The 104,543-nt window shown below is 34.8% G+C and overlaps 1 protein-coding gene, 1 long non-coding RNA gene and 3 other non-coding genes across 5 annotated transcripts; 2 read left to right on the plus strand and 3 right to left on the minus strand.

Annotated features, from left to right (window-relative positions):
• Nucleotides 1-1,702: 1,702 nt before the first annotated feature.
• TRNAA-AGC (transfer RNA alanine (anticodon AGC)) lies at nt 1,703-1,775 on the minus strand. Its single transcript has one exon. It is a non-coding gene; the product is annotated as a tRNA-Ala (tRNA).
• A 4,255-nt stretch (nt 1,776-6,030) lies between these two features.
• Nucleotides 6,031-6,103, minus strand: TRNAA-AGC (transfer RNA alanine (anticodon AGC)). Its single transcript has one exon. It is a non-coding gene; the product is annotated as a tRNA-Ala (tRNA).
• Nucleotides 6,104-6,945: 842 nt separating this feature from the next.
• Nucleotides 6,946-7,018, plus strand: TRNAA-AGC (transfer RNA alanine (anticodon AGC)). Its single transcript has one exon. It is a non-coding gene; the product is annotated as a tRNA-Ala (tRNA).
• Nucleotides 7,019-30,253: 23,235 nt separating this feature from the next.
• On the plus strand, nt 30,254-84,709 carry LOC101887631 (uncharacterized). Its single transcript, XM_005183384.4, has 5 exons — nt 30,254-30,473; nt 83,429-83,651; nt 83,722-83,835; nt 84,043-84,195; nt 84,257-84,709. Exons 2-5 carry the CDS (start codon nt 83,439-83,441, stop codon nt 84,362-84,364), a joined length of 588 nt encoding a protein of 195 aa, XP_005183441.1. The 5' UTR covers nt 30,254-30,473; nt 83,429-83,438; the 3' UTR covers nt 84,365-84,709.
• A 16,688-nt stretch (nt 84,710-101,397) lies between these two features.
• Nucleotides 101,398-102,245, minus strand: LOC131801885 (uncharacterized). Its single transcript, XR_009341949.1, has 3 exons — nt 101,827-102,245; nt 101,682-101,730; nt 101,398-101,615 (listed from the first exon to the last, which is right to left on the minus strand). It is a non-coding gene; the product is annotated as an uncharacterized LOC131801885 (long non-coding RNA).
• Between the last annotated feature and the right edge of the window lie 2,298 nt (nt 102,246-104,543).

Consider the following 104,543-nt stretch of genomic DNA (forward strand, 5'->3'; position numbering starts at 1 on the left):
GTCTTTAATTCAGAATGGCCTCTTGGTAGGAAAGAAAAAACGTCTAAAAAATAGCATAAAAATATCTCTCTAAATATAAAAATATTGATTTTGTAACATTTCTCATATTTTTTCAATTTTGTCATTTTTTTGGCATATTTTCATTTTGAATTAAACATTTGGTAATATTTCTACAGCTAACAAAACTAAGTAGTTAGGATATCAAGATATCATATACAGATCGCATTTATGGCCCGATCCTTACGAAATTTTGCATGGGGATAAGATGAGGGTCAGAATAGAAGCCTACTCTTTTTGGAGATGATCGCCATATATTTAGGGGTTGAAATGGACCAAAAAACTGCAAAATTGTCAGCAGGTTGTAATTATCGCCCGATCCACACGCACATTTGAATGGGAGTTACCGGACTCGCCTATATAAACTGTATCGTTTATTATAGGGTATTCAACGGTCGGCCCGCTCGACTTTAGCCTTTGCTTACTTGTTATTCCAAATTTAGACCCTTTGTAGGGGAGGTACTTGATGGAGTGGTCCGATATATTCCGTATTTACACTAGATCTTGTGTTAGATAAATATTGAAATGTGCTGATATTGAATTCAGGTAAACACTTATCGACCCCTTTTGAAGTAGTGGTTCGATGTATTACGTATTCACACCAGATCTTGAGTTGGTAGATATATTATGATGGCCGAAATTTGAAGACAATCGGAGTCTTACATCACATTTTATAAGAGTTGTGATTATTAAAAATTTTGACCCATTGTGGGGGAGGCACTTGATGGAGGGGGTTAATATTGTCCATTTTCGCAACCAACCTAGTACTGATAAAAATGTTGGGATTTTCAAAGTTTAAGCAGAATTTGGTGATGCTTCTTTGATCTATGCAGTAAATTATTTTTCAGCTTAAGTTTGTGTGGTAGTTACCAGAAGGATGGAACCGATCTAACGATCTAAGCTTGACAATAATATTACGATATACCTATGATTTTTTATATCAGTAATATATTTTGCTCCCAACTGAGTCTGAATTCCCTCTCTAAGTACATAAAAGATGGTTTGGAGATGCGGGGCATCGATCTCCGTACCTCTCACATGCTAAGCGAGCGCTCTACCATCTGAGCTACAATCCCATAATAAAATTAAGTATATTTCCACAAAAAAATTCAATATATTTTTTTTAATTATTTGATTTGTCACGTTCACATGTACTTTATAATGCACTCTATGTAATCATCATGACATGACATGAAAAGTTAACTAATTAGCTTTGTTAGCCACACACAAGTAAAATGACATTGGCCATGGTACAAATATTACTAGGTAGCGCCAAAACCCAGCTGGTTTGATTCTACAGTAATACAAGTATGAAATTCCATTTGACATTTTTTGATTCAGTTGCATTTTTGGATACACAATAGGTACACATATGAGTATTTGGTTTTGGATATCTATCTCATTCAAAAAATGTACACTACCACAGTTTCCATACAGTATAGACTTAACAGCTGTAGAAATATGAAGCACAAAACTTCTGAACATTTATAACATCTAAAACTTTGTCAAAATTCCAAAAAATAAATAAAAAGCAGAATATTATCGAATTTTTGTCAAATTAATCGATTCTTGCAGGTTCTGGAGTTAAACAAAAAAAGGACTTGCGACAGGCATTGCTCATATCATAATGCTAAAAAATAATAGATGGAGATGCGGGGCATCGATCCCCGTACCTCTCACATGCTAAGCGAGCGCTCTACCATCTGAGCTACATCCCCATGTATGAAACACAGTCTAATTTGGTAAAATAAAATATATTCAGGTATAACTGATTTCGATGAATCGCGTGCGCATGCGCATTACAATGCACAACCCATACTCAATAAGGGTGCTTTGAAAGTCAATACAATATTATGTATGTACAATACAACACAAAAATGCGAAGTGAGACTTGGGCTATGGAAGGCCAATATAGCTAAAGTGAAAATCAAAAGTTTGGAAGGTATTAGTAGGTTTGATTATGGTTAAGTGTCCTCAGAATGAGTATACCTACATACTTTATAATGCATTCTACGTAATCATCATGACATAACATAAAAAGTTAAGTTATTAGCCACGCACAAATAAAAATATTCTAAACTCAAATCCATGTAAATTTCGATTGACCTATAATCGTGGCCTGTATGGCAAATGCAAAATCAGTAATATTGCCTAACAATATTGCGTTCATTTCCAAAAACATCGGGCATTATTTACAATTTTGACCCTTTGCGAAGTAAGTACCAGAAAGGGTGAACTGGGCCCGACAAAATCGCATAAAATATTCAAATAAATCCAATCATTTTATGTGTATTCAAAATTAACATATTTTGTGGAGGATGTTCAGATTAGGGTTAATGTTTTCAATGATCGTTCCCGACCTGAGTCCGATGTAAATAATACCATGTAGAAAGTTTGGACTATAATGGGTAGACGGCTTGTTTATATGAATATAAATTAAAAAATATTAATGGAAGCCTACAGAGTGTATGTGATACGGCTAGCATGTGCCTCAACCGAAAAAAAAAACGATTTTATACCCAAGATCTCTTTGGACGATACTCGTTTCAGGACATTTGAAGTCGTACATCTGTATGTCTGGCTGGCTGTTGAGCACGATTTGATTTAAACTTGTTGCGCCTTAACAATTTTCCCAATCTTAGATCCAGTTCGGAACATCCATAACAAATGTTCAAAATTTTACAAATATAATCTTTTATATCCCATATATGAACTAACGTTGAACTATCATAATATTTGCAGAAGCTGCAAATATATTTGGAATAATAGGTCGGAATCTCTCATACGAAAATTCTCTCATAAAATGTCCCATTACTTTCCATATATGGCGCACAATAAAATTGAAAAATTGGAGGAAAAAAGATATAGGAGCTTTATCTAAATCCCAACCGATTTTCAGCAAAATTGCCAGGCATACTTTAAGGCTGAACCTGGCCGTTTGTGTTTCAGTTGATTTAATTCGGAATGATATTAAGTATTTGGTGTACAATACTTATAAAATCGGACGACATTACACATGGGAGCTATATCCGAATCAGATGCGATTATCATCAATTTTAACAGGTCTCGTTTGGGGCACATCAAATGATTTGGGGAAAATTTCATATCATTTAGAAAACGTTTATATTGTTTACAAAAATACATGAACAGACGGACGACATGCATAAATCGATTAAGAATCTAATTCTATGAAGATCATCAAAAGGAACCACGGGTGTATTTCCTTTCCTTCTACATGTTGCAAACAAATGCCTAAAGACATGCAATCTGGTGTCGGGTACAAAAAGCTAAAGATGTATTTGATTTAATTTAAACGACTTTCGTTAAAATATTATCTTTCTGATACCTCTCCCTTCAATAGTTATGATGCGCATCTGCCAGTTGTTATTTCTATGAGCTCACGAAAAGACAATCTTTCATCGGGCAAACTTCTGACTACGTATTGAAATATTTTTCAATCAAAACAAAATCAAAAACTTTTTGGAAGTTGCTCCATTGGCCACAAATATAAGCCAATCGACGCGAAAATGTACATGGAGTTAGAGTTTAGGAGTGGGCAGAAACCTACTAATTTGGGCGGCGATTGGACAATAATTATCGGGTAAAATAGACCCTAACTTTTATGTAAGAAAATAGGAAAATTTCCTCTAAACCGCGAATATTTTCAATCCCAGTCAAATCACAAATACATTAAGAGATCACTTCTGACCATTACAGTGATGCTAATAGCCAAAAAATCGGATATATAGCAAAAGAGGTACAATATATATGTAAAATAATATATCTTATTTATTCTGCATATAAGTCAAGAACAGCTGGGCCGATTTTCACAATTCCCATCAACTCGAAATGGTATCTTGCCAAAAACGGATAAAATCTAGGAAATTCGCGGAAAAATATAGCAATAAAAAAGTTAATACCTTTGTTCCATTTTTTTTTTATTTTTGCCATATATTTCATCGCATGCGATTTTTTCAATTTGACTTCCAATTTTGAATTGTATTCATACCCTACAACACTATGTGTTGGGGGTATTATAAGTTTGATTGGACCAAAAATTATGTAACACCACGAAATATTGGTTTCCCACATACGAAAGTATATATGGATCTTCCTATCTCGCCGAGCTGAGTCGATCAAGCTATGTATGTCCGTCCGTCTGTCCGTCTGTCCATGTTAATTTGTAATCACTCTACAGGTCGCAATCATGGCCCGATCTTCACGAAATTTAAAATGGAGGTGGGGCTAGGGTCAGAATAAAATCCTATTTCATTTGGAGATGATCGCCTAATATTTTGGGGTTGAAATGGACCAACAACTTTAAAAAATCCTGATTTTGCCGTTGCTCTACAGGTCGCAATTATAGACCAATCAAAGCGAAAGTTAGCATGGGGCTAGAGCTTAGGGCTGGGCAGAAGCCTTCCAATTTTGATGGTCATCGGGTAATATTTAGTGGGTGAAATAGGCCACAACATTTGTGTTAAATAAAAATCAAATTTTCCATTTTCTGCGAAATCACAAATGGACGAACAGGTCAATTCTGACCGTCACGTAGATGCCGAGAGTAAATATATCGGTTATATATAGCGAAATATATACAATGTGCATATACAAAGAAAGGGGATGTTAGTTAGAATGCTTATATCTACCGAATGGCTGGACCGATTTTGACAAGTTTTGCCAATTCAGAATGCTCTCTTGACCTAAAAGTATAAAATCTCAAAAAAAGCGCAGAAAAATATGCCAATAATGATGATAATATAGATTTTGTAGTATTTTGTGACATTTTTTTATTTTTTCATATTTTTTATCGCATGCGATTTTTTCAATTTGACTTATAATATTTTGTAATATCTTTTCACCTTACAACACAGGTTGGGGATATTATATAAGTATTGCAAATACCGTCCGATCCTCACGAAAATTTTCACAAGTGTAGGGTTGGGCTCAGAAGGGCTAGGTCACAAATAGAAACCAAAGTACATACACGAAATCTCGCATAAAGTTAGAGTTTAGGACAGCGGGTAGAATGGACCACTAATTTTTTGTGAAAAAATACCAGCATTACTTACAGGCGATATCCGAAATACACAAAAGACGAACTTCTGGTTTTTTTATGCTGATTTCGTTGGCGAATATAGCCTAATATCGTAGACAAGCAAATCATATAGATGAGTCTAAATTTGGAGATACAGAGGGGCTTCTTGCTTTTGGAGATGATTGCAAAATATTTATAGGTTCAAATTAACCAAAAACAGAAATGTTTTCCCGATCACACAATTGAAGCTAATCGACACGCCTGTGAAGGGAGTTAACGACAGGGAAGAATTCTAGCATATTGGGTGACCATTGGCTGTAAAATGGACCACAACAACTAACAGCCCGACGGAGTGCATAAATATTGGGCAAATGTCCCTTGTCAAAATCCTAATTTCGAAAGCGAAATCTTCTAATATGGATTTGGACATAAGGGGGCTTCTAACATATTGTAGTGTTGTAGGGTATGACATAGTCGGCCCCGCACGACTATAGCCTTTGCTTACCTGTTTTTTTTTTTTTTTTTGCATTTTTACACTCCGCAACACTACGTTTTGAGGGTATTATATGCATGTCGCAATTATCGTCCGATCCTCACGAAATTTTGTATGGCGGTAGGGTTAGGGTCAAAATCAAAGCCTATTGTTCTTAAGATGTACATTTAGGGGTTCAAGTGGACTAAAAAATAATCAGAAGAGAGTTCAGGACAGGGGCATTATTTTTGAAGAAATCTTCCAAAATGGATTTGGACATAAGGAGACTTCGAACCAATTGTAGTGTTTTAGGGTATCACATGGTCGGCCCCGCACGACTATAGCCTTTGCTTACTTGTTTTTGGATTATATTTCAATAAATATTACCCCAAATATATAGCCCACAATGATATTTCAAGACATTCTAATAACAACTTTATTATCTGTTATCCAAAAATCAATTTGGAGATGCGGGGCATCGATCCCCGTACCTCTCACATGCTAAGCGAGCGCTCTACCATCTGAGCTACATCCCCTTATAAAAAAAATCAGTTTTAAATATACTCAATAAAATTTAATTTATTATTCACTAAATCCGAAATGTCATTAACGCATGCGCGCTTTGCATCGAATTAAAGTCATCGCATAGTCATCGTGACCTGAAAGATAATGCATATTGACAATTGACATAGTTAAGTTAACTCCACATCGGGCAATTTTTGAATTGTGTTTGTGTAGGTCAGTAAAGTTTTACTGTAAGATCCATTTACCTTTAATTAAATTTTGTGGGATGGCCCGTTTCTTAGCCATATAATTGAAATGACTGTTACAATGTATGTTTGACACAAACCAACATATTGAACCAATCAACTCCTGAATAAATATGTAACGCACATGTTCATATGAAAGAAGCTGCATAATCATTAATTTAAACCTTATCTTAAACCTGAAAATCTGATGAACTCACCGGCATCATTTCGTTTAAACGATGACATATTTCGAGACATGCATTTTTTAAATGCACGGTTCGGATAATGATTTAAATATTAAGTTTATTTTTACATCGACTTTAATGCTTCAGTCAACCTTCTGCACGTGTTAACAGTAAAACATGTTCTCCGATTTAATTATTTTCGACTTGTTCGTCTCTGTTAAAAAGGCAAGCCATCGGACAGGCAACTGAATTTATTATGTCTATATTGAAATGCAGATTCATGACTTTCATGTCAATGAGAGTGACACATATTTGAGGGCTGGCCTATATTTCGGCAAACTTCAGTAATTTAAAATGCAAATGTGGGAATATTTTGTTTTCAAAAATTATTTTTGTGTGCAGACATTAAATTTTTTTTTTATAGAAATACATTCGTTTTACGTGGGGGATGTAGCTCAGATGGTAGAGCGCTCGCTTAGCATGTGAGAGGTACGGGGATCGATGCCCCGCATCTCCAAATCTAGTTTTATTGCAGGGTATTCAATAAAATTGGTTAATAATCATTATCGATTTATCTTCGAAAATAAGTCATTTTCATAAACTAAGTTTTTGAGATTTAATTGAATTTGAGGGTAAATATTGTGGAGCATTTTTATGGAAATATGATTAGGTTGGTTTGAAACATAAAAAAAAAACAGTATATATATTTGAAACCAATGATGAAAGGGAGAAATAAATCTAAGGGTTTCTTGCAACTCATGAAACCCCCAAGAGATCTTATTTATTGCGGGCCTAATACTATACTTTTTATACCCTACAGCACACTGTGGTCAGGGTATTACGTCTATTTGCATTTGGTTGTAACATGCAAAAGGAAATGAAAAGGATCCATCGTTCCTTCTTTTGATAATCATAGAATCACATATTGAGTCTATTGTGACATGTCCGTCCGTCTGTCAGTATATCCATATTTTTCTTTTTTTTTAATAATGTACAGGTCGCATTTATGGTCTGTCTGATTGAGATGAAATTTTCCACAAATCATTTGTTTGAGCCAAGAATCAACCCTATTGAAATTTGTGATAATCGGATCAGATTTGGACATAGCTCCGATATACAGGGTGAGTTCAAAAAACTGCAACCAACTTCAGACTGCAGTCATTTCTAAGCCACTCATCCGACAGCTGTTAAAATTATTTCAGTGACAGCACATTATATTGTTTACAAGCGTATAAAACCATTTTGGTGAGAATTTTCCAGGAAAAAGTTATCCGTGATGGAATTCAAGCGTGATAGTGTGATTTCTTTATATTTGACTGGAAAACCACAAGTGGCTATCATTAGAGCACTCCAGCATTTAAACGTGAATAAATCTTTTGTGCCTCGTACCATCGCTTGTTATCGTGATACTGGCAGCTTAGTTAAATGGTTCGAAAAGTAAAGAAGCGACTTGATAGAAACCCGCGTCGCAGTGGCCCAAAAATGGCTCGTGAGCTGAACATATCGCAATATTCCACTGAAATTGAAAAATGAGCACGGGGTGAAGCCATTGAAATTCCAAAAAGTGCAAGAACTTACACCGCAACAGAATTAAAATAGACTCAAAAGAGCTAAAGAGTTCCTTCGCTTGGCCGAAAGTGGTGAACTGCCGAATTTGGGTTTCTCCAAAGAGAAAACATTCGTTGTCCAGCAGTTTGTAAACAAACAAAATGATCGTGTTTACTTGTTGAAAATGTTCACCTTCGGTTAGCCCGCAGAACTCTAGCGCCAACCATGGTGATGGTGTGGGCCGCCACATCCGATGGTCTCTTTCCGCTCATATTAATCTACAGTTGCATCGGAATAAATGCCGAATATTATAGCGAAAATATTCCGGCGTGGACACGCAAACATTTTGGCCGCAGACCTTGGACATTCCAACAGGATTCAGCACCATCGCACTTAGAACGCGCCACCTAAGAATGTTTACAAAATGAGGTTGCTCGCTTTATTTCCAACGCACAATGGCCCCAAAATCTCCGGATACAAAGCCGTTGGACTTTTGTGTCTGGGGTATTTTGGAAAGCAAGGTTGGCACTAAAAAATACCAAAGTGTCGATCACCTCAAGCAAGCGTTTCGCCGGGAATGGGCCAAGGTACCGGAAAAAAACATTCGGGCAGCATGTGACGGTTTCATTGGCCGTTTGAAGGCCATAATTCGTGCCAAAGGTGACCAGTTCGAACAAATCTAAACTTATCCTTAAATTTTATGCTCTTTCCGACATTTTTTGCTTTCATTCAATAAAATTTAATAAAATTTAAAAATTATGCGTGTGACTTTGTTGCAGTTTCTTTATCTCACCCTAATTTCAGGTATACTAAGAGCAATATATAGTAAAGTTTTAAAGACTCTGGTCACCAAAGTGTGTAGTAGTTGAAAAATTAAGAAAATAAAATTCTACCGTCTGTCTGCCTATCTCTATCTTAGACCTATAAGCCTCTCGGATTATCCGATTCGGTTCAAGTCAGAGCTCAGATTTGATCATTTTTACTCGCGACTGAAGCAGGAACTTAGATTTGCTCTTTTTATTTGCGAATGAAATATACAAGGTTGCCCATATTCGACGGACCCATGACACTTTGGGCACATTCTAATCGACGAGGCTTGTCCGCAGGCAACATTCTTTGCGTCAATTGAATTTTGTACGGGAACAAATGCAAATCAATGCGAATAATCCGTTGTAAGGTGGACCGAGCCATGCCCAACTGCCGAGAACGGCGTTTTTGGGATGTTCTTGGGGACCTCTCAACACTGGCTCGTACGGCAGCGATATTCTCGGCCGATCGTCTTGGTCGACTTTTATATGGCCTCTTCGGATTAGATAGAGCCTTACCAGTCGAAAATGTTTCGTATAAACGCTTAATGGTGTTCTTAGAAGGTGCACTTCTCACATTTTTTAATGTTTTAAAAGCACGTTGAGTTTTCACAATTGACTTCTTCTGTTGAATGTAAATTTCAACTATTTCGCGTGGCGTTATTGGTTCATGGTAAAAATCTGCTTGGACTGACGCTTAAAACGCGTTATGTCATTAAGCGATGTGACATCTCTGTCAAAAGTTATGGCGTTGCCAGATGGGTCCGTCGCATATGGACAACCCTGTATTTGTTCATTCTTTTGTTTTGTGTGGGAGCGTTCGCGAGTTACTCCTATTTGATATGTCCGATATAGAATAGTAGCTTATGCTGTGAGTAAAGTGAAGTGGAAAAAAAATAAGTTTTGTTTGTGTATTCGTTTGTTTGTTCAATAACAGTCGTGAAATGTTATCAATAACAATCTCTTGAAGATCACTGTTTTAAAATATGTTCATCATAAATTGTTGCATACCTTAAGGCTTTTCATAATCTCTATACTAAACGTTTAAATATCAACCTTTAATTGCACCACTTAAAAATATGTTACAGCGTGTATTCACAACAGCTAGACTAACTTCATTCAATGTAAGAAATAAAAACTCATTAGAAGTTCAGCAAAACAAAACAGGAAAAACATGTAAATTTGTGTTTTTTTCCTTTTGCTTTTCAAACGCCTTCTATTTATACTTTTACACCTTTTTCGCAACTTTCACTCCCTCAGAGCCTTTGTTAGTTGTCTCAACAAAAAATAACGCCGTTTTTTTGTACAAACGAACACAGTGGGTAGGTGGAATGAGGAAGCAACGCAGAAACACACATCACCGCACAATGGCAAGCCACAAATTAATGTAACTTCTTGAATGTGGCCATTAACAAGGAGTAAGCAAGCAAATCGGCAAGCAACGAACGCCACCTGCAAAGCTATCGTACGGCTCAACATGCAACTCTTGGCACGAGCAGCACCGCCACCAACAGTCATTATTAACAAAGTGGCAACAATGGGGCAAACTCAAAGTATGCTGCTAATGCGAAAATGACTTGCATCAAAATGTGTCTACAAGATGGCAGATGAAAGGCAAATGGTTTCCAGCAGAAGCTATGGCCGATGAAAACAAGAAATTCGCATAGAAAGGAGAACAGCAACAATAGCTGAATGAACGAGCGAACGAACGGCAGGATTGGCAATATTGTCGGACATCAAACACCCGCATCCAAAAAAGGAAATTACAACACGTGCATATTCGCACTTAGACTCCTTTGCCGCGTTTTTACATCATTTTGGTGTGGTCTGCAGGAAAATGTGGCAAAAAAAAGCTAAATTCAGGAAAAAGTCTATATTTATGAAATATAATGGAGAAAGGACATCCTTATTATTTTGCTACTCCTTGCTTGTAAAGTTTGGAACAAAAAATTAACATTTTTGCATAAAAAGTGCATGTCGACTTTTTTGTGGAAATATGAAGGAGGAGAGATTTTTATTAGATCAACACTCCAGATTTGTTCTTATTAAGTTTCAGTGGGGAAAAATTTTTCAAAAAATCTGAAAAAAATACAATTTTAAAATCGATGTTTTCGAATGTATGAGCTCGGCTTAAGTTCATTTGTGCGGTTAAATTTATTTCCATATCTTTCACCATTTTTGAAAAAAAAAACACTATTTTCAAATGTATGCTAAAATGTGAAATTTCGAATTTCAAAACATATTGAAATCATAATTTTGCCATGCTCCGTCGTATTGTTAGATATTCAAAACAATTTCACACGAAAGTTGTGGTCCATTTTTAGCTAAATATAATCCAAATGCTAAACTTATTCCCTATCCTTAACTCTCTTCTCATGCAAAATTCCGTGTCGATTGGTTTTTATACCCTCCACCTTAGCATGGAGGGTATATTAAGTTTGTCATTCAGTTTGTAACACCTCGAAATATACATTTTAGACCCCACAAATAAAATATATATTCTTGATCAGCAGAAAATTCTATGTCGATTTAGCGTCCGTCTATCCGTCTGTGGAAATCACTATAGCTTCCGAACGAAATGAGGTAGATTGATAAAATGTTACTCAAATGTATATTATGTCTGCAGGACTTTTGGTATTGGAAATGGGCTGCGTAGGTCCACGTTTTCGTATAGCCCTCATATAAAGGTATATTTCGATATTCGGTATTTTCATGATTTTTGCGACATTATTCACCGGAATTGTTACAAATTACCTATTTAAGTTTACTACAGCCTATGACAAAAAATGTCGGATGCAGGTCTACTTTCTATTATATCACCCATATAATGAGACCTCCCTATATTCGATATTTTGGTGCTTCTGGCTACATTATTCACAGATTTTTCCAAGTTTCGCATTTGAATATTGTAACGGCTTATGACAAAAATTGCCTATGCAGGTCCACATCGTATAACAGAATTTTTAACGGATTTTATTTTTTTTAGAAAATTGCCAAATTTTTTCCAAATGTTGGAGGGTATTCGAACATATAGCTTTTTTATTTGTTTTAATTTAATAGTATTTTTTAGTATATCCACTCTAAAAATTTTACGAACGACTTCTTTTAATAAAAACGCATATTGAAAGTTACAGAGGGCCTCATGACGTGTTTTTAAGATCTTCCTTCTTTACCAAACTTTTTAAGATATTCTTTCTGAAGAAGACCTGAACAAGATCTTCTTTCTGTTTAAGACCTTAGAAAGGAATTTATTTCATAGAACAACATTTAAAGGTCTTCTTTGAATAGCAGACGTTATGAAGGCATGCAGAATACATTCCGAACTACCTTTAAACCCCTTTTCATATAAATAAGACATTTTAAGGTCCTTAATCCCCCAAAAAATTTTAAAATACGCGTATTTCTCGAAGTATTTTTGAGCACCTTCTCTTTAAGGCATTTTTTCTAAGGAAGGCTTGTTCGGGGTCTTTTTTCTATGAAAGATATTATTTAGTAGAATATAAGACTAGACTTTTCGAAGGAGGTCTATTTCTTGAATTACTGTGGGTTTCTTCCTGTAGAACATCTATTTGAGGTCTACTTTCTGTCTACAAAATATCTTATTATTTTCTATAACACAATCATTTTTCCCTCCCCATAACCACTAGTTATGAGTCAAAAATAATATAGCATTTTGTCACAACACCCCTCACAGAATTATTTTTTTCTCTACTGCTTTACGTCACAATATCCTGCACTATGCTTAAAAGCACCTTCTAGGTAAATTAAAAAAAGTACAAAAAATATCATACCTAAAGAGAGAGGCAGCAATGAAAGTGTTTTTTTTTTTTTTTTTGGTAAGTTGCTGAATTACTTCGTCCTGGTTTTCTGCCTTTGCTGAATTCTTAAGTGGCTGAAAATTTACTTAGATGTATTGTACTTAAGCAAAGTGTTGTGGCAAAAAAAAAGGCCATTCAGGCAGCAAGAATGTGTAAACAGTTGAAGGGAGCAAAGATGATGTGGGAGCAAAAAATGCCAAGTGGCAGTTGGTTTTCTTTTAGATTTTCTCCAAAAAAAGATGAAATATGTTTTGTGGGGGACCTTTCATTTACAGAAGGTAATTTATTAAAAGTTGAGGCCAGTAAACTGGGTTCCTCTTTTATCTTTGGCGAGTCCTTCTCTGTCTATCTCTCTCCGTGAAAAGACAATAGAATGCAGTTTTTTGTTTTAAAAATAGTAATTGTTTGTTGGGTTTCAGAATTAACTTTTTTTGTGCTAGTTTCATAAATGTTTTTAATGAGAAACTATGAAACAAAAGGTGTTGACGTACTAACTTTTAGAAATATGTAAATTAAAAGAAGTAGCTCAAGTAAAAGACGGAAGTTAAATGGTTAAAATAATATGTCAAAAGTATTTGCTTCTTCTAGTGTAATATCCAAAAAATAGGTCAACATAGAGGAATAAGTGGGTGTTGTTCTAACACGAGACTCCTTTATACCAAAATGTACTTAACTCGGCTTGAGAGTGCATCAAATAAAAACCAAAATTGTATTACATCATACAAGTTGGACTTTGAATACAAATTCTTTGAAAATCACTAGACCCATTTGTGTGATCTTTAAGACATAATGGCTACGGTGTTAGTTAAGAAAATAAAATCTATATTCGTCTAAAAACGTTAAAAAATTAAGATCAGATTCTCCTTACTCAGCATTTTTCTTATGGCTAAATTCCTGGATAAGTGCCTATGTCGGTATCAATGCAAGACCAAAGACCTATCTAGGGATTTTTGTCGCTCCAGGGAGTAATTATAGGGGAAAATATTACAGCACAAGACCTCAGCTTTTAGGATTATTTTCCTTAATAATATTTGAATTTGTAACCCCCAAAAGAAAATTGTTGAGAACGTAGATTACCGTACGTGAATTTACCATAAAATTATAAATAAAGCTGTGAATTCAAAGCCCTTTATGAGATTTGCCGTAATTACCCAATACCATTACTTCCACTTAAAATTTCTAAGCTCCCAGACAAAATTGGTTAAGAACGTGAACCTGAGATTAACGGCTATAAAAGGCAACCATCAAAAAACGAAAAAAAATGCCTCCAACTGCATTTGGAATGGCCCTCGAAGTCTGTAACGTCAGGAAGTAATTTTATACGGTTGCTACGCCGAAACATTGAACAACATTGAAAATGTTTTGCCATTATAAACCAATATGCCGAATAAGGGCCAAATCAAATGCAAAATAAGAGCCCGGAAGTAGCCGAAATCATATGTGGGTTTACCAAAACGTGCGCTTATAATGATAATTTTCTCCAAAAATGTTTTTCTTACTAAGCACTCTAATTAATATTATGGAGCAAAATACTTGAAATCAAGGTATACCCTCATATGGAGGCTACACCAAAACAATGGCCGACATTACCCATACAGGGTGAGATAAAAAAGATGCAACCAACTTCAGACTGCTGTCATTTCTAAGCCACTAGTCCGACAGCTGTTAAAATTCTTTTCAGTGACAGCTCAAAACCATTTTGTTGAAAATTTTCCAGAAAAAAAGTTGTTCGTGATGGAATTCACGCGTGATAGTGTGATTTCTTTATATTTGGCTGGAAAACCACACGACGATAGCCACTATCGTTAGAGCACTCCAGCATTTAAATGTGAATAAATCTTTTGTGTCTCGTACCATTGCTCGTCACGAAAACAGCAACATCAGTAGAAATGGCTCAAAAAGTAAAGAAGCTACTTGATCGAAACCCGCGTCGCAGCTCGGGGTAAAGTCATTGATGGTGATAGTGTGGGCCGCCATAACAGCCGCTGGTTGCAGGTCGCTCTCCGCTCGTATTAAACGATCGTGGCATCAGAATAAATGCCGAATATTATCGCAATGGCCACCAAAATCTCCGGATACCAATCCGTTGGGCTATTGTGTCTGGAGTATTTTGGAAAGCAAGTTTGGCACCAAAAAATACCAAAGAGTCGATCACCTCAAGCAAGCGCTTTGCCGGAATATGTCAAAATATCGCAGAGTAACATTCGGGCAGAGTGTGACGGTGACATTGGTCGTTTGAAGGTCATAATTCGTGCCAAAGGTGACCAATTCAAACAAATCTAAACTTATTCTAAAATTTGATGCTATTTCCGACATTTTTGCTTTCATTCAATAAAATTTAACAAAAAATTTGAAAGTTAAGTTACAATTGTACTAAATGGTACTAAATTTCGTAATGGGGGAAATTACAGCGCTGAAATTCTAAAATTTGATGTAGAGGTCATCGTTGGTTTCTGTTGTCTAGATATGGAGACGTTGGAACTCCTTTGGACAGAATAATTGGAGGAGCAAGTTGAGTTTAAGGGCTATGCTCGGATCTTTTTGAAATTTTCATCGCAGGTGGGTATTTTTAACCTGATTAAGGGAAAAAGGGAAAGTATTTTTTAGCGAGGAAAATACATGGTTATCCGGTTATATGACCCGAAAGTTCGGATACATCAAAATGGGTATCATTTGAAAGCTAATGGAAATACCTATTATTGCATAGGGTTATTGGAACCGGTTCCGGAATAATGCAAGAAACGTGGTATTTTTGAAAAACCCCGTAAGAACTCGAAAATGGACTCATGCTACACTCTTGCCTTTCCAATATGGTATGTGCTATTATATCTTATAGTTCCAAAGATATTAGTGATACAAATCATGAAAATGAGATTTTCTCCACTAATTAAGTAGCCTGCCTTCGGCCGGGGCTCGAGGTTTTCTCCCCTGAGGTATGTCCAAAATCGATTACGCGATCCATAGTTTTTCTAAACATTGTAATTTTTGTAAGTAGACGGCCTTCAGCAGGGATATTCTCTTCTGTGGTATGTCCAACATCGGCTACGCGATCCATAGCTTTTGTAAACATTATAATAGCCGGAATTCGACTTTAAATTCAACATCTTCTGAACAAAGCTATAAATGTTAGATACGTATTAGTGGAGAAAATCTGAATTTCATAATTTGCACCACTAATATCATCGGAACTACAAGAGATATCAATACATATGGCATCCTTTTGGATGGATCATAATGGGTCCATTTTCGACTTTTTATGGGGTTTTAAAAAAGTTCCGGTTCAAAAATGCCAATTCTCTTGTATTACTCCGGAATTTAAATCATATAGGTATTTCCATAACCTTTCAAAAGACACCCATTTAGAACATTTCAGTTTTGTAGAACCGGATAGAACCTGGATTTTGTACCCGAATTTCCGGGTCGAATAACCGGATATTTCCCCCACAAAAAATTACTTTGCCATAATCAGGTTGAATAGACCTACACGTAGCAAAAATTCAGGTCAATCCAAGCATTTTCCCTAAACTCAACATTAGCCAAATTGGATGCGGGTCCATTGTCCAATGGTTTAACTGATATCCATCCTGGTAAACTTCAAATTGAAAGATTTTGGAGACGTTTTGGTGAAAAAGTTAAATATTTTCATATTATTCTTTCCGAAAAAGGAAATTTTTGAATAATATATAAAACCTTAAAAATCTGAAAATTTTGTACGATCTATGAATTATTTATTCAAAAGTTTGGGTTAGCAGACCAAATTGTCATGATGTAGAAGAACATATTTTAATTATTTTATTGGATAGTAGTTCCAGATTGTAGTAGAGGGAGAAACTTAACACATATTATTACATGAATAATGGCAAATATAAATAATTACTAAAAATTCCTCACTTACTAAAAATTCCTCAGTTACTAAAAATTCACCAGAAAATACTAACCTAAGAAGACCACCAAAAATCCAACGAAGCTTTACTTAAATCACCCAAACAATAGGCGTTAAAATTCAAAAGTGATCCGTTCTTCGAGGCAAAACTAAATTCCCTAACAAATATTTGTTTATGCATAAAGTGAAAACAATCTCCATAAAACCCAAATTTCGTTAAGATTTTCGAATCAAATTCTTATGAATATTGTTGTCATGAATAAGTAAATGAAATTTAATTTCACGCTTTGTAAAACTCGTAGAGCAAACAAAATGGAAGCCAGAAAACAAACTAGTTTTGGAGAAAGGACCATCGACTTGGCAAAAACTCATAATTCCTGGTATGTATGTGCATATTTTCGTGCTGCCTATTTTCCACTCCTGCCATTCCTTTAACGAGATAATAACGCATGTATAGATACGTGGAGAACCAGAGATTCCTTGCCATCTTTTTCTTCTTCTTTTTGCAATATATATGCCTTATGCTGGGTTCGGATACGTGTGTGTGTTTTTGTGTAGGATTTTTGTCCACCCACACGCATAAACTTTACCACATCCTCGCCTATCCACGTTTGTAATAATTTCCTTATGAATGACAAACTACACGTCCGCTTTAGCAGCCAACCATACCCCACCCCACCCTATCTCATCTTGTCTAAGACGGCTTAACTGCTATTCATTCAGTCGGATGGTTGGCTGGTGCAAAAATATGAACGGAATATTCATAAAATCGTATAAAATATTGAAGTTCGTAAAAAACGCACACACACACTCACACAAACCGAAAATAAAAAACTATATTCTTCGGCGATATACCATTTGTACGGGAGGGGAGGGGAGCGACAATGTAAGTGTTTGTTGTATACATCGTTGGGTTGAATAGAACGTGGTAGTAAACTTCATAAAATTAGAAAAAATGTAACAAGGCAGAACGTAATCATACTTGGTAGTCGTACTTCACATCACAAGTAGTAGTAGTCGTAGTTTTTATGGATTGTCTTTTCTTTGGGCCTTTTTCTTTTGTTATTACTAAAGGGATAATGAAAGTGAAACAGTTTTCATAGGTTCTGGGCAATTTTGTGTTGTTTCTGTTGTCGTCGTTTTGTTTAGGTCTTATGTAGTTCCATGAATTTACTACCGTTCCGCAGGCAGAAATGAATATAAGTTCCCAAAAAAAAATTGAAACATATCACAAAAGTAAAGGAATCTAATAATAACTATGTTTGTTTATTAAAATAGTTTTTACAAAAGAAATCTTGTGATGGCAAAAAGCAATCTGTATCTCATATAATAAACTGTCCGCGTTGCTGGCCCCTTGTTTGAGTATTTAGCGCATATTTTTAAGGACATAATATTCTAGAAATTAAATTTAGTTTTTTAGACCATATATTTAGATCTCTCGAGTAATCTGTTCAAAAAAAAAAAAAAAAAAAAAAAAAAAACGACGACTGTAATCGACATAGCATTTTACTCTGATGAAGAATAACGGTCCCCAACTAATATTTCGAGGAGATATACTACAATAAGATGGAGCTATATCATAAAATATAAAATATACTTTTTCATGGTCTCTTAAGATATACTACAATAAGATGGAGCTATATCATAAAATATAAAATATACTTTTTCATGGTCACTTAACTCCTGATTCTATCCTCACGAAATTATGCATGAAGTTGTAGTTGGGGTCAGAATAGAAGTCTATTGTTTTGGGGGAAGATAGCAAAATATTTCGGAGTCAAAATTGACAAATAATAGAATTTTCCTGATTTTACAGACACTCTACAGGCATATGTAGAGGGTGAAATGGACCATATATTTTGTGTGTGGTGTAAGAAAATAGAAGTTATTAAGCCGAAAATATTGGGTGAGATAAAAAACTGCAACAAAGTCAAACGCCATAATTTTTGCAATTTTTTCTTTTAAATTTTATTTAATGAAAGCAAACAATGTCGGAAATAGCATCAAATTTTAGAATTTAGTTAGATTTGTTCGAATTGGTCACCTTAGGCACGATTTATGACCTTCAAACGGCCAATGAAAACGTCACACGCTGCCCCAATGTTGCTCTGCGGTATTTTAGCCCATTCCGGTGAAGCGCTTGCTTGAGGTGATCGACACTTTGGTATTTTTTATCACGAGCCATTTTTTATACCCTCCACCATACGTAGTATAGAGAGTATATTAAGTTCGACATTCCGCTTGAAATATTAATTTTAGACCTGCCAAAAGTAAATATATTTTTCATCAGCGTAAAATTTTAAGACGATTTACCCCTGTCTGTCCGTCCGACTGTTGTAATCACGCTAAAGTCAAAACAAATTAAATAGTAAATTCCGATATTGGGAATTTTGATGAATTTAACGAAAGTTTTACCGAAATTGTTTTAATTCTCGCAATTAAAGTTCGTAATGGGTACTACAGCCTATGACAAAAAAATCGCATATGCAAGTCCACGTCTTCGCATAGGCCCCATAATTCGGTATTTTGATGTTTTTAGGGACATTATTCACCTGAATTGTTTTAAATTTCGTATTTGAAGCTTGTAATGGGCTCTAAAACCCATGACGGAAAATGGCCCATGTAGGTCCACGTCTTTGTATAACACACATATAACGGCACATCCTGTTATTTGTTATTTTTAAGATATTAGCGACATTATGCACTGGAATTGTTCCTAGTTTAATGATATTAGCGACATTTTTTTTATCGGAATTCTATTGGAAATTTTATATTTAAAGTTCGGAATGGGTACTACAGCACATGACAAAAAATTACTTATGCAGGACCACGTCTTCGTGAAGCCTCCATGCAAGGGTTTTTTTGGAAATATTTCAAGTTCTTTCAAAATGGTGGAGGGCATTAAAATTTCGGTTTAGCCAAACTTAGTTGCTTTTTCACTTTGTCTGAAATATATTGTGATCATTTTTATGACATGAGTTTTTTTCAATTATCTTGCATCTTTGGAGAAGTACGGTGCAATGATGCCACCAGGCTATAAATCACACCAAACTGTGGTTTTTCTGGATGCATTGGATCTTCACCCTAAAATCGACAATACATATATGTAACCAAAAAGTAATTCTACCAAAAACTAAGAATATGGAATAGTAATTTTGTTCTGCGTTGATTATTTTCTGGATGCATATTTTTTAAATTGAAATTCGAATTTAATTATGTTTCAGCAGAAATTCACATTTGTTCATAATTTCCGCTAGGTATATTAATTTGGATTGTAGTATTATTACAATCGACCAATATTTACAGGTTGATTGATTTACAATCTAACACATTGTTGGGTCTATAATTGTTATTTCGAGCAACGATTGGAAAAAGTTAATATATCCCTCAAACTATTGGGCAAAGTAAACATGGACACAAATCTAATTTATACAAGGGAGATATCAACTTCATATTACAAAAGAAAAAAAAAACACAAAAGATATAATCCAAAATTATTTCCTTATTTTCATGTTGAGCGACAGTTGCGGAATGCATGTAACCCACGAACTCCATGGATATTTATACAATTATCAATGATTGGATGAGAGTGGTATCATGACATGAGTTTGCGCTTTAGCTAGTGGTGAGTTTCATTTGGTTGTTCTCTTTACTTTCCATTGAGGAAGAGCATTTGATGGATGTAAACAAAATAAATCAACAGGTGCTTTTTGGAAGGAATATAAACAATTTTCACTTGGGAAAATGCAATGGAAGTGGAGGGAAATTTTAACAGAAGTTAAATGTTAAAATACTGTTATATTACACTGATTGAGTCACAGGTAACAGTAATTGAGAATTACAGCACATGATTCTATATTGGACATTAATACACATCGTTTTTAGGTGTATGTAATTCAAAAATTTGGTCCATTTGAACGCTTAAATGTACATCCTTAAAAAAAAAACAATAGGCTTTAGTTTTGACCCTTACCGTACCCCTATGCAAAATTTCGTGAGGATCGGACGGTAATTGCGACACAGAATAAGAATCCAGCCCCTGTATTTAATGCCCTCAACGCATAGTGTTGTTGACTGTAAAAAAACTTCACCAAATGTACAATTCAAAATCGTAAATAAAATTGAAAAAAAAATCATGCGATAAAAAATATGACAATAATTAAAAAATGTAACAAGAAATGGCAAGAGACCATTTCGAATTGGTGAGAATTGTCAAAATCAGACCTGCAGTCCTTGAATTATAAGCAGAATAAATAAGTTCAATTTCTTTTACAAATAGATTGTACATTATTTGCTATATATCCAATATCATGCCTATCAATATCAAATATAACGGTCAGAAGTGACCTCTTCATGTGTTTCCGGTTTCGTCGGGATAAAAATATTCGCTGTTTGATGGAAATTTTCGAATTTTCTTACATAAAAGTTAGGGGCTATTTCCCACGGCAAATATTATTCGATGACCATCCAAATTGGTAGGCTTCTGCCCAGCCCTAAACTCTAACTCCATTCTAAATCGATTGGTCTATAATTATGATTGTAGAGCAATTTCAAAATCAGGAAAATTGTCTATTTTTGGTTCATTTCTAGCCCTAAATGTTTTGCGATCACCTCCAAAAGCAATAGGTTTCTATTCTGACCCTCGCCCCGCCTCCATTTTAAATTTTGTTAGGTTTAGGCCATTTCTTCTTTGTTTTAGGGTTATTTGGGCCCACTGATGTCAACATTTTTTTCACAAAAATTTACCGTCTTTCCAGTTATTGCAGCCGTTCCTGATTTTGCTGTCGTTGTAAGGGTCACAAATAGAAACCAAAGAACACGAAATCTCGTAGAGTAGACCACTATTTTTGTGTGAAAAAATACCAACATTACTCACAGGCGATATCCGAAATACACAAAAGGCGAACTTCTGGCTGTATTATGCTGATTTCGTTGGCGTAAATCATATAAATGAGTCTAAATTTTGAGACACAGAGGGGCATTTTACTTTTGAAGATGATCGCAAAACATTTAGCGGTTCAAATAAACCAAAAACAGATAAAATTTCCTGATCACACAATTTAAGGCAATCGAAACGCCTGAGAAGAGAGTTAAGGACAGTGAAGAAGTCTAGCATTTTAGATGACCATTGAATTATATTTAGCTGTAAAATAAGCAGCAGCAACTAACACCACAACGGAAAGCGTAAATATTGTACAAATGCCCCAGGTCTAAAAGCTAAGGGTAATATCTGGACAGTGCTCTATGTCATAATTTCAAAAGCGAAATCTGCCAAAATATTTACGCACTCCGTCGTGTTGTTAGATATTAAAAACAATTTCACACGAAAGTTGTGGTCCAGTTTACAGCTGAATACAATCTAATATTCATACAAAATGCTAGACTCCTTCCTTATCCTTAACTCTCTTCTCATGCGAAATTCCGTGTCTTTCAATTTAACCTGTAGAGCGACTGCAAAATCAGAAACATTTTATTTTTTTTTCGCCATTTGTAGAAAAGTTGTAGGAAATGTACAATTCAAAATTGTAAATCAAATTGAAATAATCGCATGTGATAAAAATTTGACGGATCATATGATGCTAGAAGCCCCCTTATGTCCAAATCCATTTAGGAATATTTCGCTTTTGAAATTATGTCATAGAGCACTGCCCAGATATTACCCTTAGCATTTTGATCAGAGACATTTACCCAATATTTACGCACTCCATCGTGCTGTTAGTTACAGCTAAATATAATCCAATGGTCATCCAAAATGCCAGACTTCTTCCCTGTTCTTAACACTCTCCTCATGCAAAATTTCATGTCGATTGGTTTCAATTGTGTGATCAGGAAAATTGTTCTGTTTTTGATTCATTTGAACCAATAAATATTATCCGATCATCTCCAAAAGCAAGAGGCGCCTCTATGTCTCCAAATTTAACTAGAAGTTCGGTATTTGTGTATTTTGGATTTCGCCTGAAAGTTATTTTCGGTAAAATAAAATTTTTGTATTTTTTTTACACAAGAGTAGTTGTCAATTCTACTTGTTGTCCTAAACTCTAACTTCATGTCACATTACGTGACCTTTGCTTTCTATTTGTGACCTGCAAAATCAGGAACATTTTTAGTTGTTGGTCCATTTCAACCCCAAAATATATTGCGGATATCTGTAAAAGCAATGGACCTAATCCTTATTTGTTTTGTCAGTTTTTGTCCATTTCAACCCCTAAATATTATGCGATCATCCACTCCTCCATTCTAAATTTCGTGAAGATCGAGTCATAATTGGGACTTGTAGAACGATTACAAATTAACATGTACAGACGGACGGACGGACATACATATAAACTTTCTTATGTGGGAAACCAATATTTCGATGTGTTACATAATTTTTGACCCAATAATACTTATAATATCCCCAACACATAGTGTTGTAGGGTATAAAAATCTCATGTGATAAAAAATATGAAAAAATAAGAAAAATCACAAAATACTGCAAAATCTATATTGACATCATTATTGGCCTCTTTTTATGCGATTTTTTTAGATTTTACTAGCTGAACCCGGTGCGCTTCGCTACCCCTTTTGATTTTATATGCATTCAAAATTTTATTTACGAATATATGTCGGTTAAAAAAAAAATAAAAAGTAAAAAAAAAAATATTGCACTACTTTAATGCGTAAATAACCAAAACCATTAAAAAAGCAGTAACATGACATATATACACGAAGGGTTTGTCCTTCGGATTTATTTATTTCATAGCAAATACCAAGCGTGCAGTAAACTGCAATCTTTTGAAGTTGAGTGGCATTTCTATTGCAATTAGTGAATTCGAGATAGCAAAATACTTCGCCGTAATAAGCGTATTTCAAATCAATTGTTGTGTTGTTTTTTAGTGTTAGCATAAGGCGTTGTGGGTCAATGATTCTTATTAAAATCATATCCCAATCTGATCCGATTTAAATATAATTTTAAAAAAAATTACTTCAACCAATCAATAGATATGTTCATATAAAATTCTGATGCTATATCTCCAGTTCCAAGTGGAAATTCAAAAATGTATATAGCCTATGTTACTTTCAGGCGATGTTGCAGTATATATGGAAATTTTCAGGAAAATCTATTCAGCGGTTTTCGAGTCCCTAAATTACAAACAAACAAACAAACATACATACAAACATTTTCCTGTTTTATAGATATAGATACTTTTTTATACACATTCTATATATTTCGCTATATATATCCGATATATTTAGTATCGGAATTTACGTAACGGTAAGAATTGATGTGTTCGTCTATTTGTGTTTTCGCTGGGATTAAAAATATTCGGGGATTATGTTATGGTATATTTCACCCACTAAATATTACCCGATGACCATCAACTTCCGCGCCAATTGGCCTATAATTTCGGCCTGATTTTCAGTTTTTTTTTTTTTTCACTTGCCCTTAAATAGTGTGCGATCATTTCCAAAATCAATGGGCTTCTTTTCTGACCCTAACCCCATCTCCATTTTCGTGAGGATCGGGCCATAATTGGGAAGAGTAGCTTGATTACAAATTAACATGAACAGACGGACGGACATATATAGCTAGATCGCCTCAGCTCAGCGGTGTTACATAATTTTAGGCCCAATCAAACTTATAATATCCCCAACACATAGTGTTGCAGGGTATACATATGGGTTTCACAAATATACCCCTAACATCGTGGAGAGGGGTATTTTTAGGGGGAGGGGTATTTTTGGGTGATTTGTTTTTAATTACTGACAGATGACACAACAATTTGTTTAAAATTTTACCCTTTCATACATAAACATTTTTTTGAAAAAGGTTTGAAAAATCAAATCGAAGAGCGAAATGTGTTAAATTATTTACAAAATTGTTTATTAATATTAATATTAAAGCTTCCTAGCGAGGAAATTACTCTAAAAAAGAGTTCATGCACCTTTGTTGCTAATAAACTCAAACATAAATATGTAAATATAACTCCTTTGTTTAAATCAAATATTTGTAATTTAATTTTTTTTCATGTAATAAAAAAAAATCCGATTACAATATTGTTGTCTATGTTTTTCATAAATCATTTGAGTTTGTTACAATTTTTCACCTCTTTTGTGTGTTTATTCAAATGCCATCACTTCAGATTTGTTGTGTTGGGTTTTGGTTTTTTTATATATGTCATCTTTTTTCGTTGTGTTTTTTCTTTTTGCAACCGCCACTTGCCACTGGGAAAAAATACTGTTCGAAATAAAAAACTCTCGGTCGCGTGTTAATGTTGTGGTTGTTTTATTAAATGTGTGCTATTTGTGTGTAATAATGTACACAGGTAGTCGTCATCATTGTCGTCGTCGTCATGTTGTAATAGTTTAACAAAATGTTTTAATTAAAAACACTTGAATGTTTAAATCATAATTAAAAGAGGCAGTTTTTTTTTTGTTTTGTTTTTGTTTCTGGTAGTGATAGAAACTTGCAGTGTTGCTGTTGTTGAATGACTGAAGTACATCAGAAACGAACAACTTTGACATTATGTGTATGTTACATTCTCATATGTAAAAAATGACATTTCGTATGAAAAACAAGTTGATCACATTATTAAATTTTATTAATAAAATGTAAAAACTGAATAACTTGAAAAAAAAATAAATAAAATGTAAAATAATTGAATAATAACGGAACTAGCCCCAGGCTATTTGCAATTTTGGTGGAAAATTTGGATTTTGATGAAATCACTGTTATATCCTAGTCTAACTTAACAAATATTTTTTGTTCCGAATTGTTTGTGTTTTTGTAAAAAAGTTACTTCCACTAGAATCTTTCGTATTCAAACTTATTCGTTTTAAAATGGGTTTTTATAAAAATGTTAAAAACTCTGGTCCATTTCCGAATAACATTGATATGCCAGGGTTCCATAGTCATTATTTTGTTAATTGTGTTATTTAATTTCATTTAATTTATAACAAATTTGTAAAATAAAATTGAAAATTGTCAAGAAAACATTTAAAGAATTTGGTCCTGCAAGATCCGCAAATAAAATCTTGATATGTAAAAATAGTTTATATATTAATTCCCCGTCATACACATACAATTTTGGCGAAATACTGTAACAAACAGCCAATTTCTGTTCAAAGCAATGGGTCTCCTCCTATCATTTTTTTGACAATTTCATTTGTATCTTTTCGGCAAAAAAAAAAAAAAAAAAACAAAAATACAAGGGGAAAAATCTTTATTGTGTTTGTCACTCACTATGCAACTCACAATACAAGTAAGCAAAGGTTATAGTAGGGTGGGTCCGAACATTTGATTTTTCGGTTTTTGGGCCATTTTGCCATCATCTTCCCCAACAATGGGCCATCCTGAACCTTAACCCCACATCAATATAACATTTCGTGAGGAACGGACCATAATTACAACCTTTAGCGTGATTATATTTTAGCATTGAGAGACAAATATACATCGACTCAGCTCGGCGATATAGGAAGATCCATTTATAACATTCTATGTGCAGGAGTAATATTTCGAAGTGTTACATAATTGTTGGTCCAATCACGCTTATAATATATATTGTGATACGAGTATATATCATTTGATACGGCAAAAACGTGCCTCGTCGAAATAACGATTTCAGACCCTTGGTGCCTTTAGACCCTATCCGGACATTTGGAGTAGATCTAGGGTGTCCGTCCGTCCGTTTGTGTGTCTGGAGCGCACTATAACTCTCGAAGGGAGTATCTGATCGTAATATTATTATTAATTGTCTCAAATTTCGTAAATGATAATCGTCTAGCCCACATACTTTCCTATATTCGCTATTTTGATGATTTTACCGACGTTACTCAAGGGACCTGTTTTAGGTATCGTACTTCAAGATCGGTACCAATGCCAAGAACTACCAATGCAGGTCCTCGTCTTCGTATATATCGGGTTCATTTTAAACGGTGCTTTTCGACGAAATTTTTTTACAATTTTTCAATTTCCTTGCAAATTTTGACTTGACTCTTTGGACCAAATCCGTTCTAGAACATTTGGAGTGGATCCAGCGATGCTCGTGCGTCTGTCTGTCTGGCTGGTGTGCACGATAACTATCGAAGGGAGTATCAGATTTGGTCCAATCTTGGTACATAGTAATATTTTTGTCAAACTTAAATCGAGTTCGGAGATGGGCAATGTCGGTTTATTCCTTCTGGTACCTCCCCCACAAATGCTCGAAATTTTCAAAAAATATATTTTCTGCACAGAAAGAGAAACCATAATCCGATTTTGCTCCAACCTTGCAAATCCAAATATTTGCGTCAGTGCTAGGTAAGGTGCCAAGTACCAAAATTTTGATTAATTAAAACTCTTATAAAATGTGATGTAGGAGTCCGATTGTCTTCAAATTTCACATATCCCAATATTTTTATTAACCCAAGGTCTGATCGGCCCACTCCTTCTGGTACCTCCCCGCAAAGGGTCAATGCTTTAAAACGCCAAATTTACATCCGTTTTCATTCGGATATGGTGCATCTAAATATTTCTATCATCACAGGATATGTTATAAAGATGGGTTATATTGGTCCACTCCTTCTGGTACCTACCCTCCAAAGGGTCAAAATTGTTAATATCCATGAAGCTCATAAAACCCCGACTTAACTTCCTTTTCCATTCAGACTTGGTACATCTGAATATTTGCATTAACACAAGATCTGTTATGAAATGGTAGAGATCGGACCATTTCTTCTGGTATCTCCCCCACATGAGGTTCAAGATTTAGATAAACAAAACGTTTAAAGAAAGCGAGATAAACATCCAACTCTCTTCAAATTAAATACAAATTACACTAACACAAGATCTGTTGTGAAGATGATATATATCTGCGAACCCCTTCTGGTACCACACCCTCAATGGATCCCAATATTCAATACTTTTATCAAAACTTGCGAAACAAGTCAGCCATTCGTTCCAATTTTTTGCTCCAACCTTGCAAATCCAAATATTTGCGTCAGTGCTAGGTAAGGTGCCAAGTACCAAAATTTTGATTAATTAAAACTCTTATAAAATGTGATGTAGGAGTCCGATTGTCTTCAAATTTCACATATCCCAATATTTTTATTAACCCAAGGCCTGATCAGCCCACTCCTACTGGTACCTCCCCGCAAAGGGTCAATGCTTTAAAACGCCAAATTTACATCCGTTTTCATTCGGATATGGTGCATCTAAATATTTCTATCATCACAGGATATGTTATAAAGATGGGTTATATTGGTCCACTCCTTCTGGTACCTACCCTCCAAAGGGTCAAAATTGTTAATATCCATGAAGCTCATAAAACCCCGAATTAACTTCCTTTTCCATTCAGACTTGGTACATCTGAATATTTGCATTAACACAAGATCTGTTATGAAATGGTAGAGATCGGACCATTTCTTCTGGTATCTCCCCCACATGAGGTTAAAGATTTAGATAAACAAAACGTTTAAAGAAAGCGAGATAAACATCCAACTCTCTTCAAATTAAACACAAATTACACTAACACAAGATCTGTTGTGAAGATGATATATATCTGCGAACCCCTTCTGGTACCACACCCTCAATGGATCCCAATATTCAATGCTTTTATCAAAACTTGCGAAACAAGTCAGCCATTCGTTCCAACTTGCTATATGTAGATATTTCTCTCAACCATAAACGTGAGATGAATAAGGAATTTATGATTTCGCTTAGAAATGGATCGATTTTCTTGTAATTTTGTCATAGAAGATGAAGTATGAAAATGGAATGCTTTGGTTGACTACATCTGGTACCACACGCACATTTACACATTTTCTAAAAATTATCACATATCTCATATAAAGTGAAGGAAGTTACCAATATAGTCCAAACTTGGCACGTCTCAATATTTATATTATATATTATATAGGCCATTCGGGGTCAACAGTTTGAATAATTATAAGACAAGTCAAAATATAATCAAACATAGGCCGAGGGTACACATCTGTCGGCAAAACCGCCTGATATTTTTTTTACTTGTTTTTAGACTAAATTCGGTCGTACGTGTTTAAATTAATTTATGTTGGACATGCATTACGCTTTAGATGCTAAGTAAAAGTGAAATCGGGAGTGAAATGTATATGGGAGCTATATCAATACCTCGTCCCATTATCAGCAATAGTGTTCGTCCTTGAGCCAAGCAACTGAACGAAAAGCTAAATTTCATCGCAATCGAATAATAGATACGACCTGTACTTTGCATACAAAAGTACATGGACAGACGGATGGGCATGCATAAATCGACCTAGAATGTAATTCAATGAAGACCATCTGAAAATTGGAATACCGAAAGTATTACGGCATACTATGTTGAAATATTTTTATTTCATATTTTTTCATTTTTTTATATTTATTTATTATTTTTTTATTTATTAATTTATTACTATTATTATTTTTTTGTAGCAAAGAATTCAAGTTATCAGCAAAAGCAGGAATATTTTACTGTGGCAACAGTAACAAAAATATCGTTGAGCTTCTATTTTTGTCACTTGTTTTGTTGAGCTTTACTACCATTACTTAGGAATTAACCAGATTTTTGCGAAAGGTAGGTTTTTTAAATAGCTGCAATAAAAAATGATGACTTATGAGGATTGATGGATCTTTCTGACGCCGTATTTATTCCTACTATATTAAATAAACGCAATGTAATTAAGCGTAACTATCTTTATCACTAATTAATTTAAATTATATTTAAATTATATTTTAAAATTGCTATTTAAAATACTTTTTTATTTTAACCATACATCATATACTCATTAGTTTTTATTTCCTTAATTATGACATTCGCATTAGTAACCTATATGTGGGAGATTAAAGGCGCACGGCTCATATAACTGCGTCTTCTCAAATAACCATTAGGTTACGTGATATTATGCAATTTAGGGAGATGAATGCTTGGATGCACCGCACCTGATGCATGCATGTGCATTTAGTGCGGCTGCGCAGCCCACTGATGATGACTGACTGATACACCTATTAACACAATTTACCAAGTCAAAACATCGTATCACACATGCTCGCATTCCCTTTGTGGACAACAAAAAAAAAACAAGCGATTGTCAATGAGTTCAAAAAAAAAAAAAAAAATTAATAAGTCTCCGCTGGTGAACTGACCTACAGCAACATACAAAAAAAAAATACTGTGAGTGTGCTATTTTCCCTATTCACTTATCAACAACGTAGTATCTGTAGGTATGACAGACTGGTTGACTGTCATGCAGACAGCCAGTCCACATGAAAATGTTTGTATTTGCTTGCCCTCTCCCCCTCTGTCTCTCATCGATTTGGTAATACTCGTCGTAGCCCACAACAATCCAGCGAATATGAAAACAAAACAAAAACCAAGCTAATAAATGTAAACAAAAAGCAAACGAACCACTAAAACCAAACTCGTTATGTACTGGAGCGCGCCGTGAATAAAGTCTCCAAATAAAATTTAATGTTTTCCCCCATTTCCATGTATGGGTGAGTATCTGTGTGGAAATATCTATAATATTATAGTTGGAGGGGGAAAAAAGTCTACAATGAATCTATGAACGACGATTTTTGGGAGCGAGTACATGGAGACTCATGTCTGGGAATTCACTTCTTCAGTCGTCGTTGTTGTCTACAACTGCCTTTAAGTGGTTCATTATACGCTAATACAATTGTTGCTGTTGTTGTCCATGGAATTGCCAGCCACTTAAGTCAATGAGACTGCCTGACTGACTGACGGACATTTGGCGGTCGCTGTTGGAGCGCATGCGCAGCGTATGCTATTTTTTTGCTGGTTTGATTTGATTTCTTATGCGGTAGTAACTTTAGTTCTGTTTCGAAGTTAGAAGTGAACGTGCGCGTTTTAAGTTAAAAGCTTTTTTAAGAGCCAGCCTATTGAGTGGAGATTTTCTGTCGTGAGCGAGAAGTGATAAAAAGTATGTCATCACATCAAATGAAAAGCTAATTTATGTTTAACTCTTAAGAGTGGGAAAATAAAGTTGCATCACAGCGTGGCGATTAAAAGATTTGATCGAAAGTTTAGGTGTGTGAGAGGCGTTCAGTATTGATATGCATATGCCTGGAGTGGTGGTGCAGTAAAAGTGCAGTGAAAATAGAAAACAAAACGAAAAAAAAAAATAAATAAAATTCAAATTGTGCAATGCTTTCGAATGTTTGTTAGCTTTTGAATTGTTGTTGTGTTTTTTATTGTGCATTGGTGTCGTGTTTATTTTACAAATTTTGTTTTTTTTTTCTGCTTCCAAATGCAATTGTGTTTTTTTCGTTCCGAAAAAAAAACGAGAAAAATATAAATATTTTTATTGTGAATTAAATGGCAATAAAGTGAGAAAGGCACACGCAAATGAAATGGTGAAAATACAAAAAAAATATTCTTCATTGAAAACGTTATTACCTCGATGAAATGGATATTAAATTAAACGATTTATTTGTATGTATAATAATTTTAAAAATAAAACAATAATTCGTGGGAGTATGATATGTTAACTTTTTAACCAAAATATTAAGGTTTATATAGTTTACTTTGAACAACGTTATAGCAGAGCCAATAATTGATATTCTATATTACCAATTGAAAAATGAAAGTTATCCTGTAAAAATTCTTGTTGCATTTTGACATTAAAAGTCTTGATTGAAAATATAAAAATAACAATTTGGTAGTCGTTACTGCTAGTATTAGATTTTTAAATAATTTTTCGATTAAGTCTGAATCTACTATAGAGTAACAGTATCGCGAGTTATTGATCCCACACAATTTTTTTAATTAAGACTTTTACAGATTAAAGAGACCATAGCAAAAGCTATAGTCGGGAGAGGCCGATCATGTTGCCATATCCCACCATAATTTGGGGCAGAGTTTTCATAGATCTGAAATACTTGTGACTACACTGAACGAATCCTTTAAGATATTTGTATATATAGTATTATTACATAAAAATTATTAGAAATACCATTTTTAACAGTTGGATTTTGATTTGAAGCAATTTTTTTTTAGACAACTACGTTTGCTAAAAGAAAACTTTATGTTTATTATGCATATGCCAGTTTATAGCACATGCCACTATTAAAATAATGCCTTATACAGGGTGAGATACAAAAAAAAAACTGCAACAAAGTCGAACGCCATAATTTTTACATTTTTTTAGATTTTGTTGTTGCAAAACATTTTATTAAATGAAAGCAAAAAATGATCAACTTTTAGAATAAGTTTAGATTTGACTCGAATTATGACCTTCAAACGGCCGATGAAAACGTCACACGCTGACCGAATGTTGCTTTGCGGTATTTTGGTCCATTCCCGGAGAAGCGCTTGCTTGAGGTGATCGATACTTTGGTATTTTTTTAGTGCCAACCTTGCTTTACAAAATACTCCAGAAATAATAGTCCAATGGATTGGTATCCGGAGATTTTGGTGGTCATTGTGAGCTGGAAATGTAGCGAGGAACCTCATTTTGTAACCATTCATGGGTGGCGCGTGCTGAGTGCGATGATGCTGAGTCCTGTTGGAATGTCCAAGGTCTATGACCAATATGATTGCGTGCCCAAGGTTTTAATAAAGTCTCCAGAATATTTACGCGATAATATTCGTCATTTATTCTGATGCCACGGTCGATTAATTCGAACGGAGAATGGCCATCGGCTGTTATGGCAGCCCACACCATGGCCGGCGATTGAGTTCTGGTGGCCAACCAAAGGTGCACATTTTCAGCTGTCCTCTTTGTCAAGTAAATACGATCATTTTGTTTGTTTACAAACTGCTAGACAAAGAACGTTTTCTCATCGAAGAAAACTAAATTCAACAGTTTACCACTTTCGGGCAAGCGAAGCGGTGTAAGTTCTTGCACTTTTTGGAATTTCAATGGCTTTACCCCGAGTTTATTTTTCAATATTTGCCGAGTGGAATATTGTGCGGGTTTCGATAAAGTCGCTTCTTTACTTTTCGAACCATTTCTGATGATATTGCAGTTTTCTTCCGTGAAGTCTGGCAACGCTAGCAGTATCACGGTATCACGCTTAAATTCCATCACGAAGAACTTTTTCCTGGAAAATTCCCACCAAAAAGATTTTGTACGCTTGTAAACAGTATAATAAGCTGTCACTGGAATAATTTGTACAGCTGTCGGACGAGTGGCTTATAAATGACAGCAGTCTAAGATGGTTGCAGTTTTTTCATCTCACCATGTACTCATGCAAAAGGCTAATATTGACTTTTGACCGGAACCACAATTGTCCTATGTTTGTGCCTTATTTCGTGCTAATGGGAACTAGAAACAATTAAAAATGTTTCTAAATTCTATCTCCATGCCAATTTCCGAGTCAATTTATCTACAATTATTACCTGTAGAGCTAATGCCAAATCAGAAAAAAAAAAACAAGTTAAAAGTATCAATTAGTTATGCTTACAGAAGTATTCCCTCCAACTTTATGCCAGAAAGATTGTGTCGAAAGGTCATAAGCCCACCAGATCTTATGTATGTGGAAGAAGTGATTATCTTCCATTTTGTGGGACTAAAAGGTATTCAAAAATTTGACCTCTTGCGGGGGAGGTATCAGAAGGAATGGTTCGACAAATCCCATATTAACATCAGATGTCAAATATTGAGCTGAACATTGAATTATTTTGCATGTTATAAAGGTCAAAAATTTGACCCTTGGTTGGGCAGATACCAGAAAGAGTAATCTGATATATCACATCTTCCAACCACACCTTTAAAGGCAGTCGGACTCTAATTTCCCACTTTGTAAGAGTCATGATTGCTCAAAATGTTAACCCTTTGTGATGGAGGTACTAGATGGAGTGTGCCGATATTATTCATTTCTGCGCTTGATGTTATATTTGGATTTGAGAAGTTTGAAAAAAACGGGTGATCTCTCTCTTTCCATGAGGTACATTTTTTTCCTTAAAAATCTTGATCCTTTGTTTGTGCTAATCTCCAAACTCGATCGTCATTCGAGAGTTATGGTGAGCACTAGCCAAAAAGATGGAAAGACGGACACCGTATCAAATGATATATACCCTCTGTAGCCCTTTATTGAGGATATTTTAAGTTTTGGTCAATTTCATCACCTAAATATATGCAATCATCCCAATAAATGAGTCTTCCATTCTGACTATGATGATCGGACAATGGAGTACACTGCAGTAATTACAATATGGCATGGATACATGGACGGACAAACATAGCTAGATCGATTCGGTTTGTCGAGATATAATAATCGGAGGGTCTAAAACAGTTATTTCGAAGTGTTACAAATTTTGACCCAATAAAAACCCCAATATCTGTAGATAACGTTGGGTGTACTTGTAAGTTGAGAACTTCAACCTTTAACCCTCCTTGCAATAATATGTTCTGTTTACTGTAAAATCAAAAACGCGTCTTAAAGCAAATTCCGATTTAAATAAACATAAAAAACCGAAAATACTTTTTTTTGGAGGTGGCTACGAACTTATAAGAACCTTCAAATTCAAAATTCCAGACAATTCCGTTGAAAAATGTACCGGAAGTCGTAAAAATGCTTAAAATGAAGAGTACCGTTATATGGGGGCTACATGAAAAGTTGCCCGATATAGTCCATATTGGTCTAAGTTCAGACCCAAAACGCATCTGTACCAGATCCCACTTGAGCAAAAATCTCAAATCTCGGAATATATTCAAAACCCAGGGATCTGAATCCCCCCATATAAAAAATTCTTGATGGGTAGAATTTGATAATTTGAATTATGACCAAGAATAACATTTCCAGATAGTTGATATTTACAACCGCACTTGCGACTTGGTTATGAATTACGTTCAAATTAAGTGGAGGGCATAATTAGACCCTGCTGGCCAAAATTAACGCTTAAAAACTAGTTTTCTTACAAATAAATAAATATATCTTAATTTTTCATTTTCGAACCCCCCAACATCTTACATCCCGTTATTTGCTTGCCTTGCCGTTGAATATGTTTAAGTCCACTGCTTACTAGGTATTTAATTTTTTTTATTAAAATTTCCAATTAAATACTTATTTCAGCAAAGAACCAACTTTGTGGTTTGTCCATTCTAATGTTAAAAAAACCTACTTTTTACGGTCAAGCATATATTAAATAATAATATTTTTTGTGTTTTTTTGCTAAATAGTTACAAATATACATATTAAGTTGAACGTGTTTTAGTTGTTGTAGATAACCCTGACCCACATTATATCTGAAACAATGCAAAAGCACAACAATACCACAACCCTCACCACCACTTTGGTACTTTGTTCATCGACGTTTTTATGGTTCAAGCACTTAAGGCAAAAGTTCAACATTTTAACATAAGTGAGTCTTTTTTTTTTCTCAAGAAAATCACAATAAAAACAGAAATAAAAAAATCTACTTCACATATCGCACTAATAACGCAAAGTACATAAAAACGCCTCAAAAACCGTAAAAACAGATGAAAACGTTTACAACATTTAAACGATGTCTTACACTTGCTAGCTCGCTGGCTGGCTTGTTTACTTGCTAACTACAGCAGCGGGGAGAGAACGAACAAATTCCAAAGTATTTCCCAAGTTGTTTAAAATAAAAATTTGAACATTAAAACTGAAAATCTCATCGTTTTACCTGCACTTGCTGTTGGCGGTCGTCAGCAACCAGGTCTTCATAATTCTTTAGATTGTTGTCAACAAGCGATTGCGACTAAATCAGGTGGTGCTACTGATGCTCATTCAGTCAGTCATTCATTCATTCCCATCACAGCCAGCGTCAAGGTAAACGAGATGCTGTGTTTACCATTTGACTCAGTACTGAATTTGGGTTAATACACCAACCAACCAACCAGCCAATCAATATAGCCAATATCTTTCAATCTAACCATCTGTTTGCATACACAGATTTCTATATGTATGGACAAGTATGTAGATATGTGCAGCACGGTCTTTAACTATATTTTGGTACTACTCATTGTTAATTTTTGGTCTTAAATGAAAAATGTAAACTGAAAACGCCCAAAAAACGACAACAAACTAGTTTGCAAAAAATATGAAAAAATACAATACAAAAATATTTGTGAAGGTCGTTGGTATTTACGAAGTAAAAACGTAGTACTACCTCAGTATGTCGTCGTGCATGAGTGATAAGAAGTGATTGTTTGTGGGGTAGTGACATGAAAAGGCAAAAGGTATTATGGAGATTCTGATTTATGAACAATAAGTATAATCCAATCGGAAGTTACTTATTTTGAATAATAAAAAAATATTAAGTTTTGAAAAAATCAAATATATGGAAAGTTCTCTTAAGAAAATCTGCACACCAAACTTTGGTAAAGGGCGACTTTTTGCATTTGTTTGCAACGAGAATATAGTTCCACAATACACCCATGCATGTATTTTCGTGGCCAAAGTACAAGGCAATTTTTATACCCTCCACCTTAGCTGTGTCATTCCGTTTGTAACATCCCTAAATATTCGTCGTATACCACGCTTTGATATAGCCCCCATATAACGGTACATCCCGATATTCTGAATTTTGATGATTTTTGCCACACTTTTTCACGGATTTGTCTGAAATCTGGTCATAATGGGTTCTCGGTCCGGTGGCGAAACTTTGCATGTATAGGTCCACGCTTTGGTATAGCCTCCATATAACGATATTTTCCGATATTCAGTATTTTGATGGTTTTTGTCACATTTTATCACGGATTTGTCTAAAAATTTGGAATATGTTGGTCATAATGAATTCTAGCTCCGTTGGCGAAATATTGTATGTATAGGTCCACGCCTTTGTATTGCCCTATATAGTGGTACCTCCAGATATTCGGTATTTTGATGATTTTTGCCAAATTTTCCCACGAATATGTCTAAAAATTGGTATTTGTGGGTCATAAATATCTAAAATATTTTGATGAGTAATAAACGGAATGACGAACTTAATATACCCTTCATGGTATGTACGGTGGAGGGTATAAAAAGAACATTATTTTTTATACCTTCACCAATTTGTCATTCCGTTTGTAACTTCTCGAAAGACTCATGTTAGACCCAGCAAAGTATATATATTAATGATCAGCATTCTAAGTCGATTAAGCGATATCCATCTGTCTGTTGCAATTGCGCTATCTTCGGAACGGATAGAGATAAAAGGCTAAATTTTTTTAAAATAGCCTTCATATAACAGTACCTCCAAAGATTCCGTATTTTGATCATTTTAGCTACAATATTCACCGAAACTGTTACCTATTTTGTATTTAATGTTCGAAATCGGTACTATTACACAAAATCGCAAGTCCACGCATTTGTATAGCCCCCATATAACAATAGCGACATTTTCAACTGGCCGAATTTAGCTGCTTTTTATTGCTTGTTATACCCTCCACCATAGTATGAAGTTCCGTTTGTAACACTTCGAAATACACATTTTATAAACCACAAGGTATATATATTCTTGATCAGAATAAAATACTATGTCAATTTAGCGAAGTCCATCCGTCTGTGGAAATCACTCTAGCTCCCGAACAAAATGAAGTAGGCTGATAAAAATTTGCTCAAATGTATATTATGTCTGCAGGACTTTTGGTATTTGTAAAATGGGCCATGTATGTCCACATTTCACATTTGGTATTTGAAGTTCGTAATGGGTAAGACAGAAAATTGTCTGTGCAGGTCCACGTTTTGGTATAGCCCCTATATAATGGTACCTCCCCATATTCGGTATTTTGATGCTTTTAGCATTATTTACCGAATTTTTATTTCAAGTTTCGCATTTGAATATTGTAATGGCTTACGACAATAGTTACTTACGACAAAAGTTACCTATGCAGGTCCACATATAACGGCTATATTCGTTATTTTTAAGATTTTAACGATTTTTTTTTTTGAAAATTGGCAAATTTTTTCCAAATGGTGGCCCGCTGAAATGCATTTTGATACCATTACGGGATGCTAATTCCATGTAAAATATACAAAAAATGTTTTTTTGATGTTTTTGTAGGTTCTCTATGAATAGTAGATCTTAATTGTTATTTTGGTCTTATTTTTAATAAATTAATTCGGTATTGTACAGGGCAGATCCTTTTGCATTGAAAAACATCAACAGATCTTCTTTGAGTAAAATACCGTCTCACGAAGGTTTCCACTTCAAATGGTCTGCTATGATAATATTATAATCTTTTCATCAACCATCCATTATATATAAAATGGTCATGTTAAAATTTGTTCTTAAATTTCAGAACTTACCTGGTTTTTTTGTTCTTTGACACTCTTATACAAATTTCCTGAAAATAAAAAAATATATATATATTAAAAATTTAAATACCATATGCAACTAATTAATCATTTTGACAATTTTTTGCTACTGATCTATCAAGGGTGTCACAAATACCGGAATAGTTTCTTCCCCCTTTGTAAAATATTTATGTTCATAGTTTGAGTGCGAAAATATTCAAAATATGTTAATCGCTATAAAACCGGCTTTGTGTCATGGGTAGGAGGTTTTATTTTTCACATCTGTTTTATTCACAAGCTCATCAATTCGAGCATTGTTTTATTGTCGTAAAAATAAAGGTGGCAAAATTTTAATGGGATGTAGCCCATTTAGTTTTCATATTTAAATCTGTTTTTATTCATTCAAAATAAAAGATGAAGGTTAACCCATATACAAAAAAGATTAACATTTGTTGTTTGCCTTGTTCAATACCAAAAAAAGGTTTTTATTATATTTTGAAACCAGAATATAGCTAATGTGACCTCAAGATCTATTTAGCAAGAGTCATCGAAGAGTATTTCAATTAGAAAACTAAATTAAAATACCTGTCTGATTGGTCAAATGGCTTTGAAGACAATATATAACTTACAGACATAAATAATTTGTTGTTAATTTCAATCAAACACAGGGTAAGATAAAAAAAACTGCAACAAAGTCAAACTCCATAATTTTTATTTATTTATTTTTTTTTTAATTTTATTGAATGAAAGCAAAAAATGTCGGAAATAGCAATAAATTTTAGAACAAGTTTAGATTTATTCGAATTAGTCACTCTTGGCACGAATTATGGCCTTCAAATGGCCAATGAAACCGTCACACGCTGCTCAAATGTTTCTCTGCGGTATTTTGGTCCATTTTCGGCGAAGCGCTTGCTTGAGGTGATCGACACTTTGCTATTTTTTAGTGCCAACCTTGCTTTCCAAAATATTCCAGACACAATAGTCCAAAGGATTGGTATCAGGAGATTTTGGTGGCCATTGTGCACTGGAAATGAAGCAAGGAACCTCATTTTGTAACCATTCTTAGGTGGCGGTCCTGAGTCCTGTTGGAATGTCCAAGGTCTGCAGCCAAAATGTTTGCGTGCCCAAGGCTTTAATACACCCTCCAGAATATTTTCGCGATAATATTTGGCATTTATTCAGATGCCACAGTCGAATAATACGAGCGTAGAGCAACCATCGGCTGTTATGGCGGCCCACACCATCACCATGGCCGGCCCTTGAGTTCTGGTGGCCAACCAAAGGGACACATTTTCAGCTGACCTATTTGACAAGTAAACACGATCATTTTGTTTGTTTACAAACTGCTGGACAACGAATGTTTTTTCATCGGAGAAAACCAAATTTGGCAGATCACCACTTTCGGCCAAGCCAAGCAACTCTTTAGCTCTTGTGAGTCTATCTTCTTTCTGTTGCAGTGTAAGTTCTTGCACTTTTTAGAATTTCAATGGCTTTACCCCGAGCTCATTTTTCAATATTTGCCGAATGAAATATTGCGATATGTTTAGCTCACGAGCCATTTTTCGGCCACTGCGACGCGGGTTTCGATCCGGTCGCTTCTTTATTTGTCAAACCATTTCTGGTACGAGACAGAAAAGATTTATTCACATTTAAATGCTGGAGTGCTCTAACGATAGCCACTTGTTGTGTTCTAGCCAAATATAAAGAAATCAAACTATCACGCTTGAATTCTATCACGAATAATTTTTTTTCTGGAAAATTCTCACCAAAATGCTTTTGTACGCTTGTGAGCAATATAATGATCTGTCTTTGGAATAATTTTAACAACTGTTGGAGGAGTGCTTTAGAAATGACAGCAGACTGAAGTTGATTGCAGTTTTTTTCATGTCACCCTGTATGCACTATAGCTAATTGAAAAATGTGTTAAGTGTCTCTCTTTCTGTATGACCATTTGAAAGCTCCAACACTTTTGACAAATTTTTGGGTTGAACTAAACTGAGATGATTTTCCTTTTGCAGTCACTCTTGCACCGTCACTCTTTGCATTCACTCTTGTAACGTCATAGAGAAGCATACCCTAAAGTAGTTAACTACTGTCAATTATCATTCTCACCTCGTATAACCTAATCTCGCAACTATTCGTTGTCTTAATGAAATTCAGGCCATTATATTTCATTACCTTTCATCGGTACACTTTTAACAGATCAATAACGATGCACATCTCAAAGCAAGATGCCAACACCAATTGATGTTGAGATAGGTCTACTCAATATCTCAATTCATATTTTTAATTGCGAATCGAATTGATTGTAATGATATGGTCTTTTTTTTAACACATAACAAATATTTCAACAATAACTTCGTCTGTGAAAAAGTTTTTTTTATTTTGTTATGAATTTAGTGTTTTTTTTTTTACTTCATCCAAATCAATAGATTGACTTGTTTCATTATATTATATAACAATGACAGCATGAACGGTAATTGATTATTAATAACAGCATGACACTGTCAAAGTAGTCACCTTAAAACGTACATATAGTGTCATATTTGTTGATTTTGAATTAATAGTAATTTTGACGAGCGGTATGCCGGAGTTCCAGTGGCATTAGCGCACACATTAATGTCAAACAGCATCAAAAATTAATTATAAGGTTGTACAATGTTTTATTGTTCAAAATGTATGCAAAAAATACATGTTGGTCATAGATAGAGGCGGAATAATCAGACGAGAAAGGATTTTTTTTCAAAATATATATTTATAAAGAGAACAAAATAGTTCAACAAATTGTACACATTTCGTAGAGAAATATTGTACAATTGGTACCATGTGAAATCATAAATTGCGTGTAATTCCGAGTTAGTTCACCGGTGGTAGTATTAGTTGAAGAAAGATCGATTGAATCGATCGAAAATATGAAAAATCGAAGGTTGTCTTTATATATGATCCGAATTTTTAATTTTTTTAAAAATCGGCTTCGGTTGTTGCACTTTGCGCTGTTTTGTTGAGAACAACTGTTGCCAATATCCTACTCTTCAACTTTTGTAAACAAAAATTTGTTACACATGGCCCGATAATGTTACGGCACTTCTTGCTCTTTTTTAGAGAAAATGCTGCAATTATGCCTCTGGGCCAAAATCGGCCCCAAATAATTACTCAAATCAGACATGAGCCAAGTATTACAATTTACAAAAAACAATATTATATTTAACCTAAGCTTTCTATAATATTCCAAGTTCCTTTTAGTTCCTATAGTTCTCTATTTTAATATTTTGGGTTCCCTTTGTGTATGGTTAAAGGCATAGGAGTTTGGTATGAGAACGGATTTCCCTTTTGGGGTTGTGATCTAAAAACTGAATACTTTCAAATCCACTTGGAATTTTCAACAAATCCACACCGGCAAATTAAGAGTGCATTTATAAAAAATTGCATCGAATTCGAAAAATGTGTAAACTTGTAGATAATAACAAATTTGCAATCAAACAAAACTGATGATTGATTTTGTTAATCAAAAATTAGGAAATACTTTTACGTTTTATTTTTTTTTTTTTGCAACATTGATGCAAACATTTTCTTCATAAATAATGAAAGTAGAGATTTCTTTTCTTTGGTGACTTTAATCTAAATTTTATGAAGAATGTTTTTGTCTCTGACATCATCTTTCTAATACGGTTTTTTAAGAGAATTTTGCATTACTCTACGTAAAACATACAGCTCATTTAAAGTTAAATGTTTTTTTAATGTTCATATATATTCAAATTCCTGGCATGTAGATAAGATATAGACTTTTGATGTATTCTGTAATCTAGATGTATTCTGTGACAAATGTTTACAACAATTAAAATTTTCGGAAAGATTTTTTACATAATGCTCATATTACCAATTCTGAACCGATCTTCAATTTGAAATAATAGCTTCTAGACTCAATTCGGTCGTAAGTGCCATTTAGGCAAATATTAGATGTTTGGTGCACAATAAAAGGTAAATCGGACGAAGTTATATATGGGAGCTATATCCAAATCTGAACCGATCTCGATAAAATTTAGCGAATGTATTTCTGAGCTGTATTTGATATATTTCCCCAAATATTGTTGTTACAGAGTGCATATTACGGCTGCGGAGGTCAAAAATAACAAATCGAATGAACAATATATATTTGGGAGCTATAGCTATATCTGAACCGATTTCGATCAAATTTGGCATACTTATTTTCAGGCCTAATCTGGTTGTATGTGCAAAATTCCATACTATTGACTGATATTACACGTTTGGTGCACAGTAAAAGGCAAATCGGACGAAGATATATATGGGAGCTATATCTAAATTTTTACCGATTATCTCCAATTTCAATAGGGTTCGTCCTTGGGCCAAACAAATGATTTGTACAAACATTTCATCTGGATAGGGCAATAAATGCGAACTGTACTTTGTTTACAAAAATACATGGACAGACGGACAGTCGGACGGACGGACATGCATAAATCGACTCAAAATGTGATTCTATGCAGATCATCAAAAGGAACTATGGGTCTATCTCGTTTCCTTTTGCCTGTTACAAACAAATGCACAAAGACATAATACCCTGTAGGGTATTCGTCGAAAAATAACACTCAATGAAAATCGTTATATGGGAGTTGTACGAGGATGTGCAATCATTACGAACGTCAAATACGAAATTTGAAACAATTTCGGTAAGTAATGTCGCTAAAATCATCATATGGAGGCTATACATAGACGTGGGCCTGGAGGCTATACGAAGACGAGGTTCCCTATGAACAAATTTCCGTCATAAGGTGTAGTATCCATTGGGAACTTCAAATTCGAAATTTGAAACATTTCCAGGAAAAAGTGTGACTGAAATTATCAAAATGCCGAATATCAGGAGGTACATTTTCCATACCAAAAGTCCTGCATACCTAACACATATCTGGGTAAAATTTTATCAACCTACTTCATTTCGTTCGGAACCTGCAGTGATTTCTACATGCGGACAGACGGACATCGCTAAATCGACATATAATTTTATGCAGGTCAAGAATATATATACTTTGTCGGGTTTAAAATTTATATTTCGAGATATTACAAACAGAGTGACAAACTTTATATACCCTCTCCATTCCATATCTAGAGTTGTAAAAATATTGGGTTAAGCAACGAAGTCTAATGATCCTTTTTTCTTTCTATGAGGTGAATTATTCTCTATGGGTCAAATAATTTTCTATGAGGTAAATTATTAAAATTGTCAAAAATGGTAAACTCTAAAATATGTACGGTATTTAAGGTGGATATTGGGAACGGAATATGATACGAGAACGGGATATGATAAAAATGATATACTTATTAATGTATGTAATAATAATGTATGTAAAATAATGATACTTATTAATGAATGTTTTAAAATAAGTTTTTAAATTATTATTTTTTTCTTTTGAGTAGATCATTAAAAAAATATTTGGTCCTGAACAATCATCAATTTCTTATAAAATGTTAACCAAAAAATTTGCAAATTAGTTAATAACAAAAACGACAAGCTATACAATTTCCATTTTCATAAATCAGTACTGCTGGCATTTCTCATCCGTCCATTTCAAATACTCTCCGTATAAAAAAGTACAATGAATATTTATTTTTATTTTTTGCTAATGTAACAGACTACCAAAAGAAATAACAAAAAAAAAAAAACTGACCAACATCAACAACAAAAAAATTGTGCGTGATGACAAGCAACTAAAATAATTTTGAATTTCTTTTGGGCAGACAATCCAATCCAAGTAAATCGGCTGCGCATTTAACTTCACGGCATGTAAATCCAAATAAAAACTGGCCAACACATTTTAACGCATTTGAAAAGTCCGAATTATGTTGTTATTATGTTTCTTTCCATTTGATTCGTTCCAATTAAAAAATGTTTTTTTTTATGCGCGAAGGTTTTTTGTCTGTCTGTCTGTCTGTTCGGTTTATTTTTTGACCGGTAAATTGACAACGGTAACCGCCGTCGGGCATTCCAAATTGACTCTGACAAGTGGTAATTGATATCTGGGGGTCATTGGACATTTATTTAGTTGAAATGTTATTTAAAACAACAAAGCTTGTTCTATTTAGGTAGCGGGCTGTTTATGGGCTTGTGGAGACAAGTAATGTGTTTATGAATGATGTCCAGTATTGTTGTCATGATAGGATACGTTATTAATAAACAAACCCAATTCACAATAATTTTAAAATTTTTCTGTCAATAAAAAACCGTTGAAGGAAATATGTCTACATTTAACCCCCTTAAAAATTGAAAAAGTAGATTTCTTCTGAAATTTTATAACATTGCGACAATAATAACCAGTAAGGAAATGCGACACGGGGACGACTATATAATACCCTACACCACTATGCATATTTACTAGAGCTCCCGTAACAAAAGAATTTATTTGAAGTAGATCATATCACATAACAACATTTGGCTTTGGAGCAGTTTTCATTTGCTTTCAGAGGGAACTAATGTATGGGAGGTATATCCAATTCTGAATCGATTTTCACTAAATTTGGCTAAATAACATTGCTATAGAGTGCAAGATAACGCTTCGAGAAGGATTACATTAAAAAACATATATCGAAGCCGAGTTCCTCAAAATGGAAACGAACATCCCGAAATTCACTCCAATTGGGCTGATATAAGCCATTATTGGCACAATAAACCTGAAATCCGATTAAGGATGTATATCGAAGCTATATAAAAATTTGAACGATCGCGATAAAATTTGGCAAAGGTATTTTCGAGCTCTATATGATATCCGGTACTAAATATCATTGTTGTCGAATGCATATTACGAATGTGAGAGACTTAAAGACCAAATCGGATGATTGTCTGACGCATATATCGTAACCGATTCTTACCAAATCTGATGGACTTGCTTCTAGACCGAATTCGGTCGGATGTGAAAAAATGCAGATCATTTGGGCTGATATTGGCCATTTTTGCACATTTAACCCGAAATCGGTTGAAGATATATATGGGAACTACATCCAAATCTGAACCGATCTTGATAACATTTTGCAGAGTTTTTTCGGGGGTGTATCTGATATCTGGTACTAAATATCACATTTGTGGGGTTCATATTACGAATGTGAGGGACTAAACACCAAATGGGATGAAACATATATATGGGAGCTATAGTAATATCTAAACCGATTTCCTCCAAATTTGATTTAGTACACAATTAACCCGAAATCAATTTAAGATATATATGGGGGCTATATCCAAAACTGAACCGATCTTGATACAATTTGGAAGAGGTATTCCTGTGCGGTATCTGATATCTGGTACCAGATATCATACTTATGGAGTGCATATTACAAATGTTAGGGATTTAAACACAAAATCGGATGAAACTTATAAAGGTTGAGATAAAAAACAGCAACCAACATCAGACTACTGCAATTTCTAAGTCAATCGTGCGACAGCACTTGAAACTATCCCAGCCATTGAAAGCCATTGAAATTCCAAAAAGTGCAAGAACTTACACCGCAACGGAAAGAACTCAGACTCAAAAGAGCTAAAGAGTTGCTTCGCTTGGCCGAATGTGGTGAACTTCCGAATTCGGTTTTCTTCGATGAGAAAACATTCATTGCCAAGCAGTTTGTAAACGAACAGACTGATCGTGTTTACCTCCCAAAGAGGTCAGCTGGAAATGTGCACAATCGGTTAGCCACCAGAACTCAAGCGCCGGCCATGGTGATGGTGTGGGTCGCCATAACAGCCGATGGTCGCTCTCCGCTCGTATTAATCGACCGTGGCATCAGAATAAATACCGAATATTATCGCGAAAACATTCTGGAGGGTGTAATAAAGCCATGGGTACGCAAACATTTTAGCCGCAGACCTTGGACATTCCAATAGGACTCAGCACCATAGCACTCAGCACGCGTTACAAAATGAGATTCCTCGCTCCATTTCCAGCGCACAATGGCCACCAATATCTTCGGACACCAATCTGTTGGACTATTGTGTCTGGAGTATTTTGGAAGGCAAGGTTGGCACTAAAAATACCAAAGTGTCGATCACCTCAAGCAAGCTCTTCATCGGGAATGGGCCAAAATACCGCAGAGCAACATTCGGGCAGCGTGCGATGGTTTTATTGGCCATTTGAAGGCCATAATTCGTGCCAAAAGTGACCAATTCGAACAAATCTAAACTTATTCTAAAATTTGATGCTATTTCTTATTTTCTTTTTTTTTGCTTTCATTCAATAAAATTTAAAAAAACAAGTAAGCAAAGGCTACAGCCGACCGTTGAATACCCTACAACACTATAATAAACGATACAGTTTATATAGGCGAGATACTCGAAAGAATTCCACAAGATATTGTGACAAATTATAAAAAAAAAAAAAACCATCAGGTTTCGTTCTCTAATCTTCAAATAATAGCAACTTAAACTAATTTGCTCCTTTCCAATTTATCGGTAGATATTGCACGTAAACGGTCTCCCTAGATCTGGAACCAATATTTCCCAAAGACTTATAATCTCTCAGAAGTGGCAAAAGATTAACACTTATTATTGGGTTTTGACTGAAACGCATCTGTAAGACATTTGACTATATTCTTCAACGAAATCGGCGTTAACGAAATAGTCAGAAGTGCGTCTTTCCTGTATTTGTGAATTCTCCAAAAAGTCACTGGAATGGACATTTTCGTATTTTGTCTACAAAAGTTGGCAAACTATTTCACACATTGAATATTTTTGGATGGCCATCCAAAACTGCTTGGCTTTTGCAATGTCCGGTAACCCCCATTCAAATGTGCGTGAGGATCGGGTGATAATTACGACCTGCTGACAATTTTGCTGTTTTTTTTGGTCCATTTCAACCCCTAAATATGTGGCGATCATTTCCAAAAAGAGTAGGCTTCTATTCTTACCCTCATCTTATCCCCATGCAAAATTTCGTAAGGATCGGGCCATAAATGCGATCTGTATATGATATCCTGATATCCTAACTACTTAGTTTTGTTAGCTGTAGAAATATTACCAAATGTTTAATTCAAAATGAAAATATGCCAAAAATATGACAAAATTGAAAAAATACGAGAAAAGTTTACAAAATCAATATTTTCATCTTTAGAGAGACATTTTTATGCGATATTTTAGACGTTTTTTCTTTCCTGCCAAGAGGCTATTCTGAATTAATGAGAACTGTCGAAATCAGTTCAGCCGTTCTCGACATATAAGAGATCTTTCAAGCATATCCTCTTTTATAGACATATATATCGCATATATTTTGCTATAGATCCGATTTGTTGGATGTTAACATCAATGTAAGGATCAGAAGTAACCTTGTCATGGCTTTGTGATTTCGCCGGGATTTAAAATATTCATGGCTAAATGAAAAATTTTGCATTTTTTCAACACAAAAGATATGGTCTATTTTACCCGCTAAATATTATCCGATGCCCACCCGAATTGGTATGCTTCTTACCCGCCTTAAACTCTAGCTACATGCGAAATTTCGCGTCGATTGGTCTATAATTGCGACCTGTATAGCTACTGCAAAATCCGACATTTTTCAGTATTTGGTCCATTTCAACCCCTAAACATTTGGCGATCATCTCCAAAAGAAGTAGGCTTCTATTCTCACCCTAACCCCACCTTCGTGCAAAATTTCGTAACGATCGGGCCATAATTGCGACCTGTAGAGTGATTACAAATTAACATGGACAGACGGACGGACGGACATACATAGCTAGATCGACTCAGCTCGCGAGCTAGGAAGATCCATATATACTTTCCTATATGGGAAACCAATATTTCGAGGTGTTACATAAATTCTGGCCCAATCAAACTTATAATACCCCCAACACATAGTGTTGTAGGGTATAAAAAGCCAGAAGTTCGCCTATTGCGTATTTCGGATATCGCCTGTAAGTAATGTTGGTATTTTTTCACACAAAAGTAGTGGTCCATTCTACCCGCTGTATTAAATTCCAACTTCATGCATGATTTCGTGTCCTTTGGTTTCTATTTGTGACCTTTATAACGGCTGCAAAATCAGGTCCATCCAACCCCTTAATATGTTGCGGACATCTTTGAAAACAATAGGCTTAGCCCTTCTGAGCCTAACCCTACCTTTGTGAAAAATTTCGTGAGGATCGGACGATAATTGCAATCTGTATATAAATAATAACCCCAACCTGTGTTGTAAAGTGCAAAAATATTACAAAACAAACACTTCAATATTAAAAGTCAAATTGAAAAAATCGCATGCGATAAAAAATATGAAAAAATAAAAAAAATGACACAAAATACTACAAAATATATATTAACATCATTCTTGGCATCTTTTTATGCGATTTTTTTAGATTTTATACTTTTATTTCAAAAGGGCATTCCAAATTTACAAAATTTGTCAAAATCGCAGCAGCCATTCTGGAGATATAAGCATTGTAGCTAACATCCCCTTCCTTTGTATATACCCATTGTATAGATTTCGCTATATATATCCGATATTTTTACTGTCGGCATCTACGTAACGGTCAGAATTGACCTGTTCGTCTATTTTTGATTTCGCCGGCATTAAAAATATTCGCGGTTTAATGGAAAACTTGACTATTATTTATCACAAATGCTATGGTCAATTTCAACCACTAAATATTACCCGATGCCCATCAAAATTGGAAGGCTTCTGCTCTAGGCCCATGCTAACTTTCGTTTCGATTGGTCTATAATTATGACCTGCAGAGCAAATGCAAAATCAAGAAATTTTTCAGTTTTTGGTCCATCTCAACCCCTAAATATTATGCGATCATCTCCAAAAGAAATAGGGTTCTATTCTGACCTTAACCCCACCTACATTTTAAATTTCGTGAAGATCGGGCCATAATTGCGACCTGTAGAGTGATTACAAATTAACATGGACAGACGGCCAGATGGACGGACGGACATACATAGCTAGATCGACTCAGCTCGGCTAGATAGGAAGATCCATATATACTTTCCTATGTGGGAAATCAATATTTCGTGGTGTTACATAACATAGTGTTGTAGGGTATAAAAAGTAAAAATTATGGCCTTTGACTATGTTATACTTTTTTCACCCTGTATATGAGAGCTATAGTAATATCTGCACCGATTTTCTCCAAATTCGATGTACTTGCTTCCAGATAGAATTCCGTGGGATGTGCCAAAACTCAAGTCATTTGGTTTGATATTGGCCATTTGGTGCACAATTAACTTGAAATCGGTTGAAGATATATATATAAATATATATATATATATATATATATATATATATATATATATATATATATATATATATATATATATATATATATATATATATATATATATATATATATATATATATATATATAGTCCAAAAACGAAAAAAAGATTATGAAAACATATCTATTTTTTTCGAAACGTAGATAAAAACTACAACTCGATTCTCAATCATAGTGCAACGGCAATTTTGTCGTAATTTTATCATATTTCGTTCCCGCATCATATTCCGTTCCCAAAATATGATCAACCCAAGCAGTCTTTAGTAATTAAAATTAAATGCCATTACTCAAGATTAACCAAAGAAATAACACACATACGCACAAATCTGGCACCAACAAAGTAAATTGGTGCATTTGCTGGTTGACTGAATGCTCCCCCTTCAACACGCACATTAAATGAAAGCTAATTTAAAATGATCGTCCAATACGTCACAATACGCTTTTTGTTTGTCTGACGCATAGAATTGGCTTCGCGGCCAACCAGTCAACCAGCCTGCCAACCAACCAAAAAAATAACCAACACCAATACTCTTAAATGACACTTAAGCCACACTTTAGCTTATGACGTTTCACTTCACTTTGAAGTGTTGGTATTCTGTTGTTGTTGTTGTGGGTATCCCAAACATCGCGTTTGACTTTGAAACGTTTAAAAATTTACATTTCGTTGAAAAAATATTTCAACTTTTTTGGCTAAATGACTCTATGCGTTCCGCCAGTCATCCATCTGTTGGTTGTTGGTTTGTTTATTCATCTTTGCCATGGTAATTGCTGTTGTTGTTGTCTTTTTTTGGTTTGGTATTTAAGAAGATGTTTTATTTTGGTATTTTTTTTTTTGACAAAAAAAAAAGTATTCATATCGTCGTCTTCTTCGGCCATGCAAAGTAGAGAGGGGCGTGTGTGCGTGCGTGTTCATTGCTAAGGTTAAATGCCTGAATTAAAACTTTATTTGTGGGTTATATTAGCATTTTAATGTGGAAGTCAAGGCTAATCCGTGGAATGATTAATACGAATCAAAATCAAAATCAGGTGGATTTGATTATTTATGTGTGTTTGGGTTTTTGCTGTAGGGAATTTAACAATTTGCAGAAATTATTGATTGAATGTAAAATAGTGGATGAAGTGCGATAATTTGAGTACTTTAGTTTGTAATTACTAAGAATATATAATATAAGGTCCCCGACCTACAATATATATTTTGTTAATAGGGAATATTTTATCCATTATATAAAAGATTCTGAGAAGAGATTTCTATAGATACTTCAATGAAAGGAGGGTCTTTTTCAGGTATTTTATGCGGGTTTTATCCTTAAAAGATTTTTTAGTGGAAACCTCCGACATATATTCTTATATGCAGTGTGAGATAAAAAACTTCAACAAAGTCAAACGCCATAATTTTTACATTTTTTTTAATTTTATTGAGTGAAAGCAAGAAATGTCGGAAATAGCATCAAATTTTAGAAAAAGTTTAGAATTTGAACAAGAATTTGTCTTCTTTGTCACCAAATGACCAATGAAACCGTCACACGCTGCCCGAATGTTGTCTGCGGTATTTTTGCCCATTCCCGGCGAAGCGCTTGCTTGAGGTGATCGACACTTTGGTAGTTTTTAGTGTCAAAATACTCCAGACACAATAGTCCAATGGATTGTTATCCGGAGATTTTGGTGGCCATTGTGCGCCGGAAATGAAGCGAGGAACCTCATTTTGTAACCATTCTTGGGTGACGCATGCTGAGTCCTGTTGGAATATCCAAGGTCTAAGGCCAAAATGTTTGCATGCCCAAGGCTTTAATACACCCTCCAGAATATTTTCACCATAATATTCGGCATTTAATTTGATGCCACGGTCTATGCAACGAGCGGAGTACGACGATCGGCTTTTATGGCGGCCCACACTATCAGCATGGCCGGCGCCGGCGGTGGCCAACCGCAGATGCACATTTTGACCACTGACCTCTTTGGCAAGTAAACACGATCATTTTTTTGTTTGCAAACCTCTGGACGACTGATGTTGCTGTTTTCTTCCGTCAAGTTCCTTGACGTGATACAGGTAGCGTAGCCAGCATTTAAATGCTGGTTTTCCAGAGACCATGAGTATAAATAAATTCGTAAACTCATTGACTCACTCAAGACCAATTGTAGTAAAGGTGTAATTAGAGCTTAAATATTTAAATATTAGAATTATACACAGTATTTGGAGAGTTAAGAGCCAAAAATATGGCGAAAATTGAATTTGAACAGTGAGGGTTAAACAAGCTGTACGGCCGTTTACTTAAAATGAGAATTATTATAATGGGCTCTATTGGTTCACATATAGGTATGGCTCCATGTCAAGATGAATCTTGATTTTCGGTATTCTAAAATCAGAGAACAATGTTGCTCATTTTTACTCGTTTTTAACGGACTCTACCCTTCACTAATTTGTTTTGTGTGGGAACACTCTCGAGTCACTTATGTTGGAAAAATTTGAGTGGGTGCAAAATCACTCAAAATAGAGCAAGATTTTGCTCTAAGAGTGTAAATGAGAGGAAAATATTTTGTATTGTAATTTATGTGTGCGTTCGCGTGGAATAGCAAACCGGGTTTCTTATGTTGCTTCGTATTGTAGAAGTGGGGAAAGAGTGGCTATAGGGTGAAGAGGTGGTGTGATCTTGTACAGAGGGGGAGGGGAAGGCTGTAATATTGTACACATAGAAATACAACAACAGTATGACAAAACGAAGTAATGTTAAAGAGTAGAATCTGCTCGATTTTGAACGAATTTTACACCCACTCAAAAATGAGGAAAATATGCTCACTCATATTCGAGCGACGTCGAAGAATTGAGTTTGCTGGATTTTCTTTCTGCTCTCAGGAGCACACTCGCTCGAATTCGAGTGACTTTTACTCTTTGTACAAGTTTGAAGGAGTTCTTCGGATTTCTGTTCTTAAAATCTCAGAGAGCCGTAAATAATTTCGGAGTTTTTGTCAATAAAAATGTCAATATTGAGTCACTATTTGATATATTCGACATTGGTATATCCTGATTTTTGACAAGTCGAAGGTTTAAAAACCAATTCGCAACTGAATTGGCATTTTAAGTCATTATTGTTATCGCACTATGATAGAGTTACAATATCGGCCTACGTTTTGAACTTTTGAAATGATAATGATGTGAATACATCCTTGCAAAATATTTTGATTATAGGTCAGGATTTACAGATAAAACAGCAGACTTCAATGTCAATGGTAAGTTGAAGAACCTATATTCGGTATATTTTTAGGTTTACAGGGCTAACGTGCTCAGTAGGAATGACTAAGTCAACGCACCTCACAACCTATGGAGAACACAAAACAGATTTTCAAAGTATACGTCTTGGAGTCGATCCCGGAGTCGGTGTCTGATCAATTTCGACTTGACCATGTGTCCGTCCCTCCGTCCATGTTAATTTGTAATAACGCAGCAGGTCTCATTTATGGCACGATTCAAACGAAATTTGGCATAAAGTTTGGGGTAAGGTCAGAAGTTGGGGGAGATGATCGAAAAATATTTAGGGGTTCAAATGGATCAAAAACAGAAAAATCAAAAATATCACAAATACACAAAAAGGTCACTTCTGACCGTAACGTTGATAGTATATACATTATATATATTAAAGAAGAGGTGTTAGTAGGACCGCTTATAACTCGAGAACGGATGAACTGATTTCGATAATTCTCACCAATTCGGAATGGAAAAAAATAAAATCTATGAGAATCGCATAAAAAGTGCCAAGTATATATGGATCTTCCTACCTCGCCGAGCTGAGTCTATCTAGCTTTGTATGTCCGTCTGCCTATGTTAATTTGTAGTCAAGCTACATGTCGGAATTATGACAAGATCCTCACGAAATTTAGAACGGAGGTGGGGCTAGGGCCAGAATAGAAACCTATTGTTTTTGGAGATGATCGCAAAAAATTTAGACGGAAAAATGACCTTATTTTGCAGATGCTCTACAGGTCGCAATTATAGACCAATCAATACGGAATTTAGCATGGGGCTAGTCCTAGACCAAATCCTTCTAACTTGGATAGTCCTCGGTAATATTTAGTGGGTGAAAAAGACCATAACATTTGTGTTAAATAAAAGTCAAATTTTCCATTAATTTTCAAATATTTTTAATTCCGGCGAAATCACAAATAGGCGAGACAAATAGGCAATTCTGACCGTTAGGTGGATGCCGATAGTCAATATATCCGATATATATATAGCAAAATATATACAATGTGTATATACAAAGAAATGAATGTTAGCTAGAATGCTCAAGAATGGCTGAACCGATTTTGACAAATTTTGTTAATTCAGAATGCCTTCTACGCCTAAAATTATAAAATATAAAAAAATCGCATAAAAAGACGCCAATATTGATGTTAATACAAATTTTGTAGGATTTTGTGAATTTTTGTTCATATTTGTTCATATTTTTATCGCATGCGATTTTTTTTAACTTATAATATTGAAGTGTATATTTTGTAATATTTTTCACCTTATAACACAGGCTGGGATTATTATATATAGATTGGAATTTTCGTCCGATCCTCACGAAAATTTTCATAAGGGTAGGGTTAGGCACGGAATTTAGCATGAGAAGAGAGTTAAGCACAGGGAGATTTCTAATATATTATAGTGTAGCTTATCAGATGGTCGGACCCACACTTCTATTTATTTGCTTATTTGTTTTCTACTGAATTGACTACGATTTTAAAATGTGACCAAATTCCAAATTTCTGATTTAACGCCTGATATTACGGTACCAATCGAATTTCTTCCTATTTTTGCCGTTAAATAGTTATTCTCCCTACAGAATGCAAATTACTAAATCAAAATCATGGTTCTCCCCATAAAAAAGTCTATCTAAACGGTAGCAATTCGTCGATCTTTAAAAGTTACGTTGTAGAGAAGTTCATACACATTAAATGCCATCTCTACGCGAAGACACATTTGTAATAATTGAAAATTACACCAAGTGAAAATTATGACACATTGTCATAACATACAATACAAGCCGTGATGCATTAGCACATCAATTATAGTTACAATATTACATTTATGACGTTGAAAATCCTTTTTTCATCTCTTGTCATGTTCCATTGCCATTGTATTCTCATCCTGCCACCCACTTTTCCACCATTTAATTATTATATATTTAAGTTAATAAATTTCCTGCTTGTGTATCTAGGACTAAATTAAATATTTACTTTTTCGAAAATCCCCTCACATGTTCAACTATTAGACGACGGACCATCTGGGTCCAACACACCTGAGATTGCAAAGAAATGATGGCAATGCTTACACCGTCAGCATGGAACGCTTAGTATTTTTTTTTTGTTCCTTTTTATTTCATTTTTACCTTTTTCTCCGTTCTTTATGCTATTAAATTGTTAACATTAACCTTATTATATGGAGGGGAAGGCGGGGTGGTGTGAGAACACCAAGTGAGTACACATTATGTTTTTAGTACGTGATCTGTAGTTAGGGGTAATAATTCATAAATGCTCACGACTTAACTTTAATAGATGAATGGCAAGCAAACATACGCTAGATAACAAAAAAAAGGAAAGAACAAACTAACTGCTATCTATGCTGAAGCTTGAAGGTCGGTTGGTCGTTCGGTGGAATTTGTAGGGGTTTTAAACAAACGATTTCATAATGGAATATTAATATGTTTATAAATGCTGCAGGCGAGCTTTTAATGTTCTTACATGTTATTATGTATAGTTCGTTTTTCTTTTTGTAATTTCAATTTAGGCTTTGTTTATAAAACATAACCAGTTTTAATTATGTGTTCATGTTTAGAATCACCTTGACATGGAGTTAATGGGTTTTGATGATAAACATCAAATATAATAACGTTTTTGTTACCCATGTACGTAAGAGATGATTATGTAAGTTAAATAATAGAACTTGAGCATGGTACAATTTTCTGTACTGATAGGAATTTGAAAAGAATCTGTTCTCGAAATACCAAATACGTATTTAATTATACACCTAATTATGTTGTAACAATCAAGTCATTGTTATAAAAGCACCAATTAAAACATAAATATAGCAACATTTATTGAGGTGCATAAACATTTGTATATCGGATAGGAATGTGAATTGGTAAGCCTGCAATAAGGTAAATTTTCCTTTTTGAACCTGACGCTTTTTTTATCCTCCAACCTGCTATACCCTCCATAGCATTCCATTTGTAACTCTTCGAAATACTCATGCCAGACCCAACAAAGTATATATGCTTGATCAGCGTAAAATTCTAAGTGGATTTAACGATGTCCGTCTGTCTGTCCGTCTATCTGTTGTAATCACGCTATCTTTCGAACGAATTTATATCGAAGGCTAAAATTTTATACAAATGTGTCAGTAGGCAAGTTAAGTTCGTAAATGGGTCACGTCGGTCCACGTTTTCGTATAGCCCCATATAACGGTATGTCTCAATATTTAGATATTTTGATCATTTTAGCGACATTATAGACCGAAGTTGTTTCAAATTTCGGAATTGTTTCAAATGTCGTATTGGAAGATCTTAATGGGTACTACCACCTATGACAGAAAAATACTTACGTCTTCGTATACCCCCATATTTCGGTATATTGATATTTTGATATTAGATACATTATTCAACCGAATTTCGTATTTGAGGGTCCTAATGGATACTACAGCCTGTGAGAAAAAATTGAGTATGCGGGTCCTCGTTTTCGTATAGCCCCTATATAACGGTTTTCATTTAAACGGTATTTTTCGACGGATTTTTTTTTTTTGTAAATTTTTGAAGTTCCTTCCAAATGGCGGAGGGAGTTTAAAGTTCGGTCCGGCCTGGTTTAGGTAATTTTTTACTTGTTTTTATACCCTCCACCATACTATGGAGGGTATATTAATTTTGTCATTCCGTTTGTAACTCCTCGAAATACTCATGTCAGACCCAGCGTAAAATTCTAAGGCGATTTAACCATGTCCGTCTGTCTGTCTGTCTGTTGTAATTACGCTATCTTTCGAACAAATTGAGATAGAAGGCTAAAATTTTGCACACATGTATATTTTGCCAGTAGGCAGGTTAAGTTCGTAAATGGGCGATGTAGGTCCAAGTTATCATATAGCCCCCATATAACGGTACCTCCCGATATTCGGTATTTTGATGGTTTTAGCGACATTATTCACCGGAATTGTTTCCAATTTGGTATTTGAAGTTCGTAATGGATACTACAGCCTAAGACAGAAAATTATCTGTACAGGTCCACGTCTTCGTATAGCCCCCATATAACGATACCCCCCGATATTCGGTATTTTGATGATTTTAACGACATTATTTACCGAAATCGTTTCAAATTTGGTATTTGAAGTTCGTAATGGATACTACATCCTAAGTCAAGAAATGAGCCATGTAGGTCTCCGTCTTCATATAGCCCCGATATAACGGTACCCCCCGATATTCGGTATTTTGATGATTTTAGCGACATTATTTAACGGAATCGTTCCAAATTTGGTATTTGAAGTTCGCAATAGATACTGCAGCATAAAACAGCAAATGGGCCATGTAGGTCTACTTCTTCGTATAGCCCCCATATACCGTACCCCCTGATATTCGGTATTTTGATGATTTTAGCGACATTATTTACCGGGATTGTTTCTAATTTCGCATGTGAAGTTCATAATAGATACTTCAGACCATACCAGAAAATAGACTGTGCAGACTTCGTATAGCCCCCATATAACGGTACCCCCTATATTCGGTATTTTGATGATTTTAGCTACATTATAAACAGATTTTTCTTCAAGTTTCGCATTTAAATATTGTAATAACTTATGACAAAAGTTGCCTATGCAGGACTACATCGTCGTATAGGCTTTCGGTATTTTTAAGATTTTAACAGAATTTTAAACGGATTTTATTTATTTATTTTTTTTTTTTTTTGGAAATTGCCAAAATTGTACCAAATGGTGGAGGGTATTAAAAGTTCGGCCCGGCCGAACTTACATTAAGTCTCTTAGCACGAAAATTATTTTTTCATTCACCAAATATATTGTTACAAAGTTCAGTTTGCTTTGATTATAAATAATCTTAATACCTTACATCACTATAATTTGAGTTATTGTTTCTATAGGTTTTGTACTGGAATCCCTCAGGATATTGGAATACATAATTGGACCACTTTAAAAATAATTCTAAATATTAAGTTTGTTTCTTATATTCCTGCTTTTAGGTCATTGATGCTATCATTCATTACTCCGTCCGAACATGACCAGAACTACAATACAATGATAAATTAAGTGGCAATTGCCTTATATCTCTATGTAGTACTTATAGGAATTCGAAACAACATTTTGAAATATAGACAGATAGCTAGATCTATTCAGCTTGGCTAGACAGCAAGATCGATATATAACATTGTGGGTCTAGGACTAATATTTCGAAGTGTTACACACTTTCTGACTAAATTAAACTTATAATACCTCCAACACATAGTCTTGTAGAAACTGTGGCTAAAACTGACGAATATGAAGAAGTGCCGTTAGCGTAAGTTAATTTGGCTTTTATACATCTAGACTTGGCCTTTTTTTGGTAATTTCTTGCATTTTGGAACGAACGCCTGAAACCTTGTGGGCTTAAGAAAAATTTTACGAAAATAGTCCACCTTAAAACTTTCTCTTTCTTAAGATATATTAGGGATAAACATAACATTTTAGTTTTTTAGTCCAATTACAATGAAAGATAAACTGATTACAATATACGAAAGGACGAACATCGTCATCTTTTAAAACTTTGTGGTAATCAAGAATGTATGAACTTTTAAGGGTCACAAATGATTATCTCGGCCGGTTACAAAGGCAATGACAAATGTATATATCTTCCAAATATTTCTATTCAGTGGATGTTAAGAAATACTTGCAAAATAACCTCTCCTTCTTTTATCAACACATAAGAACTTTATTTTATTGTTATGCTTACCTCTCTAATCTCACGCTCCAAGAAATGAAAATGTAAACAAAATAGCAATTTACACCAACAACGTCACTGTTGCATTAAGAAACGTCTCCCACTGCGAAATTACTCACACTCACTTTTTATCTCTGTTTTGCGCACTCGCTCTATTTTTTTCTTTTTGGAATTCAATTGCATTGCATCATAATTTAATTTATTATTTTATTTTAAAACACTTCACACTAAACATAGTTATTAACTTGATCTCACTATAATAATATATGTTTTATTCACCACAGAACTTAAGCAATCAATATTAATTCTTTTGTATGTTTCGTTTGATGTCACCGGCACGAAATAAAAGTGTAAACTGCAAAAGAAGATAAGATGTGAGAGAAAGAGAATCAGAAACACTGCAGCGTTGTATTTGCATAGGAATAACATTTATTACACAGTCGGGTACGCATTATTGCAACTTGGGCAATTATAGTTTAGTTTATAATTACCAATATTAAAACTAAGACTTAAGATGGACTTCTATAAATATCGAAACATTTTAAGAGTTTTTTCCTTCTCCCTTTCGATTTAAAAATAAAAGGGAAGTCTTTGACTATTCCAATTTCAATTTTAAAACCCTCCATCATTCTATGGAGGGTATATTAACTTTGTCATTCCGTTTATAACTCCTCGAGATACTCATGATAGACCCTACAAAGTACATATATTCTGGATCAGCGTAAAATTCTAAGTTTAGCGATGTCCGTCTCTCTGTCTGTTGTAATCACGCTATCTTTCGAACGAATAGAGATAGAATACTAAAATTTTGCACACATGTGTAATTTGTCATGGGAAGTTTAAGTTCTTAACCGAGCCATTTCGATCCATGTTTTTGTATAGCCCCAATATAACGGTACCTCCATTTATTCGGTATTTTTATGATATTACCGACATCATTCACCGAAATGGTTTTCAAATTTTGCGATTTGTTTTTTTTTTTTTGATTTTTGCGACATTATTTACCGTAATTATTTCGTACTTGAAGCTCGTAAAGGGTACTACAGCCTATAGCAAAAATTTTTGTATGCAGCTTCAGATCTTCGTATAGTTCTCATGTAACGGTACCTCCGGATATTCGGTATTTTCATGATTTTAGCGACATTATTTACCAGAATTATTTCAAATGTCGTATTTGAAGTTCGTACAGTTCAGCCCATGACAAGAAATTTTGTAAGCAGGTCCACGTCTTCGTATAGTCACATATAACGGGTTCCATTCAGTTTTCCGTTTTTTTTCTTTTTTTGAAAATTTTCAATTTCCTTACATATAGTGGAGGGTATTAAAAGTTCGGCCCGACCTTAGTTGCTTTTTTACTTGTTAAAATTTTATTTTTTCTGCCAAGAGGCCATTTCGAATTACTGAAAATTGTCGAAATCCGTTCAGCCATTCTCGATTTATTAGCGGTCTTACCAACACACCGTGATTACAAATTAAAATGGACGGATGGACACATATAACTAGATCGACTCAGCTCGGCGAGATAGGAAGATCCATATGCGACATCATATTTCGTAGACCAATATTTCGAGGTGTTACTTGTTGGCCCAATTATACTTATAATACCCCCATCGCATAGTGTTATAGGGTATAAAAAACAGAAGTCTAAAATATGCAATATAAACGAAATTCTAATAAGAAAATTAGGTGCAAACTATTTTGCTACTATTTTAACTATTTTATCAACTAACCTCGGTGCATTCATTTGAACTTGGTTAATTATTACAATTTTTTTGGAAATTCTCCACTACTCTTATTATGGAAAATATCTTTGCAAAAATTTACAGCCCACTTATTTCAAGACAATGTAAAAAAGTAACAATTTTTCCAATTCTTCTGATCTTAATCACAAATATTCACTGCTCACAGGAAATAGAAAAAAAAAAAAAAAAACGAAAACTTCCAATCAAAGGAAAAACTTACCAATTACCAAAATTTCAAAGAGTTTTTCCAGAATAAAAACTACACAGACTAAGAAATTAGCCAACAATAATATCAAATGGAACCGATGCCGTCATTGAACTGAATCATTGTAATCTTTCGATTGTTATTTGAGAATGTCCGAAGAAGTGGAAGAAAATCAAAAATGCAGACAAAAAGTTTTGTGCCACCAATTCTGGACGAACACACAATGACATCAGAATGAGGTAATAAAATATTCAAAGCTATCTTCCTGTACACACCCATGTGCCGGCAGAGAGCTAAATGCACCAAAGAAATGTTCCATTTTCATTGCAGTTTATTCGTGTTTGTTTGTGTGTGTGATCGCGAAGAGCAAGTAGAAGCGACCTGCAAAAAAGTGTAATGAAACCATTGCCACAGCGAAAAACTTTTTTCTTTTCCATGACAATGAGGATGGTGTGGAAGACGCTGCCACGAAGGCGTCCTTCGTTTTCGTCTTCTTGTCCTACCAGGAAGCCATCTTCATTGCGCCCACAAAAAGGATCATAACAAGAAAAATAAACATGGAAAAGTTGTTAAGCAAAGTTGAGAAGAAGAAGTGCAAGGGAAGAAAAACTGTTTGTGCTCTGTGCCATTGCCAATGAAAAAGACATTCAAAAGGCAAATACTAATAAAAAAAAGCCAAGTGCAGTGTTGTTGTTGTTGTCGTGGTTGCTATTGCTTTTGCATTAGTGGCCAGCCACCAAGTATCATACACCATTAGGGTATAATTAAAATTCTCGGGAACTGCATCGACCAAAGAAAAAAAAAAAGAAGAAAGAAAGAAGTAAACTACCAATATTTCCGCAAACACATGCCAAACCATTATTATTCACAGGATTTGTGTTGGAGGTACGAAAATTGGGGCCTTGAAATTTATGGAGATATAATTTTGACATTGCTAGGATATAAATAAATTTATGAATTGGAATGTAAATTTTTCTGAATTTTTGGAAATATTTGTAGAAGTTGTACCTATCCAGAAAAAAACATGAGACTCACATGAGCCGAATAAACCATTGAAGGTAATGTAAGTATACTACTTTTAACATTGCCGATTGGTTGAAAATAATGGGTTATTTAATGCAAGCGTTTTATTTATTTGCCGATTTTAATATGTCAAAGAATAAATACTTATATCGGGCGACAAGTCCTTGTAGATATAATTGATTATCAGGTTGATCTATAAGTCCTTACGACTGCCGAAATTTTATGAGCAAACCCATTATTTTTTACATATCATAAAAGCACTGCATCCAATTTCTCTAAAAATATTGGGATGTATTAAGCTTGAAAAAATTCTGCGAGTTATGATATGTTTACAAATTTTTTCTGTACAAATTTTTCTATTCGCGACCTGACTTAAATTGGATACAAATATTACCATTCAAGGTCAGATTTGTTTAAGAAATTGGGCGGGGTATACATATGAAAGAGTAAACCGATATGCAGGGTGAGATAAAAAAACTGCAACAAAGTCAAACGACATAATTTTTACATTTTTATACCCTACAACAGTTTGTGTTGGGGGTATTATAAGTTTGATTGGGCCAAAAATTATGTAACACCACGAAAAATTGATTTCCCACATAGGAAAGTATATATGGATCATCCTATCTCGCCGAGCTGATTCGATCTAGCTATGTATGTCCGTCCGTCCGTCTGTCCATGTTAATTTGTAATCACTCTACAGGTCGCAATTATGGCCCGATCTTCACCAAATTTAAAATGTAAGTGGGGTTAAGGTCAGAATAGAAAAATTTCCTGATTTTGCAGTTGCTCTACAGGTCACATTAATAGACCAATCGAAGCGAAAGTTAGGATGGGGCTAGAGCTTTGGGCTGGCCAGAAGCCTTCCAATTTCGATGGTCATCGGGTAATATTTAGTGGGTGAAATAGACCATAGCATTTCTGATGAATAAAAGTCAAATTTTCCATTAAACCGCAAATTTTTTTAAGCTGACCGTTACGTAGTAAATATATCGGATATATATAGCGAAATATATAAAATGTGTATATAGAAAGGAAGGGGATGTTAGTTAGAATGCTTATATCTCAAGAATGGGTGGACCGATTTTGACAAATTTTGTCAATTCAGAATTTTGTCAATTCAGAATTGAAGTGTATATTTTGTAATATTTTTGAACTATACAACACAGGTTGAGGGTATTATTTATATACAGATTGCAATTATCGATCGATCCTCACGAAATTTTTGACAAAGGTAGAGTTAGGCTCAGAAGGGCTAAGCCTATTGTTTTCAAAGATGCCCGCAATATATTTAGGGGTTAAAATGGACCAGCATCTCAAAATGTTCCTGATTTTGCAGCCGTTATAAAGGTCACAAATAGAAAACAAAGGACACGAAATCTTGAATGAAGCTAGAATTTAAGACAGCGGGTAGAATGGACCATTACTTTTGTGTGAAAAAATACCAACATTACTTACAGGCGATATCCGAAATTTCGTTGACGAATATAGCCAAATTGCTTTTGGAGATGATCGCAAAATATTTAGGGGTCAAATGAACCAAAAAGAGAAAAAAAATCCTGATCACACTATTGAAGCCAATCGACACTCCTGAGAAGATAATTAAGTACAGTGAAGAATTCTAGCATTTTGGATGAGCATTGGATTACATTGGAATGGACCACAAAAACTAACAGCACGATGAAGTGCATGAATATTGGGAAAATGTCCCTGGTCAAAATGCTAAGGGTAATATCTGGGCAGTGATTCATGACATAATTTCCAAAATGGATTTGGACATGAGGGGGCTTCTCCTATATTGTAGTGTTGTAGGGTATCACATGGTCGGCCTCGCACGACTATAGCCTTTGCTAAATAGTTTTTTTTTTTTAATTTTTTGAATGAAACCAAAAATGTCGGAAATAAAATTAAATTTTAGAATAAGTTTAGATATGTTCAAATTGGTCACCTTTGGTACGAATTATAACCTTTAAACGGCCAATGAAACCGTCACACGCTCCCCAAATGTTGTTCTGCGGTATTTTGGCCCATTCCCGGCAAAGGGCTTGCTTGAGGTGATCGACACTTTGGCGCGTGCTGAGTGCGGTTTTGTCATTATTACTTTTCGAAAGATCCCTTAGGGCCAAACCTATTCTGGTTGGATTCGGTATTTTGGATTTTTGTCATACAAAAGCCAAAAAAAATCTTTTACCAAATTCTGTCCTGATCCGTTTTGAGTGGAATTTATTTTTTCAAAAAAAAAAAACTTTTTGGTGAACATCTTTGAAAACAATAGGCTTTCGTAAGGATCAGAAGACAATTGCGACCTGTTGGAATGTCCAAGGTCTGCAGGAAAAATGTTTTCGTGCCCAAGACTTTAATACACCCTCCAGAATATTTTCGCGACAATATTCGGCATTTATTCTGAACATCGGCTGTTATGGCGGTCCACACCATCACTATGGCCGGAGCTTGAGTTCTGGTGCCCACCGAAGGTGCCCATTTTCAGCTGACCTCTTTGGCAAATAAACACGAACATTTTGGTTGTTTACGAACTGCTCATCGAAGAAAACCAAATTCTTTCGGCCAAGCGAAGCAACTCTTTAGCTCTTTTGAGTCTATTTTCATTTTGTTGCGGTGTAAGTTCTAGCTCTTTTTGGAATTTCAATGGCTTTACCCCGAGCTCATTTTTCCATATTTACCGAATGGAATATTGCGATATGTCCAGCTCACGAGATATTTTGTACCTCCTCCATAAAGGGTCAATATATTTACATTTTGTGAAATAAGTGTCCCATGGTCTTCAATTTTCACAAATTCCAATTCTTTTACCAACACAAGATCTGGTATCAAGAACGGTTAAAACAGACCATTCCTTCTGGTACCTCCCCCACAACGGGTCAAAATTTTGAATAACCATGACGCTCATAAAAGGCGAAATGAGCATCCGATTCTTTTGAAACGTAGCACATCCTTATATTTCCACCAACATAAGATCTAGTATAGAAATGGCATACAGCCGCCTGTCTCCTGTTGGTACCTTTCCCACAGAGGGTCAAAATTTGGAATAATTATAACTCCTATACAATAAGATTTAAATATTTTTATCAACACAAGATCTGGTATGGATATGAAATACATCGGACCACTTCTTCTGGTACCTCCACCTCAAATTTTTAAATAATTATACTTCTCAGAAAATGCGAAATAAGCACCCGATTCTCTTCAAATTTCGCACATCCCAATATTTTTATGTACAAAAGATTTGATGCGAAGATGGGACATATCGGTCTTCTCATTTTAGTACCCTTTTAGTAAAATTTTGAATAATTTTATCTCTCATAAAACGCGAAATAAGCATCCAATATCTCAAATTTCACACATCCTAATATTTCCAACCCAAGATCTAGTGTGGAAACTATATATCACCATCCCTTCTGGTAAGTCCCCCACAAAAGTTCACAAATTTTCAGATTTTTTTATGAACTTCGTATCTCCATATTTCTATCAAGAAGATCTAACGCAAATATGGGATGTGTCTGAGAAATTCTTGGCGCGTTGAAATACTTAAGGCAAATTTAGAAATCTGATCAGCAGATCTTTCAAAATATTCTTAAAAATTCCTGATAATTGTTTAGGAGAATCTTCAAAAAAATCACTTTTAAAAAAATCCTTAAAAGTTCCGATTGTTGATCCTTCCTTCTTAAAACAAAAATCCTTCTTAAAACAAAATTAGAATTTGTGGCTGCAACCAAATCTTTGGTAAAGTATTTGCTCCTAAATTATCCGCTCTTGGATTATGTCTATTAAGTGTTAGACTCTGTCGGGCTTACGCAATGAAATACATTCCACCAACCTGTGCCCTCGAGACAGAACGCAAAATCTAACGACACGCTTCTCTATACAACTGCTTGCCCTACCCTAATCACACCGCCTTTACTTACCTATCCAATTGATTGGAGATTGCTTTCTAAATAAGCGTTAGTTCGTCTTCAAGCTTTCTCTCTATATGACATCAAGATTTTTTTCAAATTTTCTTTCCCTGCTTTTGGAAGACGACGTCCTTATTCGCTTATACTTATTTTGAGACAGGCTTTAAAAAGTTCCAAAATCGAATGTCCTTTTTAATAAAAGTTTAAATGATTTCACGGATTCCTTAAATTTCCAATCATTTGATTAATTCTGGTTGGCATTGAAAAAAATGCACTGTACTCTAAACATACACCAAGGCCCTTAAAATTGCATCTCCTCCACCTCTGCCAACAAGTTCGGGAATAATATCTTTAATGGAACGAGATTGCTTCTTAGGTCTGGTTAAGTTTTGGTTACTTAAACCCCAAAAAAAATGCTTTCATGATTGCGGAAGTCATTGAGGTGGTAGTGGCGACGATGGTGGTCATTGAAGTGTTTGTATTGATTACTTTCTTTTGCTGCAGATTGGTGTTTCCTTTTTCTTCAACGTTCAGCTTTTCTTCTTCTTCTATGGATAGAACAAAAAAGAGTTGTGCAGAGATGTGTTGAAATAAAACCAACCAAAATACTATTTGAAAATCTATTACATTCATGATATGAAATTGCCCCGTATAGACACATCAGGTGTTATTAAATTATTTACAATCGTTTCAGTGAAGAGTTTTTCAAACAAAGGTGCCACAAAACTTTTCTAAATTGTTCTTAGAGGAAGACTTGAGTGGGCTACTTTAAAACAGTAAGGGAAGAAGTGGAAGAAGAATTTCTGGGGTACAATTTCTTTTGAACAGAAGAAAAATCTGGGGATATACATTTTCTATTGAAATGATTTGTCAAACGGCGTTTGTTAATCCCTTTTTCATACAATTTGTGGATGGTTTCCCATTTTAGATATTCATTTTGTAAAATACTTACTTGAAGTTTAAATGGAGTGGACCGACAGTGTACCATTTTCCAACCTAAAAAAAAAAAATTTTAAAATCCAAATTTGTAGGTAATGCAATCGTCAAAATATTCTTAAAAATAATTATTCTTAAAAATTTAATAATTTTTGTTCAGAAGTTTTGGTCTGGGGTCCTTTAAAATAGACTTAAAAATTTACTTTTTTGATCAGGAGGTCCATCAAACCATTAAAAAATAAGAATCTTCGTCAGGAGTCTTTAGAATATTTTTAAATAACTAAATACAGCGGTTTAGTTACCAGTTTAGTTAATTTCAACATATTCTTCAAAAAATATCCACTTTTTTGGTAGATAGTCCTTCAAATATTCCTAAAAAATCCATGATTTTCGGGCAGAGGTTCCTTCGAATAATTCTTAAAATAATCCATAGATCTCGGTCTTAAAAAATTCGCTGTTTTTGGTCAATAGGTCCTTCGAAACATTTATAAAATGGGTCCTTTTACATAGTCCACTATTTTTGATAGAAGATCCATCAAAATATTAAAAAAATACTATTTCAGAAATTCTAAAAAAAATTTTGGACAAGATTTTTTGAACAAAGTTCTTAAAAAATGCCGTGGTTTTTGAAGAATTTCAAGCTTTTCTGCTAAGGAAACCTTCCAAAAAAATTAAAAATATACAATATTTGGTCAGGATCCTTAAATATATTGTTATAAAATCGACGGGTTTTATCATGGAAATACTTTTAAGCATTCCTACAAAAATTAAGGTTTTTTAGTCAGCACAAAAAAAAAAAAAAAAAAAAAAAGAAAAACGGAAAAATTGCTCTATTTCTTGCAACGATATTATTTAAAAAAGTTAAAAAATTTCCTTTTCAGTTGAATCCTTCAAAATATTCATAAAAGTATTAACTATTTTTAACATCACTTTTGATTGTAGGTCCTTCAAAATGTTAAATTCGAGTTAGGAATCTCTTTTGAGTATTCCCACAAAAATTAAAGTTTTTGGGTCAGTAGGTCCTTAAAAAGTCCCTTCAAAACTCTCTACCAAAAATAAAAAAAAAAAAAACAACTTGATTTCTTTTCTCGCTCAACAACGAAATTCTTTTAAAATAAAAGCCTTTTTGGGTAGAGAGTACCTCAAAATATTCTTAAAAATATTCACTATTTTTCCTTGAAAGTATTAATTTTTGTCTTATTATTGATAGATCCCCGCTTTTGTTTTGTTGGTCCTTCAGGAGACTCTTTTATGTATTTGATAAAAATGATCATTTGCGGTGGGAAGGTCCTTGTCTTTTTTAAATTCATGATTTTAGGTCAGGATTGCCCCTGAAAATATCCTTCAAAAAATCAGTGGTTTTTGGACAATACGTTTTTCAGCAATTGCAAAAAAGAAAATCCACGAAAAGTTGTTAAAAACGCTCTTTGATTTCGGGAAGACTTTCGAAATATTTGTAAAATCAAGGATTCTTGAACCCAAAAAATTACAATAATTAGATCCTAAGGATGAGATAAAAACTGCAAGAAATTCAAACGCCATAATTTTTACAAATTTTATTGAATGAAAGCAAAAAATGTCGGAAATATCATCAAATTTTAGTATAAGTTTAGATTTTTTTCAGACACAATAATCCAGCGGATTGGTATCCGGAGATTTTGTTGGAACCTCATTTTGTAACCATTCTTGGGTGGCGCGTGCTGAGTGCTAAGTCCTGTTGGAAAGTCCAAGGTCTGCGGCCAAAATGTTTGCGTGTCCAAGGCTTTAATACACACCCTTCAGAATAATTTGCGATAATATTCGGTATTTATTCTGATGCCACTGTCGATTAATACGAGCGGAGAGCGACAATCGGCTGTTATGGCGGCCCACACCATCACCATGGCCGGCGCGTGAGTTCTGGTGTCCAACCGAAGGTGCACATTTTCAGCTGACCTCTTTGACAAGTAAACACGATCATTTTGTTTGTTTACAAACGGCTGGACAACGAATGTTTTCTCATCGGAGAAACCCAAATTCGGCAGTTCACCATTTTCGGCCAAGCGAAGCAACTCTTTAGCACTTTTGAGTCTATTTTCTTTCTATTGCGGTGTAAGTTCTTACATTTTTTTTTTAATTTCAATTGCTTTACCACGAGCTCAATTTCTGACATTTGCGAATGGAATAATGCGAATGGCCACTACGACGCGGTTTCGATCAAGTCGCTTCTTTACTTTTAGAACCATTTCTGCTGATGTTGCTGTTTTCCTCCGTCCACTTCCTTGACGTCGAGCTACGCTATCAGAATCACGGTAACGAGTGAGAATCACGGAACGAGACACAAAAGATTTATTCACATTTAAATGCTGGAGTGCTCCAACGAGCACCAAGTATAAAGAAATCACACTATCACGCTGATGTTGCGGGAAATGGAATTCCATAACGAATTACTTTTTTTCTGGAAAATTCTCACCAAAATGCTTTTGTACGCTTGTAAACAGTTTAATGAGCTATCACTGGAATAATGTTAACAGCTGTCGGACGAGTGGCTTAGAATTGACAGCAGTATGAAGTTGGTTGCAGTTTTTTCATCTCACCCTATATATAGTTGGAAAGTCTCTGAAAATAGCATATAAAAAATCCATGATTAATATTGTGGAGATATTTTTACTAATTTTCGCACCTGCACTTAGCCAGTCATAAAGATTACCATGTGCCTAATTTAGACTAGAATACGAAATACGATTTTTATAAAATATATATATTTTTTTAAAGTTTTGAACTTTTGTGGCGGAGGCTCCAGAAGAAATGGACTGATATTGTTCGTTCTCGATATTTGCTAAAATCTAACGATATTCCCATGCAGACACACGTAGGGTATTAAGTCGCTATTTCGATGAGGGACATTTTACCCTTATAAACTGTTAACCCCTTTGTACCTATTTCTATTGGACTTCAAATCTTAATCATAAGTGCTGGTCTTTAGATTCTTCATTATTTTGTTATTTTACCAATGCATTTCGATGATAATAGCAATTTATTCTAATCAAAAGTAATCTGCATAAATGCACAGGGCACAAACTGACAAAAGTACAATGGCGCCTTTACAACACACGCACACACACACACACACCCACATACACTCACACATTATTATTTCAACTAGGATACAAAAGCAGTCGACACTCAAATAGTCTTTAATCCTCCATCACCATTCATTCGCACACTTCCGCACACATCGGTATTCAAATTTATACAGATTGTCGAGCATTTAGTCGGTTGAGGTATTCAATATTTAAGTTAACATAACACCGTACATTTGACTGGCTGGCTGGATGCATTCGATGGGGTGGTAATTTGCCTTTGGCCTCATGAGCCACAAATGGGTGTGGGGTTCAACACTGCATATATAACCCGCCTGCACGCCACCTAATATGCTCTCACAAACATTGCAAATGAGCATGAGAAGCTAATAATACACGTGTAGTATCACACGCATACAGTCAGATAATGTTAATGTTAGGTTGCCTGTTTGGCTTTTAGCTGGGTGTAGGCGTAGGCGGGGGCGTAAACGATGCCAGACAGCTGCACATATGTCCTGCAGGATATGATTGCACTGGACGTCATGGTAATGGTGTTGGTGTCGGTGCAGGTTACTACTGCATACAGTCCAGTGGTCGTATTTAGTGGAAAATTCATTTGCAAAATCATTTAAATTACGATAAAATGAAATGCAATCCCTTTGAACTGTACGAATTGAATGTAGCCGTATGCGTTCAAGAACAAAATATACAGATATGCTCTTGAAACTGTGGCGGAAAATTTTTAAAGTGGGTCTCCAGGAAATTTTGGAAAATTACACTCAATTATTAAAATGACGAATGTCGGGAGGAAACCGAAAAAATGTTTCAAAACTTTTTTAGTTTGGTCTAGATGGCCCTGAAATATTCTTGAAAATATTTTCGATTTTTTGTCAGGAGATCACCGACTCAGAACCAACGCCCGGAGGAAACCGATAAAGCCCATCCTAGAACTTGAACATCTAAAAAATGTTTCTAAACGTCTTTAGTTTTGTCTGGATGACCTTCAAATATTTTTGAAAATATTTTCGATTTTTTGTCAGGAGGTCACTAAGTCAGAATCAACGCCCAGACAAATCGACTGAAGCTATATCCTTGAATTTTTTTCACGAGGGCCAGACTTGGTGAGTAGACATTACAATAGGGCTAGGTTTTGAGAAATTCGTACTAAAAGGGTATGAAAAGTATGCGAACGGATCGAGTTTAAAACTTTGGAAGTATCTACTAAAGCAGTAAATGGTACTAAATTTGGAACAATGAACGGATCAAGCTGGAATTTTAAAAATTTTGTATTGGAGTCATACTAAAAGGGTAAAATTATTTGCCAAACAGAATGAGCTAGAATTCTGAAATTTGAAATGAGGGTCAACGATGGAGTGCAGGATACAAGTTCCAACTTAAGGTAACGAAAAGTTCCAAAATGATACTAAACTTTCAAAACTTTACTTAACTTTTAAAATGATACCCTTTCGTCTTATGTGAACGGAGGGGCTTTAAACTGTACTAAACTTCTAAAATTATACCATTTGGCCTTACGTGAAGGGATAGAGCCTAAAACTTACAACGTGATATGAGAATAAATGAGGGAAAGTAAGTTTCATATATGAAGGTGGTTTTTGAAATATGTACTAAGTCTACAAACTGTACAGAATGGTACAAAATTTGGAAATTCGGATTAAATTGGAATTTCGAAATTTTTTATTGGGTTCTATGGGGTTTTTGAGTACAAGGAGTACTGAATAGTACTGTATTTGGTACAATTTTGAATCGGGTAAACAGATAATGCTCAAAATCTGGAAATTTGTTTAGAGCCGATGTTCGTATGTAGCCTCGACATATTGAAGTGTTTTCGCAAATTTTTACTGAAATTGTACGAAAAATACTGAATGGTACAATATTTGGTATTAGGTGAAGAAATAGAGATAAAATTTTGCAATATGATAAAGATGTCACTGTTGGGGTCTGTGGTTAAGATATGGAGGTATTTTTTAAAATGTACCATAATTGTACGAAAGGTACTAAAGTTGGTATTGGGTGAAGAAATAAAGCTGGAATTCCGAAACTTGATATTGAGGTTTCGGTTGGTCACATATAGGCCATAATTGTACTAAAGTACTAAATGGTACTATATTTGGTATTGGGTGAAGGGATAGAGATAACATTCTGAAACTTTATATAGATGTCGCTGTTGGTGTCTGTGGCTAAGATATGGAGGTGTTTTTGGAAGTGTGGACCATAATTATATGAAAAGTGCTAAGTGGTACTAAATTGGGCATTGGATAAAGGAATAAAGCTGGAATCCCGAAATTTGATATATAGATTACTGATCGTATCTCTGTTTGAGATTTGGCGGTGGGTTGGAAATGTGTACCATAATAGTTCGAAAAGTACTTAGTGATACTAAATTGGGTATTGGATGAAAGGATACAGCTGGAATTCTGAAATTTGATATTGAGGTCTCTGTTGGTATCTGGAATTAATTTATGGAGGTGGTTTTGGAAATGTATGCTACAATTAAATCGTACTAAATTGGATATTGGATGAAGGGATATAGCTGGAATCCTCCAATTTGAATTTGAGGCCTCAGTTGGTATCTGCAATTGAGATATGGAGGTGGTACATTAAAAAATGTATAACATAATTGTAGTAAAAGTAGTAAGTTTTGTATTGGGCGAAGGAATAGAGTTGGTATCCCGAAATTGTATCGTGGTCTCTGTTGGTATATGAGATTGAGATCATAACATTATTTAGATTACTGATCGTATTTGTGTTTGACATTTGGCGGTGGTTTGGAAACGGGTCCTATATTTGTACGAAAAGTACTAGTGGTGGTACTAAATTTGGTATTTGGTGATGGGATATGGCAGGGATTCTCAAATTTGATATTAAGGTCTCAACTAGTATCTGAAGATGAGATATGGAGGTGGTTTTAAAATGTTTACCATAATTTTACGAAAAGTACCAAATTGCACTAATTTTAGATCTCTGTTGGTGTCTGTGATGGAGAGTTGTAAATTATTTTGGACATGCGTATCAAATGTTACTTAATTAGGTATTGGGTTAAGGAATAGAGCCAAAGAGCTGAAATTTGATATTGAGGTCATTGCTGGTTGCTGGGGTTGAACTAGCTTTGGACATGCAATTAAAAAAATATAAAAATATAAGTTTTGATATATTTGAGTACAAAAAATGGCTAATACGATCTATTGGAACAAATATAAAATTTTAAGGACGATATCCACATTTTTATTGGCATTTTTTTGTGCGATTTTTTAAATTTTATTTTTTTTCTGTCAACAGGCCATTCTGATTTGGTTCTTGAGTTATAAGCAGTCTAACCAATATCACCCTTTTTATACCCTCCAACATAATATGGAGAGTATATTAAGTTTGTCGAAATATACATTTTAGACCCCACAAAGTGTATATATTCTTATTCATCATAAAATTCCATGTCGATTTAGCGACGTCTGTCCGTCTTTCCGTCTGCCCATCTGTGGAAATCACTCTATTTTCCGAAGGAAATAAAGTAGTTTGATAAAATTTTACTGAAATGTATATTATGTCTGCAGGACTTCTGCTATTGAAATGCAGGTCCATGTGGGTCCACGTTTTGGTATATCCCCCATATAACGGTACCTCCCGATATTCAGTATTTTTATGATTTTAGCGACATTTTCACAGAAATTGTTTCAAATCTGGTATTTGAAGTTCGAAATGGATATTTCAGCCTAGGACAGAAAATTGTCTGTGTAGGTCCACGTCTTCATATAGCCCCCATATAACAGTACCTCCCGATATTCGGTACTTCGATGATTTTAGCGACATTATTCACAAGAATTGTTTCAAATCTGGTATTTGAAGTTCGCAATGGATACTACAGCCTATTACAAAAAAGTGTCTGTGCAGGCAAACATTTTGGTATAGCTCCCATATGATAGTACCTCCCTATATTGATGATGTTAGCCATTATACACCGTTGTTTTTTTTTTTTACATTTGAATATTGTAATGGCTTATGACAAAAGTTGCCTATGCAGGTCCACGTCGTCGTTTAGACCCTAATGGCTTCATTCGGTATTTGTAAGATTTTAACAGAATTATTTATGGATTTTATTATTATTATTATTATTATTATTATTATTATTATTATTATTATTATTATTATTATTATTATTATTATTATTATTATTATTATTATTATAATTATTATTATTATTATTATTATTATTATTATTATTATTATAATTTTTTTTTTTTTGAATTGCCAAATTCGTTTGAAATGGTGGAGGGTATTCAAAGTCAAAGTCGGCCAAGCTTACAGCTTTTTTACATGTCGATATATGAGATTGTATATATTTTGCTATATATACGACATGAGCATCCATGTAACGGTCAGTTGTGATCTTTTCTGAAAAGGTATTTGTGATTTCGCTGAAATTAAAAATACTAACGGCTTAGCGCAAATTTTTGTATTTTTTTCACTTGATAATATTCGATGATCATCCAAATTGTTGGGCTTCAGCCTCATCCTAACCCTAAATTCTAGCCCCATGCGGAATTCCCAATCGTGATAATGACCTCCATTTCAAAATTAAGAATTTTTTCTGGTATTGATCCGTTGCAACCTCCGAAAGTTTTGTGATCATCTCCAAAAGCAATAGGCTTCTTCTATTCATTTCCATACCAAACCCTAACTAATTTGGTGAATTGATGAGTATATTTCTATCTCCTCATATATGTATGTGCGCGTGTACATTTGCATATACACGCATCATGTGGGTGTTTGAAAATGCGTTCGCATTTCTGCATTTAATTAGTACGCATTCATTTGTAATAACGAATTGCATACAATTACAACACAAATTCTATACATACTAATAATGGGTTTGTGTAATGCTTTGCAATTTGGTTTATTTGCAAACAACAAAAAAGCCCCGTATGTATAATAACAACAACACCATACCATAACAACAAAATACCAATCATTTCGATACGAAATTGTTATAAACAATAGCAACAGATTTGCCGATTTGTTAACAGTTGCGCGGCAACATCACTTGTCCTGGCTGGCAAGGACAGCACCTGCCCTCTGTCCGCCCGTGCTTGCACACTCACTCGTACACACAGAATCAATTAAATTAAAACCCCCCACCCATAGCAATATAACCCACAGAGCGAGCGATACAATCATCCCAACCAACAATGGCTAGAAATACAGCCTAACTTAATCAGAGATATTTTTATTGAAAATTCCATTGAGGATGTGCATCGATGTTAAGTTAATCAAAAAATAATTTAAATTTGTACAACCATTGTGCGAATGTGTGGAAGTGCGTGTATATGTGTGTGTTTCTTTTTTGTTGCAATTTGCACAAATCACCGAGCATTCTGAACATTTCACGTATAAATTAAATTTCATATATATTTTGTACATTTATTTTTAATTATTAATTATGACGAGCGATTTTATTGATAGCCATCTATGTCAAGCGGAATGTTAAATGTTAATTATTTTTTTTTATCACATTTTGATGGTATTATTAAATTAATATCTAAATAAACTAAAATTAAGCTCAGTTTTAACTTTTGGGAAACAAAGTAATTAATTGGGAAACAAAGCAATTTCGGAACGAGTGCATATAATTATTTACCAAACTAAATCGACACGAAGGTTGTAGATGCTTCAGTGAAAACCTGAATTTATAGTTAAATCGATCAGTTAAATTTTGAATAACCGTCACATGAAAGTTTTGTAAAAATAAAAAATGTTTTTGCCTTTTGGATCCAAAATGCCAATTTGAAGCAAATTTGGTTGGAAAATGTAGCTAGGAACATAAATACAACAATTATGGTACCGCTAGTTGATCCAATTGCCAAAATTTAAATTGATATTGAACCTGTAGACCTCTTTATATTCTTCATAAACGTAAAATTCGATATCGAATTAGCCAGGTTCTTTTTTAGAAATGACGAAGTGGTTTTAAATTCTGTTCAGGCATTGATATTATTATGGATGTCAGGCATTGAAAATACTAAAATACATCGATCGAAGTTAGCTATTCCAGATTTTAAGTATTTGGTTTAGGTCTCATTATACCCTCCACCAATATATTATATATTATATATATATATATATATATATATATATATATATATATATATATATATATATATATATATATATATATATATATATATAATCCACGAATATTTCGAATATATATAAATATATATACATATATATATATATATATATATATATATATATATATATATATATATATATATTCCGATGGTAACAACTCGAAATATTCGTGGACACCCCAAAAATTTTACATATATACATTGTGAGATACAAAAACTGCAATAAAGTCAAACGCCATAATATTTACATTTTTTTTTAAATTTTATTGATTTAAAGCAAAAAATGTCGGAAATAGCATCAAACTTTAGAATAAGTTTAGATTTGTTCGAATTGGGTACCTTTGGCACGAATTATGGCCTTCAAACGGCCAATGAAACCGTCACACGCTGCCCCAATGTTGCTCTGCGGTATTTTGGCCCATTCCCGGCGTAGCGCTTGCTTGAGGTGATCGACACTTTGATATTTTTTAGTGTCCGCTTTCAAAAATACTCCAGACACAATTGTCCAACGGATTGGTATCCGGAGATCCATTCCTGATTCCTGAGTGGCGCGTGCTGAGTCCTGTTGGAAAGTCCAAGGTCTGCGGCCAAAAGGGTTTAATACACCCTCCAGAATATTTTCGCGATAATATTCGGCATTTATTCTGATGCCACGGTCGATTAATACGAGCGGAGAGCGACCATAGGCTGTAATGGCGTCCCACACCATTACCATGGCCGGCGCCTGAAGTTCTAGTAGCCAACCGAAGGTGCACATTTTCAGCTGACCTCTTTGGCATGTAACACGATCATTTTATTTGTTTACAAACAGCTCGACATCGAATGTTTTCCCATCAGAGTGAACCAAATTCGGCAGTTCACCAATTCACCAATTTATTTCTGTTCCGGTGTGAGTTCTTGCACTTTTTGAATTTCTATGGCTTTACCCCGAGCTCATTTTTCAATATTTGCAGATTGGAATATTGCGATATGTTCAGCTCACGTTTTCTTGCATTCACTTCCTTGACGTCGGGCTACGCTACCATATCGGTTTTTCATAGCATAGCAAAAGGTCTTCTAGCAGTTCAGATTGTGGTCTTTAAGAAGCCAAGTAAGTCATTTCATATAAGGCCAGAAGGTCTTTTTCTAGATGGTCATTTTATAGAAGATTATAGGGTCTCCGCATAAGAAACCAGAAGGTGCTCTTCTGGAAGAAAGGATGGTCGCCTCATAAAATGATTTCTAGGAGAAGTCCAGAAGTCTTCTCATAAAAGAACAAAATATCTTCTCATAGGAAACGAGTAGGTTGCTTTTTACAAAAAAGGCGAGATTCTATTTTCTAAAAGACCAGGAGGCCCTCTCTCATTAAAGAACAGGAAGTTCTCTCTCTTATTGAATACCCGGAGGTTTTCCCTGATAGAAGACCAGAAGATATTTTCTCATTAAAAACCAGAAGATTTTCTCTAATTGAAGACCAGTAGGTCTTCTCTCATTGAAGACCAAAAGGTATTTTCTCTCACTGAAGGCCAGGAGGTGTTCCCTCATTGAAGACAAATAGATCTTCTCGCATTGAAGACCAGAAGATCTTCTCTCACTGAAGACCAGGAGGTCTTCTTTCATTAAAGACCAGATGGTATTTTCTCTTACTGAAGACCAGGAGGTGTTCCCACATTGAAGACCAAAAGATCTTCTCTCATTGAAGACCAGGAGATATTCTTGCATTGAAGACTACGAGATCTTCTTGCATTGAAAACTACGACATCTTCTTGCATTGAAGACCAGGAAGTTTTCTATCATTTAAGACCAGAAGATTTTCTCTCATTGAAGACCAGGAGGTCTTCTCTCATTGAAATCCAGGAAGTCTTCTCTCATACGTTTATATGATGATTTTTCAAAACATTTTTACGGAATATATTTCCTAAATCCTAAATGGATTGCTAAATACTCTCCAGGAACAGCATATGAAACACGAATGGCAGGTGTTGGAAAAAAAGAGTTGTCTCCTGATGGTTTCGGGTTTTGAAACTTCTGCACCTCCGAACTTAACAGGTTTTTTGACACAGGTTTTGATATAGGGAAGTCTACCAGTAGTCGGCACTTTTAGGATTTTCGCGTTTTTAATCTCTCACCATTCTAAGTGGAACTTTTCAATTATTACAAAGTTAATTTATTCAGATTCGAAATTTTGTATTGTTTTTGCATTAACAAATAAAGTTTTAATAACTTTTTATTAAATTTCATAAATTTGTTGTTTTATTAAAACAATGCTTTTTTGCCAGTAGTCGGCACAACTTGCCAATTGGCGGTATGGCATATTCCAACAGTCGGCAAACCAAATTTTTTGTAAGAATAATTGAAAATAATAATAAATTAATTCATTAAAATATAATATTTTTGTTTAGTTAAACTGATTCGAAGTCTTTATTGTACTTTTCTTAAGAATATGGATTGTTGAGGACCTTCACAGACAAAAATTTAATTTTTATTAGAATAAATCATCTTTTCTTAGCGAAATTGTACACAAAGATAGTTGACAATATATTTGAAGTAAACAAAATACATTTAGTTATAATAGTTTCATTTATTTGGGCTTAAAAATAAAAAGTGCCGACTACTGGGACATGCCGAACTTAGGCACACTTACCCTACCCACGGATTTTCTAATTTCTTATTATATAAGTAAATTAAATACTGGGCCTTATTTCTTACATACATATTTTCAAAAGCTTTACTCTCAAAATTGCTACTCTCAAGGAACTTAACTATTGTTTTTTTGTTTTTTTTTTTTTTTTTTTTTCAACTCAACATTCCCAATTAACTACATGCCAATGTAATTAATTAAAATCCTCTTCACATGCATATTAAAATTCAATTTATTGTAATCGGTTTGATTAAATTCTTAAAGTATTGAATTACTATCGAAATGTAAATATACTCCAAAAGCAGAACTCTTGAAGTAATTACTTCTTTTCATCGATGTGCTTTGTAAAAATCTCTGAGAAATGTTAAAAATCACTTGAGCATGCAATCACAAGAACAACAGCAGCAAATAAACCGACGACTAACTCACTGACTGACTCAACGACTGTTCAAAAGCCATTTAAATGGATTGCCCTTCCACAAATGGGTAATTAATTGATTTATCACACTTTAAAAATTAATTTGCACAACAATAGTCGTAATTGGTTTGTCTAATCGAACATTGCAAATTAAATTAATGTTAATAGTAATGAGAAAACGATTACGATTTGCGGTTGATAAAATTCTAATACAATAAATCGTACAATACACACACATACCTGCGTGTATGTATAAATCCATAAGTTGATAAATATTTCAGATGCTACAATTGTTGGGGATTAAAATTAAGCCGATGAAATTTATAGGTAATAAATTGTATACAATTGTATTGATTTGTGTGTTAATAATAGAAATGTCGGGGGTAGATTATGCCTATCTGTGATGTAAAGATGAATATTTAGTTTGGGGAGAACTGAAATGAACTGAACCACATCTTCTGAAGTGTACAATGCATAGTGGTGGTATGAAACGTATTTTTCAGGATATGTGGGACATCGTATGCAATTGTTTTTATATTCAGATAAATTAATTATCAAGAAAAGTATATGAAAAATAATATACTCCTCTTCACGTTGCGTGAAATCTTTTCATACAAGTTTGTAATACCTTAAGTTGTGTTCCAGTGTTTGGACAAGCCCATGAACTTATGACTTAAAATTACCGATTGTCAGACAATTAACAATTGAATAGAAACAAGTAAAAAAGCTGTAAGTTCGGCCGGGCCGAACTTTTAATACCCTCCACCATTTGGTACAAATTTGGCAATTTCCAAAAAAAAAAATTAATTAAATCCGTTAAAAATTCTGTTAAAATATTAAAAATACCGAATACCTATACGACGACGTGGACCTGCATAGGCAATTTTTGTCATAAGTTATCACAATATCTAAATGCGAAACTTGAAGAAAAATCTGTTTATAATGTAGCTAAAATCATCAAAATACCGAGTATAGGGGGTACCTTTATATAGGGGCTATACGAAGATGTGGACCTGCACAGACAATTTTCTGGCATGGGCTAAGGTATCCATTACGAACTTCACATGCGAAATTTGAAACAATCCCGGTAAATACTGTCGCTAAAATAATCAAAATACGGAATATCGGGGGGGGGGGGGGGGGGGGGGGGTGTTACGGTATATGGGGGCTATACGAAGACGTGGACCTACATGGCCCATTTTCTGTTTTATGCTGCAGTATCTATTACAAACTTCAAATACGAAATTTGGAATGATTCCGTTAAATAATGTCGCTAAAATCATCAAAATACCGAATATTGGGGGGTACCGTTATATGGGGGCTATACGAAGACGTGGACCTGCACAGATAATTTTCTGTCTTAGGCGGTAGTATCCATTACGAACTTCAAATGTCAAATTTCAAACAATTCCGTTAAATAATGTCGCTAAATTCATCAAAATACCGAATATCGGGAGGTACCGTTATATGGGGGCTATATGATAACTTGGACCTACATGGCCCATTTACGAACGTAACCTGCCTACTGGCAAAATATACACGTCTGCAAAAATTTAGCCCTCTATCTCAATTTGTTCGAAAGATAGAGTGATTACAATAGACGGGCAGACAGACAGACAGACGGACATGGCTAAATCGGCTTAGAATTTTACGCTGATCAAGAACATATATACTTTGTTGGGTCTGACATGAGTATTTCGAGGAGTTACAAACGGAATGACAAAATTAATATACCCTCCATAGTATGGTGGAGTGTATAAAAAGTAAGGAAAGGACTGAAATCGGTCGGGATCGAAAATACACATTTTTAGGGTGAGACGAAAAAACTGCACCCAACTTCTGTCTGCTGTCATTTCTAAGCCAATGGCAGCTCATTGTATTTTTTACAAAGCATTTTGGTGAGAATTTTCCACAAAAAAAAGTTATTCGTGATGGAATCCAAGGGTGATAGTGTGATTTCTTTATGTTTAGCTGGAAAACCACAAGTGGCTATCGTTAGAGCACTCCTGCATTTAAATGTGAATAAATCTATTGTGTCTCGTATCATCGCTCGTGATCGTGATACTGGTAGCGTACGACGTCAAGAAAGTGGACGATAGAAAACAATAACAGCAACATCAGCAGAAATTGTTCGAAATGTGAAAAAGCGACTTGATTGAAACCCGAGTCGCAGTGGCCGAAAAGTGGCTCGTAAGCTGAACATATCGCAATATTCCATTCGGCAAATATTGAAAAATGAGCCCGGGGTTAAAGCCATTGAAATTCCAAAAAGTGCAAAAACTTACACCGCAATAGAAAGAAAATAGACTCAAAAGAGATAAAGAGTTGCTTCGCTTGACCCAAAGTGGTTAACTGAAGAATTTGGTTTTCTCCGATGAGAAAACATTCGTTGTCCAGCAGTTTGTAAACAAACAAAATGATCGTGTTCTCTTGCCAAAGAACTCAAGCGTGATGGAGTTGGCCGCCATAACAGCCGATGGTCGTTCTCCGCTCGTATTAATCGACCGTGGCATCCGAATAAATGCCGAAAATTATGGCGAAAATATTCTGGATGGTGTATTAAAGCCTTGGGCACGCAAACATTTTGGACGCAGAACATGGACATTCCAACAGGACTAAAAACCATCGCTCTCAGCACGCGCCACCCAAGAATGGTTACAAAATGAGGTTCCTCGCTTCATTTCCAGCGCATAATGGCCACCAAAATCTCCGGATACCAATCCGTTGGACTATTGTGTCTGGAGTATTTTGAAAAGCAAGGTTGGCACTAAAAAATACCAAAGTGTCGATCAAACAAGCGCTTCGCCGGTAATGGACCTAAGTACCGCAGAGCAACATTCGTACAGCGTGTGACGGTTTCATTGGACGTTTAAAGGCAATAATTCGTGCCGAAGATGAACAATTCGAACATATGTTAACTTTATCTAAAATTTGATGCTATTTCCGACATTGTTTGCTTTCATTCAATAAAATAAAAAAAAATGTAAAAATTATGTCGTTTGACTTCGTTGATTTTTTTTTATCTCACCATTGTGCACCAAATGCTAATATCAGTCTGAATCAAATGAATTTTAGCACACACTGCCAAGTTCAGTGTCTAGCAATTTTTTGTGAATATCGGTTCGGATTTTGATTAAACTCCCACATATGTTTAAATTTTTAAATTTAATTTTACGCCACATATTTAATATTCCTCCAAAAAAAAATTTTTGGTGAAAATCGCTTCAGATATAGCTATAGTTCCCATGCATATGTTCGATTTGGGGTCTAAATAACTCACATTCTTAATATAAACTCCACAACAATGATATTTGAAACCAGATATCAGATATAACAGAGAAATACCTCTGCCAAGTTTCTCCAAGTTCGGGTCAGATTTAGATATATGTTTCATACAAATCTTCATCCGATTGCACGGTTATTGTGTACCAATATGTAATATCAATTCAAATGGAGAGGATTTTTGCACATACGACCGAATGAATTCAGCCTAGAAGCAAGTACTTCAAATTTGGTGAAAATTGGTTCTGATATAGCTATATCTCCCATATGTATGTTTTATCCGATTTGAGGTCTAAGTCCCTCACTTTCGTAATGAACTCCACAACAATGATATTTGGAACCAGATATCAGATACAGCTCAGAAACACCTATGCCAAATTTTATTGATATCGGCTGAGATTCAAATATAGCAACCATTTATGTCTGATATGTAAATCAACCCAAATTGACTGAATTTTTATACCCTACAACCCTATGTATTGGGGGTATTATAAGTTTGATTGGGTCAGAATTTATGTAACACCTCGAAATATTGGTTTCCCATATAGGAAAGTATATATGGATCTTCCCAGCTCGCCGAGCTGAGTCGATGTAGCTATGTATGTCCGCCCGTCCGTCTGTCCATGTTAATTTGTAATCACGCTACAGGTCGCAATCATGGCCCGATCCGTACGAAATTTTGCACGAAGGTGGGGTTAGGGTCAGAATAGAAACCTATTTCTTTTGGAGATGATTGCCAAATGTTTAGGGGTTGAAATGGACCAAATACTGAAAAATGTCGGATTTTGCAGTACCTATACAGGTCGCAATTGTAGACCAATCGACGCGGAATTTCGCATGTAGCAAAAGTTTAGGGCGGTGAAGAAGCCTACCAATTTGGTTAGTCATCAGATAAAATTTAGCGGGTAAAATAGACCATATCTTTTGTGTTGAAAAAATTCAAAATTTTTCACTAAACCGCGAATATTTTAAATCCCGGCGAAATCACAAAGCCATGACAAGGTTACTTCTGACCTTTACATTGATGTTAACATCCAACAAATCGGATATATGTGCGATATATATGTCTATCAAAGAAGATATTCTTGAAAGATCTCTTATATGTCGAGAACGGCTGAACTGATTTCGACAGTTCTCATTAATTCAGAATGGCCTCTTCGCAGGAAAGAAAAAACGCCTAAAAAATCGCATAAAAATATCTCTTTAAAGATGAAAATATTGATTTTGTAACATTTTCTCATATTTTTTCAATTTTGTGACATTTTTGGCATATTTTCATTTTGAATTAAACATTTGATAATATTTCTACAGCTAACAAAACTAAGTAGTTAGGATATCAGGATATCATATACAGATCGCATTTATGGCCCGATTCTAACGAAATTTTGCATTGGGATAAGATGAGGGTCAGAATAGAAGCCTACTCTTTTTGGAGATGATCGCCATATATTTAGGGGTTGAAATGAACGAAAAAACTGCAAAATTGTTAGCAGGTCGTAATTATCGCCCGATCCTTACGCACATTTGAATGGGGGTTACCGGACTTTGCAAAAGCCAAGCAGTTTTGGATGGCCATCCAAAATTATTCAATGTGTGAAATAGTTTGCCAACTTTTGTAGACAAAATATTCAACGGTATTCAACGGTCGACTTTGCTTACTTGTTTTACATTCGATTGAATTTATTTTGGAAGTAAATATGACATTTGTCGAAACTCAATTCCGATATATCTGGTGCTGCGAATTATATATATTTTAATATGATCTTTCTCGAAGTCATATTATGCACTCTATGGCAATGTTATTCGGTACGAGAGGTACAATTGCCTCCGTCAAATTTGGTGGAAATCGATTCAGAGATGGATATACCTCCTGAATGTCTAATTCCAAAGTTATAATATGGATTTAAAAAAGGGTAACAATTGATACGATCCACTTCACATCAATTCCCTATAAAAGCGTTTATTTGAAACTGCTAGTTCTGCCAAATACCCTACACTATAATAAAGTCGGTCCGCCCGACTTTTGACCTTTCTTTACTTTTTTTCCATTCTTGACGTGAAATTATGAAATTTTATTTTCTAATTTATATATAATAAATTAATTAAATTATAAATCTATTTATTTTTTTACAGCAACACGAAAATGAAGTTAATTTTTGTAGCTGCACTTCTCATACTCAATGTCTCCCAATCATTTCACATGGAAATGAACGATGAGGATGGAAACGGTTTCAACTCACTTTCGACGACAATTGATAGACCAGCCCAGTTCGAGGAAAGGACTGGTCATCGGGCGAAACGCGGCATTTGGGATTTCTTTCAGAAAATGGTCATAACCAAAAATCTAATTGTGGAGGTAAGTATGAAATGTGACCGGAAGGGGCTAGTGTATTACTTAAATCAAAATTTCCATTTTTGTCTTATAGCAATATACTGATACGAGAGATACCTTGAATGAGGTGTACAATATGTTCAATAGTCAATTTTCGGATCCAGCGCCGTCGAAACCCACACCACGCAGTACAAGCACTGAAGCACCGGTTTGTATGAAAGTGTTCAAATTTGAGGAAATTTGGACACACAAGTGAAAAATAATGAAATGAAAACAATGATTAATTAAAAAAAAAAAACATATTAGATTCTAAAATTAAAAAAAGAAATATTTTAAATGTTCGCCTTTTTACTAAGACGAACAGCATTTGTGAATGGATTTTTGATCATTTTCGTTCTTTATTTTTTCTCAACAGAAAACGAGCAGTGAAGATAGCACGGATAGCTCTGAAGTGAAAACCACTACCGAACGTTATCAGATATCACGCTACGAACTTGGCCGCATTCTTGGACGCAATTTCAGAGGCCTCAAACGTTTGGCACAAATCGAGTTTCAAGATGCTTTCAATGTCTGTATTAATATCTTAATTATAGTGACATTTAAAAAATGGTATTAATTTATGTTTTTAGGCAACAAAATACAATTTGGCAGAATACCGAGAAGAGGCCAGCAAACAATTTGCCAACAGTTTGGCAGCGGAGAAAAAGAAACAATTGAAGGCACTGGTGAAAGGCTAAACACATTCATCCTACTTCAATCTATAAATTTAGTATTCATAGAATATAGAAATAATTCAAATAATTCGTAATGTAGTAAGGGGAGGGGAATTGAAATATTTGACAAATTGGTTAAAATTGCATGGGATTTAAAAAAAAAATAGTTTTCCGAATATATTTTGTAAACTAGATCCTAAATCTACAATAAGCTGTATAACATTTAAGTGTAAATATACAAAGTTATATAATGATTACATATGTATATATGAAAGAACAACAATTGGTTAAGAACATGGCCACTATATTTAAATGTTTGCTGTGATAAGTTCTAGTTTTTTATAACATAAATAGATTGACATGTAAATAAATCGTAATCATAAAACAACAAATTATAAAAAAAAACTTTTTTAAATAAGATTCAAATGTAACAAGTAAAAAAGCAGTTAAATTCGGCCTGGGCGAACTTTTAATACCCTTCACCATTTGGAAGGAACTTGAAAAATTTTAAAACAAAAACCGAAAACTACCACTTAAATGAAAATCGTTATATGGGTACTATACCCAAGACGTAAACCTGCATACGAAATTTTTTACCATAGGCTGTAGTACCCATTACGAACTTCAAATATGAAAGATGTTACAATTATAGTGAATAAAATAAAAACCAGTAAAGAAAGTCTTAAAGTCGGGCGGGGCCGACTTTATGATACCCTACACCACTTTGCTAATTTAGAAGAGCTACGCATAATAATTAAAAGTTTTTATGGGAGAATTCCATCAAACACGCTATGATTATAATTATAATTTAAAGTTTAAAGAACAAAATAAACATTTGTATCTTTTAAATTCGGAATTGTGTTGCCCATTTGGTGCACAAATAATTTCAAATCGGACGAAGATATGAAGATATATGGGAGCTATATCCAAATCTGAAACGATCTCGATAAAATTTGGCAAAGATATTTCTGAGCTGTATTTGATATATTTCCCTGAATATCGTTGTTACGGTGTGCATATTACGGCTGTGGGTAACAAATATAACAAATCGGATGAACAGTATATATGGGAACTATAGCTATATCTGAACCGATCTTCACCAAATTTGACATACTTGATTCTAGACTCAATTTGGTCGTAAGTGTCAAATTTCATCCCATTTGGGCAAATATTAGACGTTTGGTGCACAATCAAAAGTAAATCGGACGAAGTTATATATGGGAGCTATATCCAAATCTGAACCGATCTCGATAAAATTTAGCAAATGTATTTCTGAGCTGTATTTGATATATTTCTCTAAATATTGTTGTTACAGAGTGCATATTTTGGCTGCGGAGGACAAAAATAAAAAATCGGGAGGTACCGTCATATGGGGGCTATACGAAGATTTGAACCTTCACACAAAAAATTTTTCCATAGGCTGTAGTACCCTTTACGAGCTTCAAATACGAAATTCGAAATAATTCTGGTAAATAATGGCGCTAAAATCATGAAAGTACCGAATATCCGGAGGTACCGTTATATGGGGGCTATACGAATTTCTGAACCTTCATACAAAAATTTTTGTCATAGGCTCTAGTACCCTTTACGAGCTTCAAGTACGAAATAATTACGGTAAATAATGTCGCAAAAATCACCAAAGTACCGAAAATATGGAGGTACCGTTATATGGGGGCTTTACGAAGACGTGGATCTGCATACGAAATTTTTTGTCATATTACTACAATATATGAGATCTTCCAATACGAAATTTGAAACGACTCCGCTGAAAAATGTTGCTGAAATCATCGAAATACTGAATATCGGGAGGTACCGCTGTATAGGGGCTATACGTAAACGTGAACCGACATGGCCCATGTACGAACTTAAGCTGCCTACTGGTAAACTATGCATGTATGCAAAATTTTAGCCTCCAATCTCAATTCGTCCGACAGATAGCGTGATAGATAGATAAACAGATGATAGATCGTCTTCAAATTTTACGCTAATCCAAATAAATACACTTTGTAGGATCTATTATGACTATTTCGAGGAGTTACAAACGGAATGATATAGCTAATATACCCTCCATAAAATGGTGGAGGGTATAAAAATAAATATTCAAATAACACAGTATTTGTTACACTTACTTCAAGTCGCTGTGATAAACCGTGGAGGGTGGAGGAATCCTAAACGAAAATGCTTTTTGTTTATTGAACAGTGTTGGCTTGTTGTAATAACCAAAACAAACTAGTTAAGTCTGTAAGTAGTTTGCAGAATGTAAAAAAATTCATTCTGACAAAAGCCGTTAAAATTTTAAAAAATCCAGATATCAGGTATTACAGTAATACGGAGCTATATACAGGGTGAGATAAAAAAAAACTGCAACCAACTTCAGACTGCTGTCATTTCTAAGCCACTAGTCCGACAACTGTTAAAATTATTCCGGTGACAGCCCATTATATTGTTTACAAGCGTACAAAGCATTTTGTTGAGAATTTTCCAGCATAAAAGTCATTCGTGATAGAATTAAAGCGTGATAGTGTGATTTCTTTACATTTGGCTGGAAAACGACAAGTGGATATCGTTAGAGCTCTCCAGCATTTGAATGTGAATAAATCTTTTGTGTCTCGTACCATCACTCGTTACCGTGATCCTGGTAGCGTAGAGCGGCGTCAAGGTAGTGGGCGGAAGAAAACAGCAACATCAGCAGAAATGGTTCGAAAAGTAAAGAGCAACTTGATCGTAACCCGCGTCGCAGTGGCTGAAAATTTGCTCGTTAGCTGAACATATTGCAATATTCTATTCGGCAAATATTGAAAAATGAGCTCGGTGTAAAGCCATTGAAATTTCAAAAAGTGCAAAAACTTACACCGCAACAGAAAGAAAATAGACTCAAAAGAGCTAAAGAGTTGCTTCCTATACCCGAAACTGGTGAACTGCCGAATTTGGTTTTCTCCACAAACAAAATGATCGTGTTTACTTGCCAAAGAGGTCAGCAGAAAATGTGCACTTTCGGTTGGCCACGAGATCTCAAGCGCCGGCCATGGTGATGTTGTAGGCCTACATAACAGCCGATGGCCGCTCTCCGCTCGTATTAATCGACCGTGGCATCATAATAAATACCGAATATTATCGCGAGAATATTCTGGAGGGTGTATTAAAGCTTTGGGCACACAAACATTTTGGCCGCAGACCTTGGACATTCCACCATCGCACCTAGCATGCGCCACCCATAATTGGTTATAAAATGAGGTTCATCGCTTCATTTCCAGCGCCTAATGGCCATCAAAATCTCCGGATACCAATCCGTTGAGCAATTGTGTCTGGAGTATTTTGGAAAGCAGAGTGTCGAACACCTCAAGCAATCGCCTTGCCGGGAATGGGCCAAAATACCGCAGAGCAACATTCGGGCAGTGCGTGACGGTTTCATTGGCCGTTTGAAGGCCATAATTCGTGCCAAAGACGACCAGTTCGAACCAATCTAAATTTATTCTAAAATGTGTTGCTATTTCCGACATTTTTTGATTTCATTCAAAAAAAAAAAAAAAAAATAAAAATAAAAAAATATGTAAAAATTATGGCTTTTGACTTTGTTGCAGTTTTTTTCATCTCACCCTGCACTAAATTTATATGGAAGGTCTAAAAATATCGGCCAATTCCTTCTTGCACTTGCAAAATTGACGTTATTGTCCCATAATATTCTTGTGAACCTCCTACAGGGTTGCCCATATTCGACGGACCCATTGCCCATTCCAATCGACGAGGCTTGTCCGCAGGCAACATTCTTTGCGTCAATTGAATTTTATACGGGAACAAATGCAAATCAATGCGAATAATCCGTTGTAAAGTGGACCGAGCCATGCCCAACTGCTGAGAACGGCGTTTTTGGGATGTTCTTGGGGACCTCTCAACACGGCAGCGATATTCTCAGCCGATCGCCTTGGTCGACTTTTATATGGCCTCTTCGGATTAGAAAGAGCCTTACCAGTCGAACATTTTTCGTATAAACGCTTAATGGTGTTCTTAGAAGGCGCACTTCTCACATTTTTTAATGTTTTAAAAGCACGTTGAGTTTTCACAATTGACTTCTCCTCTTGAATGTAAATTTCAACTATTTCAGAGCGCTCGCGTGGCGTGTATTGGTTCATAGTAAAAATCTGCTTGGACTTACGCTTCAAACGCGGTATGTCATTAAGGGATGTGACACCTCTGTCAAAAGTTATGGCGTTGCCAGATGGGTCCGTCGAATATGGGCAACCCTGTACTTATCATACTAAATTCCTTTAGTCAAGTGCGGATATAGAAAATCTAGGTCCATTCCTCGTACATCCCCAATAATTGTAGAGATTAATTGTTCTCATATAATGCAAAATGTCTTTCTGTTTGTCTGAAAGCTTTGCACATCCCAATATGGAGATGGAATATATTGGTTCAAAATTCCAATAATTTTTGTATTGTGCTGATAATATTTGTTTAATTTCTTATTCCACTATTCCATCCAAATCAATCGGCCACATATTACTTCAGAAAAACACAACCACCAAAACTGGACAATTGTAAGTGAATCATTCAGGATTTCTGGCTCTCCCACTGGAAAAGGAAATTGCATCAAATTAAAAAGTTTGATTTTGTCACAATTTTATTGGGAAACTTTATTTTATTCCGTTTTACGCCAAAGAACTTCAAACATGACGGAAGTGATAAAGAAAAACGAAAAGGAAAAAAATATCAACAAAACAAACGCTGAACTTAAATGTAAAAGCAAAACAAATACGAAGAACAACAAAACAAATGGAAAAAATCCAGCTTTTTTTACGAATGATTTTTCCCACAATTTCTTCTTTTCCGAAAAAAAATATATTTCTATAAACTTAAACAACTCAAATCATTTCTTCCTTTTTGATGCAGAACTCAAAATCCCAATAGCAGCTCACAGAGGAGGTAAAACGGAAAGTTTTTAAAAATATTTTTTTCTTTTGCGTTTCTTTTTTTTTTTTTGCCTGCATTTTACTTCTTGAACAGAAAAACCACTAAAAGTGTCATAATTCGATGCCCACGAGACGTCTATATCTTTGCGAATGAGAATTAGTTTGGAAGCCCAAGCCAAAGCCACTGGCGGAGAGCAGGACCAACAGCAACCAAAATAAAAAGGAATGAATGAAAGCAACAGGAAAAACAAAACACAATAAACATTTTAAACCTATACAAGTTGCATTTAAGCTCAGCACCAACCAGCCACCCATCCAACCAGCAACATGTACCGGCAAATGGCATTAGCAACAGAAGTACACCAGCATTGGTAGCACAAGCCCACCAGCATCATTTTTAAGCATTAACTTCTAGTTTAACAAATATGACAGAAACATTCACATAGTTCGAAACTTACAAATAGATGGAGGTACGAATGAGTCTGTGTATGTGTGCCTGTGTGTGCTTATGACATTTATATGAGTACGTTTGTGCACAAATGTTTACTTAAGTGCAAAACTTTACAATAACACAAAGATGGTATTGGCTGGCCGTATTCTAGGAGGCTTGGGAAGGAATTTGGTGTGGAATTTGGAAAGACATTAAAAAAAAGTAAAATAGTATCAGTCGGTTTTGCAGACAGCTGTATACCCCCAGCCATGAATTATAATTTTTCAAATTGTTGACCCTTTATGGGGCAGGTTCCAAAGCAGTTGGCCAATATTGACCAAAAAGGGAGTGGACCGACAGATCTTGTGTTAGTAGAAATAATGGGATGTGTGAAATATAAAGAGAATCTGATGCATATTACGGATTTTATAAACGTTTTGGTTATTCAAAAGGGTGTAAGTTTTGTGGGGGAGGTACTAGAAGGAACATTCCGATCCCTACCGTTTTTATTATAGATTCTGTTTGATAGAAATATTCAGATGCGCCAAGTCTAAATGGAATCGGATGTTAATCTCGCGGTTTATGAGCTAAATGGATATGCAAAATTTAATCCTTTTGTGGGGGAGGTATCAGAAGGAGTGGAGCGATATATTCCATCTTAACGCCATATCTCGGGTTTATAAGAATATTAGGATGCGTTAAATTTTAGACATTCGGATTCTTACATCTTGCTTCCCTTTCTGTGTAGAAAATATTTTTTTTTTTTTGGATAATTTCGACCTCTTGTGGGGGAGGTACCAGAAGGAGTGGACCGATGTATTCCATCTTGGCACCAGATCTTGGGTTAATGAAATTATTGGGATGTGTGAAATTTTGGATTCTTACATCTCATTTTATAAGAGTTGTAATCATTCAAAATTTAGACCCTTTGTGGGGGAGGTACTTGATGAAGTGGACTGATACATTTCGTTTTCACACCTGTCTAGCACTGACGCAAATATCAGGATTTGCAAAGTTGGAGCAAAATCGGATTATGGTTTCTCTTTCTGTGCAAATAATATTTTTTTGAAAATTTTGCCAAATTTCTCCGAACTCGATCTAAGATTGAGAATAATATTACGATGTACCAACTTTTTATAAAATTGTATACTCCCTTCGAGAGTTATCGTGCGCACCAGCTAGACAGACAGACGGACGGACATCGCAAAATCGACTCCAAATGTCCTAAACCGAATTTGGTCCAAAGAGACCTAGGGTCTAAACCGGTTATTTCGATGAGGCACGTTTTCGCGGTATCAAATGATATATACCCTCTGTAGCCATATGGATGAGGGTATAAAAGCAATAAAAGAAAGCCCAAAGTCGGCCGGGGCTTACTTATGATACCCTACACCAATTTGTATATTTGTTAAAACTATCCATAACAAATAAACGTTATGGCTTTAAATCAGATACAATTCAAACCAGAAGGAACTAATATATGGAATTTCCCCAAAATTTTGATGGACTGAATCCACATTCTTCAAAATCCTTCTTATTTGAGCTGACATTACACTCATTAGGCACAATAAACGTGAAATCGGATGAAGATATATATGGGAGCAATATCCAAATCTAACCAATCTCTATAAAATTTAGCAAAGGTTTTCTATGCTGTATAATATCGCTCTTGTGGAGGGCACTTTATGAGTGTGAGGACTTATGTACAAAACCGGATGAATCATATATTTTGGACCTATATCTTAACCGATTTTCAACAAATCTGTTACACTTTCATCCAAGCTGAATTCGTTCGTATATGCCAAATATATTGTTATATTTCTGAACTATATTTGATATATGTATTTCCTGGAATATCGTTGCTAAGACAAATATATCATTCCGGATGAAAAATATACATGGGGTGAGATAAAAAACTGCAACCGACCGATTTCGACAAATTTTAACAATTCAGAATGCCCTTTTGGCATAAAAGTATAAAATCTAAAAAAATCGCATAAAAAGATGCCAATAATGATGTTAATATAGGTTTTGTAGTATTTTGTGACATTTCTTTATTTTTTTCAGATTTTTTATCGCATGCTATTTATACCCTACAACACACATAGGAAAGTATATATGGATCTTCCTAGCTCGCCGAGCTGAGTCGATCTAGCTATGTATGTCCGTTCGTCCGTCTGTCCGTCTGTCCATGTTAATTTGTAATCACTCTACAGGTCGCAATTATGGCCCGATCTTCAAGAAATGGAATGGAGGTGGGGTCTGGGCCAGAATAAAACCCTATTGCTTTTGGAGATGATCGCATAATATTTAGGGGTTGAAATGGACCAAATACTGAACAATTTGCTGATTTTGCAGTTGCTCTTCAGGTCGCAGTTATAGACCAATCGACGATATTACCCGATGGTGGCCATCGGGTAATATTAAGTGGGTGAAATAGACCATAGCATTTGTGTTAAATAAAAGTCAATTTTTTCATTGAAACGCGAATATTTTTAACCCCGGCGAAATCACAATAGATAAAGGGGTCAATTCTGACAGTTACGTAGATGCCGATAGTAAATATATCTGATATATATCGGGAAATATATACAATGTAAATATACAATGGAAGGGGATGTTAGCTAGAATGCATATATCTCAAGAATGGCTGAACTGGTTTTTACAAATTTTTGTCAATTCAGAATGCCCTCTTAACATAAGAGAATAAAATCTAAAAAATGTGCCAATAATGGTGTTGTTATAGATTTTGTAGTATTTTGTGACATTTTTTTTATTTTTTCATATTTTTATCGCATGCGATTTTTTCAATTTGACTTATAATATTGAAGTATACATTTTGTAAATTTTTTTCACTTTACAACACGGGTTGGGGTTAATATATACAGATTGCAATTATCGTCCGATCTTCACGAAAATTTTCACAAGGGTAGGGTTAGGCTCAGAAGAGCCATTGTTTTCAAGGACGACCGCAATATATTTAGGGGTTGAAATGGACCAACCACTAAAAATGTTCCTGATTTTGCAGCCGTTATAAGATCGCAAATAGAAACCAAAGGACTCGAATTCTCGCATGTAGTTAGGGTTTAGGGCAGCGGTTAGAATGGACCACTACTTTTGTGTGCAAAAAATACCAACATTACTTACAAGTGATATCCCAAATACACAAAAGGCGAGCTTCTGGCTTTTTTATGCTGTTTTCGTTGATGAATATAGCCAAATATCGTAGTAAAGGAAATCATATATATGGGGCTAAATTTGTAGATGCATAGCGGCTCCTTGCTTTTGGAGATGATCGCAAAATATTTAGAGGTTCAAATGAACCAAAAACAGAATAAAATTCCTGATCACAAAGTTGAAGCCAATCGACACGCCTGAGAAGAGAGTTAAGGACAGGGAAGAATTCTTGCATTTTGGATGACCATTGGATTATATTCCATATTTTATATAAACCACAACAACTAAGAGCACGACGGAGTGCATAAATATTGGGCAAATGTCCCTGGTAAAAAATGCTAAGGGTAATATCTGGGCAGTGCTACGTGATATAATTGCAAAAGCGGAATCTTCCAAAATGGATTTGGACATAAGGAGGCTTCTAATATATTGTAGTGTTGTAGGGTATCACATGGTCGGCCCCGCACGACCATAGCCTTTGCTTACTTGTTTTTCAATTTGAATTAGAACAGCGGGTAGAATAGAACACAACTTTTGTGTGAAAAATGACATACATTACTTACAGGCGATATCCGAAATATACAAAAGCCGAACTTCTGGTTTCTTTATGCTGATTTCGATGACATAATTTCAAAAGCGAAATCTTCCAAAAACAATGTGGACATAAAGAGGCCTCTAAACATATTGTGGTGTTGTAGGGTATCACATGGTCGACCCCGTACGACTATAGCATTTGCTTATTGATTTTTAATGTTATTGAATGACAAAAAAATGTCGGAAATAGCATCAACTTTTAGAATAAGTTTAGGTTTGTTCGAATTGGTCACCTTTGGCATGAATTTTGGCCTTCAAACAGCAAATGAAACCGAATGTTGCTCTGCGGTGTTTTGGCCCAATCCCGGCGAAACGCTTGCTTGAGGCGATCAACACTTTGGTATTTTTTAGTGCCATTGTGCGAAGATTTTGGTTGGCATTGTGCGCTGGAAATAAAGCGATGAACCTCATTTTCTAACCATTCTTTGGTGGCGCGTGCTGAGTGCGAAGGGGCTGAGTCTTGTTGGAATGTCCAAGGTCTGCGGCCAAAATGTTTGCGTTTCCTAGGCTTTAATACACCCTCTAGAATATTTTCCCCATAATATTCGCTATTTATTTTGTAGCCACGGTACGAGCGAAGAGCGACCATCGGCTGTTATGGCGGCCAACACCATCACCATGGCCGGCGCTTGAGTTCTGGTGGTCAACCGAAGGGGCATATTTTCAGCTGATCTCTTTGGCAATTAAACACGATCATTTTGTTTGTTTACAAACTGCTGGACAACGAATGTTTTCTCATCGGAGAAAACCAAATTCGACAGTTCACCACTTTCCGCCAAGCGAAGCACCTCTTTAGCTCTTTTGAGTCTATTTTCTTTCTGTTGCGGTGTACGTTTTTGCACTTTTTGGAATTTCAATGGCTTTACCCCGAGGTCATTTTTCAATATTTGCCGAATTGAATATTGCGATATGTTCAACTCACGAGCCATTTTTCGGCCACTGCGACGCGAGTTTCGATCAAGTCGCTTCTTTACTTTTCGAACCAAGCTGATGTTGCTGTTTTCTTTCGTCCACTTTCTTGACGTCGGCATACGCTACCAGTATCAGAGTAACGAGCAATGGAACGAGACACAAAAGATTTATTCATATTTAAATGCTGGAGTGCTATAACGATAGCCACTTGTGGTATTCCAGCCAAATATAAAGAAATCACACTGATACGCTTGAATTCCATCACGAATAATTTTTTTCTAGAAAATTCTCTCCAAAATGCTTTTGTACGCTTGTAAACAATATAATGAGCTGTCATTAGAATAATTTTAACAGCTGTCGGACGAGTGGCTTAAAAATGACAGCAGTCTGAAGTTGGCTGCAGTTTTTTCATCTCACCCTGCATTTGGAATACCCATTTGCAAAACCACTTCTTTATCACAAACCTATCACTAACAGATATTCCAATACCTAATTTCAAAATTCCAGCATCATCCCTTCATCCTTAACCAAAATGTGTCAAATTTTATACCATTTAGCACAGTTCAGTACATATTTCCAATACCACCTTCATGTATCAAACTTTCTGTCCAATCATGATTCTCATTTAATTTTTTTTTTTTTTTTTTGATATCCGTTCACACCATTTTAGAAGAATACTGCCATTTCAGAAGTTTTCGTATCTATCAATGACTCTCATTCGAAGTTTTAGAATTCTTGCTCATTCCAATACAGAGTATTCAATTTTTAGTACATATTAGTACTTGTCGTACCCTTTTAGTACGAATTTCCAAAGCGTTGATTCATAACAGTACTTCCTGATATTCGGTATTTTGATCATTTAATCCACAGAAATTGTCAAGATCAAGGGAGTAAGGGAGTTGAAATTGACCAAAAACTGATAATTTTCCGGAATTTACAGTCCCTCTACAGGTCACAACTTAAGACCAATCGACACGGAATTTCGCATGAGGTAAGCCTTAAAGAAAGGGCAGATGTCCAATATTGTTGGTTGCAAACATTAAAAAACGATTTTCCTGTTAAAAAAATTGCAAATTTGTCACTGACAAATATACGTCGATCACTTAAATGCCAAATACAATTGATGCATTTTTTGGGTCATAGATAAAAACCATATAAAATGGTTTTTGCTTGTCTAATCTAAAATTCAAAAAATAAAAGTGATAAATTACGATCCACAACATGCGAAGAAAACGGGAAAAAAATTCCAAGAATGAATTTGAATTTTTTTCCCACAACCGAACATTTTGCCCTCGTTTTCTAATCCCACGCCACCATCTAAATCGTTATTACCGATGGAATAAATACGATTCGTGGCTTAGAGTAGTGTGGTCGTTTGTTGCGTGCATCGTACATTGCACGTTGCAGAGTATCGTCGAATCTTAAAGCAAAGTTTCTTTTGTCATTCCCATTATAGTTTTGACTTGAATTTGCAGAAGTTGGCTGACTCTCTTCTACTACCACTGGCTGCAATGCACAACTTCAAACCTGGCTGGCAGAAGAATAAAAGTTTGATATTGGTTATCCAATGTTGCAACACAATGCGGTGTCGTTTTGCAGGCGCCTGGGAATGTCGAATGCTAACAACAGCTGCAGTGTGGTGGTTATCCCTCTTTTATACGAAGATTTAAAGGAATGACAGCAGGAGCATTCCTTCGTAGAGGTAATATTTGGAATATTTTAAATAATTAGGGTTCTCTAATTTTAAATATGATAACAAAACATGTTACTAAATGGTTTCAATTATATGAAAAATTAACATTTTGAGGGAAAACTTATGGCCAAAATGTTGTAAAATCTCGACAAATCTTTAAAATACTCCCAAAATTTGGGGTATTGTTATATATGAGGCTATAGTATAAGTTGGGCCTATGTAATTTTATCATATTGTCATTAGTAAAATCTAAGCCACTAAGATCGATCCCCTCATTAATTAGAGTCATTTCGTCCTCAAATGCTACAATGAAGAATATATACTTTATAGGGTCGACTAATGGACGAATATACAAAATAATATACCTTCTTAAAATTTTTAAATATATAGATTGCAATTTACCTACAGTTATTGTATATTATTATTTTTTCGGCAGCCTAAAAGTATGCCAGGATTTGTATAATACATATCCCATTGGATTATTTAATTGATTACAGAAATCGTCAATATAGAGTAAATTTGTATAACAGTTATGCATTGCAAAAGGCAAAAACATGTTTGGAAGAATAAAACTCAGTATGGCTATATGGAAATATTTTTCCCCAAAAAAATGTCATATTATAGTCTGCCTAATCCGTTGAACAAATAATATAACTTTTAATAAATTGCTGAATATCGTGTGGTGAGTTACACCAAAACCGTGAAAGTAGTCAAATAAATATCTGCCGGAGAAAGCGGCGTGTTTTGCGAACTCGAATTACTAATTTTGATACCCAATATCTTAAGATACCATTATCTTCAAATACCAAATTCCGTGAAAATGTGACATAAATCATGAAAATACCTAATTTCGTTAGACTGTAACTAGGGAGATATACGAAAATGTGGACCTTTGAAAATTATTTAAATATATTTTGACTTCTGTTATGATTAATTAAAAGTTGGCCCTCTATGGAGTAGATTCCGAAAAAATGGGCCAATATTGTATTTTTCGTATCGCACCTTAATTAATCTATATATATAAATGTAAGTTGTGTTAGTTACTACGCTTATAACTTAAGAACCGCTGGATTAATTTTAACGATTCACACAAATTCGGAGTTGTCTACTCTCCGAAAAGGATAATATCCAAAAAAATCGCGTAAAAATGTGATATATTAACATTTTCATTTTGACATTTCAAATGTACAATAGTAATGTTTTATTTTGCATGATTTTTTTCCATTTTGACTTACTTTTTTCTAATGTACATTTGTAGTGTTTTTTTATATTTTATTTTTGAATTCGAATATTCGAATATACCAATTTATATAATAAATTGGTATATTTAATTGACTTGATTTCTTGAGAACTGAAATTGATGGCGGGTTACATGGAAGTGTAGTAGCGAATTATGTGGTGGCGAAACGGAATAGATGATATCGAAATAATTTAACGCGGTCACACCAAAGTTAAAAGATAATTACTTTTTCTAAATCGCTGAAAAATCATGAAAAAGAGATCTCATTGCAAAAATCAAAAAAACATTTTCAATGGAATCGAATTTTAAAGTAATAGTACATTCTATTGACAAACTTTGTAAGGAAGGATCTTAAAACATTTGCTGTAAAAAATCAGCGAAAAAGTTGAAGACTTTTTCAATTTGTTATTCTTTTTTTTGTCAACTTTTTTTTGTGAACAAAATAAAGAATAATTTTTCACTAAAAAAATTGAATAAGTGCGAAATAGGATGTTAACTGACATCTACCTTTCAACTCCAGGGCCTACATCGTGGGTTAGCTGGAAGATGCGAACACGTTTAAACAAACAAAAATGACCGAAAAAGCTTAATGGGGCTCATTTCAAAGCGTGACAATGATCCGTCCAATGAGAGCTCAAAATGCAAAATTCTTTGGGAGAATAATAAGTAATATACCAATATTGAAATAAAAGGTGCAAAATAGTAGAGCGAATGGGACTTTTAGTAAGAAAAGGTTTTATATCCTTCCAGAAATTCTTCCCAAACATTCAAAATACCTAAAATCACTTTTGCAGGTCTTTATATCGATCATAACTCACGGATAAGGGAACAACCCGATTTCATATTTATATAACCATCTATGATTTAAGTTATTTTTGGGGTCTTGGCCGGCCACTTTTTTCATTTTTTGGCCCTTATTTGACATTTTTGTTTCTAAGGGGGTAGATAACCTCTTCGCATAAAATTTGAAATTTTCAGAGTAGGGCCCATATTGGTATTGACCACATTCATCAATTGATTTGGCTAAAAAATTTTATTTATGCCACCCTGGGGTAGGGAACCATCACACAGATAATTGCCACATAGGAATTTATTTAAGTAAAGTCCCCACATTGGAGTATCCCCAAGTCCACTTTCACATCTAATGTGTGGTCAGAAAAGAAAATTTTGTATTCTATTGAATTTTTAACCCCCAAGAGAATATTGGTTGGGAACGTAGATTTGGGATGTGCATCCATATGAAATAAATTGTGGAAACATGAACAAATTACAAATATAAGAAAGTAGCACGGGACCGAATATTTGTTTAATCATCATTGAATTATCCTATGATGAAAATATGGACTTTAAGGGGTCTCCAACTTACAATTTAAATGGCAAATAAAATTAATTCCCATCTTATCATTCTGCCCTCAATTATGAGGTGGATAAAACTATTTTTACTTATTTAAATCACGCGAAATGCTATGACATGCTATATTGTTCTGCTATATTTTTGATTTGGCCTCTATTTGTCATCTTGGATTATAAGGGGTAGAAGAAAGTTTTCAATGTAGGTCGATGTTTCGGAGTAGTGCCCATATAAAGAAGGTACCTCCTAATTTAACCACATTTCAAAGAATTTGGCTAATAATGCGTATTAGGGGGGTGAAAATCTTACACTAAAATTTCAACATATCTACAAATTTTAGAATTTTTATCCATGTTATAATACCCTCTCAAGTCCACCTTTTGGCGGACAAACAGACTGACATGGTTAGGGGGACTTATGAGGACTCTAATGCACAATCTAAGTTGCTAATGGGTTTAAAAAAGTAATTAACTTTGGCTATTCTTAAATCATTCAGCCCTCAATTATGTAGTATACAAAATACAGCAAATTCCAAATTACTGCTCATTTGACTGGAAGATTTTGCTACGATTTTTACCATATTAAAAATTAATTTGATCCCTTATATGGCGATAAGATTGATATATACTTTTAAATAGATTTGTATAGCACATCCACACAGTTGAAGCCCACGGTTTACATATTGAAGCCCACTGGTTAAAAATGGGTACAGGTATTTTAAAACACTTTAAATCGACATGTACGTGAACACTTATATCAGTCATATCTGTGAATAATTATGCTTGGGAAAATATGCATAATAGACAAAAACTACGGGCCGGCAACGCGGACCGGGCCAGCTAGTATCATATAAATATTGGGACGTGTCAGGTTTGGACTATATTGGTTAATTCCTTCACTTTATTGAGATATGTGACAATTTTTAGAAAATGATAAAATGTGCGTCTGGTATCGGATATAGTCGACCGAAGTATTCCATTTTCATACTTCATCTAATACTGATACAAATTTTGGTACGGTCAAAATAAAAAGAAAATCGAACATTTATATCCAATTTTATTCGAAATAATAAATTCCATATTCATCTACCATTCATATATCATCTTTACAACAACTCTTTGAATGAGTACTTGAAGACAATCGGGCTCTTACACCACATTTTATAAGAGTTACAATTATTCTAAATTTTTACACTTTGTGGAGGAGGTACTTGATGGAGTGGACCGATATCGTCTATTTTCGCAATTGACATAGCAAATATCAAGATTTGTAAAGTTGGAGAAAAAACGGCCTATCCTTTCTCTTCCTGTGTGGATTTTTTTTTGAAAATTTCGACCCTCTGTGGGGAGAGAATTATCGTGCTGAGGTTATAAAAATAGCTATACGAAGACATGGAAGTCCTGTAAAGGCGATTTGCTCCAATAGAAGGTAGTACCCATTACGAACTCCGAATACCAAATTTTAAAACATTGCGATGAAAAGTGTGACAGAATCATCAAAATATTGAATATCTAGAGGTACAGTTATATGGGGTTAATAACAATACTTGGACCCAGATGCGCAAATATCTGCAAGTATGTTTCTGACAACACAAACTCTCAATTTAGAAAGAATTAGATTTTAAAATTGTGATTTAAACGTCCAAAAACACCTTAAATCTGTCAGTACAGTTGTAAGGGAGTTTCACCAAAACATGGACCTATGTGACCTCAATACCACAAATCGTATGTGTCTGGGATCATTTATTTGGGAAGCTATAGTGATTTCCATAGAACGACATATGGTCTGTGTTACATAATGTTAAAAAATCAACTATACAAATCTGGCTGTACCTACATTGCATATTTTTGGAGAGAAGCTAGGTGTCTTATTTGCAAAGAACTTGGAACATCATATTACAGGAGATTTGGCTGGGACAAAACCTTGAATATACCGAAAATATGATAGATATGTGGGCTATACCAACAAGGGCACCTACATTGAATATCTTTTCTGAGGAGAGAGCCCGAAATGTAAACTAACAACTGGTACTTTTAGAAATTGGTCGGAGACCTGAAGGTACCATTATATAGGAATAGATATTACAGGTAGGTAATTTTGCAGTACGTAAGATTCAAGGAAATAGTGTATTACAAACAAGTAAAAAAGCTGCTAAGGTCTTCCTCGCGGAAATTTTAATACCCTCCACCAAGGAACGTGAAATTTAAAAAAAAAATCATTAGAAAAACAATTCCAGGACCTGAATAAGTGATTTTTTGTCATAGGCTGTAGAACGTATTACGAACTTTAAATACGAAATTTGAAAAAAGTCCGGTAAAAATATAGCGTGATTATAAAGACAGACAGGAAGATGGTTGAACATCGCAAAAACGACTTAGAATTTCACACTAAAAGAATATATACTTTGTTGGGTATTTCGAAAAGTTACAATCGGAATGACAAATTTAATATACCCTCCATACAGTGGTGGAGGGTATAAAAAAGATTGCACATAACCTTCATATAGTAGCACCGGCCGATATTATGTTTTTAATCAACGTATGTACATGGGAACAAGATGTCAGAACTATATTCGTTTTTCGGGGTATAATTCACTCACCCCCACATTGTGTCCCCCGTTATAATACTGTTTTGCATTCCCTGGCTTATTCTCGTGATAACCCTTGATATTTTAAAATTATTCAGAAAAATAGTGTAAACAAATGCCAGTCAGAGATTATAAGATTCAATACTATTATATGTTTCAGTTTAGAAAATGTATACAGATGCAATGCTAAAGCTAAATATGTATATTGAAAACAATAAAAATTAAAATCCCGCTTCTTAAGTCGAAGTATCATTTGGGGCACAGATAATATAGTGCAGCAGTACTAGAAAAGATTATCGCCAGTGCAATTTCCCTCCACTACAACATGGAAGGTATATTAAGTTTTTCGTTCCGTTCTTTATCTTATTGAAATAAAGTCACCTTAATTAAATCATATGGAGAAAGAAAGTTAAAAGTTAGAAAATTGGTAATATCATTTGGGCTTACCCGCCAAATTCAGGTTAATTGGTGATGCTTGCCAAAAAAGCAACGGTTCCTGAAATTAAAAATATTGGATTCTTAGTAGTTTAAAAATAAAGCGAAAACATTAGTGAGGCTTTTGAGATTCTTAATGTATATGTCAACTACGTACCAAAATATATAAAGCAGGGGCTCAATGCCAGTTCTATAAAATTGTGAAATGAAAACATTTATATAGCAAGAAGTTCGAATATTTATTTCCAATTTAAAGCGAATAAATCATAATCAAAATATTCAACGATTGTGGGGAAGGTAACGCAAAGTGTGGGCCCATAGATCCCTTATTCACATCAGATCCCTGGTTGAGAGATATATTTAGATATGCCATGTTTGAAAAAAATTGCTGACATGTTTCGAAAGTTAGAACATATAAAAATACTGACAATTGTGACCTTTTGAAGGGGAGTTATCAGAAGGGTTGGGCAGATATATCCCATCTTCGCACCTGATATTTTGTTAATAAAAATATTGGTATGTGCGAAATTTGAAGAGAATTGGGTTTTCGCATTTTCTGAGAAGTAGAATTATTATGACCCGTTGTAGGTGTGTGTGTGTGTGTGTGCGGGGGGGGGGGGGGGGGGGGGTTGTACCACAACGAGTAAAAATATTTCATTTTTGTACCATATCTCATGCTGGTAAAAATACTGAGATGTATAAAACTTGAAGACAATTGTATTCTTATTTCACATTTTATAGGAGTTATAATTATTAAAAATTTTAAGCTTTGTGGGGGAGATACCAGTTATAGAAGTAGGCGGATATATCCCATTTCCATACTAGATCTTGTGTTTTTGGAAACATAAGGATGTGCCACGTTTGATGCTCATTTTGCCTATTATGAGCGTCATGTTTATTGAAAATGTTGACCTGTTGTGGGTGAGTACCGGAAGGAGTGATCCGTTCTATCCGTCCTTGATATCAGATCTTGTATCGGTAGAAAAATTTTTCAGATGTGTGAAATTTGAAGACCATGGGATTTTTATTTCACATTTTGTAAGAGAGACGATTATAGGTACCTGAAGAGATATCCGATATGTTCCATCTCCACACTACATATTGTATTTATATTGAGATGTAAAAACCTAAGGGTTATAACTATTCAAAATTTTGACCCTTTGTGGGGGATGTACTTGATAGAGTGGGCCGATAAATTCTATTTTCGTATCTGACCTAACATTGGTAAAAACATTGAAATTGTTTAAGTTTTTTCAAAATTGGAAGATCCTACGGTGAAAATTCTGAAGTTTTGTGGGGGAGGTACCAGAAGGAGTTGACCGATATTTCCCATTTTCGAACTTGATGTAAGTTTAATAATAATATTACCATCTGCCAAGTTTGGATACTCCCTGCGAGAGTTATCGTGTGCACCAGCCAGACAGACGGACGGATGAACGGACACCTCTAGGTCGACTCCAAATGTTCTGAAATGGATTTGGTCTAAACCCTGATTGCGATGAGGCACATTTGATATATAACCTCTGTAGCCATATGGCTAGGGGTTTAAAAATTGTATGCCTTCATCTACACCAACAACGAAGCTCATCTCATAGTGCAGATTGGCTCGCCTCGAAAGATAAATAGCCAATTAAAACATGTTTTTCATTTCTAGAACAAGAATAGAACAAGAATACAGTCCCGGGTCATTCGTATTGGCATAGCCCCGGAGTAATGAACTGCCCAATTTAGGGTATTTTTATAACTTTAACCATATTTTTTTTCAACGTCCTACCTAATATCCGGCCTACCGAACACAATTACTGTCCTTCCTCATTATGCCAAAAATAAAAGAAAGGAACATTTGTAAAAGATATTAACTTTTTCCAAATGTTACCGACTTCAGTTCCAAAAATTAATCTTTTTTAATTAGTTTTTGTTCAACTTAAAAAAAAAAAATGCAATCGATTCATAAAAATTCATCTGCTCCAGTTTTGTGGTGAAAAACTTCGAAGGCAAACGTCCGGTATTAGGTATGGTTGCAGGAGAAAGAATAATAAAATCTCATTTAAGGGCTGTCAAACTACTTATAACCTTCTAAAAAAATAATTTAAAAAAGTTTTTTTTTTGTCAAATTGTAAACAATACATGTCATTGTATTGTTTTGCATGAATTTTTTAAAACAACAACAAAAAAACCATTCACCTCAGCTCACAGTGACATCATTTACGGCTGGATGGTGGAGAAATCCCAGCAAGCTATGTTTGCGTATTTTTCATTTCCAAAAAAACCAGTCTTCTAGAATAAATATGTACAAATGTTATTATTTCATGTTCAAGTACAAAAACAAAAAAAAAAAAAAAAAAAACACACACACACAATAAAAATAAATAAACAAACAAGTGCCGTCGATGTGTGACATTCAATCTTACTTACTGCCAGGCTGCCTCACAATTATTTCGAACACTGCAGGCGGATTATTCGAGTCACGAATAATCTATAAATCCGAAAATTAACAAATTTTGCTAGAATTTGTTTACCTTTTGTTTTATTGTTTTTTTTGTTGGTCTGGTTTTAATTTGTTTGCAGGGCATGAGTAATAGCAGGTTTTATTCCAGACGACTTAAGAATCGATTTATTTAAAAATAATTGCTGGCTTTATCGATTGTTTCCATATCCATTGATATATTGACACGGAAGCCGTGAGAGTTGTTTTCATTACTTTTTTGTTTGTTACAAAATTAAACGTCAGATCGGTGTTATGAAACAAGCTTGTACATCTACAGTTAATTTAAATGGCTTATAAATATGGAATATGACACAAGCTGACGCCATAATATCAATGTCTTTAATTACACTGTCCAGCAAATTTAGTGAATGTTTTTGGTGCAGAAA

The sequence above is a fragment of the Musca domestica genome, unplaced genomic scaffold, assembly GCF_030504385.1.
Source record: "Musca domestica strain aabys unplaced genomic scaffold, Musca_domestica.polishedcontigs.V.1.1 18, whole genome shotgun sequence".
NCBI classification, from domain to species: domain Eukaryota; kingdom Metazoa; phylum Arthropoda; class Insecta; order Diptera; family Muscidae; genus Musca; species Musca domestica.

Bases quoted from the DNA above. Each gene is read 5' to 3' on its own strand.
- LOC101887631 (XM_005183384.4), top strand. From the start codon at position 83,439: ATGAAGTTAATTTTTGTAGCTGCACTTCTCATACTCAATGTCTCCCAA. The intron at 83,652-83,721 runs GTAAGTATGAAA...TTTGTCTTATAG, and splicing joins CCAAAAATCTAATTGTGGAG to CAATATACTGATACGAGAGA. The intron at 84,196-84,256 runs GTCTGTATTAAT...TTATGTTTTTAG, and splicing joins AGTTTCAAGATGCTTTCAAT to GCAACAAAATACAATTTGGC.